Below are 123,611 nucleotides of genomic sequence, written 5' to 3' on the forward strand. Positions count from 1 at the left end.
TGTGTCAAATACTTGAGTTAGTCTATTTTGGTCTATACAATTTTTTATTTTGACTAATTTCTCAAAGAAAGACAAACGTAATTTCAAAAGATTTTAAAACCCACTGCCATTAATTGAAAACTTTATTGTTGAAGTTGATATTAAATATTCGTGTCAGTTAAAATACCAATGTGTCCACTTAAATAAATTGCTAGCTTAGGTTACCCATATCAAAAGCAATCCAAAATGACTTAATAATAAAGTTTATTGTAGATGACGTTCCTATTTAATGTATACAAGCAAATTATAGAAAAAAAATAATATATTATTTCTGCAAAATATTTTTAAACAAATCTAATATTATCATCATACTTCATACATAAATATATTTTGATTAACTTTTTCTTTTTTATATGTGTACATACAATATTATACTTTAATATGAATATATTTATAAACATTTTTTTTAAGCTTGATGTGATCTCATCTCAATAGTTTCGCAACTTTCAGCTAACTGTATATGTTACATGCATTAAGCAAATAAAATACTATTGTTTCTTGTGCTATAAATTTACGACCGTTATTGTTTTAAAATTGTACTAAAAACGATTTGCGTGGGTTTTAAATTAAATAATATAAGCTAGGTAAAATTCTGAAAAAATATCGTATTTTAATAATAATAATAATGAAACTAATTTAATTAAATATTTTTATTTGATTAATTTTATCTTAATTTCTTTAATCGTAAAATGTCTATTTAGAATATTTTTTTACGATCAATAATTCATTATTATGTTAAATCCATCACAACCATAAATCACTTCTTATAATCATAAAGCTTACTAATTTCATTACAGCACACTTAAGAAATTAATTTGTTTAACTTGAAAATTATTATTTTTTTAATTTAGATAAAACTGGTTATTATAACCTTTATTTTATATAAACTGTAATACATAATATTGTATTTATATATATTGCATAAATTTACATATTTATATCATATTTTATCGGATGTTAAAAATATTATAGGTATTTATCAACTGATAAAAATAATTGCAGTAATATTCGTTCAAAATAAACGCTGAAGTATACCAGTGAAATGTAAAATCATCGTTACATTGAGTGGACGCCTTACAAGTTATAGTTATCATTATTTCTAAAGAAAAAAAAATCGATTCTTCGCGAAAGAGCCTAGAAGGAAGGTTGGCATACATACTTAAGACACCACATTTTTACTCGAGATAGACGACGACTTTATCTGTAAAACAGCAGAATACTTATTTTGTAAAAAAAACTTGTATTATTACATCATAATGTATAAAAAGTAAAATTATACCTATTTAAACATTCTAAAAGAAACTGCTCCGATATTGCAAAGATAAAGTCGTGGTCTATCTCGTGTAAAAAATTTGATTTCTTAATTATATCTGCAAAGTGGTTCCCAAACTTTTAGCTAATGGAAACCCACTTTTTATAAACTAAATTCAGCCGTGATGCCCGGCTCTGAATACTACGAGAAACAATACAAATATAAAAATATAAACTAATTATTGTTAACAATCAACACAAATATCGTTCATTTTGGTATGAATATTAACCACGAGTTAAATATAAATTTTATAAAACTGAACAAAACCAATACCATGAAATCATACGTAAAATGTGATCTGTATTTTCATGGCGTATAGAACAGGCCTACTAGAAACAAACGTGTAGAGATGAATTTGTGAAATTAAAAAATAGTACAATACAATTTGATTTTCGATTATCAAATAAATTATCTGTTCTATAAGATTATTGTGAGTATTACTAATACATTAATAATTAATAGATACTAGTTATTTTTATTAAATCTAAAAATTAAATTAAAAATAATTACAATAAATTATAAATTTGTATATTATATTTGTATTGGAGGCACCATGGCCCATTTTTGGAATAAGCTCGTTTTGTACACAGTTTGAGAACTACTGATCACAGTAATATACAATTTCAAAAAAATCTAAAAGTTAATACTTTTTGAATTAATGAGCGTTTGTTATTAAAAAAATTAATTCCAGACACGTTTACCAACTTTTAAACTTGTTTTAATGTAACGTATTAACTGAACAAATTACTATAGAATAAAGCCAAAAGTTCAACTTATGTTGACTAATACTTTAAAAACAAAAAAAAACCTTAAAATTTTATATTTTCTAATACGCGATGATAATTTATAATATTTTTAATAGATAAAGACAATATAAAGATATAATAATCTTATGTTTATTATATTGTGTGTGGTATCTATACAGTATGTTACAGTAATTAACAGTATTATAAAGTAAGTTATTTGCGTTTATAAGAAATAAACTTGAGACACTTATAAATAGAATAAAAAAAGACAATAATCAAATCGACCTCAGTGCTTAACTAGATAGTGCCCAACCCTGATGTACAGTCGGGGTGCAAAGACAATGACTTAAACTACATAAAAAAAACCAATTTCCGAACGGCAATTGAGAATAATCTCACCTAAAAATGACTAGTTTTGGTTACGTGCATCTACCACCGTGTACCAGAAATCAAATTTACGGTTAGGGGATAGACAGTGATTCGTATTCTTATCCGATACGGCGTAGTAATTACTGAAACCGTACTTGGCGTGCTTGTGGCATCTATCTAGCCATAACCACCCACCCCGTCAAGTTTCAGATATCCATCGGTGACCGCTCCTTGCAGGCGAACATCGCCCATGTACCAGTACCACCGTGGTGTTTCCTAGCTGATACCGTCGCCGATATGGCAACGTAGAAAGGAGGAAAGAGACAAATAGTGATCGTATAAAACCTATAGAAATAGTATTGGATCCGACGAAAAAAGAGGGTTGGAAAAATGGACCCTTTGTTGCCACAAAATAACGCGAGGTGAACGTCGGACGTCCGGTTTCTTTTTATTTCCGACGAATCGCACGGACATCGGACGCGTCAGACATATTAATACTATTGTGGACTGCGGTCCGTTGATGAAAAATCATTTGATGCGAGTTGATAGTGTGTGTATGTGTGCGTGTGTATGTATGCGTGTGTATATGTGGGTGTGTGAATGGGTAAATGGGTGGGTAAGATATTCGAAAACGAGTTTTTCACACTAACTTTAGGTATGCTGATAGTTTGGCGTCCAGAATGATCACGATTGACGATGGGTTCATCGGAGATTCGTTTGTATTTATATACACTGAATCGATTATCACAACGTGGCTAGACCGCCCGTAAACTCTCTCACACTGGTTACTTGTGCTGTTGTTTTTTATTTTCTACATCAATACTTTCGATCATAGTACGATTGAATTAAAAACATTGTTTTGTAAATACATCAGTATAACACCAAACATTGCCAATGAAAAAAAAACCGTTTCAGTTTTATTAAACAGAATTATAATATAAGTTAATCAAATTTTTAATTAATAAAGTTTTTGGATAACCCATCGATTATAATCCCACCGAACTGTACGTGCAATAGACAGTAAAAATCATAATTGGTTTGTTTTCATTATAACAAAGTATAAGTACTTACTATTTCATAAAAAAAAACCCTATTATGTATGTGCACAATTTTAAATGAAAATACAAATAAAATATAATATTTAAAATTATTTTAAATAATACAAGTACTTACTATAGCAAAAACAAACATATCAACTTAGCATACAAAAAAATACAAATAATAAATTGAAACATAACACAAAGTAATTTATTTAAATATCAATATTAATACATACATTTATTTAAATAGTTGTGACTTTTAAATATTTATTCATATTATCACAAAATAAAATCTTTGAAATATTATATTATTTTTTATTTCAATAATTTTTTTAAGTAAAAAGATAACTTGAATGAGTAGTAAATTAGTTATAAGTACTTTAGATGAATTGAGTGGAGTAGCACTGAGGTACCCCACAAAATGTTAGTCCACTACTTATTCACTCATCTAATTTTAAGTACTTACAACAGATAAACTAATTGACTAGGTACTTATTTGAAATAAAAATATTATTATTTTCCAAAACAACTAAAAATGTTTTAATTAAATAGTATAAATATTTAAATAAATATTCATGTATAATAATATGTATACAATATATTTATAATTTATATAAATATTATAGGTATAGATTTTTTAACTTAAACAACAAACTATGAAAGTTAGAAATCTTAAACGGACACAGTGAAGAACAAAAATAATGATATAATTAGATTTATTATATACATTATATTTCATAAAACTTACGTCATATTACTGTGCAGTCATATTATTACAATAGTATGCAAAGACACTTTTGTTGCTCGAATAAGTTGTAGACTACTGATCGTCGGTCGATAAGTTACTGATTTTTAACTGTTATGATTTTTAGTGTTGACTCCTGTAATTTCATTGCCATTTCCCACTAAAATAAACTATTGCATATTGTCATATTGATCGTCCATTCGTTCAGTGTAGAAGGTTGGTGGAAATTGGTGAAAGGGGGGCTTATCTCCTCATAATATTTTGTGTTGTGATTTTATTGTCCATGGAAAAGTACTTAAAATATTTCCATGGCAATACTGCAAAAGCGGTACATATTTTCACCGAGAGAAAATTTTCTATTTTCCATTTACGATGAACCGCTGGCGTGAAAGCAACCATCTGCTATTATTTAAAAAAAAATATACTTATAAAGAACCACCATCGATCTCCACAATACTTAAGATTTATTTGTTTTTATTGTTATCATTATTATTATTGTTATTACTGAGAATTAGCGTTGATCGTTAAGTCATAGAGCTAATATTCAAAGTAATTTTGTGATTTCTATATTATTAAATTGTATCAATAAGTTTGAATTTTTTTTTTATTATTATTTAATAGAACCGACCATAAAGGTGGAGCGATGCCTGGAGCGATGCCTGGAGCGATTTGTTCAAGAGAATGCCTCAGAATATATTGTTTTATATCGCAAGGCCTTTTATTAGGCGGTCCCCTGCCTAAGACCGACTCTAGACTATTTAGAAGTTTTAAAGTATTAGTTTCCTCCTTAGTCCCCTCTCTCACTTCACTTTTATCAAATAATTTTACTTAATTACTGCCTATGAGGCTACGATAATACGTAAAATGTCTGAATGTACCTGTAATATGATCACTGGCATCTTATGGTTATCGAATGCTCAATATTTTATATCTTTTGATTTAAGATTTATAACTTCCACATAATAATTATGCTTTCCGCTTTAAATCTGTACAAATATTATAAGCAATACACTAGAAAAAAATTCTTCATGTATTTGCTTTTAAATCTTTACCCTATAGTACTATTATTATTATTTTTTAACATGTTCCCACTGAAAATCATCTCGTGTATGGTAACCTGACGAAAAAACCTCCATGGATAATACCATCGTTATAAATATACTCATTTTGGAAAATGGATATTGATAGTTTTTAAATTAAAATATAAAATATAATCTAATAATTATTTTTCCTCGTGGTCGTTTTGGTTGTTTGAATTTTGTCAATCGTCATATTGAAATATTCAACTAGAAATCAAATATAGTTGGTAAGCTAATAGAAACCAAACGCAGTATACATCGAACGCCTGCTTCTCACTACGTTACTTATACAATAATAATTTTAATAAATTAAACTATTTAACTATGGCGGCAGGAAGACGAACAGACAATAGTGGTGGCATACCACGGTATCATGTATTAGTATTATGTTTTATATATAGGTCTCGCTTGTAATAGCGTCATCGTCAGCATGTTAAAAAAAATTAAGACGTCGGAATCTATAAATCTAGGAATTAATTTAATTTTTTATCTCGCTCGTTTCAGTTGATATTTATGTGTTTTACCAATATAAAAAATAAACAATGGAATAAATACCAATAGATCGTTCTTCTTGCATTTATTTATCTTCTTTAATATATACAATAGATATATAACCTACTCGTATGAATTATGTAACCTGGGTAACGTAAAAAAAACTTATAATCTAATTAAATCTTTGTATACCACGGTCCACGACGTCTATTCAAAATTTCTCTTATTATATCTTATTAAATATTAAGAAACATACGATGTAATAACATTTTTAATACAAATTTAATCGCGTTTAAATATTTTACTATGAGTTGTACAATATTTATAATTGTATCGTGAAAAATATTTGTATCAACCTAATTACTTTCAGTTTACTTAAATTAATGTAATTTTATACGCATCAGATAAGCACAACAATATTACACAATTGATTTCTTTGATTTCTTTGCTTCTTCAATAAATAGAAGAATACGGATTTATAAAAACGTATTAAAAAAAAAGAAAATAATAAACGTACAAGTATTATTTGAACAGATATAAAATTTATAAAATCAATACATTTCTTCTTCACTTAAAGTAAAAAAAAGTTAAAAAGTTATTGGATACAAGAGTTTGAGTGGACGTTGGGAGTTTGAATGATTGTCAATAAGTGTAAAAGCAACTATTAGAACTTAGAAACAATTAATGCGTCGTGATTATAAGAGAGAACTGAGAAGACATGTTTATTTAATAAATAACAGATACAGATTAATGAGTGTGCAAGATTTCAATATTATACATAAAAAGGTTTTCAATAAGTTGCAACTATATTATTACTATTATTATACCACATATTATATACATCAAACGCAAAATAAAAAATAAAACAATAGCTATTACCAACAATGAAATTTTAAATACTAAATTCTCGGCTATCTTAAATGTATTGCATTCGATCATTAATGATAAGAACAACTTAAATTTTATGCTATACACTATGTTTTTACTTACTTTCATAATATTAAATAATAGTGTATACCAAGTACCGATATACTATAATATTGGGAAAATATAGTCGTGTTACTAGATCAACTGATCAACTATTATATTCATAATATTAAAATACATAAATTTTATAATAATTATGTAAATGTCATAACTAGTATTATTTGTAGATGTACAAACTACAAAGTAAATTATGTAACTGATATAAAGAGCTAATAGAAAACGTGTATTATTATTATTTGTTTTATTATTAAAACTACAAAGTATACCAACACACCTATATGAAGTAATCAGACTCGACTGTCAGCCGAAAACTCATGTCATTACTCAGAAGCATCGAAATGGTTAAATTTGAGAGAAACACAAGCAAATAGTTATATAAGTCCTAAAGTCCTTCAATAATATTTTAATCAAATTATTATTACCATAAATAAGTAAAATATAATGTATATATAGCTAATGGCACCTATGGTAAAAGCTAAAGATCAATTAAAAATAAAATTACAGCGGTTGTAAACTATTATCATTGCCTTTAGAGCTAAATTAACCAACTTTAAATAATCCCATCTCCTTGGATATAATATTATCTATTGTTTAACTATCTACTGCGCAAACAATGATTATTGGTTTCATTATGATTATTGACCATTTGCATTGAATTAATTATAATCATATGAGCCACTTACGCTAAAATGTTTAGTTGATACTTGTTTACACCCCACCGCGTGAAATTGGATATCGGTAAATCGTCTCACACTTAGTTCAACCCATTTGTGAAAGGTTAATGGTGTATTCAGTAATATTATTATGAGCTATTTGAATGCATTAGTATTCGAGCAGTGTTCAAAATTAAAAAAAAAAACCTGAGCTATATAAGTACTTGATTTACTTTAACGTTCATACGACTATTTACAAATCATAAGAGTACAACTTATGACACAGTATTAATAATTTATTATCAAAAAATAAATAATACGATTTATTTAAATTATTAAATAATATGGAACATGTAAATGAAAAGGTATAAGACATACAAATATGGATATTATATACTCCAGTTTGAAATGTTTATTATTAAATAAAATAAGAATATTTTCTTTTGTTTTTTCTTTACACCCTATTCATATTATATCCTTATATCTTATTATATCTTGGTTCCTTATGCTATCATTATTAAAATCGTTATAGTTTTTCGTTGCTTGTTGACATTATTATTATCTCAAGTAAAGTTCATAAGAAATATCAAATAATATAAAAGTGTAATACTTTTAGAAGTTTGTAATTTTAAAAATGTATAACATTCAAATAAGACAAACCTTAATTATGATACTAGTACAATTAATCACATAATATTAGATTGAACCACTGCTACAAATTATTTTTTATACAGTTATAAGTTTATAATCACGAGTTTAGAATTATATACAAATCTCGAATTTTATTGTAATTTTTTCTATGACTTTCGACAAAAAGCTATCATATTTCAGTGTTAACGAGTTTATAAAAGTTTATTTTTAAAAAGCTCTAAAGAAAAATTAACCTAAAGTTTAATGTTCTTCGTTAATACTAGTTCAAGAAGCGTCAGTACAAATAATGAACAATAAAGCATCTTCGTGCCAAAGTAAGCCGAATTTCTTTTTATAATTATTTTATAATTTAATGTAACTGCTTTTAATTTAAAAATAAAAAATAAAATTGCATTTTCTAAAATAATTGTATTTTAAATATTCTTGATAGAAATTACTTTACAACAATTACATTTACTTTACATTATTATTATTCACCAAAATTAAAATTAAACTTATATATTATAAATTATAATAAATATATAAATCAATTTATAATTTACTTCATTAAAATCATTTTCTAACTTAAAATAAACTCAAACATTATTTGTACCAACAAAAAAAAAAGTACATAAATATATATTATATTCGGATTTTATAAAAATTAAATTATTAAAAAGACTTTTTTTCTCATTATACACAGTAAATTATCAATTTAATCTGCAGCGTGTAGGTGGTAAATATAAGTGAAAACGCTGAGGATCCTATGAAATAATAAGTTCATTACGGTCGGTACTTCATAAATCTTAAATTTAAATGCTTAAAAATAATTAACTATTTATTCGATATGTATACATTCCCATATTAATATTTTCCAAAAAAAAAAAAATCCGTTTCTGAATAAAAATTAAAGATATTAGTGGCTAGTAAAAATAAAATAGTTAACGTTCTTATTCTTTTATAAAAATGAATTTAAATAAACTATTGAAAATATGTTAAGACATTTTCTACAAAATCACTAAAAAAAAAACAGGGATATTAATGAAAGTTTAATACAAAATTATTGGAGTGGCGTCTGCTTTTCATCAAAATTAATTTTCACTTTTCAACAAATCTAAATTACCCAAGTTATATGAACGAAAATTATAACGAAACATTATTAACATTTATGAAATACTTAATAAATTATACAAACATATGCATCTCAGACATGGCTTGTATAAATCTTTGATTACCAGTATACTGTTTAGTTCTATAATATAATAGAAGAATATTTCTATCTTTGCCAAGGGCAGCAAATATGATGAATTAAAATTATGTAGTTAATCATTTATTTACTATAATATTATGTACTAAACTGGTAAATCATATTATGTTTTATTTAAAACAAACGGCTTGATTAACATATTATTTTAATTAAACGTTATTATACTATGGATGAAATAATATTATCTATTACGAATTGTAATAATATTTATGACACTTGACGATCATACAAAACTATATTATAAATTATAATATTGTACCTTCGATTCGATAATTCTCTAATGAAATCGTCAATATTTTAGTTTTGGTAAAATATCTACATTTTAACACATGTATACCTAATATACGTATTACTATCGTTGTGAATTAAAGAAAAAAGAAACTAACATTATTATTTATGCATCTAGTATTTGTTGTTTTGCTTAAAATAACGCGATCAATTAGTATTTTATAGAATAAAAATAATTTTAATAAAAATAAATAAATAAATTGAAAATATCTCTATATACCTGCAGCAATACGAAACCTGACTGCTGTTATTGCTTTTGCTAACAGGTGCGAGTGTAAAATTGTTTTATTTATTTTCACCGCCGGTGCAACCCACACCGCTGCCGCCGTCAACCGTATGCCCACGAGATTATTATTAAACCAGTGGCGGCGGATGCAGCCTGCAGGACTTGGGGTGGATCAACAGTGCCACAGTTGAACGGTTCGGTGACTTTGGATTTATTAACCGATCGGATTCGAAAAACTTCAAAAAGCTCTGTCTACCCCTCTCTCCATTGCGCTGGCACTCGTCGTTCCTATTCAGTCCATCAATCCCCATCTGAACTGTGTTTCGCACGGCAAACCTCTTTATTACGCAACGTGCTAAAATAGGATTTAATGTACTCAATCAATCGTGTGATTTTCTACGGTTAAATAACATGGCTAGTCCAGGTGCCTTGTCACACACACACACACACACAATATTTATGTATTGTGTTCCATAGTCCAGACAGTCCGGTAGTCCTCCGGCAGGTTCTAGATTCTACATCATAGCAAGTTTAATATAACACATATATACTATTATTACGTCACTAGCTGGTATACAATATTATTTAATGTGGTATAGATAATATGAGTGAAGGCGCATAATTTTTCTTTGAATTTTACTAACGTTTATTTATCATCTATAAATCATGTAGTCCGATACGTAAATACTGCAGTATACTACTATAATAGAATAATAAATTGATAACCGCCATGACCAACATTTTTATGCCGTCTCTGACCCGACATTGTAATATGAGGTATAGACGACCAATGCTAAGGATGTAATAGTAGGAAATAGTCAAAAGGCATTTTCAAAAATAAAATATATAAAAATTTTTAATATATTATCATTTATCGCCTATAACAGTAATATGGTTTACTCGTATTCTATTAGATTATAAATTATTTAATTTTAATTTTAAAATTATGAAATTTGTATTTCAAAGAATTTTCTAAAAGTTTACATTACCGTATTATTATATATATGCGTGTACATGATAAATATTATTATACTTTTATGACAGATTATTGTTTTTTATTTATCATTTTAAAATATAATCTTTATCTATATTGTAATAATTGTACTTAAAATGTATTTTCTTTCGCGATTGTGTTTACGATGGAGCAATTGAGTGGTGGCAGTAGTTTTTGACTGATGCTATTGTTCTCAAATGGGTGACCACTTGAAAATAATTTAGCAATGCACTATAATAATATTATCCAAAACTTCAACTCGATCATGACAGTGATAATAAATTGTCGTGATGAAATATCACAAAGTACAAAAACCCAAACAAATGAAAATCCTGTTTCAAATTTTACCCGACATATATTTTTGTATATAATATTAATCATTATATTGTTGTGAACATTTTAAAGAAACTTTTTTATTCAATATTAATCATTAACTTGGAGATTAAAACAAATTATTATTTTTATTGTTATGTTTTGTTTGTTATCGCGTATATTCTACCGTAATAATATTATTAACACGGTGTTAAAACAAGCGAGTCGAATATAATAATAATAAATTCCTCGGGGAAAACGAGTTGTAAATCATTTCATTATGCGTTAAGCATAATATATTAAAGCTTTTAGACTGCACTACTATACCTACAGACACGCTAGCCGTAGAAAGCTTTAAAAACCGTAATGAATTTATTGGTATGTGTATATATATATACACGCTCGGTGTCAGCTCGTTGTTACGTATATATATTATATTATTATATGTATGTATATACACACTGATCATACAACGCGAAACCTAATTAGAATATGCAACGCGTGTAACCTAAATTACGTATTATTTTTCTCTAAACAAAAATATGAATTACACAGACATATTTTTATAATATTTTATCATTTTGACTACTATAAGCGTCAAATTTAGATCCTTTTATCCTTTTAAAATCATCTATCTATACTAGACTACTAAGTCGTACAATATGACGAGTTAAATATTATATTGTATTATATTAAATAGTTTATGCGATAAACATATGTATTTTTTCACTTAATCACATATTATTATTTTTAGAAATTCAATATTGATATAAGTAATATTATATTTTTATATTGAAAAATGTTTGAATTGTAAAATATACGCAAAAAACTCGCCGGGTCACATATGCACGGAATCTTTAAGAACATCGTATTATACCTACCGAATAGCTTAATCCTTTCATCACAGATTCGTAGCGTATATCCGCAAATAATATATTATTATATTGTACCTATTATAAATTTTCTTCGCGACAATGTCAAGATTTACCATTATAAATTGCTTGCTTCTGTAGAAACTCAATGCGGCACTCTTCTATAATAATATTATAATGATGGTGTCCTATTCAAACGATTTAAATTATGTTATATCACATTTATAATATAAACGGGTGGTTTCTTTTAATGGCTAACACTCATTATTTCGAAAAATATGGTCTATTTTCAAATGCATCCTTTTACAAGATTTTATACTGATACAATTCTATAATATTTTATACTGTACATTATCTTTTCATACTATACATTTATTGGTAAAAACATAAATACTATCAATTTTAAATTAGCTAATAACCAATGGCTATCTATGTGTTTTAGTTTCTAAAAAAAACGATAAATATATTAATTTCACAACAATGTGTCTTTTTGCTATTTAAAAGTAATAAAGATAACTAGGCATACATTTTTCGTAAACATTCCAAGTTTACAAAAAAATTTGTAAATTATTTAGTATTTAATAATTTAAGTTAATACTGACATCAACAAGTTATACTTAATTAAAATATTTTAAATATTTTTATTTTTATAAAAATATAATATAATATTAAAAATGTACTTATCAAAAATCTTGCTATTTGGTTATTTAATAATCCTTTTATTGATTTCTATGTTGGTAATTTTTATAAACGATTCATTATATTAAAATAGTAATACGACTCATATAAAACATACATTTGTGTGCAAACAGTTCATATATATATATAATATATTGGCCGATAGGTAAGTAAAAAATGTATTTTAGAAGACTATCAATGAAAATACTTGTAAGTGAATGTATAAAATATTTTCTGATCTACTATTTTTATTATTATAAATATTGTTATAAATAAAATAATAATATTTTAATGTCTAATAAATATAATAGTAATAAGTAATAACCTAAGACTAGAAACTACGTATATGAACTAAATAGAAAAAAAAATAAAGGAAATAAAAAATACTTTGCATATCTATGTACTATTATGTGTTTTCCTCTTTGTGTACCTGTTAATGTCCTTCATTAAACTTTAATCTTCTTTTGTTTATACTAAAGAAATAAAACCAATGTATACTTAGATAGGTTATTTTATTTTATTACGACATGCAACGAGCAAAATACTGACTATATAGACATATAGTGTATCTAACCAATTTGTGTCACTCACACTCACGATACTCGTAGTTTTACAATGAACCAAATAGAAATGATACCTATCATACAATAAATATATTGTATATAGTGTATAAAACACTGATTGACTAAAATAACGACCATTATGGTTAGAAATTACCTTATGGCTTACATTTATAACATGGTACACTGTACACATATTAATGTTGAGGTAAATTTGGATTAAAACACATAATATAACTACTATTAAGTATTGGCTACTAGTCTACTGTTACTTATCGTAACTTATTTATTTAGAATATAAAATAGTTAATTAGTCTAATGAATAAATTATTATTAATTAATTTATAAAAACTCAAAATATAAACAAAAAGAAAATGCAATATATATTATATACTCAATACTGTTGAATAAGTACCTATATTATAAAACATTATAGTGCGGCAGTCAAATGTTCCTGCAATGACATCAGTATAATGAAGCGCGGACCAAGGAATTATTTTATTTACACGACTGTGAGACATACTGACACACTATATATCCTTGCTTATATTTGAATACCCAACGTCGAAAATAACTACCCATTCCCTCTTACTGTAGACATATCTGACTATTTATATCAACAATTTATATTATGGACAGAGGAAAGGGCCTCAATTAACTTATATTTGATGTGCTATACTGGTACGCGCGGCTCTTCAAAAATATCAATGCAGTTCTATTAAAATCTTGTGTTTGTGTACATATATTGTAATATTGTTATATTATACTGTGACTGTGAAAGTTCTATGAATATAATATGATATCAGTATTAATATTTGCCTAGATATATTTTGTGTATAATATTAGTGAATATAAACTAATAACTAAGAGTCTCACACAGAGGCCTTTATACGGTGTTCATTCGCCCGAGAACTTTGATACCGGTTAAAGCCTTTATAATAGTATTGTGTAGTGCACTAGAGCGAGTATACGACTATCCGGTGGACTCGACCAACCTCCACATCGTCCTCGGTATCTAAGTGATCCGTTTAAGAGTCAACATTTTAGACAATTCTTACATAATATTAATTTTTGAGTTCATTGAAAAACAATATTTTTTATATTGTTTTACTCTTATCGTTTTTTACGTGTTATACTTTTTTGAAGCACAAGATTTTTAATTTCAAATTCCAAAACAGGATATTTTTCTGAGTACTTTATTAGATTGGAAATCAAAATTAAATCAATTTTCAAAAGATTGCCTTACCTACGTGAAATTTTGTAGGTATAATATGTGAGTTCTCACAGGAGCCAAGAAACATATTATGTCAAATTATTGAAAAGTATGCATAGTAGGAGTAATTGCCATAAAAATTAGTTTACCTAGTGTAATTATAAAATTATCACCTTCTCATAATTCAATCCCCCTCTATTATGCCACTGTTATTTGGTAATTTCCCCTCTACGACCAAGACTTCCTGGGCAAGTTTCCGGTTTACTCCACCCCTAGATCCAGCCCTGAATAATGGACAGGGTTAAAATTAATAATAGGTCCTATATTACATACTATACATATGTATATAATCTTGTCATATTGATATAATATTATGTATAATAATTTACAAGTTTACAACCTACCGAAACACCGTACCTATTACCTAAGTAAATATTTAAAGTACGGATCCTGGTCAGAGAATCGTGTCATCCTAATCCCTATATCTAGCGGTTGACTATAAGTACTGTCATAATTAATTATTAGCGTATCTACGCAAGAATAAAGGAGTCGCAGTGTCACGAATGTATAACAGCAATAAATTAACAGGTCTTTTCCAAAACGTATATAGATGTACCTAAGTATTATTTAATATATTATATACAAATAAGTAGTATGTATTATTCACTACAACCTACAATATAATTGTTTGAAAGCTATTATCATAATGTTATGGCTATACGCACACATCATTTTAAATTATATAAGTAACATAAATTAAATATAATATGATTAGTGTTGGAAATTTTCACTCTACGCAGTAATTACTATTGACTATTGACTATTATTAAATTAATTTAACACTGATAACTGTTTAGAATATATTTTATGATCAAGACAAAAAACTAAACAACATTAACTATGGGCAATAATTTTTAATAATTTCACTAAATAATGTTTGTTTATTGAAATTCATCAATTTTAAATTAAAGATTTAATCTAAAAATTGTATAAACATTAAATATCAGATAATCGTGTTTTTTTTTATCAATATTATATTGTTGTATACCGACTAAATGGAGTTTTTAAAAATATGAATTATGAAATGTTATAAAATAAAGACAATACGATAAATTAAGTTTAATTTAATATTTAAATCATTGATATACAAATGAACAATACATACGAATAATATAATACATATAAATTAAATGAAAAAGTCTGTTTCACAATCAATTTTTACTTTGAAGTCTGAATGCTTAAAGCTAAAAGTACTAAAGGGTTTGGTTGAAATATATCTATTTGAAAGTGGAATATACGACATGGATCGTAATTGATTTATACTTTACAGATAGATAGTACATAATATTCAGTAACAGAACAAGTTCGTGCAGTGTAACTAAATCACATCATGAGTTTGCATTCAATACGATTCCTATGTATAATATATATAAACACCTATGATTTGTATATATGTACCACCTCCCTATAATATTATGTGTACTGTACAATTTAATTATCGATGTGAATTAAATAGGTGCTTTCGTTAAATAATACAAGCTGGCAGCTAGTGTGGCAAATGGAAATATTATTATAATATACTATATATTTAGGTTATTAGATTCGTAGATGGTTACTTTATGTATGCATACTAGTTGCATTGCACGAGCACAGTAATGATATGCTCGCATACACTTAAAATTCTATTTTATTATTGCACGATATAAAATAATATTAAATTCAAACAAAAATACCAAATTTTTCCAATGTTATCAAATCTTAACAATCTGAACTGCTGCATTAGCATTATATTATATGCCATCAAACTTTATATGGCAGTTTTAAAATTTTATCGGAAAATATAGACACTATAGTCTGGTAATTTTACTAGGTGACAAAAAACCTTGAGTCTTAATTAGTTCTATACATAAAAATATTTTAAAATTACGTACAATTAATATAGTTTTTGTACATTTATTGTACTTTTTATTTTATGTTTGTAACTTCTTAGGTAAGTTACCAAATGTGGAATGACTGGAATGTGAAACTTGGAAAAGTTAAATATTTGCATAAAATAAAATTTTCTTTTAATAATTGTTATCCCAGGCTAATCACCTAAATTTTCGAAGCCTTAACCCTAATAAAAAAAAATTGTTATCATTGAACACACATTGAAGTATTAAATATATCTATACATAATACACGTGTATATACATATACAGGGTGTCCTGTGAGAATTTACTCATTATAATATCTCCCAAAATAATGGAGATATCATGACTTTGATTTTTTAATAAGTTTCACAGGGACAAGAACTACAAATATTTCACATTTAAATTTATTTTAATGTTTTGATAAAAAAGTTAAAAAATATATTTTTTTATTTAATTATTTTCAAAAAAAATGAAGATAGCCATTTTGTAGAGTTCATTTTTCTGAAAATATTAACTTTTCAACATTTTAATTTCATTACTCTCCTGGTTTTTAATATTTTTTCTAATTTCGAGAAAATTGTGAATTACACTGAAAACGTTCGGCGGCCGTACGAGCACGCGAGCCACGTGTTTGATACATTGATACCATTATATCGTATTAACAATTCGTAGTTTATTTCAAAATTAGAAAAAAATATTAAAAATCAGGAGATTAATGAAATTAAAATGTTGAAAGTCAATATTTTCAGAAAAATAAACTCTACAAATTTATATATATATATACAGAGTGTGTATATATATATGTTACGGGCAAAGTGGGGTAGTCGGGCATTGTGCACAGTGCCCATCAATTTCGGGTAAAGTAATCAGTTAGTAATAATTATTTACTATGACCGGTCATTCTATAACAATGTTTGGATAATTAGAATTATTTTGGTCAATGTAAAAATGTACTGTAAAATGTATGTAGAATTGTCAATACTCAATGACGAGGTACACTCGACGCCTGTTATACAGCTATATGCTGTAGACTCCCTCTATATATTAACATTTATCAAAGGTACAAAGGTTTTTTTTTTGTGCAAAAATAGTGTTATGTTCACATTACCCACTATGAAATTGATATAGAGTAAGTTCTCCTATAGTTATCTCATCTATCAATATTATCTTTATTACTTTGATATGATTTGGAAAGCTTTGGTTGTGATGTGGATATACTTGTTTAAAATTATTATTTGAGTAATAATCCAGTACTGTAGATTTTAATACTGCGTAGTGTATATTCAAACTGTTTATTGATATTTGTAGTATTTTATTAATTTTTTTGAAAAACGAATTTAATAAACTTTAAACCTACTATACAATGAAAAAAAATTCTAATAGTACATTTTTAAATGAAACCAGATATAAGGAACTAATGAAAAAAAATTAAAGAAATAAAAACAAAACCACGGCTAAAACAGGTACAGAATATTAAATTTAAAAAACATGATGTCATGATGGTGGACAAAGTTGAAAAATTGATGATACCAATATCGCCAACTTCTAATTCAATTAAATTCTATGTATATAATGAAGAAATATTTGAAATTTTAAATGAAATTCAATTAAATATTGGACACGGAGGGCGTAATCAAATGGTATACGAAATAAATTTAAAGTGTAAAAACTAAAAATATTACAAGGGAAATTATAATGTTATATCTAAATCTGTGTGTAACATGTCAAAAAAAAAGGAAATACTAAAAAAAAGATTTAGCTGTATGACCAATTCTCTCATCAGAAATTAACTCACGTTATCAGATCGCAGATCGATTTGATCAACATGCAAGCACAGTCCGATAAAAATTTTAAATTTATTCTTGTCTATCAAGATCACTTAACTAAATTTGTTTTATTGCGCCCAATAACCCACAAGCGCGCGGAAAATGTTGCTTGCGTTCTATTGGACATTTTCACTACAGTTGATGCACCTTCGATACTTCATAGCGACAACGGTCGAAAATTTATTAATACGATTATTAGCGACTTATGAAATAGGTATGTGGTCTTAACTTAAAATAGTACACGGAAAACCACGACATTCCCAGACCCAAGGCTCTATCGAAAGAGCAAATCAAGACATTGAAAATATGATAGCTATACTTAGTTTCAGGAGTCAGGACAATAACACAAGAAGATGGAGCGAGGGGCTGAAATTTATTTAATTCATGAAAAATGTTTACTCCATGAGACTAAATGTTCACCATACGAGGCAATGTTTAGTACAAAAGATAAAGTTGGACTAGCCACTTCATCACTTCCAAAAAATATTGTATTTATATTGAAGACAGAAGAAGACTTGGAAGAAGCTTTAAAAAAACTTACGTATTCTAATATTATAATACATTTCACTAGTTCGATAAATAGATGTATTATGGACGTATTAAATTAATAAAACACCTAAATTATTTTGGGTATTATAAATAAAAAATGTTAAAAATTATAATATTATTTAACTTATTCCTTATTCTTTAGGTATTGATTTAATTACGCGAGTTACACAAATTTTCAAAGCGACTAAGGTAAACAGAAATATCCAAAAAATATTAATAACAATTTAAAATCCAGTCCACGAGTGCTTATTTGAAACTTGAAGGTATAAACATTTTGTAAAATTTTAAAATAAATTCATAAAATATTGAAAAGGTCAAGATTGTTTATTTTTGAATTACAGTAAAATAATAAAATCAATTTTGTCGAAAACTGTTTTTGCATAAAAATTCCCATTTTTCCTATTTTTTCCCTAATTACCTATCAATTAAATTACTTGGGAATGTTCGCTTTTGATCACTCCAAAGTACGAATTAGATTTACTTTCCTATTAGAAAATATAATATTTAATTTAAATATCTAAACATTATTATTATTGCTCCAAAAGTCCAAGACGATGACAAGGTGAAAAATTATTTTTTAATTATCATTGTTAAATCAATACAATTTTGTATACTATTCATTAGGTGGTTTTTTAGTGGCGATAAGAAGCATCCACAATATTAGACATAGGTTTTATACGGCTTTTACGAGTATAAGGTATATAATGATATAAATAATAAAGATATTAAGAGGTGTATTTTATCAATATATATATACCTAGGTATCTTAATAAATATACCTTATTAAAAAGATGTCAGCGAAATAACATACACGTATGTATTGAAACTAAATAAAAAAAATGTATAATTACAATTCATTAAGTTTATAGATTTTATTTGAAAATCATACAGTACCTATACTGGCTATACTTGAAATATCGGCTTACAGACCGTCTCCGCTTTGAATCTTTTACAATGACATACAATCGCATGTTCGCAATGTGATTTTTCATAAATTAAAAAATATTTACCTGATTAAGTTTAAGTAGGTATCAACATAAACATATTATTTACAATATTATTATAAGTTTGATACAAATAGATACCTACCATATATTTAGGTACATACTACCTGGGTAGGTACATCACATTGAAACTTGAGTGCAAGTTACTCACTATAATTATTTCACATTATATTTTATAACTTGTACTTATGTAGTTATGTCTAATAGCCTATAATCTCTAAGTATATATAGCCTATAAGTATATAATAAATGCATTACCTACTGGCAGTAATTATTAATGAGCACTTACATTAATTAGTACCTACTTACCCGCCACAACGGTCAACGGCTAATAGTTGAAATATTAAAAAGCCACCGCTACCTATGGTCTTCATAAAAAGAAATGTTTATTGGTATACGATACTGTATTTCTGAATCGACAAAATAATTGAAGACAATAAAATACTTTTGTAGCTGTAAAACTAGCAATGGGTCGTAATAAACAGTATGAACTTATTAATTGTATTATTTGTATTTTCTATACCACAGATCCGCTCTACATTTCTAGTTTGAAGTTTCTACTGGTATTATTCGAACGTCGGGATTTTCCGTCAGATGCCGTTGTCGAATTGGTCTTTAATCCATGACACATATATACGAATTATATTGTCGTGTTTCTTCCATGTTTCACATTTTGATGTGCTCTTGTTTCCATGAACATAGCGCCATAGCGGTCGGTTATCAATGTCGCGCGTGGTTATCACAGATTCTCACGTCGTGGATGGCGGAACCGTGGATCGTGGAATAAGACGTCCTCGTCGCGGTTCTTAATTCCGCTCGACCGCACGTCAACAATTATTATTTATTATAGATTTACTTATTCATTGTTTACTAATGAAGAATTATAATCTAGTAAGTCGATTATAATATTGTCGTTGTATATTAATATTTTTCGTTTCTCGTTTGTCGAGTGGACACCGAGAACGCGGTATCGACGGTACCTCCTTACTCTCAAGCACTACTAGGCAGCATGCTGTCGTTGGAATAACAATCGTTGAACTGAAAACCGAATTTCCAACCATGGAGGAGCTCGCGTGTGTCCGGTGCATGAGCTCCAAGTTCCGGAACCCTAACCTCGTGTTCAGCTTCAACGTGTGCGGGCATACCATGTGCGCAAATTGCATCGAAGTGGCGTTTATGAAAGGTAAAAATTGTGTTTTATATGTGTGTAAATTGTGTCAAGGAAATGACATCAGTCGTTGTCTCTGATGTATTATTATGATAAAAATATTAAGTTACTTTCTCATCTATTTTATGTATTCATGTAGTTACTCCAATGGGAAGTTTCTACAATCCATAAATTCTGTTGCTTTTGTTGTTATTGTCTATTATACTTATGGTTCTACATTTTCGATGTTTAACTGAGGTTTAAGGAGTCTTTAAAAATTATCGCTTTATATTTAAAACTTATTGTTTATATGATTTTTTTAATTAATAACTATTATATTGCCATGTGCCCATGTTGGCATACTGTTAATTGAAATACCTACTTATTCTTAGAAAGTTTTAGACTCCAGTAAATACAGAATGTAAACAATAGTGATTCATCTGATATTTTTGTATTTAGGTTCTTTATATGACAAAAGAAAAAACATTAAGATTTTTATTCATAATACAGTAAAAACTCTTTATAACGAAACTCGTTACAACAAAAAGCTTTATGTAACATAAATATTACATCATAATGCTTGGTTTGATCTATAACTTATTATATAATTCTTATACCCTATCTTTAACATAAGAAATTTCTTGGTCCCTTCAAATTCGTTATAGAGAGTTTTTACTGTATCGTCCAAACTTATTAATTTTTATGATATAAAGATAATAATTTACATTAATTGACATTTTAATGTGTTTGAGCAATATTGTAATAGTCCCTACTCGAGTTCTTATTAGTACATTTATCTACAAACAACAATTTTACCTATTGATTATTATGAAATAAAAGGTTTATTAAATAATTAAAGTATAATTAAGTAACCTTAATAATTGGCTAGTCGAAGACAGAATTATAATTATTAATAATCTCTGTTCAAAATTAAGCCTATACTAAAAATAGTCTTACACGGTCGCAGAAATTTAATTATCATATTTTTCATGCACTACCAATTTGTCTAACAATATGTAATTTATATTTTTAAGAATACAACATTTTTTGATATTAGTTTTACCAGTTAAATATTTTATAATCATCTAAAGGTATCCTAATCTTAAGCATAACTAGTTAACATTAATGTCTTCATAGTGGTTTTGGCAGGTCGAAGACAGAGAATTGATAATTCTTCATTACTCCTGTTCAAAACTATGCCTATATTAACTATGACTTAACGGTCGCTGGAAATTTGTTTCTTATATTTTTCATGCATTACCAATTTGTCTTACAAGAATTCAATTTAAAAAATATAGTGGGTATTGGTGTTGATTTTCTTATTTAGAAGAATATTAGATACTTACATTCCGAGACTATGTCATAACTAGTTTATGTTTATGTCATTGTGCTATATTAATCTTGGCAAGTCGAAGACAGAGAATTGATAATTCTTCATTACTCCTGTTCAAAACTATGCCTATATTAACTATGACTTAACGGTCGCTGGAAATTTGTTTATTATATTTTTCATGCATTACCAATTTGTCTTACAAGAATTCAATTTAAAAAATATAGTGGGTATTGGTGTTGATTTTCTTGTTTAGAAGAATATTAGATACTTACATTCTGAGACTATGTCATAACTAGTTTATGTTTATGTCTTTGTGCTATATTAATCTTGGCAAGTCGAAGACAGAGAATTGACAATTCTTCATTACTCCTGTTCAAAACTATGCCTATATTAACTATGACTTAACGGTCGCTGGAAATTTGTTTTTTATATTTTTCATGCATTACCAATTTGTCTTACACTACTCATCATATCTAATAAATTAAATAATTAACTAATTGATTGTTTTTATTTGTTTTAGGTTTGAACTTTTTATTATAATATTTTGATTTACTGTATGGCTATTCGAAAATCAGACTATTTTATTAACTAGATAGCTTTGATTCAAATCTATGCCTAAATAAATACAACATACACGGTCGCATAAAAGTTTTTATACTATTTATTGCATTACCAATATGTCTTACAATTTTTTCTTCATAGAAACTAAGAATTTTATAAAAGTTGTTTATGCGTACCTAAATTTTAACTATTTGAATTGAATGTGTAAATAAAAATGTTGATAAAATTATAATTAATAATAATATAACTATATTTTTTTACTTGCCCTTATTCTTATTATAGTGAGGAATGTACCTCTACCTCTGACAACAATAGCACTTTATAAGGGCCAAAATTTGAATTAAATGAATTATTTTTTTACAATAATATGCTTTAATTGTTAATATTTTTTAAATTAATGCTATTGCTATTTTCAAACTAATTTTTTGTGTTATTGGCATAGTTCTTTTACGTTGTGTATTTTTATTTATTATAACTTTAAAATTACTTGTAATAATCATTTTTACTGTTTCAGGTTCTGGTCCCTGCCCAAAATGTCTCATTCCTCTACGGCGTAATGGTTTTAAACTTCAGCAGTTTGAAGATGCTTCAGTTGATGTTGAAGTAGAAACGCGAAAAAAAATATTGCAAGATTACAACAAAACTGAAGACGATTTTGAATCTTTAGATGAATATAATGAATATTTAATAGAAATTGAAGATATTATTTATAATTTAGTTAGGAATATTAATGTAAATGAAACAAAAGAACGTATTGATCAATACAAAAGAGAAAATAAAGAAATAATTATGAGGAACAGAATGAAATTAAAACGTGAAGAACAAGCCTTAGACGAATTAATTGAAGAAGAAAAGATGCATTCTCAGTATAAAAGAGACGAAGTTTTAAGAGATGAAGCTGAGCAAAGAAATAAAAAACTTCGAGTAGATTCTGAATTAATTGATAGTTTAGCACGTTCTAATTCTGATGCTAGAGACATTGTTAACACATATACGCATAAAAAGGAAGAGATTCCTGTCCCAAAACCAAAATCTGTTTCTAAACCACCTATAAACTTCACAAAGTTTTCAACCGGTGTCAAATTCAATCAGTCTTCTATGCCAATTTCAATAAAAGAAGGTCCATTATTCAAATATGAGCCAATCTCTCATCAACTTAATGGCCCTACCTGTCCAGAAATTACTCAATTAGATTCATTAGGGTATATGAAATACATTAGGAGAGAAAGTTCTCAAGAACTTGCAGGTGGATTTTTAATAAAAACATCCTGCTTGCATTATGTACAGGAATGTGTTTCAGCATTATATGAAAGAAAGACTGGTAAAGTATAATAAGTAAATTTAAATTCCAATCATGTGTTCATTACCAAAGTTATACTATTGTATTAATTAATTTATATGTTTAGTTACTAAGTATTTTATGACCTTATTTATTTGTATATTTTTTTTTAATATCAATGTATCTATACACAAATATATATTTTTTTAAATGTGTTAAATATATTAATTTGAGAACATTTATACATTTTTTTAGTACTTACCTATTAAATGTTACCTACTAATTGTATATTTTGATTCTTCTTTATTGTACATTATCTATACTAGTTTGAAAAAGATGAGGTGATTTGAATAAAATGTAGTTTATTTTTATTTACTTATTATAGACAAATCAACTTTTAATTATATTTGTTAAAATATAATATTCATATTATATATTATGTATTATATAGTAGTAGTTTATACTTTATCATAGATTAAATATTAATTTATTTATATTTAATCTATGGTATTATACAACTATTAACAATCAAAAATTATAGTAAAATATCTTGGAGCAATTGTTTGATACATCACCCATGTTAAGTACTTAATGTTCTTAAGTTTAGTTAAATTGATTTTTAACTATAAATTAGTAATTGCATTTATTTCATTATACCTATCTTCTGAAATTACTATAAATTTGGTATATTGATGTGATCATATTGGTTATTTGACGATTATTATAAATCTGAATTAATTCATGAATTGTTGACTATCTCTACCAGTCTTGAAGACAGAAATTCAAAAGTATTATATATAAAGAAATTAAAACGTTAAATATGTATAGATTGTCTATCTTGAATAAAACATAACATAACAAATTGTCTGTAAAAAATAATTAGTTTTACTCTTGTTATATTTATGTTGACATAATGTTATCTAAAGCACTTCAAAATATTTATATTTTAATTTAAAAGTATGTGATGACTGATGAGCTTTTTAAAATTTTAAATTGTTTTCTCCTTAAAACATAACTGATTAGAATTCTCTGGACCCACATCATTTATAAATATTACATAACTAACTAGATACAATTTATAACTTTTCTGATGGAATCGAACGATATATGTTTTGAAATTCAGATAATGAAATAGAGGCTTAATTAAATAATATACTATTTAGTTAAAATTTAAGTTAATATGTTAAAGTACTGTAACAACATATTTAAACTAAATCTCTAAATGAAAAAAGGGATTCTCATGTGCAAATTCCTTGGTACAACTTAAAGACACGTTTCTTAAGTAATCAACAAAATAATGAGGTTAAACTGGTTAAAGATTTGGTATGGTATGGTAAATTAAATATTTATTCAGAATTAAAACTGTAATACTTGACAATGAATCGTTAAAAAAAAGTATTTTATTTTACCTAATTCTTAATTTTTAGGGTGATAGTGATACTAGTTACTGTAAGAGTTTGAAATGTCCCAAAAATTAATAAACCTCATGAAAATGAACATCGATCACACAGACATTAAGATAAAAGTATGACACCACGTCAAATGTAGTACAAGTAACAACGGGGTTGAGACAAGGTGATGCCTTGTCTCCTATCTTATTCAATATAGCTCTGGAGAAAGTAGTAAAGGAAATAGGAATGGATCAGAATAGGAGAGGCAAACATTGGACTTTTGGCATACGCAAACGATATAGTCCTGCTGGCGGAAAATAAAGATCAACTCAAAAAAAACTGATAGAAAATGTAAAACGTATAGAAAAAACAGAGTTTATGGTGGTCCAAAGAAAAGTACCTTTAAATAATCAAAATAGTGGGTTGGAATTTGAAGGTCATACGTTTAAAATAATACAATTGTTCAAATACCTAGGTACCATGCTAATACAACAGAACAAAATAAATAGTGAAGTGAAGGCGAGAATTCAAGCCGGTAACAAGTGTTACTTTGGGCTGACAAAGGTGCTGCGATCCAGAACACTTTCAACAAATTTAAAGATTCAGATATATCGGACACTAATAAAACCAGTAGTAACTATAGGTCGGAAACATGGACGTTACGAAAGACAGACGAAAACTCATTAGCTGTTTTTGAAAGGAAAGTACTAGAAAAATATATGGTCCATGTAAAGATGTCAATACTGGGGAATTGAGAATCCGAAAAAATAGGGAACTAAAAGAAGTGTATCAAAACCCGAATATTGTGGGAGACATCACCAAGAGACGACTAATTTGGGCAAGACACGCTTGGCGTAAGGAAGGATCGCTGTTGAGAACAGTGATAGAAAGGGTTCCACAAGGAAAAAGACCACTGGGACGCCCAAGATTAAGATGAGAAGACAGAGTAAAAGAAGACGTGGAAAAAGTAAAGCCAGGAGAGGACTGAAAGGAATTATCGTTAGAAAGAGAAAGTTGGAGGCAAATTTGCTGGACGGTATGGTCTTAAAGGCCGAAAACCACGAAGAAGAAGTCATACTAGTTTTAAATAAAGTTAAAAATAAATTAATTGAAGTTAAATCATCTTAATTTATTTTATAGACAGTGGTGCAATCATTTTTTTTGACGGAGAGAGGAGGCAAACCTAAAAATGTATCAGCCAGCATCCACCCTCTATCATCAACTAAATTTAAAGTTTAAATACAAACTTGGGAACATCAAAATGGTCTAAAACTAAATTATCACAGTTGGTAACTACTTACACATTAGTTAGTCCCCAAATTTTTGTTTTGTTGGTGGGGAGGGAGCGAGGATTTACACCACTGTTTGTACTACAAACTGTGTAGGTACCTATCTGATAAATAGAAAACAATTGGGTTTTGATATAAATAATAGCCGGTAGGTATTACTAAATAATGTACACAGTCACACCCCAGGCATTTTTTTAAAAATTCTATAATATTTCATACAAAAGAAATATAAATGTAAAATAAATGTAATTAAGTTGATAAAAACTATGTATTAAGTTTTTTTAAATTTATTGTCAGCTGTACTCTCACAATCTCAATAGTCTCATTATTTAGCAGTTGACCACCTACGATAGGCAATCGCTCTAAATGATCACTTAATGGTTCTATAAATAGGTGCTACCTATATTTTAATAAATGCTTTTTATAATTTAAAGTCTTAACACAATCGTATAAGTACCTAATGGTATAATATATTTAATATTACATATATTTATGTTTAATAAATATAATTAACTTAAGTTATCAAAAGATAAACTTAACTTTTAACTTTATAACTATAATAATTGGCCAGTCATATAATTTATTAACACTCCCAATGCTAATGCATTTAAGTTAAAATATATTATGAAAACTATAATGCGTACATCTAACACCTATATGCGTATGGAGGGAATGTGTCTATTTAGTATATTTATTATTTATAAATGTATCAATCTATAGGACTATATTGGCTGCAACTTTCAACTTCCCAATTTTTTAAAATACTCAAATGGTACTAAGCATTGATGGGCTTTATCTTAATGTAATAATATTTTCTTAATTTAATTTAATTTTTGTATTCGCGTGAGTAAAAATCGTGAAGAACCATCGTTTCTCTCTTTATTAAGTAATAAGTTGGCTTAAACGACTCGTATGTTATAGGAATTCCGTGTACGGTTGTCTAATATCTATGATTTTATTCGAAAACAATATTATATCAATCAAACTTTATTATTAGGTAGATAGGTATTTACTATTTCTGGACTCCAACCATTCATCCGCCTTGAGTGTTTTATTATTTCATAAATACATGGTGTACGCATGTTAAATTTAATGTTCTACCCATAATGATGGTTATGCGGTTAGGTATTGTGTAAATGAACGATATATTGAATATTATTATAGATCAATACGAAACACAAATGCATAAATAATGTCGATGTACCATTATTATTTACAGCGTGTAGGTGCCCATTTATTGTACATAATATTGTAGGTACCATAAGTTCATATAATATTATCGGTGTATATTCGTGATTATTCTGAATAAATATATATTTTTTTTTATAAACACGTAGATATACCATGTAAAGGTTTATTTGTATGTAAAAGAAAACCATATCGCGTCGTAATCATAATTATTGTAGTTAGTAGTTAGTAGTTACTATACATACAATTACAGCATTTAATGCCCATATATTACTATAGCCTATATAGCTTTATGTATATTTATATATATATCTAAGTGCATAATATATTAATACTATGCTCACTGCTCCGTAATACTAGGACAGAGCCAGAGAACAATAATAGGTCATATTATTACATATTGATTAGGTAGTAGGTATAACCTATAGGTTATAGATACGGTTTTATTCGAACTGAACTAATTACATTTTAGTTTTTAGTTATAGGTATTACTGTGTTGCGAGGTGAATTTTTTTGAAATACGCAACAGAAAATAATAATGATAAAAATAATATAGGTACCTACCTATTATACACGTAATATATGTATACTGTATATTAGGTAGGTACATTATTAATATTATTTCCGTATTTGCTTTCGTTATTTTATATGAATATATAATACGAGTACTTAGTCAATAACGATCTGATGAACAATTAGATACAGTTCAACCATTCATTCATATAAAGAGCAACATAATAACAAATATAATAATAACTATCTATACATTGTTAATAATAGTGTAGGTGTATCGGCCATCGGGTATCTATAATTAATTATCTACCTACGTACAACTTTGTGGTAAACCGTGTAAAATATATATCAAAATACGTTATACCTATACCACATTACATTATTATCGCATACACAGCCACACAGAATAACTCGTTTTAATTGTTTTAAATAGGCAACAATACACTTGCCACTGTAGTTGACAATCCCGGGTTTAAACTCGAAATGACTAAATAACTGAATCTGACTTATACCGGTTATTGGTTAAATCAGTTATACAGTTATACCACATGTATGTTGCCCAGTGGCGTTTTCGGTACCTATTTAGGATTTTACAGTTGGGGGAAATAAAGTAGTTTTTCACCCTCTCCCATTCATCAAATAAAACTAAGGAGGTACCTATAGGTAGCTATATATATATAATATTAAACGAATTTATTATACAGATAAATATTTAATTATATTTAAGATTTAACAAAGTTTAAACATTTTTTTTATAAATAATAAAAGTCTGCCTTTATACTTTATAGTATTCATAATGTATAAAATGTGTTGTTTATTATTATTAGTTGTTATTTACATGCGATAAAAATATGTAATCAAACTAGGTATGTCAAATGTCAATATGTCAATCTTAATAACATAAATTAGAATAAAAAAGAAATGTAATGTCTTATTGGGTTTTGAATATTCGGTCCTTGGAGGTACACGTCATAACAAAATAAAATTAAAAAAACGTATTTTGATTTATGTTATATCATATTTAGTATTTATACCTTAATTATAATACTTATATTTTTTAGGAAGTTGGCAACAGATCCAATTACCACTGGTGATACCTATTTATTAGTATAAGATGTACGATATATTATATAGGTATATATCATTAATATGTTATTTCCTCTTTCTCGCTTTCAGAAACCCAGAGTGAAAATCGCCTTTCGAGCCGCTGCCCAATTGAATAACCCCAGCCCCTCCTGTCCAATTATCCCGTTTCCTGTATTTTGTGCAACGTTGTCGGAAACACGCATTCTCCGTCGCGATATTATATACACACATGATGCTGAATGCCGACACGTCTTGATTGAGTTTAATTGAAATAAATATTATATCGTCGTCTATATTTGATATTTTGTTAAAGCATAATATTAGGTATATATGTATAACATATCACGCGTTCTCGTTTCATTTTTTTTTTTTTTATGTACACACACTTACTCGCAGCACCACAAACAATAGTTATCAATAGCCACACAACTGAGACCGAGTAGAATTGTTGAGAAGGGGAGGTTATTATATTTTAAATTAATCGCTTACATATACAGAAAAAAAATAAACAAAACACATTATCATGGCCACATTCCAATATATTTTATGTTCAATTACAGACGAGTTCAATAATTTACATGATAGGTACGCACACATATATAATATGTGTGTATTATATATCATATAATATATATAAATAAAATTCGAAAAAGTTAATTGTATTACATTAAATATATATATATATATATTCGACATAAACGAAAAGGTACAATTATATTTGTATAAGCTAAATAAACTACCCAAAAAACTAATGGTGAATGAATGATGGACCAATCTAATTGGAAAATTGTGTTTAAAAATCGTTCTATTAATTTTTAATATATTTTTAAAATTATAAATAAATAGTTTAAATGTCGTTTGGTATTATTGTTTTGGTATGACAGATACTGTTCTAATGATCCAGCCGGTATATTATTGAATTTAATTTACGCATGCCTTTTTCCCATGCTGCGCCTTTAAGTTTTACTATATACGTAAATGACATTAATTGACTGTATTTACTATTTTATATCAATTATAAATTTCTGGTGATGATGAGTGGGAAGGGGAGAGTTTAAACCACCCCGCAATAATCTTCCTCCGTGACTCTATATACGCCTCTGGTATAATAGCAACTAAACGATAATTATTAATACTTCATTCGTCAAACGTGGTGTCATGTAGACTTAGTATAATTATTTCAAGGGAACAAACGCTTGCAAGTCTCGCACCCGAACCACATAATATATCGCTTATTATATCGTCGAATTTGGATTTGGCTGAAATACGGTTAATTCGGATTTGTTGTAGTACATTTACTAAAGTATTTTATTGAGTCATTATTATTTATTAGTCATTATATAATATATATTTTATTTTACTTACTTTTATTATACTGTCCATATTTTAATTAACTCTATACCTATATTAGTTTTATTATACTTATATAAACCTATTTATATAACTTTATAAGTACCAGAAACGCGAATAAAATGAGTGTTTTTTCTTTTAATTAGAGATTTCTGCAAATCATATAATCAAAATTAAAATGAGTTTGTAACTAGAAAATCAGACATGCCTTGTATATTTTGGATTTTCATACAATATAAGTATTTACATATTCATAATTCTTTATCATAATATATAGGTCTAAAAACATGTTTTTTTTTTCATGATAGTCCACGGTATTTCTATTAAAATAATTATCATTGTGACTTGTGAAACATCGTTTTTTTGATAATGTCACGAAGTTTGATATTTTTTTCCCGTATACTTACATATTTCTTTTGGCGTTCAATATAATATAATGTATATTATACAAACTCTACTTCGTTATTTAGTTTACATTACCGTGAAACTATCATCATTGTACCACTGTTACGAATTGATTTGATTATTTTACATTTCGATATGTCAAATACACCGATATCCGCGTTGTTTGAACAATAGAGAATATTATCAAGACTCGAGTATATATTATATTATATAAATACACAGAGTATTCCATTTAAACGAATACCCTAATTTTCTCGAACAATTTTAACTGAAAATAAAAAGTATGTCTGAAGTGACGAAAGTCGCTCTTCTGCATATTTTAGGTGTCTAGACGTCTAGGTACCTCGAGTGTACCTGAAAATGTCGCTGTAATGGATATGTTAAATTTAAATTCATATATTGTATAGACTATAGATACGATTGTACGAAAAACAATTTTGAGAGAAGACAGACTGTCAACCCGTATTTCTAAAAATATTTTAATATTTAATATTACATAATATCTATGTATTATAATTAATAGTAAAGTAATATGTATAATTGCTATTAGTAATTTATAGTTTTGTTATAATTACAGCCTAAGGGCAAGTTGAACTAATTTTTTACAAAAAAAAATCGAATATAATATAATATTATTGGTTATAATATATTATTATATTATAAACTAATATATCTATATACCTTAGAACGGTTTTAATATAGAGTAGGTCCGTGATATAATAAGTTAAAATTAATCCAAATGTTTTTAAAAATGTATTATGTATAGATGTATAGTACCTAAATAATAATATTACCATAATATAATGACAAAAAGTTTCAAGTCCATCATAAAAATATTATTTTTCAATTATTCACAACAAAATTACTAAAACCGTTGTCATATTTTATTCATTTAAATATCCAAGTTTGTAAACATTTTAATCTGAAATGTCAATAAAAAATTGTAGATATGACGTCATATTTTCAACATATATGTTATAAGTTGCTGTTAGAAAAATTTATTAAATCTTTGTGTTAGTAGCCAATATTTACATATTAAAATTAAAAATTGTTTAAAATTCAATTTATAACTACAAAATAATTTACTAATATTTTAGTGTTATTAATACATTTGGTCAACATTTGAGTTTCAAAATTATAAAAATGATTGCATGTAGGTATGTACTTTTGATATTTTTAAATTTCTAAAAGTATTAAACTTATGATACATCCTTAATTCAATTTTCAAGTTTTTTACCCAAGCCCAAAATTTTGTATCAACATATAAAAAAAATCAAAGTTTCAAATATTTATTAATAGTAAAAAAAATTAAGATAATATTTATTAATTTAATAAATTAGAAGTTATTTGAACTTAGAAACAAAATCCATTTGGTCAAAAATTAATTTTACGTGTAAATTCCTTTTTCAGTAATTTTATTTTTTATTTTTATTGGTTATTTTAAAAAGTTAGCTTCCAATTTTCTCGAATTTGCAAAAAGTGACAAAAACCACCTTAAACATTGAAAATGTATGTAATGTATAAAAAGGTGAAAACAAAATACAATTTAAAAAAAAAATTATCTTTGCTCTGCTCAGAATTTGATGAATATGTTTTTATATTATTAGTTTGAACATTTTAAAATTGTATTTTTACTAAAAACATCAATTTTTTCAATATTTATCGTTTATTGTTCCTAATTTATTTTTGAGATTTTTTCTGATTGTGTATACTACAGCATATTTTTCTAAAAATGTGTAAGTCTTAATATCAAATATTAAAAGAATAGAATATAATTTATTAGAATTTGTAGTTTAAACAATCTAAGTGAAGTATTCAATTATCTTATAGATTCTTCTTAAATTATTGATAAACTTCTTCACTCAACTAAACATTTCATTTTTAAAAGATATGATATGTTCTTGATTAAAATATTACATTAATTTTAGGTTATAGGTACTACGTCTTAAACTATTGAATACATTAGTGAAGTTATAAATCCAGAGTTCTTTAAAATCACAAAAAAATATTTGGTGCATCTATTAAATAAGTTGGAAATAAGCTCTTTAAATGGGTCATTCTGACTATTATAATTTGTGAGTTTGCACAAAATGTACAACAACAAGCACTCAGAGAATTACCATACAATCAGCATTGTTTTTCTTTTAACTTCACATATGATTACTTTACTCATCAGTTATACAAAATCGCTAATTCGTCCGCAAACTTTTTTGCATTTTGTTTTATCTTTAAAACTTTAAAACTATTGTAGCTAATTACAGATAGGACTAATTATAAATAGGTATACCTATCACCTACGTATAAGTTTGTCACGTGATAGAAGCTTATAACAACGCTATAAACCCGTTAAATTGTAACTCTCCGTATATTGTATGCAAATAAATACTGTAGCAGATAATTAATAGGTAGGTTAACTATAGTTAATAGTTACGTATTATTTCGTAAATACAGAGTTATTATTAGAGACGATTACGCGAGCCGAGCGTGTTTTTGACGTTCAATTTATGTGTGAGCAAACTACCACATCGTTATATTTTATATGCATACACAAGAGCACCCATTAGGCACCCCGTGGAATATGTAAAGTCTAATTTTTTTTATTTAACACATTAAGATGCATAATAACTTGGACTAGAAACACAATATACGAAGATAGGTTGGATGGACTGTTGAGTATGGTCATAGTTCATAGAGTGAAAGTTCAACAAGATTTCAAATATATTGAAAAAAAAATCCACCATCAACAGTCAAAACATTTAGTAGGTATTATAAAATGCAATTTATGGTTCTTATTTTAAATTAATTACCTATATATAAGTATAAAGTTTAATTGTTTTACTTATAATTCAATAACCTAACCTAATCTAACATAACTAGGGTTTATTTAAGATATAGACAGATTCATAACAGTCATAACAAATGTATAGGATTATTGTATTATTTACTTATATAAATTAGATTATTTTAATTTTTTTTAAATTATTTTTTATTTGCCATATTGTTGTAATATTTATTTAGAAATTTTTTACAATACTACATTTTAATATCATATTATATAAACATAAAAAAAAATATGTATTTATTTATATTGATATTTTAATTATGTGAGAAACGTTTATTGTAAATTGTTTTTTATATAATAACTAATCAATGAATTTATATGTAAAATTGTGAACTCGTAGGCCCTCAAACGAACATGTTCAAGATGGTTCATTATCTTCTTGAAGAATAAATAAAAATAAAATAAATTAAACAATTTGGATCACTAAAAATATACGTATTCTACTACTTGGATGGAAAAATATTTTTATTGGTTATCTTAGCTGTTTTTTTTTTTTACTTATTTAGTTATTTATACATTTATTTGTAACCTATCGATTTTGATGGATGGTGGGTGGTTTCATACACACAAAATAATGTAAATCCTATATAGTTCTCCGTTACATTTTAGTATAGATGATTTATAGTTCAATATTTACATAGGTTAAGGTCGAAGCTTCAAAGGGATTAAGCTTTCAAGGCTGCCATTATAATATTATAGTATACTCAGCAGGTAATTACCAAGCAATTTTACTACAGTCTGACACGACTGAAGTATATAACATTAGATTATTATGTAGATTGACGACGTATTCCTTTAGGTAAAAATGCAGTATATTCGCAACAAGTGAGGTTTCCTATATATATTATATGTTTATTGTTTAAATAATGTTAGCGGGATTCTTAAAGAACTTTTATGCGTGCACGAAAAAATGTAAGTACACAAAATTTTATTATATATTATACCTATTATATTATGTATATACTTTTGTTTTATCGTTATTTTAATTATGGTACAACTATGGTAAGTACACAATATAATGATATAACACGATATTTACGTCGATTTTTATTACAATCAAGTCCTCAACCCGTACTATTGGTAGGTAGGTACCTATAAAATGTCGTATACCTACTATATTATATATAAATATAATATATTGTATATACGTGATCTATATAATATCTATATAATACGACAGTAGTACAGTACGATGACACACGCTATATGATAGTGTACGACGTGTACGAAGGTCGAAAGTATGATATAATGTGGTTCACCTACGACATTTATTTTTCTATTTCGTTCAATATAATGTAAATTTGTAGTTTCTTTAATAACAATTAACATAAACTATTTGAATCAAACGAAAAAAGCCAGTTGTGGCTGGTCCGTTCAAAAAAAAAAAAAAAAAACGATGAAGAACAACTGTTGCGCTGCTTTTTTTGTTAAGTTTGATCGTCTCCGACAATTCATAAATTTAATGACTCCCACTCTACGTTTTGTATTATGTAAGGCATTGAATTACATAGTGTCGTCCTCACTGCTATAGGTACATACCACTCTCTGTCACAGGTACGACCGATGGGGATTCTTCCCAAGAGTTTTAATATACTACAGCAGTACTACACTTATGTAATTTCGCACAATAATATAAAATATAATAATACATATTCTGGTATATTATCCCTATAGCTACTATTGTTATATTAAGTAACTGCATATACGTATAAACACATTCTGCTGAAATTAATTATTTGTGCGTTTAATTTGTATATATATACAGTTTGTAAGTATAAATATACTACGCGCAGTTGATTATGTATCTATGTATGTAAATAATAAACGATCGTGTGTGCACTCGGGGGTGTGTAGGTATACAAGGAAACATCTATACCATAAATGTATATATATATATATATGTGTGTGTGTGTGTTTGTAAGTACGTTTATATATAGAACAGAGCGTAGGTGATGTAATTGTGTCAAGTCTCGACGGAAGGTAAATTAACATTGACAATATTCGAGCGTCGAAGCAAGGGCGAAAACGTCGAGTAGTTACATCGCTGTATATAGTATCGGTGTGCGTGGGTTACAGGTTATGTAGGTTTACATACACATAAGCACATTCCATTTATAATATATTTATGTATATTAAAAATTTACTTGGACGATTAATTCTAAAATAAATTTAAGACACACGTCACACGCATAATATTATATAGTTTATCGTTGAATTAAATACAATAAAACACATAAATAGTTTTTAAAAGTATGTTTAAATCAATTGACACAAATTATTGTATAAGTATAATGAATTGAATATGTATAATATACACCTTTAGCCTGATTTTCGATGGGACCATGGCGTCAAACAAAAAGGTCGAAAACCCTCCTATAACGAGTATATTGTAATATGGTAAGGACAGGCTACAGACATGGCAAATCAATCAATTGGTTTTATAATAATTGAATTGATGTGTTATTTTTAGTAAAAGTGCTCCAAGGTTTCGTGTAAGTTCTTCAGTATTGATTGTTAAAATTTGAAAACCCCAAATACAGTGATACATTTTTGGTAATTTCTGAAGTATCGTGTACATATCTATCTTATTGTTTTTAAAGAGTTTGGGTCAAAACCATTTTGTTTGAAAGTAAATAAATAATTGTCGTACAAATCATCACCTCTGTATCCTATATGGAGGTGACTGAAACAAAGTCGTAAGTGATGTTAGATCAAAACAAAATTGTTTACAATTATAAATGGAAATGTATTTCAATGATCAAACACATTTTTATAATATGTGTTCATACAATCAAGAACAGTTTTAGTTTTAAATTCTATTTTAATAAAATATCGTAATAGTATAGAATGTATACCGTGTACACACTATCCACGTATTAATATCTGAAACTCCTTTGTGTATATTTAACAATACACTAACCCATTTGTAACGTTTTGAAGAGAAAACATTTTCAAGGTATTATCACCTTAGTCACTAAGTAATAACTAATAAGTACCCTATAGGTATATATAGGTAATAATATATATATATATAGATAGATAATTTTAGAAGGTATATATTATTATTATTGTAGAAAAAATGTGTAATAAATAGTAACAATAACAATTCACCAGCACTTAAGTTAGTAAAAAATAAAACAATTGAGTCTTGATCTCCCATAAAAAGGCAACTTTGCACAGTCTTTAAATCCTCGTAAGTATTCCCAAGTACTTCTAAACACATTAATATATTATGCATAGTATATCTACGGTTATGTCTATCCAAGCATGTGATTCAATAATAAAAAGTTTACGTGCATTATATAATTGTTATATGCAATACAAAATATAGGTAACTCAGTGGTACTTGGAAAACTTATATGAGCGTGTTGTATAAAGCAAGAAAAAAGTTTTGAAAAAAAATTATGAATATTTTATTTTAACTACTTATTGTACAGTAAACGCCAGTGGCTAGTTTATTGTTATTATAACGTTTTAATATGCCATAATACAATTCAATTTCTAACAATAATAACACATTGAATTTACTAATAACATTTATAATTGTGTTCTAAAGAGATTTTTTTTTTTTTGTTGAAGTGAGACGTTAGGGTTTTTATATTTTATTTTACTAATAATGGGATAAATATATTTTTTTTAAATATAAATTACATGGGGGAAATTTTAATATTCCTACACAGTCAGTAGCGAACTAACAGGAGTGGGATACCTCCTCCCCTGCCCCGAATTTTTCAGGAAGGTTCAGTTTCTTATGAAATGTATATTTTTGGTCATCCAAATTATTAATTTAAAAATTAGAACACCTCCACCAAAAATTCAAGTCAAAGTATTCCACTGTCCACAGTCAATCACCTGTCTTTAGTATCATACTTTTAGTAATGTAGCATTACTGAGACAAAATATTTAAATAAATTATTAAAGTTTAATTTCGAGATAATTACACCTAAAAAATATTTTATTGGAACACCGGGACGCTTAATAAAAATCCGAGACAATCCAGGCCGACAGGAACGTATGACAACCCTCTGTTAGTGAATATTTTTAAAACTTGCACTTGATAAATTAGGATATAAAAAAATTGGGAACCGCTGACCTAACCTATCCTAACCAACTATAATCTATATTCTAAGTTATTATATAAGTCGACTATAGGTTTATATTATATTATTTAATAAAGTCATAGTTTAAGTACTATAAGTGTTTGTATGCATATAGGCAATATGACCTATACGAGCTTCAACAAAGCGTAATGTTTGGACAATGACTCATTGTTGATATAATAGTGTAAACAAAGTTTACAATATCGATTGATAACCTGTTTTGGTTTGAGAACCAGTAACAAACCATACTTATTATGATTATTTATAAACTTCTATAGTAAATAATAATGTCTACGTATCTACTACTTACGTGTATTTATATGGTAAATGCAATAAAAATCCCTAGGAGAAAAAAATTTCCATCGAAGAACCTCGGGAAAAAAATCCCTGAAATAATAGAAATAAAATATTACGTTTCCTAATCTTTTGACGATAATTTAAAAATATTATTGTTGACAAAAAGCTAAAAAAGAGATGTTATTATTTATCAACGTGTACGGTGTAGTGTGTAGTGTATACCTTCGATAATGATATAGTATAAGACTGTAATACATATACACACCCATCTTATCTGTAATAAGCTCACGAACATAATTTGTACATTCTTTAACTATCGCTTAATAATTATTTAATTCATTAACCAATCGATGTATTTTATCTTTATACATAATATATGTATATAGAATAAATATTCTATAAAGTAAAACTTTAAAAATGCTTCCTAATAATTATGTTTATTACAGTTGATAAAAAAATGACACTATACAGTATATAATATGTACGCATATATTATATTATATTGTATATATTAACAATATTGACATATTCTAACTGAAAACGTTCTATGGTTGTGTCTTGTGTGTAAGACGTATAATATTTTATTTTGGGGATTTTATTTCTTAAGGTCGGTGATTTTTTTCGCAGTTTTTCGTTTAGGATTTTTTATTCCACATTTCGTTTATATACTTGTCTTATATATGATTAATTTTTTTTTTTTGTTTTGAAAGTGAAAATCTACAATTTTTACTATATATTTTTGTACAATAAGCAGGTTTGAAAAGCGATGAATATAAATGGTGAATAATATGGATTGGGAATTATCCAATGGTAACACTCAGCATACATGTGTTAATTATTGAGAGATACTAAAGCAAAAAGTCCTTAGTTTCTACACCATTTTCTTTTTAGTCTTTGTCGAGGGTTATCGGTTAATGTGTTCGTTGATATTTTAGTGATTAAAGGATTAGTGTGTCAGTGTTCATTGGAGTTTAATGTTTACTACGAAATCTAAAATAATACATTTTGGAGATTTGATTCAATATTTGAACTTTAAGATCTTTGTGAAAATGGTCGTTTACAGGGCTCGGATTTTATAGCACTAAAAATAAATTTTATATGACCTAAAAAATTTTAAAATAAGCGATATAACATGCTCTAAAACATGATAAAAAACAAAAATTAAAATGTGTTCTGTTCATAATTAAAAAGATAGTTACAAGCCGTACAGCCAACAAGGAGTTAAAATTATTGTTCGATAGACCAATACGATAGGGCGATATGCTGGACTATTTAAAAATAGATTTAAATATGAACGAAAATGTCAGTATTTTTCATATGTATTCAAAAAACAAATAAAATAAAATAAATGACAACATTTTTATAATTTTCATACCACGTAAGATCAACTACATTTATGATCTATTATATTTGTATTAATACAAAATAAAACGTTATAGTATGTAAAAAATAGCACCAAAAACCTAAAATACTTCAAATATGCAAAAAATAGTAGGTATTATAAAATTTCATACTTGGAGTCCCTGGTGCATAAATCAAATTTATAGTTAACTCTGCTATTTTTATCTGTATCCTATAACAATTAGCAAATGCTATAAAAATCCGAGCCCTGGTCGTTTATGTAACTGCATGCTTTACTTATACTGTTATTTTCCAAATGCGAAACGAGTAATTGCGTTTCGTTATTTTTTATATGTTAAACAATATGTACCTACTGGGCACTGGGTATATTGAAATTATTTAAAAATAAAAGTACGTGTTGTATAATTTATGTATCGGATAAATTATGTCCAATACTCTATTATGTCTATTCTTAGTTATACTAATATTTCAGAAACGAAACAAATTATATTTATCTACCTCAATTTTTATTTTTTTTTTTTTTAAAGACCACAGTCAATAATAATGTTTACGCCTATTGTGTATGTAATTATGGTGCGAGGAGGGAAGAAAAACGTAATTCAGAAAGGTCACTAAACTTTTTTTTGTAATGAGTATATAACCTCCTACGAAGTTAATTCATAGTGAGAAATCAATAAATTGATTAACTTGAAAAAATATGCAAAGCCTTATGTAATATTTTATAAATTAATTAAATATTTATATGTATTATTTACATACTGGTAATTAAATTGATATGAGAAAGGAATGCATTATTGCACTATCATATTTTCAAAAAAATTAATTAAAATGGTACAAATGATAGAAATTAAACACAAATTTATAGTTTAAATTGAAAAAAGAAACAGAATAAAAGAAGTCATTTAGTGGTCACTTTTAGATTTTGAGTATAACGATGAATGTATTGATTTTATAAAAATATGTGTTTTATTTTTTTGTTAACCAATTTATCATCATTTTTATATTTTTATTTAATTTTCTATTTTGAGAGTGGTTTCTGATTAAATTAATACTATTAAAATTGTATGATAAATTATTAATGTATATATACACACTATAATTTGTAATTATTACTAATAAAAAACTAAATGGTTATATTTTGTTAACAATATGTGATGTGTATCTAACTAAAACAAATGATAGCAAATTTTACGATCACAAGTTCTATTTTACTCTGCATATTATTTTGAATGTTATAGTAGTTTGATCTGTTATAATATTATTTAAAGAAATGAATATTATTTATTCCCCGTGTACCTAGCCTTTTTTTATATTTTAACTTTTAGACAAGTTTTAAGTATTTTAAAATTACAGTTGTTTTTCAATTTTAAAATATAGATGGATATCTATTACCTAGATAATTGCTATTTTAATACAACCGCGTGGTGCATGGTACATGTATAAAAATAAATACGTATTTTATAGTAAGAAATTTAAAATTATATTTAATATGAAAAGACTAAAAAATATTATTATTAAATATTTTGGACCACTTTTATCGTCGTCTATACTTCAAACATAAATAATTACATATTAAACGACATTTTTATGTAATATATGAAAATTTCATAGAATATACTATTTTGAAATCAGTCAATTATTTCAAATTTTATCGTGTTTTTATCTAGTAAATCTAGATAATTTGATACTTCACTCACTGATCTTTATTTTACATCTCATTTTCAGTATTATATATGAAATTAGTATTTAACAATATTGAAAACATTTTTTTTTCCTATTATATTTTTTTGATTATAATGATTCGAAATGTATTATAAATTAATTAATAATAAACGGGTACGTAAGTTAATATATATTATATAATATGTAATTATCACCTAAAATGACAGGTAACTTATACTTGTAATTTCAAGTAGTGCACTAAATAGTGAACAAATTAATATAAAACCTAATATTTCACACAATAAATATATTAATTTACGTTATATTTAGGCATGTCTATAATTGTCGTGTATTTTTCGATTGATTTATTTTGCGTAGTTATATTTTATTGAAATAGTATAATAATAATAAATAGTGTAGGCACGTCGCATACACGAATAATATAATACAATATTGTAGTTATTATACATTCGAAGGGCAAGTCAGAACACAGCAGAAAAAATAAGATAAAACTATAAGGTGACCTAGGTATAGGTCCTACACGTGTCATATTTTATTTACAATATTTTTCTTCCTATTGTAAAAATCTGATACAATACGTATATGTTTCACTGTAAGTATATTTATAATATCTATTACACAAAAGATATACGTATTCATACCACTACCATTTAGTATGACCGTCATATTATATATTATAACATCTGAATATTTCTCCAAAATTTGTTATTTCAAAACATTTTTTTTTTTTTTTGCTGTTATTAAAAAACAGAACATATCTTTGTATAGGTAAATCATAAGTAACAATAAACAGTCTAAACTGAAAAATCAAATGATCGTATTATTGTTTATTCCTAATATAATTAGATGTTCAACGTTCGTTTTTTGTAGTGATTTATTTTTTGGACGATAAAAAATTGTATTATTTAGTACTTCAACTATTAATATACACCTATTACCATGCTCTAAAATTCGAAACTGTATACATTTACAACCGTATTTCCTTCGAATAACAAATAAAATGATTGTAACACATTTACATATAGGTACCTATAACGGTTTATTTTATTCGCTTTATTATATGTTTCATGATGTCATTGTCTATATAATATGTATACGAATATGATAGATATATTGACATAAATATACAATAGGTACTTTAAATTTATAGGAATTATATACGCAATACATTTAATATTTTAACGGTCACATTTATGACGTTCTTAGTTGAGTCTTAATACTCCTAATATCGTAAAATAAAACAAAAAACGAAATAGTGCGCCAACAACGTTGAATGTTATGATAAAAACCGTTTTTGGAATACATAATAAACCATTCAACTATTCACATAATATATGTAGGCATGTAGTTACAAACATTTAATGTAAGAGTAAAGACGCTAACAAATGTTTAAAGTTCAATAATACGCAGTGAAAAATTTAAGATCACTAAATAATTGTAGTTTACTAATTTAAAATTACCAAGCTTTAGCTATTAATATACTTACCCCTTAATTTTAAAACTCGATTAAAGTCTATAGATACTTGCTTAAATTTAGTTCGTAGCCCGTCGTTAACCGTAGTTATAATATTATAATATGTTTCAGTGTCAATCGTATAGTGTATTAGTATCTAATGAACATTATAAGTTATCACTTACCTATAATACCATTGTTATTGACTATTTTTTAATTGACTATTTAATTGTAGTTGCTCGTTTCAATTTATAGCTTCTCGTAAGTTTATGCTATTTTAACTTATTCATCTACTTATATATATATTATACCACAATATAATTACAATGAAGATTGCTTTGATAGTTCGATATGAAAAAACATTTACAAGATGTTTACCAATAAATACTAATAAGCTAAAACGCAACTATATCACAAGGTCAGTTTAAAGGAACGTTACAATAAAAAACTAACACGTCTGAATCTATGCCTCGGTGAAAAGTATATTGATGTATCGATGTATGTGAAAGCTATCAAAGGAAAATTAGCGCCAAAATGGCTAGGACTCATAGAAACCCAATCGGACACTCCAAACACAATACAATACTTGAAAGAAATAAACCTATTATATTATACATTGTGTAATCTACCAAAACAGTTTCATAAACAAATTGAACTATGTTTCACAACTGTTATTATTTAACTAAAATACTAAATACATAAAAATCATTGAATTAATTTAATATATCAATTATATTTTATAGGTAATAATTTAATATTTATATGTAGTTATTAGTGTTATTACCACGGACTAAGATATCTTAGTCCATATAGTTATTACTCGCAATTTTTTTTTAAATAAATATGTATTAACATTACTTATAAATTATAATAAACATCTGAACATCAAATGTATATAACACAATATACACATTATATTATATAATCTGTCTAACCAGAGAACAAGCCGATTCTGTGCATCCCCACTACGCGACATACAGCCTTTGAGACCGGTTCCAGTGGTTTCTGTATAGCAGTGCCGCATAGGGACGCACAGATCTGATTTTTGTCACAGCGTGTTTTATCGACAAAGTATACGAATTTCAAATATTATATGTGCACACTATATTATACACTCGTGAGCCGATGACGATTCAAACAACTGATACTTTCCAAACATTTAGTTTTAATTTTTAAGTCCCTCTTCGTTATTCTGTATACGAAGACGTACATAAAGCCTTATTATTGTGGAATGTGGGACACGTAATATAGGTAGTCGTTTTATATACACCAAGTAAAGACGAAGGGTTCGGAGCTAACAGGGTGAAAATTGTGTAGCTTATATTATATAATACCTATATGGTATACAATAATATATTATAATGTACAATGCAAGGCATTACTACATTATAAATGCAGAACTTCTCACCCCAATGACGATTTATCCACTCGAAGACGTCAAGCAATATTCACCCTTACATAGTACCTATACAACATACATATATAGTTTAGATTATACTGTTCAATTTTATTAACACAATATAAATTATAAACAGTGGTTAAACTATTGAGGTTCTCAGAACTGCAGGTACGGTGTTAAACCATATACACGTCAAACATACGCGCTGTATAGTTTGCAATAAGCGACTCGACTTCAATATTTCAATACGAGTATACGACGTACCTATATCATGAGTATCAATATAACAGTAAACAGTTATATTCATTGCAAATGGTTTCGAAAGGTAAATTGAAACAGTGTACATCAAAATTTAATATAATATTATGTACAATTGGAAGGTACCTACAGGGCTACGGGCTAACTAACAGGTGACATTATGTCCTACACTCCTACAGAATCGTTGTAAATATAATAATATAATATACATAATATTATTTATCTCCTAATTGTTTCATTATTCAATATTTCAATAATATACATTTATATTTTTATTTGTGACTGCTGAATAGGTAGGTACATATAATACTATTTTTGTCATAAATTATGAATATATAAAATTCTGTATCTAAATATCTAACTATGTTTATGTAAATTATTGTCATATATAGTACAATGCATACCTAATTATATTATTGATCTAGGTATAGGTATATGTATAATATTCGTGTAATTAAATTATTGTTAGATTTAAATAATCCATCCGTGGTCTAATTTTGCATTTTCATTCTTTGTATAATATTGGTATTCGTAACATTGATGATTGGCCCCGCATGTATTTAAAATAATATTAAGGTTCAGTATTAAAACTTAAAAGACTACTCAAGGTAAACGATATAAATAGAAGGAAAAAAAACACTCGTCAATTCTGGCATACTGTAATTATATATAGTTAATTAATTTTAATGATACTTGATAATTTTTTTAATGCTATTATTATATAAAATATAAATAATAAAAAAAAAAAAATTATAAGTATACATTTTCACTGATTTTAGTAACAAAATTGTTGTCATTACTTATAAACCGTTTTACTCATAGTCACTATATAGAATGGCTGTAGAAGTTTTAGCAACCTAATTATTTTTAATTTTTTTCAAAGTCATTGTTATACTTTTTATTAATGGATTCTAACTCCAGGATATACTGCTTCGACATGCATTTCTGAACATGTTCCTAAAAAGTAATAACACTATTAACACTAATTATTTTAAATTTTTGGGGCCTTGAGCCCTAAACGATATAAGCTGTAACCTAAATCTGACATTTATGAAAAATGATTTATTAAAATATTAACAATGTGTAAAATTAAAAAAAAATAATCAATTATTTATTAATAACCATGTATCAGAAATATACGAGGAAGGTACTTTATCACCAGAAATCCACATTGTGTAGGGTATTCATTGACTTAAATTTTTGAATTCTATATAAGCATAGCTAGGCCACTCCAAAAAAGTTACATCAAGGTTTACGATATTTCTATACAATAATGATGAAAACTCATGCGTAGGTATACTCACTATAGATACTTGAATTATAATTAAATCGAATAAGGAACTCAGCAGAATTTTGTACTGTAAAAATAAAACGGGCTCATTAAAAAAATGCTTATCTTTAAATTTCTTTTTCTTTTTCTTTTATTGTTACAGACTTACAGTCTTAGAGTTCAGACTGCAGTTAAAGAAATTTGAAAGTGTCCAAAAACTTATTAGCTACCTAGGTACTTACATAATATATATTATGATCGACGAAGATGCTTATATATTCTTATACTATATACCTACTTTATAGTGTAGCCGTGTAGGTGTATTTAACTTATGTTTATTATTTAATAAAATTGATAAAGCAATTACATTTGATGCCTTCATTTTTTTCTGTTTTTAATAATTTATAATTTTGTCAAATTAGTATAATCAGCCATTAGGTACCAAATTCTTTAATGGGCGACGGCCGAATGCTATACGATTGATAATATCAAATGCAAACTCGAGTATCTACCTACTTTAGTATTTTGTAATAAAAATAAATAGTTAATGCATTCGGGCTTGCAGTAGCCAATAATTGAGTTTCTGTAAGTCTGTAACAATACAACCCACGAGGTCACGATGTACATACAATTTTAAAGCAACTAACTAGATTATACTCAAGTTTGAGTTCAAATATTCAACTACGTTTTTGTAAACAAATTATTGACTTGGAACAATATAAGGTATCATATATTCATATTATGCTGTAATGTGGACGGTTGTATTAAAATTATAAAATTTTCATACAACAAAAACAATTTGATTATTAATTTGGCAGTATTTTTTGTTTTATTTTTGTTATTATGAAAATTATAAATAATATATTAATAACAATTTACATAATAAGTACAGTGCGAGTAATAAATGTTTTAAGAGAGCTATAATTTTATGCATGTAATAGTTTAGTCTCTTTCCCCCTATTTTCCAGGACGTCGATGGACATAAATAAAATTATAAAGTCAGATAAATGTTATTCGAATGCGGCAATGTAAATTAAAAAATAAAAACGTATGTATGTTATTCGATTTAAAAAAAAAGTGGTTTTGCTGTGAATCTTCGCTATTATGAATGCTGTACATTGCAACATCGGTAAAACATTATAATAATATGATGTATGATAATATTATATATTATATTATAAACGACGTAGATATGTATAAGGTATAGCATAATAATAATAATAAAAATAACGAAATGTTATGTTTTGTGGAGCGCGACCTACAGCAGCAGCTGCTGCTGTTTTGCCGGCTTGGCGAATTTTTCTTATTCACCATGTTATTATTATTATACACAACGACGGCTCGACAGCCGGTCGGTCGAGTCGACAGTGTTCCGATTGCGCGGTGGAGGGCGTGTTTTGCGCGTTTTACTGCTCGCACAACGACTAGAAACTGATTACGCATATACGCGACGGACGGCCGAGTGATAACGATCAGACCGATCAGTAGGCGAGCAGCGCGCTAGTGTGTGTCGCCCGTCGTGCGCGCTCGAAACTTATTTATTATTATTATTATTATTATTATCACTGTTGTGTTTATCATATTACCTATTTAATAATAATAATAATAACATTTTTTTAACATTATAATAAATTATAATAATAACGTTTTATCGTACACAACGACGTCGACAACCGTCAGTGACGTACGTTCAGTGCAGCAGTGTCCAGGCCAGTGTAATATCACTGATCCATGGTCCGGTACGCCGCAAAACGACAACATACGTCTACCCCGGACCCGTTGGTCACCACAGGTAGATAGTGCGACCTAGTCCGGACGTCCGGAACCGTTTTGTTTCGTAGTTAACGTACGATTTTTTCCGTCCGACCGGTTTGTGTATGCGTTCTGTCGGCGCCCGTTACGCGGTTTTCGATAGATCTAATTCCGCGACGCCTTGGCACGAGCCCTTAAGTCATTGTTATTGTATTATTTTCCTCAGGATCGATCGCGTCTCGTCGCTTTTCAATTCTCCCCCGCGAGAAAAACGTCCGTCCGACCGGCAGCAGTCGACCATAACGAAGAGATTTAACCGCTTCGACCAATTAAAAACGAGTACCACAGCAGAACACACCTGTCATCTCAGCTTTCCTTTTGTCCACAACACCGTTCACCGCACTTCCCAACGACTATCCTCGATACTACCCCGCTCAGGGATTTCGTTCTTAATCAACCACGTAAGTAATTTATTTTCTTGTTTTATATTACCAGTAGTTGCCAGATTTTTTTATTTATATATTATATATTCGTATGTATTGTGTAGTGTGGATATAAAGTATCCTTCCCATATGCTCGCTATACATTCCATTGTCCATTAACCACATCATAGATTATAACCATCTACTTACCTATTTTTTTTCTGTTTTAAGCCGATGAAAACAGGGAAACTGCTTTTGCAATGCTTCCCCATAATCATCTGTTTTATGCAAAGATTTATGTAAGGTTATGTGAGGACTTGCCTATTATTTACTAACTACCTATCTACCTAATTTGAATATTTTTAATTACTGTGCATTTAATTTTATGGGTTTTACAAATATTGGACTAGATAACAAAACAAAACCGAGTTATAAACAATATAAACTAATCTAACTTATACCATATTAGTGTTATGTTCTGTAACTATTTATTTAGATGCAGTTGTTCATTACCTGCTATCTAGTGTAATATTATTTTAGAATGTAATGTATAATTTGTAGCTTTTGTTAAACTAATACATAGTTAATTTTAATTCATGAGTTGTATTTTATGGTTATACATATACCCATTATAAAGCATACCCAACTACATCATATTAGATATACCCGTGTTTTTATAGAATTTTTGTATTAATAAACCATCTAGGTAAACATTTATTATTTAATTTAAGTTCTTCATTAATTACACTTTATCTTAGAATGGTTGAATATATTTTTTATGTTGTTTTGTCTTTTAATAATTATTTCTGGTACCTAGATATGTCAATTTATTATAGCTATTAAGTACAACCAGAATTACTACCTAATAAAGTTTAGGTATCAATTATTTATATCTCCAAACTTCAATATTATGTTTCATATTAAATGTCTTTTCATATTTTCATATTTTGTCTTAAAATGTATGCACCGAGGTTATATCTATTTCCCACATCTTACATTAATAAATATAATATTGCAATTTTCCAAAATATTATGAGTAAAATTTTTAATGTAAATCATATTTTAGTGTAGTTTGTATATTTTTATGCTCAGCTTAATTAATAATTTATCGTATTGGTTATATTTAATTAATACCTTTTATGTTTAAAAAATTTAAATATAAGACTGGTATATTTTAGAGATAGAATTATTTATAAGTAGGTTTATTTAAACTAACTATAGTTTTAATATACTTATAAACTACTTATTGCCTTTCATAGGTAAGTTATTTATCTTCTTATTTATAATGGAGTATTATCAATTTAACAAATTCAATAATTAGAACTAAAAAAAAATTCTATTCAGTTGGATCAATGCTGGATTGAATGAAAAATTGATTAATAAAATAAAATTGAATGAACCAATCACGGGCCACTAAATCATGTTTCAGGGACCGTTAATTCATTATTGATTCATTAAAATATATTAGTGATTACATGAGACATGATGAGCTTTATGTTTTACTATTGTTCTAGGCATTTATGAACAAAAAGTAAATAAAGTATAAAATAAAAAAATACAATTAATCTTTGAAGCAACAATAAACTATATAACTTGCGCTATAGACATTTGAGGTTTATATAAATTGTAACTAATGTGAATTTTTTTTAAAACATTATTATACATTTATATATAGCCAATATATTACGGGGTTAATACTAAGTATCAATCTAACCTAATTCAAATTATTTAACACAAAGTAATAATCGAGCTAATAATAATAAGTAATAACTATTATAAAATAATATAGGACATTTTTTTCAACATATTTTGTATATTTTTATCATATTGATAATTCAGTTGTCCATTTTCATAACTAAAATAATGTAAACTTATGTTATTTGTAACATATTTGTTATTTTTATGTATCTTGAGCATAAGCCCATTATTTTGTTAATGAATAAATAAATATTCAATCTAAGAATACCTTTATGTTTTATACGTATACCACACATTTTATAAAGTTTAAGTTAATGATCAGTGGAACTGTTTTTACATTACAATTTAAACTCATATCAAATACTCTTGCAACAGAATAAGAAGTAGAAGAAATGTTAGAAATTGATTTATTGACATTTTGTTTTAATATTTTTGGTTGTACTTACTAGTTAATGTAGGTAATCTATATTATAACACATACTATTATTGTCATTTAATATCCACATTGATTTTAAAATACATTTGAAAAATTGGCTAGCCATTTTGTTTTCATTTAATTTAATTTTAATATTAAATAAAATAACCAATAGATTATTATTATTATTAATAAATAATTTATGTATAACATAAATCAAAGGCACAAATGTCTTAAAAAATTCACATTTCACTTGCAACTATTTAGGTTTAACATTTTTCAAAGGCTTAAAAATAAGTTGGTAGTTGGTAGTATTCAATTCTATTATTTTCTGTCAGTATCGTTTTATTTGGTGGCGACGGATGCTGACAGCAGTACCTAAATATAACTGGTATGTATAAAAAATTTTTGTTCCATTTGGTTTTATTTCAAAATAGCCCATATAATTTTTATAATTTTTATAATAGTAATATAATCTAAACATTTTTCTAAAAATTAAATCATGACAAAAAAAAAAAATAAATGTTATTTAAGTGTTTAAAAAATAAAATAGAGTAGTCACGGGTCTACTAGCAGGATATATCACTGTATGTATGTCATATTATAAATTATTTTGTAATATAATATTTAAAATTTCTGATTTAAATGGATTCATTTATTAAAAATGAACACTTAGGTATTTAATGATAAATGTAATACATAATATTATTATCTTCTATTGTTCATAAGGTAAGCTTAAATAAAATAATTTACTCAATATTTTTTTACTATTATATAATTTTCATTTTGTTAAAATTTGATATATATATATAATAATATTTGTAAAACAAAAAAATACTTAACAATAAATATACTATTGTATTACATCATAAAATTAATTAATATAATATTATTTTTAACTTTGTTTTAAACTACATATATTTGTCATGTTATGCTAATATGTTATCTTGTTATTTTAATTTACTTAAAGTTTATTTATGTAAATTAAAATTACAAGGATTTTGTTACAATGAGGATATGAAATAAATTATCATATTATTCTATATTTATTACAATTTAATTTAATCACTCAGATAAGTATACAAACAAATATATTATATTATAATGCAAGTGTTTGCACATTAAGTAAAAACGCAAGTCGCAAAATATATATGTAAAATATTGCTTATAATTTATTAAGCACATAGAAAATTACGATCATTGTTTTAATTTACATTTATCTATTGATTATTAGATAAAAATACAATATCATCATGTTCAATTTTTAAGAACATATATTTATAGTTGTATTATAAGAATCGATTATAAAGTTATATCACATCACATCGTATTTGTTGCAAATCATTTATAGACCAAATAACAGTATAGAACTATAAACCGTAGACACCAGAAAGGAAATGATTGCTATTGTGGGTTATTGACCGTGCGTGAATGAAGAACTATTTATGAATTTACCATTACTGTTTTATCTATAAGTAGAAGATACCCCAAGTATTTTTGTCAATAATATGTACAATTAGTAAACTGCGAAGACGAATTCTAAAAAAGCCTATAGATAGAAATAATTATTAAAATAAAATAAATTAAAAATTTTAATATTAAATCCTAGTACATGTTAGGTGGTTGGTCTTGGGATATAAGATATGTGCTAATATATTTACATTTTATAGCCGTATAAGATATATTTTTGTGAAAAACGAGTACCTATTTATTATAAAGTATTAAATTGTATTTCAAAATGGAATCACGGGGTTAAAAATTCAACTTTTTACTCTATTTTTATAAAATAAACTTAAATAATTCAATTTCAAGTTTACAATATCATATTATTACTTATATTATACTAAATTAAATCTGAGAAAAATTTGAACCATTTTTACATTTAACTGCCTAACAAAAATAATTAACTAATAAATTTGGCGATGAGTTGAATTTTAAAATTTTGTGTTATTTTGGCTTTTTTTCTGTACTTGGAACGCTGGAACATTTTTACTGTACGATGTTTTGACAACAAATTGGGGAAAACTAGAAAAGTCTATTATTACTAGTAGTCGATGTAATACAATTATCGAAAGTTATTTATAACAAATCGATTTAGTTAGACAAAATAATTTAATTGGCTGTATTCCAAATGAGATTAGGTACGTGGAAATTATTATCTATTAGTTTATAGTTATAACTTTGTTAAGAAATTAAAATCTTTTTTTTTAATGGAATCTGAGTTCATTAACTAGAAAAAAAACTATGTTGTTATTTACATATTATAATATTTACTATACAGCAGTTTCATGTGATATTATTTTTGACAACATGGACATAGGCGACGGTTGAATAAATTCAACCAACGCTGGATGACCGGATGCAGTTCGTGCATTATCTAATTTGTTTTGACTTAAATTATACAAATAATAAAAGTTATTATGAAAATAATCCAATATGTAATAAATAAAATATTAAGTATCAAATCATTTTTTTTTTTAGTAAATTCAATTTTTAAGAGTTTTTTGACAATGCATAATACATTAACAAATATATTAAAATACATAGTAAAATACTAAGATATTATTAATTTATCTTATTCGAATGTATTGTATAACATCAAATTGTAAGTGCGAAATAAACCATTTTACTGTTATTTTTATTATTAAAGCGTTACAACTGCTCATAACTAGCGTTTAAATGAAAATGTGAAAATCTTTAAATTTGTATATAAGTTAATTCACTGTAATAATGATGTAGATTAGGAATATACAAAGTAATAATAATTATTATTTTTAATTATATAAATTATTCACTTTTTTCAATATTTAATTATTTTTAGTAGTTAAAATACATTTAATTTTATTATTAATTTTTGCATTTCACTGAAAAAATATTATTTGAATAATATTTTAGTTTAGATGGATAGACGTAAATTACATCGTATATCACATGCCCGTTTGTTCAATTTATTTTAATAGAAACAATAATTGTAATATATATATACTTCCTTTACGTTCACGTGTCAATAAAAAAAAACTGTCCAGCTTCTAGTTAGATAACTGAAGGTTAAAATAACCTACATGAAATTTTCGACTACTTCTTTTTCATGAATAACAATTCATATTATAATTGTAACTTATTTGCAATGTAGTCGTTCAACCTTTGGCACTCCTTATTCATACTTCATTATGATGTATTGATGTGTATTATTAATATACAATATTTGGTATAAAGTATTTTTTTTTTAACATTACATCGGTTCAGTTTCCTGTTACCATTATACGATGTTAACCATGTTTTTGTATATTATCTAAGGTGTTTACACTTTCCTTTATAGTTTATACTATACGCGATTATATTTTGATTGTAACACTTTCCCCCTAAAATATACCTATAAACTAAATAAACTAAATAACTTGTTTGCATTCATGAACCAATTATATAAAAAACTGAAATGTTTAATCGAATATTTTATCTTATAACAAACATAATTTGTTCAAATACAAATATATTCAATCAATCATTCTCTTGGTATTTTTAGAAATTATATTATACAAAATGGTATAATATTGAACAAACCTCTGTGCAAATAATTCCCTTATAATAATTTAATAAATAATATTTGTAAAACATCGTTTCAATTTTCTTTCAGTTAACAAGATTCATAATCTTACTTATTATTTTTATTTGCAAATTTGCAATTTTGAGTATTTTATAGTAATATTTGTAAATGAAAAATAATTGAAGTATATTTTTGCTTTATAGTTATTTTCTATTTAAGTAAATGTATTTATATTTTTAAATTGAAATAATTTGTTTTTGTTTACAGACTGTTTGTATAATGAATATTAGTTATCTATGGCAAAGATGAGGTATGCAGATATGCCCAGAGATGTTTCTATTGACAATTTTCCTTCGCTCAACGTGTCTGAGGTAACGCTTTCACAAATTTAATATAATATATTAACGCACTTAATATTATAAGTTTCGTGGTTTTTAATATTTTTTTAAATTGTATCTATTGTGTTTGTACATTGCATAATTAATGATAGGATGCAAATACACTTAAATATATAAAAATATATATCATAATATTGTAGGTAGTTAAGTATTTAAAAAAATAAAAACAAAAATAAAAAATATGTAAACTGAGAAGAAAAATATAACAATCAAAGCGCATCATTTTTATACTTAGATTAGTTTTTGAAATTGTCTTGTCAATAAATAGAAGTTTATATTCAATTTTTTAATGTAAGCATAAAACATTCAAGGTTATAAACGATTTTACAAAATTAAAAAAATACCAAATATGTATTAAGAATATTTCCATTTGTTAATTATCACTGCTGTATAGCTTTTAAAATAATATATAAATTATAATATAGTTATTTGGTTATTACTTATTACTTTATTAGTTTATTACCCAAATACACTATATTATAAAAAAAAAAAAAAATACGCTTAAAACTTAATGCATATTTGAAAGAAATGAGTAAACCTAAAATCTAGTTAGAAATAACATTTTTTATATGATCTAAAGGTTCTCTTTCCAATTTTTTTTATATATTTTGATATTTATAAACAACTCATATTATTATTTTATTACTATATAATGAGCGACTGCTAATCGCATATAAGCATTTGACGAAGACAAGATTCATTTAGAGGTCTTTAGCAACATTACAGATTTGCAGTCTAATGAAATCTAATATAATATTATTTTTTATTTTTGACCGATACAGCATCTTATTCGATAAAATGTGGAAATTTGCTTGTTGCGATGCGCAATTATGCATATTTATATAATTATGTTATAGCAGTAATTTAATAAATTTTGGTAGAAATAGTAATATACTTAAATAATTTGTTTTAAATATCCTTATTTAAAAGATTCTATACTTATACTTTTTGAATTACAAATTAGAGAAATCCGTTTCAGTATTGTGTTACTACTACTACTAATAATACGATGTTTTAAAGATAATAATTATTGTAGTAAGACTATACAGTCGGTACCTAAATATTGTTTATATCTATTATTTACAATATGTATTTGTAAATATATGAATGACAGATACTGCAAACATGGTTATAATATTGTGCAGCGTACTTACTAGTGTAAGTTCATTGTATCGTGTGCAATTTATTATTATTCAAGAATAACATTGTGAACATCAAATTGTAAATTAACATTAGTTTACACAATTACAAATTATACTAATGTCATTATGATTTTATTGAATTCAATGGTTGGTCATTGCCTTAAATCCATTTTAACGTTTTATAGACTGACAAACGATTAATAATAATAAATTAATAATTTATTATCGGCAAGCGTTACGGAGATTTAGACTTCGGTAATCGGTGTCATATAAAATAATAAAATGTATAGTTTTTATTTTATGTCTGAAAGTATTCAGAATTATTTTCTAAAAAAAGTCAATTGTTTAAATGTTATGATGTTTTTTAAGCGTGAAGTAATGCATATTTTTTGTCGTGTCAGCAGTATTCATAATTTATAGTTTCACTTGGCTTAAAAAAACCAGTTAATAAGAGAAAAATACCCCCGGTCATAATAATATTATATATTTATATTTTTCTTCCGTTGTTTTACGTATATTGTTATTCACTGGCTTGTCCCCCTCCTCCATTTATATGATGCATTGTACAAAAATGATTTTCAATTTAATATAATAATAAATAATACCTATAATAGAGCCCGTATTCATAATTTTGAATTAATATATTATATATAAACGATTACCTAAATATTGGATTGGAAAAAGGTCAAAATTACATTTTTTAATTTTTAACTAAAGTAAGATATCAGATTTTAAAACACTTAATTTTGCTATTCAAAGTTTTTAACTTAGAAAATATGAAAGCTATAATATAATGATTGAAAATATAGTAATTCAAAATTTATTTATTATATTTTTATAATTAATAAAATTTGTCCAAACTTATTCAAACAAACAGTATTAGACTAAAACACCTATGTTACTTTCTAAAATAATCTCTTTCAAATTGTATTGCAATATTTTCAAAAAACTCGCTTGATTAACAGTAAAAGAAATAAATAATTCAAGTAAAAATATATGGTTCTTATTTAAAAAAAATAAAAAAATAAGTTAATTTTGTTTTGCTGCTGTATAAATAAAATATAGTAGGTACTTATTGATTAATATGTTTCCGCCACTCGGTGATTGTTCGTTGTACTATGATCTTTTTTATTTACTGTTACATAGCTTTCAATGTTTCAATTACTTAATGGTAATTACTTATTAGTAATAATAATCAATTGTTAATAATTAATATTTCATAATAACATTTACAAAAATAAGACAGTTTTGTAAAGATACTTAAATGTCACACATTTTACATATTTTATAATAATAGTTTATTTGTTTCAACGATAATTTTTATTATAAAAATGTATAGCTAATATAAAATATTGGTGAATATTATTTTTTTAAATTAATTTTAATAATATTTCAAAATAAGCTAATAATGTTTTTAAGATAAATATATGCACTTTGCTTCTCTAAATAACACATATACATACGACACACCTATTGTAGCTACAATATAACGACAAACCAATAACATGATAAAAATAAATAAAATAAAATTTTAAACATTATAAGTATTTACCCTTATTTCATAAATATATCATATACCGGACTAATCTACGTGTATAATTTATATAATTATATAATATACAGAAAAATGTCAATCATGAATATCGAAATTAACATTAACGTAGTAAGGTTTCCTGATAGTGTCGGTAATTAACACGGATTGACGACTGGGTGATTTATTTATTTTTCGTATGGCGTTTATAAGCAACATCAGACTGGGCGATAATTAACAAATATAGAAATCCAAGTATTTAAAAATATGGTTTTTAAATATACTTAAAAGTTCAAATAAAATATATTCCAAATAATCAGAATTTTAATGAATACATTATATAAAATGTTGTTATTCTTGTATAAGGTGTTATCTTTATAAAATAACGTATATAAATGGTATATAATTTAAATTATAAAGCTTTACTCGAGTCAATACTCAATAATAAAATAACGTAGAACGCGTGTATATAAAACATAAAATCATAGGATTATTATACATTTATACATATTTTATAATCCGACAATAGTAGGTACCTAGTATAGTAATGTACAGTGTTAATAAATGCATTTATAAATGTATGCAACCTTGACATTGGATGGGTGCAGTACTGCAGTGAATGACGTGACAATTGAAATGTTAAGTCATGATTTTCAAATCAAATTTGGTGCTTGGAACGAATATTGAAATTTTTGTAATCAGTAAATATAAAAAGTATAGTCTTTTTTATAAGTCATCAGTTTGGTGATGGGTACTAGAATATTTTAAAGCTATAATCTAGTACCTTTACGTCACTGGCAAGTGCCAAAATAATATTCGTTTGTGTTGAGAAAGTAGTTGAATTAAGTACATTTTTATATTAATAACAGTGACGTAACCAGGATTTTTCTTCGGAGGGAGGGGGAGAGAGAGGCTGATCAATTTTTGTTGCGATTTTCACAGACCTAAAAATTTAAAAAAAAATTAAATTTTCTTGATATTTTGGGGAGGGGGAGGGCTGTAACTCACCTTCTCAGCTTCTCCCCTGGCAACGCCACTGATTTATCATATAACAAAAACTTAATTGACAAAAACCACTATTACTCTATAAAAACATAGTAATCATTTTTCTGTTATTTCGTGGTGGGAGGAGTAAACCTCCGTGTTTGTGCCTGGTCACTGGTTAAGTTATAAAACGTTTAGTGTTTATCTGACTTATAATAATAAGTAGCAAAATACTATTAGTTATAACTTATAACTTAAGACATTAAGACATAACATTCAAAGTTTACGAAAATATCACGTTCGTTTTGGATTCTATATTATTACAAAAATAGTTTTTTTGCATTATTTTCTCGATAATCTATGATTTATAATTGTATTGCTTATTTTTTAAACTAGAGTAGTTGAATACCTTCTACCTACATGCATGGTTTATTGCTGATTTGATTACTACGAACAATTCACGGATAATCTGTATTATCTTTGTTTCCAGAATGTTATAATACATAGGAATGTGGCCATTAAAAAATATCAGTATCGTAAAATAATTATGGATTTATCTTTTGTTAATTATAACTTATTAGTTATTACCATTAAACTTCATAATAATCGGTCTAATTTACTAACATATATTATGTCATCATGTTCTAGGCTTATGGAATTAATGTAAAAAAAATAATTGTAATAATGTAAAAACAATAATTTTTTTTTTCATTTTAAATTATTTTTGTTAAAAGTAGATTAACGTGTTCTTTGTTTGATAATTAACCAAACTGCAGAAGAATCTATCTAATATCATTAACCTTAGACTGAATTTAATTTGTGTTGTTATTATTAGGTACCTAAGCTATAACAGTTTATTATAATAATAAGATAATAAATAGTTTTATTTGTATGGCAAATATGTACCATATTATACATACCCAGTTTTATTATCGTTAATTGATATGAAATATGTTAACTATGCCTAATATAATAATTGTATTGTAAAGATAATGAATTCAATCGGTGTATAATCATTTTATTGTTCAGTATTCTAATTTCTCTCTTATTGAACAGTCTTATCATCAATAATTTAAATATATTTTTGTAACTGTATTAGAAAAAAATTGTGGTTTATTGATTATATTAATTTTACAAACTGCACCAAATATTTTTTATACATTTTTATAAAAATTCAAAAAATGTTGTGTTGTATACAGAAAGTAAAGTCAAAGGCATATGATGATGATGATAAATTAGAACACTTAGTTTCCAACACGGAGTATAGAAAATTAACCACATACAACTCTTTGAAAAAACATCCATCAAATTTCTCAACTCCGTCGTGTGAACAAAGGCATAGAAGACGTCTTTCAGAAACATTAACATGGTGAGTAGACTTAATTGTTTGTAGCTATAAAATGAGTAAAAACTAATACTTTTATATTTTTAACAACTACTGTTTATTATAATTATATAGGATATAAATGATTATGGTTGTTGTTATTATTTATTACTATTACTTATTCTTATAGAACATAGTATATTTATAATATGTTTAACTATTATAATAGATTTATACCTTATTTATTTAAAATATATCATTTTACCTTTATGTTTCAGTAAATTAAATTTATTAGTACATGGACGCTGAACATTTATTTTATTTACAATAAATTACTAACACGTTTTTTATTTATTTTTTATAGTGGTTTAGCAAGACAATGTAAAACTCACAGTCTTCCTTGTAACATGACATTAAAACATCCTTATAGTGTTTCGCCGGTTGATGAAAAAGATGTTGATAAGACTAAAGGTGTTTTGTCTCCTGGTATACTTCCAGAAGATTGGGCTGCCCAACTCACATTATTAGATTTAAGTATATTCAGTCAAATATCTCCAGAAGAGTTGTCTTCGTGTTCTTGGAACAAAAAACAAAAATTAGAAGTTGCACCAAATGTAGTAGCATTTACTAGGCAATTCAACCATGTAAGTAAAAAATTGAATAACTTAACATTTTGGATTGAATTTTAAAATATGATACATTTCAGGTATCATTTTGGGTTGTTCAAGAAATATTGAAAGGTACCACTCCAAAACTGCGTGCTGATCTCATCACTCAGTTTATAAAGATCTCCAAAAAATTATATGACCTTAATAATTTCCATTCATTATTTGCTGTTATTTCCTCCCTTCAAAGTGCTTCAGTTTATAGGTGAGTTTTTAATTCATAAAGTGATTGAATTCCAATTTACAAATCTGTTATATTGTTGATTAGGTTATCCAAATCATGGAACAATGTGTCAAAGAAAGATCGGCAATCATTTGATAAATTAGCCAATGTTTTCTCAGAATGTAATAATTGGAGGAATCTTCGGGATCATCTAGAAACCTTACGTTTACCATGCATACCTTATTTAGGTAAAAAATAAAATAATAATATTATATGTATTTATTTTTCTAAAAATATTTATATATATTCAGGTGTATTTTTGACTGATTTGGTGTATGTTGATATGGCACATCCTCATAAAAGTAGTGGCTTATTAGAATCCGAAGCAAGACGACTGAAAATGAATAACATTCTAAGAGTAATATCACATATGCAGCAGAGCCGATATGATCATTTGATTCGGTTTTCTAGAATAAATGATTATTTAAACTCAATTAGATATATTGAAGAACTGCATAAGTTTGTTCAAGATGATCAATATAAGTATGCATCACAGTGTACTAATTATGTTTTAATTTTTTTTAATTTTTTTACTTCATGTATGTTGTATTTAGGTTATCATTAAAGTTAGAACCTTTATCCTGCCAAACAGAAAACTCTAGAGGTTCCAAGGAATCTGTCAATCAAGTGTTGTTAGATTCATTGAGTTTATCACCAGCAAAATCAACAGACTTAATGCGAATAAGAAAATTTTCTTTATGTAAACAGCAGCAGCAGAAAACAAATTGTTCAAAGTAAGCATACTATAAAGGTTACATATCTATTAAGGTATAATATACTTAAATCTTACTTCTTTATATTTTTGGCCTCTAAATATGGGATTAAATATTATTATCAACACTCAATTATAAGTTAAAAAGAAAAAGTTAAAATTAAGTCCATTATCCATATTATATTGTCAATGACTATTCTAGTCATTTTAAAAATAAATTTATTTTTTAATCAGATATCGCAGTGCAAGTTTACCGCGTAGTTTTCTTAAAAAACCTGTGAATCAATCTGCAGTGTGTAATAATAATAGGTAAGCAGTTAGGTTTCGACGTGTTGATTTTTTGCACATATTTTTTGTTTGACTTATCACAATTTTTAATTCTTGCTTTTATTTATTTTTGCTTTTGGCTGAAAAAGATAATTAATGTGCTTTAAACATATTTAACTTTTGGTGTGGCTGTATACTTTTTTTTATATAACTAAAAATTATCACTTATTTAGTTATTCTTAGTAAAACAATATTTTTAATTGAGTAGATTTTCTTTCTCTCTCTTTATTTTTTTTAACAAATATTACTATTATTGTATGTTTAAATAATATTTTAATTTTGTAGTGGATGTTTATTAGTTTCTGTTTGTGTATAATTAGAAATAGTGTAACAACTTTAATTTAGTCGAGTCTCTCTTAAATAATTTTAGATTATTAAACTATTGAATATTGATTGGTGTAAAGAGTTAAATAGACAAATAGCTATATGTTACTATGTATGTTATTGACACTAATACATTAATTCATAGTATACATGTGTCAATAAACTTAATATATGGTATCAAATATTAAATAATGTATAACTCCTATTGTAATGACTATTCAATTTACACTCCATGAAGTATTTAGTATTTAATTTTTTTGTTTGGAAGAAAATTATAATTATTCTGTTTTTATTGAAGACCATGTTCTGTAAACATTTATATTATGTATTTACATTTTTTTTAAAACTCATTTTATCAATCTTAACACAATATTATTATTTCTAATCGAATAAAAAAATATAATCATTCAATTTGTTTTCAATGTTCATGTTTTGTGTTTAATATAATATTGAATTTAAAATGTTCAATTATGAATTTATTACTCAATATTTAACATTCTATTAGAACATATTATATATACAGTCATATTTTATATTTCATTGATGCAATATTGCCAATTGATAAGAAAAACATTATTTTACTATATTATAAATATATTACTTTTTCATATTTAAAATATTTTATATCATAATAGAATATTGTCATAAGCTATATGCAAATTAATTTCCTACATGACATTAGTAAAATAAATAAATTAATTAAACACCAATTGCCCATTCTGTATATTAACCATTATATTTAAGTATAAGCATAAAATATAATTTTAATATAGATCTTACGTGTAAAGTGTTAATTTATTATCAAATAAATTAAGCATTTTTCAATGTACATTTTTGAGTTAAGTACAAGACTTTTAGAAAATTAATAAGACAAATATTCACTTACTTTAAACTCCTAGGTAATTGTTATTTAGTTTTTATAGTAATATGTACATATTTATGATTATGACATACTAATCATAGTAAAACATCAATAATAGTAATATTACTTAATTATTTTATATGTTTGATGCTATTAGTATTTTTAACTGTTTTAAGTATTTAAAGAATTAATGTATAAACCTTAAATATGTTAATTGTTTAATACTAATATTAAAAAAAAACTATTAATCGTTATGCTAGAAAGTGAGTATAATAAATGCTACTTTATAAATATTTAACTTTTAATTACTAATAATTTATTAGTAATAAGTTATTTTTATAACTATATATTAAGTGACTCTTATTGAAGCTTATGAATTTATTACTTAATAACCACTTTATTAATATATTTTTTTCCTTGTAAACATTCTATAGTATTAGATATTTTTAATTGGATATATTATCTTAAAATCCTAATTAAGTACTGACTCAATGTATTTATTTTTATAATTTCTAAATATAAACTTTTTTTAGCTTGATCCATAAATCTGATGAAGGAATATTGTCAACTGTAAACTCAAGGAATTTACTTGATGACTCGCTCATTGAAGAGAATACATTAGATCTGTCTAACTTAAATTTATCACCCTCTCAGTAAGTACCATACATTTTTGTGATAATGAATAAAATGTATATCTGAAATAAATTTAAATTTATATTTTAATAGAACATTGAAAGGAGCCCATAAAATAAGTTTAGAAAGTTGTTTAAGGCGTAAAGTGGTTTTGAAAAATGGACGAAAACCAGCTGTAACAACTTGGCAGCGTTATTGGATACAACTATGGGCATCGGTATTAATTTATTATTCACCCAAGTCATTTAAAGGGTAAGTGTATGATTACAAAATATCAATAGGTGTATATAATATTTTCTATTGTACAGTTGTAATAGAAATGATTTTAAACGAGAGCCATGCAAACTTTGTCCGTTAAAAGGATGTACTATTAGTCTTGGTGATAATCCAGATACGTTTTTAATCAAGCATCCTGATCAAAGTAAATATTTCAACTTGATTTGTAATTTCAAATAATATATTTGACTGACTAAATGTAATATTGTTATAGGAAATACTTATAAGTTTCGAGCTGAGAGTGACAATACAGCTTTACAGTGGTATAGAAGATTGTACCATGCTGCACAGTCAGTACACCAACCCGACACTAAATTACCCGATAACCTTATAAGTTTCGACTGATTAGTTTTAAATTTCATGTGAGTTTTTTACTTAAAAATAGAAAAAAAAACAACTTAAAAATCAGATTATTTTATGAACATAACCTTTGAGGTTAATATAATACATTATAATATAAATAATATCTATATAAAAGTTAAATTGTACTAAAAGTGATAATCGTTACCAAAGATGATTTTTAAATAGAATAATATACATATAAATATAAAATATTAAGATTAAGTTAGGTTAGTGTAAGTGGTTTAATATAGATTGAAATTGCAATAAATTAAAAAAATGACATAATATTTTAAAACACATATCAGATGTTTTAAAATTAAAGACTTATCTCTTTTGAAAAACATACAATATATTTCTATACAGAGTATGAAGTATATAATATTTTTTACATTTTTTGCCTCTTGCCTAAAAATAAAATTATAAAATTTCTTGCCATATAATTAATTGTGTTGGGGTTTTAATATACTTAATTGAATTAATTTACCCAATTGATTTTAATTTTTTACAACTTCAAATGTATGTTTACCAACATTTTATATTTTAATTGCTTAGTATCTTTATTATCTTATATTATATTTAACTTTAGTATGATGTTTTTTACTTTTTGTTACTCTTCTTAAGTCTGACCTTATTGTTTTTAATTAAATAATTAGCTTGAATAATATTTTATTTCATATTTCAGTTTATTCTATTCAGTTATTTTTGATTGCAATTGCTTCTTGTGAAAAAATAATTATTATCTTTAATCTAATTAAATAATAATAAAATATGACATATATTTCAGTTAACAAAATACATAATTATTCTATCATAATTTATTTAAAATTTGTGTATAAACCCTGCTACTTGTTCTCCTACAAGATTATAAGCAATCTGAGTTTAGCAGACACCTATCAAAAAATTTGAATAACATATCTCTGAATCTTAAAATTATTAAGTTTGCTCTGACTAATGTTATTAATCTATTAATTGTTTAAAATTGTTTTATTTTTTACACTGGCTGTTGTTTATATTATTACATATGTATTTAGTTATGATTAAATATTATCCACAATAGTTTAAATTAAGTTGTGAAATGTACACAAAAATAGTCCTAAAATAAAATAAAAATGGCCAAAGCCTAAGTTCCTTATACTAAAATATTTAGATAGTTATTATGAACTAAAACCATTTATAAATTATTTTTTTAGAGATTTAATTGAAAAAAAGGATGTTTTGTTAATATATTTTCTCAAGCTAACTTTATTTTTGTTTTGCCAGAAAAATAATTAAGTAGAAAATGTGTTTTTTGATATCATAAAACATACCTATATTATTATATTTAAAAACATAATATTTAAATAATTAAATGAAAATAGCAGTTTCGTAAAATATTAATTGATCATTTTTCATTATAAATAATCAATTATAATGGCATTTATGGAGTGGGTTGTGAACAGACCTTAAATATTTAAACAGTTGAGACATTTGGGTATTATATAAAACGTTTCCGAATAACCATGAATTTTTTTTTAAGTATTATATTTTTGTACGCTCTTGCTCTACTCATTTAATTGAATTTTTGAGTATTATTTTTCACAAAATTAATAAATTTATCTATCATCTGGTAATATTTCCCATTATTTATTAATTCATGATTCATATTTTCCTAAGTAAAAAATACCTTTGCCAAAATTGTAAATTATTTTTACTCAAAAATGCTAACATTTTGTGTTTAAAAGTTTCTGTTTTTAAATAAAAATTATTTTTCACTGTCATAGTTCTATAATTAGCCAATATAGTTTAAGATCTCTAATAGCGCGTAAGTTGTGATTAAATTAATAATAATAAAATAAAAATATTAATAATATGAGTGATACTAAATGAGTTTCATAGATTAATAAAATTTATTAATAGGTATCATAATAAATTATACAATGTGCTAATATTTTGGTTTTCTACATAACTCGAGTTAAATTTTATTTGTTGTAACCAATTACATTAGCGATTATGTTTTTTTCTGTTATAAATAGATTCAGATTTTGTTGTGTTCATTTTTAATTTAACTGTTTTATTGTTATCAGTATAATATAGCATATTTTTTAAGAAAAAGGTTAATTTACGATAATATGATTTTATTTCTCAACCAGGATTTTAATTGTAGGTAATAATTATTGTACTATATTAACAAAATCTGATTGTTTTTAAAGTATTAATTTTTTGAAGACAAGACAACATTGTCGTCAAAAGACATATAATGTGTATACTTTTGTTATGGTTAGCGGTTTTATATTGTTGTGCTAAATGCTTAAGTTGTATAGATTTATAAATCTGAGCATGTATTAGACCAAATGTTTAGTCTTTTACATAGTATTGAAATAGTAATTTTCTTGTGGACTTATGATATTATACATTTACCTAAATCGATCTCAATTTGTTTATACAATGATGTCTTTAAACAAAATAATTTTAAAATATTGTAATGTTTTTAAAGTAAATGCAAATAAACAAATCTAATCTCGAAAATCTGTTTACCAAGTAAAATATATATAAATAATATATTCACAATTGGTTTAAAGTAATAAATTGGAGAAAAAAGATTGTTCTCATTACCTAATTTAGTCCATTTTAGAATTATTATCTATCTGTTTACTTATAAAATGGATAACAAGTGTATACTTAAAACATCCTTTTTCTGCTAGCGTTTAATTTAAATTACTATTATTGTAATCAAACATGCCTGATGCTTTGTTCATGCTTTTATTCCAAAACAGTTAGTGATGAATTTTAAATTATAATAGGCATATAATTGGTGCCACTGTGTTTGTTTTATTAAATCGTTGTGTTTCAAATTGGATATAAACTGTTGATTATTATTGTTTAGTAATATGATAATACAATATGATATATGTAGAGATACCTATATATGTTTATTTATTGATGTTCAAAAATGTTAATATTCACCTATTCTGATGGCCTATATGATTACTATTTTATATATTATTTAGTTGTGTACTTGCGTACAAGTGTATAATACATATTTTATTTTATTCTTTTAGATGTATAAAAGCAATAATTAAACGCTTAAGATTATTTATTTGTACAATACTTATGTATATTGTTCACACACATGTCAAAATAATAAAACGTCCTACATAATTGTTTGTCTATGTTTTGTATTATAATTAAATTTATTTCCAGGAAATTTGCTGTAGCACTGGCTAAATTGTTTGTACTGTCATTTTAAAAATGTGAAATTTAGTCTAAATCAAAATAGTTAACATTTCATTGGAATAGTAAATTTTCATCTAGTCATACTTCAGTGAAACGACTAACAATAGAAATTTATGGTTGATACTATTTAAAATGATTTTTTTGTTTCAATGTACAGTGATTAAAATATATGATAATGTATTGATTGGTGACTACTAAGTATAGAATAGAAAGATTTAAAAGACAAGAAAAAACAAAAAAAAATAAATGTTTATCCTTTTGGTGTTTGATCTACTGTCTAAATGTAAGTAGCACAAAGGAGATATTTAAATTTATTTAATAAAACATACTATGTTATAAAGTGTAATAAAAATCTATGTTATAAATCTGATTATCATTTGGCAGAAAATGATTTGAAATAAATTACGTAGGAGCTAGAATAATACATAAGTTGAATTTTAAATGAATAAATTCAAAACTATAAAAGAGTAAGTAGGTATCTATTTTGTATGGTTAAATATTACATTTTAAATCATAAACCGTCACAATTTGAAATTGTGCCTTAAAAAGGTGGTTAGGTCTAAGATCTATACTGTCACTATATATCCTCCACCTCTCCGTGGTGCTCTCTGAGTCATGCTAAGTGGCTTTATTAAGCTAATTTTGAGGCAGTATTCGCTAAAATTTTAACGTACAATCGTAGGTGAAAGAATGCATTTATGTTTAAGCGAAAAAAGGAAACTACTTTATCATCTGTGGTCGAAAAGTGAACGTGGGTGAAAATAGGAAGATCTCAAAGAGTATCGCCCAAAAGTACCGGACTAAGTTTACAATCCGACCTATTTCATTACCCGCTATTTACGGACCGAGTTTACAACAATAAAAGTTATCACGGACTGAGTGTACGTTTGCCCAAGTCGAGTGTACCTCGTCATTGAAAACTAAGTTAGGTACTATACTGATTGTAATGTATGTATTGAATTTGAATTTAATGATAAAGCATTGCATACAAAAACGATTATGATTGAAGAGGATCTGTCAGTCAATATTACTATATAAATATTTTATGATATCTTTATATATAAGTAATTTATTTTAATATTAGTAATGCAGAAGGGTGAATTGATTTTAGTCAAAAATGTTACGTTTTAAAATGCCAATGTGTGTATAAAATATAATATTATATTAGGTGTATAAACATTTTTAGTACCCACGAATAATATATTTTAAATTTCAATAAAATAACTATAAAATCATAAATATTCTACATTTAAATTTATAAATTCGCCCAAAGTCAAACTTAAAATAATAAAATGTCTATAAAAAAAATGTATTATCATATTTTTTAAAATCTTTTTAATCCAATATGAACCACTTATAAAAAATCAAATTTTTAAGTCTTAGCTATACCTAAGAATTGAACGTTTTTTAAATTGTTTAAAATTTGAAATCTAAATGCTTATAACAAAATGTTTATGTATTTTTAATATTTTTATTAATTTATAAGAAATATGTATGTGGGATTTCTTAACATTTTTACTGACATTTATTGAAAAAAAAAATAATATAAATATTTTGAGAAAATTTAAGTACCTATCTACGGTTATTTACTATAATATGTATATTAAACCTGTGAGTGGCTAAATTAATTATTAAAAAGCTTGCAAATATATAATAACAATAGTTTTATTATCTTTCCTGTGCGTGTTGATCGAAACAAAGAGAATTTATAATAGATACCCATCAATTTATTGCTGTATTCTGTCTTGTTTATTTTGTTGTTTTTTTAACAATCAACAATTCTATTCTAGTCAATTACGTAAGTATACAAAAGTGGTTATGAATTATCATCAACAATATAAAAATACCAGTCATTAGAATAGATTTTAAAATGTTCGTAGATACTGTGAAACGTAAACATTGTTATTAAAGTTACTCCCATCTACCTGTGGTAGAAGGATACTAATAATTGGTTTGGTCTATATCTCAATCAGTCATTAAATATCCAAAAAAATTTGAATTTCATGACCTTAAATGTTATGCATCACACTGAAGATTATGGTTATTAATGTTTCAGGTCATGAATTCAGGACAATATATAAGATAATTAAGATAATTTATATATATTGATGATTTGTTGGCTATCGCGTGTCGGCGAATTTTTAATACAAGTGATCATTAATATCCCCTCTATATTTAACTATATTATGTCTACCTACTTATATTTACTACACATATACACTTATAAAAATAATGTTCATAATGATGTTTCAGTCGTAATTTAGTCGCCGATAAGCGCTGGTGTAGTTTTTATAGCTAAAAATATAATTTATCATGAAAATGGAAAAGTGGAATGGAAAAGTTGCTGTAGTAACGGGTGCTTCTTCTGGGATAGGAGAGAAGACTTGTCGACTACTGGTTGAAAAGGGAATGATTGTTGGTTTTGCTAGAAGAGAAGATAAACTTAAGGTGTGTTGTAATTATATAAATTAAAGTATTAGATTTTTAGAGCAAATCTAAATATCTAATACATTTAAATAAATATTTGTACTTTTAAATCACTATGCAGGTTCATATTACTTGATAACATTGATTGATGTGTTTCATTTTACATTTGAGTAGAGAGAAAAGGGAGATATCTTGGGTCTTGAGTCGCTTTTCTAATTTTTACTTTTTTCCCAACCTACAGTTCGCGACCGTAATCTTATCGACAAAATTGTATTCATGGATTAGTAAGATATTCAACAATTAGTATCGCGATACTAAATATTAGATACTTGGCTTTGGTGTGTCGAGAATTCGAGATACAAGATACAAGTTACAATTGTATCGAAAATATATTGGCCTACCCTGATTATATTTAAATCCTGAGTGCGTCATTGGTCCATCGCAATAGGTACTTATATAAGATAAACTAATCGAATAAAAACTTTTAAAGTTTTAAGATACAGGTTTGAAGATCGTATATATTATCGTGGTTCAAATGTACAACTATAATTCGAATACTTATTAAAGGTACTTAATTTTTACAGCTATGACTATAAAACACCGAAAACAGTGGGTAAATTGCATTTTACCTTATTGAATGGTTACAACTTATTTTGATTTACGGCCAATAAGTGCTAGTGAACGATGTAGTGCCGTAATATTTAATAATATTATATCAATCTTATAATATACTTGTGTCACATCAAACACATTTTGCAGTTTATAGATTGAGAAAAATGTTTGTAAAGATTTTATAAATATGTGGTTAAATTGTATAATTGTATATTTTTTTGAAATACTGAAATTAATATTATTCCTAGAGTTTTTTATAGAATAATTATTTTTTGTACAATTGTGTTAAACTGAGTTTACCTGTACCATAAATGCTGATTTTTAGATGTGCAGGTTAGGTTACCTAATAGTTTTTAATTTAAATAATATTCAAAATAAATATTAAATTAATAAGGCTTTTATAAATTTCTTTTATTGATGGATGTTTTGAAAAATGCATCTTTAAGGGCCTTTAATATTTTAGGCCGACACCGACCTTTTTTAGAGTTGGATAGGTAATAAATTGTTTTAGATTCTTAGTTGAGCGATGAATGTATTAGAAAGAAACAGTAAAAAAACGGCAGTAGTCCATTTTTATTGATTTTGATTTTATGGTTTGATACGACAGCAGATTAGGAGTAATATTGACTGTTGAAATTCATTGAGTAAAAAAATCTTTCAATATGCTATTATTAAATGAAAAGATTAGATAAACCCTACGGCTGAAGAAAGATTATATAATCTATGTAGTTTTTGGGAAAACAGTTTGAAGTCCAGCTCCAAAATAATTATTATGGACTACTACCGTTTATTTAATTTTAAAAAACTGATAAGTATTTTTATTTTGTAACTAAAACAATACAATACAATTATATGTGTAATTAATATAAATGAAATTATAGTTAATTGTTAAGTTAATAAAAACTGTTTCCACCATTAAAACTTTCAGCAAATACAAATAATTGGAAGCAAATGTTCGATACTAATGTCATAAGTCTTAACATTTGTAGCAGAGAAGCCATACAAATCACGGAGAAAACAGAAATCAAAGAGGGCCCCATAATAAATATTAACAGGTAACTATATAAATTAAAATTTAATATAATTTTATAGATATTAATATTTTTTATGATTAATTAAAAAAAAAATGTTTTGTATTACTCATATAATTCAGAATTTGGGTGTTACTAGTTATTATAGTTAGATTGAATAGGTTGGATAAATACTTATTAATTTGTTGAATATTAATTGCAATAATTGAATAACAATAATTTCAACTATGAGATTATGATGTAAATTCTAATTTATTTTTAAGCTTCTTTTTAATTATTTTCAATAATTTATATAGTGTTGTAGGTCATTATCTATTTCCATTTATGAAGGATATTTCAATTTATAGCGTTACTACAATTACAGAGTATCTAAAAGAATTGATGGGTATGAACAATTTACCAGTCAGAGTTACGGTAATTTATTAGGTTTTAGGTTTATAATATACGCTGTATAGATCGTTATATTATCTCCAATATTATATTATATAAACTCAACAATTCTGTATAATCAATATACCATATATACCTACTATTTTATTATTATCAATGTTCATTAATTACTTGTAAATTCTTGATTATATACATTCGTTAGTTTGTTAATTTAATATGCAAGTGGTAAAGTTAATTATTATTTTGTAATGGTCGATATTTATTATTATTGTTTTAGATTTTAGCCATTTTAGATTGATGTAAGTATAATATTTTATTTAAAAAGTTTAGAAAAACCCGATTATAATATACATAACTTTATTACTTATAAATCGAATAATTTAAAAATTAAAAAATTAATAATTAAACATATAATAATTTACTCCATCATATTAAATTCTAACAGCCATATTTTATTGTTTTAATTATATGTATGTTTAAAAATTACCTATAATATAAAGTGTTCTATTAAAAAGTAAAATTAAAAATGAATACGTATACATAAATAATGTTATACATTTTTGAATACATTGATTTAGTTGAAAATGCCTTTTTTAATTTTAGAGTATCAGTCCGGGTGCAATAGAAACCGAAATGACTCACGAAATGTCACAATTAAAAAAAATGAATATACTGAAATCTATTGACATCGCTGAAGCTATTATGTATGCTTTAGATGCACCACAGCGTGTTAACGTGAGTAGAAAATAATCGTTATTTGAAATTTTTAAGTATATGCTTATTGCAATAGATACTTTATTTTTTGTCCATTAATAATACTATAAGTGTAGTTAGATTAAATAATTTTTAAGTCCTTTTATAAATTTAATTCTATCAGCCGTCCATTTTATTTACCTGTATAGTGTATATTTATAGCTTTACTTGGCTATATATTTAAGTTTATAGCTTTGAACTTATTATTTATTAATAGGTATATTTAAGCCCCTTAAAAATATATGTGTTTATAGAAATATTTTATCATCTGTACTTATTAAAATGTATTATTTTATGTAATCTCCCTCAATAGTTTCCTTTACATTATTATTCGAATTAAATGAATTACGTATTTATGATATCCCCATCCCGACCCCACACATTATCATTTTTTTTTAGAAAACTTTATTTACAAATATTTGGTTTGTAATTTGTTTGAATTTGTACGATAATCTTCAAAATTAATACGGTATAACTTAGGTTTTTCGTTATCAAGAAAATCAGCAAGTTTGTTCTAAATGATTCGAATTCAGTTCATTCATGGTTTATTATTTTACATTTATATGATAACTGTTTCATCTACAACATAATCAGCATGAATATGTACAACCATTTTTATGACATTATGCATGAATAAGATCTTTAGGCGGAAATAACGTTTTTTAAAAAACGCAGCCATGTTATCCTCACCCCAAATCAAAATTGCAATGTTTTCATTATTTTACATGCCATATTTTAGTGTGCAATTCTTATGAATATTTGTACTTCACCCCTTCGTGTTTCGGTGGTAAATCATTTTTTTAAAAATATGTCGTCTCCACTGTCACGTGTTAATGCGGGTTTTTATATTCTATAGTTTAATACCTACGAAAAGTACTAATAAGTAATTATACCGAAGTACGCCCATTTACAAAACTTGTATGACATCTCCTCTCCGTCCAAATGGCAACTTATACATCCAATAATTTTTTTAGTTCCTATCAAATTGGACTAACCGTGTTAGCTTGTTTTATTCTGTCCCAACATTTAATACGTATTTTCATATTTATAGGTTTTAATTTTTACAGGTCGCTGAGATCATCATCAGACCAACAAACGAGAATTCATTAGGTTTTATCTAGAGCTTCACATAAATATGGATTATGATTGATAAACAACTATACACGTTTCAAGTTTAAGTAATACACGTAGTATGTATTTCATTGTTTAAAAATAAATATATAAAATTATGTATCCATATCCTATATTATAGATATATTTTGATACATCTGGTTGATATCTTCTCTATTAAAAAAAAAAGTTTATCTTTTCCTTTACGTAATTAATAATTGTTATAAATGTTAAAAGCTTTTATACATAGGTACGAGTACTCTTATACCGAATTAGTATCATATTAACTTAATTTACACTCACTATAACTATCAATATATCAATACTTTATTATTTTATTGTGACACTTGTCACTTTGTACAATAAATTGTTGTCTGACAATATAAAATAAATATAATAAAAGTATTTTCAATATATTATTATATTATTTGAGAAATCTATTGAATATATATATTTTTTTATACATACTTATTTTTGGGATCAGTAAAAAAAATACGTTTTTTAATAAAAAAAAAAAACATCAGTAGGTACTAAGTATTAATCATTTGTTTTTATGAATATGATATAATGAAATGGCTGTAATATACATTTTTTCAAGCATTTCTTATATATATATATATATATATATAGAATAAATAAATAACATATAATTCTTAATATTGTTCTTTTGACTTATATTTTTAAAGTGATTATAACTAAGATTTTAAAAAATAACAATTTGAATTGACGTTAGGATATATACCTATTATACCTATATAAGTGGGTTAAACATACATTCATTTACTCATTTTATCAAGATAATGGTAATATACTTATATGTTATCATAATGTAGACGAAAAAAAATGATTTTATTACATACATATAATTAAAACAGTGAAGTAGATGATCTTTGTTTTTATTTTAACTAACTGTGTTTCAACACGTTGTGTTTCCACAATATTTAGGTCGTATGACTATAAAGATATTTGTAAAATCTCAGGCAATATTGAAATGAAATTTTAAAGATTTAAAGTAGTTATAAACATGATTGCGTAATCTCTCATTATTATATTTCACCGTTTTGCTAATTTATGGCTGTATAATTTAAAATTTACGTCTACTAAATCTTATGTAAAAATTATACTCCAATCAACTGTAATTACATTTTGTTATAATCTTTCTCCGTCGTCTGCAACGAGGACGTTTTCATGATGTTTTTAGTTTTTACACGCAATTATAATAAAAAAAAAAAAAAACCAAAAAAAAAATATTTTACTATGTAAAATAACATTTGTATTAAATTTTTATTATTAGAGTACAATATCTTTTACTACTTTTATAATTATTACATTATTTTTATTGGAATTATTATATTAATTATAATTAATATAACATACCTATTTATATTAGTACACTTTAAAGATTATCTTCAATCAATACAAATATTTGTAAGTGATAATTGTTATTTATCGTTTTAAATAATTTAAAACAATGATATTCTAATAACATTTAATGTCAAAAAACTTTATTTTTATCACAAAATAAAAATAATAATAATAAATATACATTCATTTTCTACAACTCATTACTCCGTTTTCAATCCATCAAGTGGAGGACATTACTGTGAACAGAAAATTAAAGTGTATCTATAGAAAAATACAATACACGATTACATGAAATAATTATAGCTAACCCATACGCAATGTTAATATGTTATTATTTACCGTATAAAAGTACACGGAAATTAATAACATTTTTGATAATTATTAGTTTTTGTGTAAATCATTGACGAAAGAAAAATATTATTAAATTTATGTTTAAAATTTCAGTAAATATAGAATTATACTTGACTTACATTAACACGCTTAGGTTCACTTAACGCGTATATAATAGCTTCAGGAATATCAATAAATTTCAACATGTCCACGTCTTTCAATTTGTCTGTATACTCTGAGCTCCAAACTCAAAGATCATTTCAGTTTCTACTTCACGTGGACTGATATTTTGAAATTAAACGGAGACATTATATTATATTTCATAATTTAATAAATTAAAATTATGTATAAAATATAACACAAAAAGAGATTTTCAAAAAAGATTGTATCGAACAATATATGTATGAACCTATATGGTTTCGAAAATACACTTATTAGTTATTTGATAATTATGGTTAATTTGGTTTGGAAACCTAACATTTTATTTTAATTCATAGATATAACGTACTTGAAGTTTATATGATCTTTCAACAAAGAACTTTTTTTAATTTAAAGTTTTCTACAAATTTCCTATCTTCGATCATAGAACAAGCTCTCTGTTACAACTGCAACTTTTTCATTCCACTTTTCGATTTTCGTTTTAAATTTTGTTCTTAATTGTAAACCAAACAACAACAAGAGAACGAATGTCAATCTTAAAATAGATAGTAAATAAATATCTTATTGCTTATGATTGAACTACTTCAATAGCAATAATTCATAGTTATTTATGGTTTGTAATTGAAATATTAAATTATTGAACGGTCCCTTGTCTTCCTGCTATACTTGGTACGCGTGTAAGGTAACTGTCTCGGAGAATCTCTGGTGTGATTACAAGTCACGTCCGTAAAGAAAGGCGCAGGTCAGAGTTATAAAACGTGACAAACGAATCCGTTTAAATTTACCATCGTGATTTATGATTGGCATGCTAGTTAAAATTTTCATACAGTAATAATCAAGTTATATTCAAGTGAGTGAAGCCGGTTTGAAATAATTAATATGTCTTGTTAATTATTAAAGATAACACTGAAGAAAAAAAACCATAAACTATGTACTAATATTGTAATATCCATAAACTTATAATAATATAAGCACATACGTATTATAAATAGCTTAAAATAAATTTTAATAATTTGAGATTACCTAATCTAACCTACCGTCATGACATGATTCAAATTACGTATAAATAACATACAGAGGCGGTCAAATAATTTTGACATAGGGGGAGATGTGGTGTGAAAAATAAAACAAAATTTAATACATTAACATTATAGTACAATATATATAAATGTAATTGTTATATTTATTAAAGAAAAAAAGTCATAGGAGATCTATCCCCTTCATCCCCCTCCCCCGTCTGACCGCCATTGATAACGTGAAACATTTTTTTGATTACAATTCAAAAAAAATATCAGAAATTGTTATATTTTGTTTAATTAGAAATTATCTAATTCTAAAAAATTTAAACATGAAATATCTTTACAGAATTTGTGATTAATTATGCATTTTTCACATAATATTTATGTTTTTGTGAGATGCAATTATTTTGAAAAGGCCGATATTATATTTCCAAACGTTTGCTTTATTAAAATTAAAAAATTTATAAGTTTAATAATTTGCGAATTTTTATGATTTTTAATAATTTTAATCGACATTAAACGATTAAACATTAAATTTTAAATTAAAAAATAAAATTAACAACTGTTTCCTTTTCAACCAATTGTCTATATAGACCTCTTTTATGATTTCAGAAGAAGCTCTTATTGTTACAACTGAAACTTTTCCATTTCCGTTTTAAAATTTGTTTTTAATTGTAAAAGTATAAGAACAGTGCTTATCAACGTCCAAATATAATAACTGAAACGTCATTTTGAACAGCCAAAGTTATATGCTTATTGCGTAAGTAAGTAAGCTAAAAAATATTGAAAAGAATACTAGTAAATTATTATTTTGTATTTGCAATCTTTTCATACGTGAAAGTAAAAAAAATCTAGAATCCGCATGAATTTTATTGTTTTTACTGTTCAGGCCTAAAGGTCACGTGATTTTAATGTATTTATTATTATATTTATTGTTGACATATAATGATTGAAGATTGAACATCTTGACAGTATCAAGGTTTACCTTGATTATATTGTTACAATATAGTTCTATACTTCTGCAGAACTCTTGGTATATCTATTAGAGTTGATGACGAACATTTTAAAACTACTCGTGATCGAAGTCATATTTTTGATAATGATAAAATACCTAATCATATTTCTATAGTATGTCACTTACTAGACTAAAATTGTTTTTTGTTAAGACAAAATTAATGAAACCAGACGCGAGATTTAGAAAAATTAATTGTTGAGCTGTTGAGTATTATAGATCTCTTGCTTCGATCAAAACTCATAGGATAAAAGAACACTGTTATTATTACTAAATTTAAAACTAATGTAATAATGGAGTCTCTAAGTGTATTATTTTTAAATTACAATAAAATAACTGATGTATTTAGTTATTTTACTAATATTCTATAAATTCTATAAATGTTTAACCATAGAATAATTTTTATTTTTTTATTTTTATAGAATCTTGTATTACATTTTCAAACAGAAAGAATATAAGAATGTTTATTAATATTAAAAAAAAAAAAAAAAAAATTGAAAATTGAAAATGCCTATAAACATTAAACAGCTTAGATTTATTTTAAATATATTAATAACTTTTATATATTTTTACATACATCTATTTACACCATATAAATATGTTATATCAACTCAAAATTTAATAAAATATTTCTGTAAATACCGTAAAACAGTAAAAATAAATTCATAGTATAAAAATTATTATTTATTTATTCGACTAGCAAAATTCATCATGATGCCATCTACGCATTCATGTATATTAATCCGATTTGGACATTTACTTTTAGAATCCGCTGTATAGAGGACGGAAAACACGTTTCTCAGAACAAAAGTATATTTTTACTATCTGATGATTGGAAAAGGAGGGTCATCAACTGATCATATTCCAATACGCTTCAACCGGTGTCAAAAATTACAATTTTTATGTAGACATGACAAAAATGTATTTGTACGACTTATTATTACATATCTAATTGTACATTAGTCAAAGTATCCAAGTTCGTATACACATTTATATTGCACTCTATACGTTAAACAAAAATTCCCATTCACTTGCATCCAATCAAAATTCAACTTTAACACCAATTATGTTATGCATTATGTATAACATGTGGTGACGTAGAATCAGGGATAATATACATCCATTATACATTAAATTGTGATCATATAGGTACTTTTTTATAAAACGCCATTATATTCGGTCGTATGCGGTTAAATAACATTTATTTTATTTTTGGAAATGGGACAAAAAAACAAAAAAATACCAAATACCGTCGAGTCAACAGTTATAAATCCATACGATTCGACAAAATCGGGTGACCTGTCATTGGCATATTTGTTTATCCGCCAAAACGTTCAGCATATTTTTACATATTATTGTCGGCGATGAGAGGCCGGACAAAAAAAATTATAATAAAACTAGAATTTTTTGACCATTTGCCGGGTCCGATCACTATATATTATTGTTATGGTATCTAGCATTCAGACTGTGTGGCTGACGTCGAGGACTCGCGGTAAAGGGGGTGTCCGAAAAATGACCCTTTTTGTCACGTTCACAACCCTTTGCGATATTTCTGAACACTATATATATGTATATAAATAATAATAATAAAAATACACACGCGCGCGTCGCGTCAACTATAAATCGGTTGTCATCGACAGTGCGGGGAATTTCAGAAAAAAAAACACTATACAAAATACGCTATATTATATATAAATTATAGTCTATATACGATAAAGTGTATTAGAATGTCAAAATATAAAACACATATCTACATAAAATATTAATCATTAATTTAATATGGCGTGCATTACATATTATGTCTGTAAACCTGAGTTTTTAGCTATGAGCATTTAAATTTTGTTACACCCTCCAAAACGTTGTATAATTAGTATTTTTCAGAACGGTGTAAGTATATGATGTTATTTAATATTTGTTTATAAAGATAAATATTTTCAACATATTAAATTAACTTTATAAATATTTTAATCTAAATTTTAGCTGATTATTAAGAAATAAACTATTGGTTCCCGAGTACTATCAATTAATTAAATTCATAAATATTCCTATTACTTTATTACCTGCAAATTGCTTAGAGTAGACTATAAAATAAAATATTATAATAATAACTAATTTTATGAAAGGAATATAATATATATTAATGTATGATAAATCTAAATTATAACAAATTAACTTGCAGTGTAGGTACATGTTTTAAGTGTTTTAACGTAGTGCTTATTTTATATAAATACTAAATACAAATATTATATTAAATTATTAAAAGCAATAAAATAACTAATTATAATAATATTAGCTTAATACTATAATAAACAACTATGTGATTCAAATTTACTTTTTTAAATTACAATCTAACAAATTGTTGAAATTGATAAATCGGTAAATTGTTTTTGCTTTCTATTAGCAAATTTATCAGTAGTTTTGTTTAGGTATAAATGTATAATCTTATTTTCTTTCACTGTTGGTTTGTATATTAATAGATGTTTATTATACAAAGAGTTTCATACTTGTTTTGACCAAGATATAGTAATATTACTATATTTCTTATAACATTTATAATAAACAATGTGAATCAATATAAAAAAAAAAAAATAGGCGTTATTATATAATAGTTACAGTACTGCAGACTTCAACACTGTAACTACAACGATCGCGGTTACTACATCAAATTTTAACTATACCTATAATAAAGTCACTAACATACAATCTTGATAAAATACATATATGTGATTTATAGAAACAATACTATTATTATTATTATTATTACGCATATTGTAAAGCGTTTCAATTAGCTTCAATTTTCATTCAATGTTATCATTTTTAATCATATAATACTTTGAAATTTGTAAAATATGTTGTCATCAATTATTTTTCACTGCAGTATAAATTATATAGGTACATTATTTCAGAACAACATTATAAGGCGTGCACCGATGAGATATGATATTTGTTTTCCTAGGATTCTGAGTTCAATTTCAAACAATGCAATCCCAACCAAAGTATCGAAAATATGCAAAATAAGGTATAAATATATGTAGACCGGCTTATTGTAAATTATTGATAGGTAACTGATATGGAATAGCGGTATTTGTGGTGTGCTCCAGCAAGCCAATGTGCGTCTCATAGTTACGGTTTACGGGTCGCTGCTATATTGGAAATGATTTTGAATTTTCGCGATTTTTAATGCGCGATGTTCAACGGTGATTTTAATTGGGATTTGCAGTTTAACGTTTAACGTTTGCGAGAAGCATTTAATCATAGAATAATTTAATTGATAAATTTAAGAGATATAGAGCTTATATAGGTATCTACATTGATTAAACACTTATTATTGTTCATATTTTTATACGTTTTATTCAGAATAAGAAGTTAAGTAAGTAAAATTTATTTCTGACCTCGAGAGGTTATATTATTTTAGCTTTTATACTTATATAAATTAAAAACGATGCGTTTAGTACTTAAAGTGAATACAATATAAAATAATTATTAGCTACCAAGTAACTACATTTCCTACCGCACTACCTAATATAAATAAAACAATAATTATATAAGATTAAAATATACTGAAAACCGAATACCCACTAGAAATGTATAACATAATTTTTAAATTTGAAATTCGAAAGTAAGAAGTAAGTTTTGGCAACATTCAATTCAAATACAATTTTAAAATGCTTTATTTATTTCACAGATAAAATTATTTGACTATATGATACATTATCCTCGTTTAAAATTCATAAATAATAATTAAGATCTTAAAATGTAGGGAGTAAGACGGCACGATACGGATAATTCAAAGCGAGTACCGGACTATAATAACTATATTTTATACTCCTATATACCCGTACATCATTCTACACACTGGGGTGTTTGATTCGAATGTATAGAATAGCGCATGAGATCCCCGCACATATATATATATATATTTATGACTAATATGACTAATATGCAGACATAATATACATAATATATTGATAATAATAATAATAATAATAATAGCTGTATATATTATACAGTATACCTATTTAGTTAGCGGCCGGGTGTTATACATGCGGTTTGGTGGTGCAGGGATAGAGCACGCAGTGTGGGGATCGTGGATATATATATATATATGATGCATAGCAGGAGATCTTTTGGTGGGACTATCACAATACATATATATTATTATTATATAGTCGCAATACACGACATATACGTCATATAATAATACAATATACATTATGTATATATACATATAATATATAGGTACCTATATATAGATCGAACAATAACCGACAAAAATGTATATACATATATATATATATATATACACTGCAGATGTACCTATATAATCTATTTAACATTATATTATATTATATATACATTATACACACATATACGCATAATATCGCACGCGTATACATGTCGCCTCGTCGGGGGATATATTATAACTATATAATAATATAATATATGTATACATAACGTATATGTGTGTATAGGCATATATACTATACGCGATACACCTATATTTATATATATAAATACATGTATATATGAGTATAGTATGGGGGGGTGGGGTATAAGGTATATGTATACAATACTTACACCGGTCTGCGGGGGGGAACTGGGTGGAGTTTGGCCGGGTAAACGCGGTCGGTGATTCGACGTGGCCCCCGCCGCCGACTTACCCCGCTAGACATGTACGTGTTACGATTATTATTATTATTATTATTATTATATCATTTCGGTATAATAGTCGCGTATATATATATATACATAGAAAGAGAGAGGTGCGTGCGTGTACGTGCTTTACATTATATACCTATTATACAATTTATTATGTACTGCTCACCTGAAATTATTTTATATACGCCCGCGAGTGTGTGCGTTATTGTTCCGCCAAAATACAAACGAACGCGATATTATATATATATATATATATATATAAAGTAATACAATGATAATAATAATAATAATATATAAAATTATATTTACAGTGTGTGTGTGTGTGTGTGTTTGTAGAGCCGCCGCGGAAGAGGTATACTGTGCAAGAATAAAATATACGCGTGGTACCGGCGCGGGGCGTGACTTTGCGGCGTTGCGGGGGGAGGAGCCAGGCCCGTCGCCGCGCCCGCACGACCGACGACGACCGCGGATCGGGCCCGAGAGACTCGACGTCGCCGTCCGGGCGTTGTTGTACGCGCGAATCCGCCGGCAGTAACGATGAGTTTGCCCAGCGGTGTGGACATGACTGCTGCCCTCATGTCGCAGCATCCCGCCGTACTCGGAGGCCTGTCTCCCGCGTTCTTCTTGCAGCGAGCGTCCGAGCGGTACCAGCGAACGCCCAAGTGTGCCCGGTGCAGGAACCACGGTGTCGTGTCCGCCCTCAAGGTGAGTGATGGTGTTGTTGCTATATTATAATATATTGCGCGTGTTATCTTAACGCGTTATCCGAATACCTACTGCTACCGTAATATGTGCGGGGGCGAACGAAAAGCGATAAAAAAAAAAGCCGAAGCGGGGTAGACCGGTAGAGGGGATTTAAAACCCCCCGCGCGTTTAACGCCGACTATTATACATTATATTATATCGAATAACGTTACGCATACATTTTTGAAATGAGTATGCTCTAAGTTTATATACATAGTATTATATGATATTAAATTAAATTAACTATAATATGTTTTTGAACACGCATTGCTCGCACGTGTTTAAATCTGTACCTATATGTATACCCACTTTTAAATTGCTTTCGACATTTTGATTATTACCTTATAATACGCGTATAAGAAAAATACTATTTAAGGTTTTAAAAACAAAACCATTTCATTTGTATTGAATGTTGAATATGTATAATAAACACTAACTTATAAGTCAGGGTTGATAATGTATCGTACGAGACCACTTTAGTTCATATTGCGTATACTATGTAATACACCCGATTATATACATTTACGTTTAGTACCTGATATTTTGTATAAGTATTATGTGTAGTGATTGTAGTTGCACCTATAATAATCCATATTGTATACTCTTATACGAACATAACTATTGATCAATATGGTGTCTCGCAGATTAGGTTAGGAAATATAAAGTATTTATCCTATTTCGATCATTGCTAATTATGTTTATGGTGTATACACACAAGATAGTTTAACAAGTATTTTTCCCTCGCTTATTTTAAATAATGATACATTTATCTAAATTCTAATTATTGGAATTTTAACTATTCTATAAAGGGCCATAAGCATATATTTTCAAATACTTAGTTTTTTGTAACATTGAATGAGTGTTCAAACAAAAGAGTAAACAGGAAACAATACAGTTATTTTTTTAATGTAAACCACTTAAAAATTGTTAAAGACATTGATTTTATTGAATATTTTGATACGTCTTATAAATTGAAATCAGTAGAAGTATTTTATGAAATATAAAACAGAAAGAACTAAGGGTAATTAGTGATGACATGGTATAGGTTATAGGTATTAGAAATATCTTATAGGTTTAGATATTTAGAATATAAGGGTGTTAATATAAATATTTCATGAATAACCACTACTTATATCTGTGTCTAAAAGCTATTACCTATTACTCTATAATACTGATGCCTATTACTCGTTCAGGTTTGGATCAACATTTTCAAATTAATCACCTACAATTACAGTAATAAAAAAAAAAATAATAAATTGTTTTCGCAGCAGTTTACTCTTTAAATAATATTAAGCCAATACATTTATCTACTTATTCAAAAATACATATTATGGAATTTAAGTGCATGTATCTAAAAATTCTGAAAATCAGGATTTAAATAAATGCATAATTATATAGGATAATATGTGAAGGTTGGTGCAGCATGCTTTGTGAATTACATTTTTGGAAAATATATTTATATACATATTATTATAGTACTCATTCTTATTAATACTGCAGCTAACAAATTAATTATATGTGAGATCAGCTATTCATAAAACATTTTTTTTTATTCCAATTAATCTTTTTTTAAGTCAACTTATTGAAAGTTATTGATATTATTTATCTATGTATAATACATGTATATATGTAATGTATAAGATTCTTTAAGTCCTTTATGTAAATAATTATTATTGTACTATTGTAGTAAATACCATTCATAAGAGTATAAATGTACTTTTTTTAAATAAAAAAGTAGTCTTCTTAGTTCTAGATTTTACTTAATAATAAGTAACAAGATATAGTTAAAAAATCAATTTATTTTTATCTTACGCTGTAACTCGTTCGAATATTTATAGTTAATTTTTTTAGTAAGTATAACTACATAGGTATTTATGATTTACTTTCGACATATGTTAATTACACTATTGTGTATTAACATAAATCAAATCAATTAATTTTTGTAGAGATACCTGAAGTTGACATTGAAGTTGTCAGTTGAGTTGAATTTGTTAAGTTACTAGTACACATGTCGTAAGGTGCGCCACTTCGTATACATTACTTTGTTATCATTCAGTTATCAATCCTTGTAACTAATAAAATAATAAATAATATTATACAATTTAATAATTTAAAAAATATATATACTATTTTAGTAATAATAATAATAATAATTACTAAAAAAAAATGTGATGTAATTCGTATGAATTTTACATATTTTATCACTGCTAATACACATTATAACATAATATGCATATAAATATATAAATCACTTATAGTTATAAAATATACTCTTCATCATATAGGTACTCGCATACTTTTCTACTCTATAAGAGAAAAATGCGAAAACAGCTCTTCAGCGTGAATACAATTCCATGAACATAAACTGGAATTCTATTTCACTTTCATTAATGCATATATAAAGAACTTCAAAACCTACTCTTATTTAAATCCATTGAAACTTTATAATGCATCATTTTCCATGTACTTGTTTAATTATATAATAATTTGTAATTGTAAATCATCTGTTTTTTATACATATACCTATTTAACTAAATTGATAAGACATATTTTGATGACTTAAACATAAACGTGTGACAATTTGACGTAATATAACTTGTGAAATTACAGGTTTCATATATTGTCATCATAATTTATACTCGCACGATTTTATACATTTACGTTTTGAAAAACACTAACTATAGGTTACTCTCATTTATAAAAAGGTCTGTTAATTACAATATTTGTAAGTTTAGTTATTGAATAATGATAAAATAACTTATTTTCTTACGTACAAATCGAATTGTTATTTTAATTTAATAATACGGACTTAACTCAAAGTACAGAAATATTAGAAATAGGTAAGTAAATTATACATGCAAAGCAAGACAGCGGAAGTGAAATGGAACCAAGTATCTAGATTAGTATAAGAACGAAGAGTGGTTATTTTATATGTAAACCGAATCATTAATTTAAATAATGTACACAGATATTGTTTTTATAAAAATCATTTGCTTATATTCTAAAATATGTTAAGTAGTAAGTACTAATATTATATACATTTACACGCAGTACCTAACTATTCATTTTAACGTCAAAATAAGTAAATTTGTCATGATTACATATCTTTCATTTATGAATTATGTAAGCACTTGTACATTAAAGTTAATAATTTATATTTTTTATGCGTACTGTAGAGTAGAATATTGATGAAAATACAATTTTTAATTTATTTGCTTCTATAATTAGTGCGTTGAGAACCGTTAAAAAAAGTAGGTAGATAAATGTGCCAAAATATTCTTTATAAAACGTTAAATCTTTTGATGTACACGTATAATTTCATTGATGATTAAAAGAAGTCTCTTCTTGCAAAGATTTAGATATTAATCTGTCTGCTTCTATCTTTCTTTTTCTGAACACATATAATTTATTTATGGTTAACCAATGCGTATCATACTATGATTCATAATACCACAATATCATAATATTCATCTATATTCATAATTGTATTAATAGGTACGCAAATAAAGTAATATTAAGTTAAAAAATATAAATTATTTTATTTTATTGAACATATAATATTTAATTATTACAATATTATTACTTATATACCTATATAATATATATTATATACAAACTGTATATGATGCACTTATATAACTAATAATAAAATATTCTTTCTTTGTATATATGTATGTATGTATATTTATATATATTGTTACAATACGTATATATTATGCATATAATACTCTCATGAATATGAATGACTGTTGGTTTTCAACCATTATTATGAGGTTACAAAACAATATGGAAATATTACTATTTTCTAAGTTACTTTCATTGGTGTTAATTCTGAATTTTAAACTACTGGTGTTATGTTTAATAAAATATATTTTTCAGTATTACATGCCATTACTTAGTGAACAAATATTTATTTAACTTTCCGTACAACTATTTAAATACTATAAATAATTATATTGCATAACTAATGTTTATTATCGAAAACAAATACTTGCATATTAATGTAATAAAGATAAATTTAAGTATTATAAATTGTATTTAAAATTATATAATTACCAAGTATATAAACACGTTTTGAAAAAGTTCTCGCGTATTACTATATAGATGAATTGTGTTATTACTAGCTGATAGACTATGTACACGTTTGAAACGTGTATATAACGACTAATATTATAATATTAAAAGATGTATAGATGTACAAAATTGTATTTTTTGAAATTCGATCAATCCCATGTCTTATTACTGTTGTAGTATTATTATTAGTTGTATTACACATTCTTGATATAATCTTACTTTAAACTTGTATGCGGTTCAATTTTCAAACATCAATGCATATTATTATGTCTATTTGAATTATAATATTAGTTTATATTATTGTTTATTATTTAGGGACATAAACGCTACTGTCGTTGGAGAGATTGTGCCTGTGCAAAATGTACTTTGATAGCAGAAAGACAGAGAGTTATGGCTGCTCAAGTAGCTCTAAGACGGCAACAGGCTCAAGAGGAAAACGAGGCCAGGGAACTTGGATTGATATACCCACCACCATCGTCGTCATCTTCAGCTGCTGCTAGATCGAGTCCAGGTAAATTCATACAATCTTATCACATACCTAAACGAATTTCATACTTGTTAATCGGTGGAAATTTGTCGAATTACTCGTATATATTATATCCCCAACTTATCCAGTAATATTTTTAAATTCTATACACATGTAGGTGTGTATTTCTAATTACTCATCTATTATATCATATATAGCCGTCATTATCAGTTTATTTTGGTAAACAAAATAAATTATACATCAAGCTATTAATACGGTATAATTGTCACGCATATAGGTTATATATTTTACTTATTCATATATGCTTCACGTCATTTAAAAATATATTATATTTACCTTGAAAAAATACGCCAGTATCGATAGTTTATAACTATATTGGCGCCAGATTGTGTTCAGACCACAATACTACACAATGTATTTTTCAGTTATTCGACATTTCTAGCTACATCACTTATCTATTTACCCATTACGCGCACAACGGTATAGGATAAAGGAATATATCACTATATTTAATTGATGCAAGTGTAAAGGAGCTTTGACGTCTGCGATAATATTTTATGTTGCCAACCGTAGGAAGTATATAATAATAACTGTGGGCTGTCGTCGATAGCGAGGGTGGCAACAGAAGACCCTGTTTATGACTGCGCGTGATGTATACGGACGTACACACGCCGCACACATAATAACCACTACTAGTAACATTATCCGAATTCCTCTTTTATTGCCGCAGAATTCTTCTTGACCTCAATTGCTTGCATTATTATATTAAGTATATTATTATATACGATTTGAACTCACCCCTAATCGTCTTCATTGTTTATGGCATATTATTATATAGGTGTGTGCGTATACGTATATATTATATTTATTTATATATGTATGTGTGTGTATATTATATTATTTATAGGGAAGGGTGTTTCTTATTAAGAGGCACGTCGTGTGTATACGTTCACAATGGTGGCTAAGAGGTTATTATAAAACAACGCACACACAACTTAAACACAACTACCAATTAACCTCTACTCTTTACCCTCCTTAACTCACTTTAAACTTTTTGTTAAACAGATAACATTGTATGGATATTCCAAAGACGTGGTTTTCCACAATGTTATCTTACGAGAGTTTAAACGCTTGAGCAGTTATTTGTGGGGTGGAAAGGATTTGCAAAAAGTGGTAGCTAAGTAATTGCTTTTACAGACTCAAATTTTGGCTTGCCGCAGATATTACACGATAAAACAATAATATCATTTGAAATGCACTTGGTCACAATATTTACCCACTGTATTCTTTACCGAGATAGTGTTTTTATTCTATTAAATTATTAAATTAAAAATTAAACAAACCGTATATTTAAACAAAAGATGGCGAAATTATAAACGTATATATTATATTAATTGAGTAGTTGAATTTGCCAAGGGTGGTGTTACGTTTTTTTACACTAAAAGAGCAGTTATTTAGGGTTCAAAATCTCAGCTTAATAGAAATGCTTACGACTACGCATAACGCTATCTCGATTAATTATTGTTAAAAAATTATTACTTTGAGTGCACTTGAAAACGGTACATATAATAGATTGTAATTAAAATAAAATAATGACTAATAACTAATAATAAGCTAGGCATAGTAGTATGTATAAACCTATAAAGTTGTGAATAAAAAAAAAAAGAAGTTTTATGCAATTACATTTATGATATTTTGTTAAACCGCCGCTATGATATTATAACATATCTAAAGTTTTAATAGAAGAACTACATGTAAAGTTTATTTTTTGTTTTAATTATCAGCATAGGTATCTCTGAAATTAATATATGGGAATATTTAATGAAGAAATAGTTAAAAAATAATAGATGAGTACAAAATCATGATTTTTACATAACTTTTGAAAAAGTAAGTACCTATCAAAATTTATTTTTATTCAAGTAATTTTTTTTTATTTGCAAATTGCTTTTCGCTGATAAATTAAATAAATACGTTTATAACAGGCATATACATTACAATTAAAATAATGTAAGTTTTCAAATAAATTGTGTTTTTTATATTTTAATGCACTTTTTTCGTTTTAATTTCTTTCCGTGAACACTATACATATCAGTAGTAATAATAATAAAAACGGTTTTTAAAAAAAAATAATAACTTTCAAGTGTACGTTAAACTCGTTAAAGTGACGTTAAATGTTAAGTTAGGTAGTATAGGTACCTATATAACATGGAGTATAATAATATAATAATAACAATATCGTAGTCTCGGTGGTACAATATATATATATAATTTATTAAAATACGGTAGGATTGTAGGAAGTCGGGTAATCGGTTATGGCCGTGATATATTATAATTTCTATATTATTATAGTTTTGCGCAAACAATTGTGTACCGTCGAGTGTCCCCGCGAACGCCTGCACCACTGTATATATTTTATATATATGCACATTGTACATAAGCTGTTGTGACTTACTGACTTATGCATATGTTTATAATATAATATATAAATATGTACATAGTGGTAATTCGCCTTCACAATTATTATACTTAACTATGTAATATATAAATATACGTATATATATATATATAATATGGTTGTGCAGAAAACAACTGCAGCGCAGGTACCTATTTAAACGTTTCAATAATAACGAAATCCCGCAGGCGAGTTTGTACAATAGAGATTTTGTATATTATGATGTACTCGGGCGATTCACTCCGCACTTATGCGGTATACTGCACCCACGGTAAAGAGGGTTGTCGGGCTTTTAAGAGCGCGATCGCCATACTAGACATATTATATTATAATCCAGCCGCCCCCGCGTGTTTAAATTGATCTCCCTCTCCCTAACCCTCTCTCTCTCTCTTCCTCTCACTTGCCCCCCGTCCATCCGTTTCGCGCACTCCTCGCCCTCGCCGCCCTTCCGCTATACCTCGTCGATGTGTTATTTTTTCAGCCGTAAAAAAATAATTGCCGCATTTTATACATAGCCTATGTATATTTAATACATCATATATACATGATTATATATACTCGAATATCTTCGACGAACGTTTTATTATTAAACATTTTTTTCCACCATGTACGCACGCATAATATATAAGCCTCGAAACGATACGTATTATTATTATTTTTTTTAAAAATTTTTTTTTTACCATTTTCCAATGATATATTATATAGGTACACGTTATATACAAATACAAATGAAACGAACACGTGATTAATGATTCGTCAATAATAATAATTATGTTTAACCATATAAATATATGTATATATATATATATATTATAATATACGAATATGCATATATATGTTGTACTCGTCCAGTCGTCCATACTGACATAATTGTGTTATGTGTATACACTTTGTTTTTTAAAGTGTACGTGTACGAATCGATTAAGTCGTACGCTATTATATAAGCATTTGTTAACACAGAAAAATTAAATAGAAATCATAATATAATTTTACGTCCGCTGTTTATACAGAACGTCAATACGTCATATATGCTCTTGTCACATAATGATACTGCACTTTCTATACGGATTTTTCCTTAACCTTTTATACACATTTCCGAATTCATACGCCACTGAATTAATTAATCGAACGATTTTAATATTATGTCAATTTTAGACGAGAAAAGAGCACGTCTCAGTTCGGAAGAATCCATTACGGCAAAACACGACCAGACGATCGGAACACAAGACCAAAACACGCGAAGCCGCTCATCCAGCGTGTCTCCAAACGCCCCTACCCAAGTAACGTCCACACAGTTTGCCGCCAAATTCAATAGTCCAACGAGATCAGAGGTAAGTTCGACTTTTGTCTATAGTATAATATATTATATAATATTATAAATTTTTAATAGTAATAAGTTACTGTTAATAACTGTAATCTATATATTAGGTCAGGGATTTTCAAACTTTTATAAACACTGTACCCCTTTTTATCAATAATTTTTTTTGGGTACCTCTTCTTAGTTACTTAACTAAAATATATATAAAAAAATGTAAAGACCCACCTACATGTTGGCCAGACTTGTACCCCTTAAAAAATTTCGAGTACCCCTTGGGGCTATGCGTACCACAGTTTGAGAAACACTGTATTAAGTAGTTGATGAGTTATCACCGCATGTTGTTGTATAAAAATTATTATATATTGTGATTATATACAGCATAATATGTTCCTTTCACTAGGATAAAGTGACAAGACCTATGCTAATATTATATGATTAAGCGAAATCTTTGTTTAAAATAATAGATTGTATATTTCATTGATAATAATATGTACAATTTAGCAAATATTGTCTTTTTACTTTACCTTTAGTTTTTTATCTAAAAATATTTCTTATTTGAGATGAAATTATGTCCTTGCAATTTTATCAGGGTTAGAAACATAATTATAGTAATCTTACAAATAAAAAGTAATAGTGGAGTACTAGAGACTAGAGTACTTCAGTCTCAACTCTCTCAATATAGCACAATGACAACATTATTTAAAATTAAAACTATAAATGTTGCGTGTATTAACGTTTTAAAATGTTATTTTAATATCATGACAACTTGAAAAATGAAATCGCCGGGTTTTATGTGAAAAAAATTGAGACAAAGTCGATCGTGAGGTGGATTTTTTCTCTAATGTTTAGGCGGTTTGGCCTACACATAATGTTATTCGTGATTATTGAAAATAAATAACTCACCGATGAGTCGAATCTCCGTTATTTGATATCTACCTACAAGGCTACAACTCTTTTCGCGTACAAAAATATTATAATATATCTACATTAACTACTCGGATATTTTTACTTGCCGATGTATACTTTGGGTATCGATTTTGTCTTGCTGATCGGATTCGTCCCACAATATCACTCTAGCTATATAGTTATTGCGTCTTACTCGATTATATTATACGCACGTGCATATGAGACGAAAACTATGTACAAAGCTCTACTAAGATTATATCTGCATTTTTTCGTAACTTTAAGTAGCATTCGAGTTTCAGTATTCTCTCGTGTAAAATAATATTACTTGTTGTATATACTTAATTAAATAGTTTATTCATATATATTTAACGCGCCCGATTTAGTTGGACGCGTATACTCACCCTGTCTACGTGACTTATATACTTGAACACGATTTAATAGGTGGAAAGCAACGAGAGCAGCAATGAAGCCGCCCCAGAAAACCTGTCGTTGCCCAAACGGAGAGACTCCAGTTCGCCGACCGAACCTGACCGTTCCCGGTTGCCGTCGAACTATCCAAATTTCTCCAGTTTCCTGGAAACGAGCGCCGCGGCCGCCGCAGCAGCAGCCGCCGGAGTCAACTCCGCCGGACGTTCGGCTGTCGATGTGCTCAGACGCGTTTTTCCGTACAAGAGACGAGTGGACATCGAGAACGTGCTGCAGAGGTGTAACGGCGACGTATTACACGCAATCGAACTCATGGTGAGTACCACACTTACATAATATGGTAGGCGACCGTTTAACCGTTGTAATATTGTCACCGAAATTATACGTTAAATGTTAGGGAAAATTAGTATTGTATTGCATATTAATGAGATTGAAATATCATTTAAAAATCAAAACCCTATAACATCGAAATCGCTGTATAATATTGTGTGCGCGGTAATCCTCGGTTTACCCCGATTGCCGATGCACATCCCGCGAATACTTTCCAATAGTATATACAACATAAGATATGTACACAAATGCACGATTAAACTTTAGTGCATCACAACTTGAGGAGGAAAATATATAAACAGCAGTATTAATAGAGACACGCGTAAAATAGACATTTACCAGTTTTAAAATATTTACTCATTGTATATTAAATTAAACACACAGTGTTATTGATATTATTATTACTCGTTCAACAATAATTTTGCGAATTTTTTAATACGCTTAGAGATAATATAAATCGTTGAAATTCCACACTTTATGTCAAATTACTCGTATTTCTTGTCTTCAAACGCTTTATAAAATGCATTCTCGATCGTTAAACATTTATGTTTCGGCATAATGAAAAAATATATTTATGGAAAACGTTTAGGCGTTGTACAATTTTATCTGAAATTGTGAAGTCGACCATAATGTCGGTGATTGACACCGACACTATTATAATAGTTTAGGAATTGCTGGTTCGTAATAAAATAAATCGTTTTATTGTCATCACTCGGTAGAAAGAATAAATATAAAATATAAATAATGGGGCCATGATCAATTTGTGAGTTTGTGGACAAGGGCAATAATAATAGACATAATAATAATTTTATCAACGTTTATATAATTGTGGAATATCTATTGTACGGTAAAACTATAAGCCTTTTCTATTTTTTAACATTTAATTTATCATCATGTCATCCAATAGAAACTCTACTCGAAACTTTTAAATATTATATAATATTCATATGATAGGTAGGCATAATATTAATTGCAGTGGCATCAGTTGTATATTTTTTCTCTTTGGTGACCGTTAGAAACGACTTATTAATACGTTTAATTGAAATAGACATAATATAATTATGTAGCAAGTGTCTGATTACGCACGGACAATGATGGTAGTGATTATCGTGTTATACCGTTCTAACAGCTCTCGTCCTATATAGCGATGTAACGCACACGAGAATCCGATTTTTGTCGCTTATTCGAGCATTCGAGCATATTATTATCATTATTATTTGTGGTGTTTTCAAGAAGTCCCCGCTCCGTACCCTTTATACACACACATCACATTGTGATATATTATTTACATTGTCAATTTGTATAATACGCGCGTACCTACTACCTATCCCACACGGTTTATTTTTTTTCGTATACGACTCAATAATATTATAATGATGTTAAAAAAGAAAACGCATTTAGGGTCGATCCCTTTTAACTAGCGGCCATATTGTAAAAAATATTGGTTCCTAAATTTAATGTGTACACTGCACAGTGTACCGTAGTATGATAATTTTGTGTTATTATTGTCGTCGTATCCATTCGTCACGTGAGAATATGCAGTCGTTCACATTCATTCGTATCTAATAAGAATAAAATTAATTACATAAATCATTATTGCTTGTAGCTACAATTATTATTTACTATATTTATCTTTAGTATGTGTTATTTGAAAAATTTGTTCCGATACTAAAAGCACTAAAAAGTGTATCAATTATTTTTATTATATTCTTTACCATCCACATTTAAAATTGTAAATAATAATAACAGTATATTAACTAATATTGTAAATAATTTGATCATTTATCAGATTTAAAACTATTTAAATATAGGTACAGTAAAAATATAATCATAATAGTTAACACAGCTGGTAATACAGTTGGTTTTATTACTAAAATCGTATCGCAGATAGCATTCATCCGTGCTAGGGCCATTAATATTAAACATAATATATGGATTCAGCCATTCCTATCTTCACTAAACAAACATAGTCTTTTAGAGCAACATAACGGAGAAAGAAACGATAATAGAAACTGAGCGCGACAGAAAGACGAGAGAGTAGAGAGATGTAACGATCATGTGATTCAGCGAAGTGGCAAAAGGGGTAATCGAGACTCGAGAGGGGGTCGCCTCTGAGTTTTTTAAGATATGGAGGGTAGATGGACAATAATTTAATATTTACCACGACGAACAAATCAAAACTGCGATAGCAATTACCCTTTTCGGGTTTTTGATAAAAGGGGTGGATGGGTAGAACGTTAAATTCGTCTTTTAAAAATTGTTAAGGTCACCGGCGTCCACGTTGCGGTTTACAACGGAAACCACGATTGTGATGGCTTACTGATCAGCCACGTCCACAAGTTTAACATCGATAGGGTTAGGACATTCTCTCGCTCTGTCGGTCTGTCCGTCCGTCCGTCTCACGTCTCCGTCCACATACATTAAATCGATATTAGGCGCTTAACGATATTATGTCCACGTCACGCATGTAACACACAACCGTCGCTCGTCGGCGTGTTTCAGATGTGTTCTTCGGATCAGCTGCCGACCATGGCGCATCCGTCGCTCATGGACTCGCACTCGGCGTTCTCGCCCATGTCCGCAGCCGCGGCAACGGTGTGCACGGCCGCGGCCGCGATGACGTCGTTCCACCATCACCACCACCAGCAACAGCAACAGCAGCAGCAGCAGCAGCAGCAGCAACAACAGCAGCAACAGCAGGCGCCGCGCTTCCTCACCGCGCCGATCCACCACTATCTACAGCCGCAACTACACCACCTCACCGCCGTTCACCCGCACGCCATGACCTACCAGTCGCACCACCTGAACCAGGCGGCGACGTCGCCGCGGTCGCCGTCACCCGGTTCCGACAAGACGTCGTACTCGGACTGATGAAAACGCACCGCAGCGCCGCCGAGTCCGCACAGCCCGTCCGCGCACATCCGTTCGTCCGAAAATCTATCCATCCGACCGTCGGTCGATCGATCCGTCGGCACCAATGCGTAGAGAGCAACGATATCACGACTGCAGGCCTGTATAATATGATTTTTGATGAAAAAGAAAAACTAAAAACATTATTATTTCCGGAGGTGAATGCGCGCTAAGGCGACGGCACAGCTTCCGGAAATCTACTTCCTAACCTACTCCTCCTCTTCCTGCTCTTTCACCCCGTCCTTATCGACATAGGTGCGTACACGACGTAAGTATACGTCGTACGGTAAATACGGATAATTTATCGACGCGCGTATACATATATTACATCACTTATAGAAAACGTGATAGACGTCGAACTGTTGCAGAGATGAACGCGAACGAATACTCTTGAGTTGTCCGAGTACCGCGTAAAACCGATTACTGTTTGTGAATAATTTCAACGCGTGCAGATCTTCCTCGAGTACCTTTTTTTTTATACATATATATAATATATTACAGTACTTATATATGACATAACGCGTTTTGTAAGATACATTTTCAAACAAAAGTTATTACATTTTTATAATAATTACGTGTACCTTGCATACCTACATAGCATTACATATAGGTATGGTTGCTTTGAGAAAATCGTTTTTTATAGTTTTAGTGTAATTACATATAATGTATAAAGAAATAAAAATCAGCTAAACGTTTGTACATGTACATAATATATTAGAAAACCAGTTATAGCGCAAAATTGAAATGTATTTGAATATTATTTAAAATGTTCGCCATCTCATTATATAAGGTAATTCTTTCAAACAATATTATTATTAATAACATATTATAGTCATATAATATAAAATATAATGTGTACATTCATATTACTATATTATGTTATATTATGTTGTTACACACATACACGCTTGCAGTTAATTCTCCAATCCCGCATTGCTGTGCACTGTATTGTGTGTATATACCAACGATGTATTATAATAAACTGTGTACCTATTGCAGTTGTGTATTACGTATTACTTAATATCAATGCGCAAATTATACCAATATTGATATTATGTCAACTGTAAATAATTACAATATAAAACTCAATATAATTAATATTATATAATATATATATATATATATATTATATACATTTATAAATTTAATATTATTTTAAGCGCCTATTATTATTAAAATCGTGTTCGGAATTTAGCCGTAGCACTTAAACATATTATTATTATTATTATTATAGGATTTTACTATTTCTACGTTATTTTTTATTTTATTTAATAAATACAAATGTTTGCTTATACTGTGTTTAAAAACTGTTTTAAAATTTAAATAAAATGTAGTATTGACTATTGGCGTTTTTTTCTTCGTTCCGTCCCATCCCATTTGAAATACGATTCCGCTGGAGTGCAACACTGGTCGAAATCAACGTTGTTCTTTTTATATTGGTTTACTACCCCGCTCATCTACACACATGATATTAACATTTAGTATGTGTCGTATATAAGTAATTGTACACCGACATTTTGAGTGTGTCACAAATCATCAAATATATAAAACACTCAAGTACGAAAGCGACGTTATTAAACAGAATAACTGATACAGAAAACTTTTTTTATTGCAAACATTCAAATATCAGTTTTTTTTTATTTATTTTTTTAAGTCACTGTAACAAAATATCGAAAAGGTTTCATTTAATTTTTAAAAGCGAAAAAACCACTGATCAAACACGGTGAGTTTAAAAGTTTATTTTCAATAGTTTATATTAAATGAGTAGTGTGCGCGTTATTCATTTGAATCCTGGATGTTCTGTTCAGAACAAAAGTCGACTGAAAATAATTCAGTGACGTTGCCAAAGAACGGAGCAGCTGCATTATATTATGCATAATGAGCACACGTGCTCATTCCATTTTTTAGGTTTTCAATCAGTCATCACAATATCATAATATCGTCACACAATGGTTTGTATTAAATACACAAATCCAAACGAGTATATATTATACGCATGTATACTCGTATCAACAAAATATACTCGAATAAAAAATGTTTGATTTATTTACTATAATTTTTGTTATTGCTGCTGTGTATACAAAAAATTATGTTTAATAAAGGGAACAAAAAGAGCACAAGAATCCGACAGTCATGAATCGCGCAGTAAAATGTTAGGTAGGTATATACTATGTTGACGGTATCCTCAGAAAATCACCTGCGATGAATTAGGTTGTGTTTTATCGTGAGATTAAAAATTGTAAAGGGTAATCATCATAAACACGAGCGCACACATCAGTTCGTCAGGGTAGGATGTTGATTACTCTGTAAACTTTTTCCAAGTGTACTCGATTATATTGGTAATCTATATTGTATAAAAAAAATAAAAGCATTGATCATGTGTTACGCTATAATATATTATACTTAATTAACCATTAACGTTTGATCTTAGAACAAATATACGCCAGTTATAAATCATAATATATATATATATAATATCCAGATATCATTGGTGTAGAGTGCGTCTAGCCACTACAATAATAGTTGCTTAAAGTACCATTACATAGTTCATATAATAACTGTAAATTCGTAAATAATATTATTCGTTTTATTTTGCGATATTAATATATTGAAGTGATTATAATATGTGATTTACGTGCGTTTCTAACCGATTTATGCTGTATGCATTTTATGGTAAGAGTAATTGAAGAAATGTTACCATCTCGACTAGCCTCTTGAATCATTTTCAGAACAGAACTTTAAAGGTTAAATGATAAAGTAGTGAAGTTTAAGTGCGAATGTTTGAAATGATTTCTGACCATCCTACCGATAATGTTTGCGCACAATTATGTCTAAGCGTCTCATCCGATTGTTGTAAAACTGAAAACCCAATTAACTGTATAAGTTACTAAGACTAAAATGTTCAATATTTACACTTTGTTAAATTAGCTAGGTATACATAATATATATATGTGAAAATGTGAAAATAGAAATCTCTGCCACACATGTTCTCTAAACCTACTCTCCGATCATGTTAATTTTTTTTTTTAAAAAAACAAAAGAATACACAGTGGAACAAGTTTTAAACTTATTTCTGATTCTATCAACTAATGAAAAATTGAGTCATTATTTTTTTTTAATAATCGGAAAATACCCACATTAAGATAGTTTTCCACCTGTGTTACCTGCAATCGTTAGTTTCAATTATTAGAATAAATTAGTATTTTAGCGAATAATAATTGATGTAGTGTAACAGTACAAAACATTTCCGTTATTCTGGTTCACACAATTGAAACTTTATGAGTTGTTGGTTTTTTTTGTCTAGAATTAAAAGGAAATCAAATTTGGGTGATTCGACAAAAATAAAAAAAAATTAATTTAAAAAAACATCGCTGTTAAATAGTCAAAAAAAGCAACGCTAGGACAGCTATGTAAAGCTTATATTTCGGAAGTATGGTACTTGTCGGTTATCGCGACTATACCTAGCGAGACGTATTGTATGGTGGTTATTATATTGGCATTGGTGTGGGGATTTTTTTTAGATAGGTAATATGACCTTTTACTTGCCATTTTCCACCGCAGTTAGTGTTGGACCATTGTTGTGTGTCGTGACGTGAAAATTGGTAGTCCCGGAAAAAAAGTAGAAATCGACGAAAGTCTTTTTACAAGACGTAAAAATAATGCTGATAGAGTTTTACCTCAACAATGGATTTTTGGAAGCATTTGTCGGGAAACGACGGGATGTTTTTTAGATGGAGTCAAAGATCGGTCTGCGTCTACACTTATACAAGCAATAAAAGATAATATAATCAGAAATCCAAAAGTTATTATTTACTCACACAATAATTACGCTAAATGTTAGGATTAGGCTACCAAATTTAACACAGATGTATTTTGTAGCGGCAACGAAGTTTCCGGCCATAACTAGTACCTACATAAATGTAGAAATTATGATTATTAATATATTGAGTAAATGCATAATATTAGACACAATAATATTATCATAGTAAAAAGTGATTTGAAAGATAATGAAATCGTATATATTTAAAAGCAACAGTTTTTTTCCAAAATAGATATTATAGCTTTAACACGCTTATAACATAACAAAACAATATTGTTTTCACGAAATCCTTGAAAAATAGTTTTTAGTCTTAGATTTCTATTTTAAGATAAATAAATAAACTTAAACTTTCGGTCAAAAAGTTTGGGAATGTATAATACAAGATCTCAAAATAGTTGTTCTTACAACATTTAAAAATATTAAAAAACATGGACACTATTTTATTTTATAAGTATTTAGAGTTCAAATTTTAACAACATTTGTCAAAATCACGAAAATTTGGAAAATATTTTGTAGTCAAAAGTGTTTAAAATATTCAATTATTGTAGCTAAGACTTGAAAATATAATATAATAAGTTCCTGTGATAAATATTTATTACTGAAATCCAAAAATATATAAAAATAAAAAAACACAATTTTTTTTATGAAAATTTGAAGTTTAATTTTATGTAATTGGATATTTAAACGATGAATAACATATTTAATTTATATTGTTGTTATTCAAAAATATTTACGGGGAATTGGAATTCGTAGGTAACTACATATGTATATTATTATTATATTTTACTTTATGTAATGACCTTTTTAAAGTATATGGATTAATGTTAAGGTATTGCTTATTTATAGTATTTCATACCGTATTAATATTCATGAAATTAAAATAAATCACTTTGAAAGCAACGCCAATTTGATTTCATAAAATAAACTTAGTAATACATTGGCTGACAGGCCGTCTCCATTCAAAATCGTTTTTTGAGCGCAATGATTTGTCGTTGAATTTAAATTTATCACATCTTCTATAACGACCTACTCAATTACGACGTACACACTCGGCATAAAATGTACGGCGCTCTGGTTATCTATAATTTCCCACATTTTTTTTTTTTAGTTTAAAAGATGACCGATAAAACAGCCAACTTGATTGATATGTCATATTTGGAATCGTATCATGAATTTGACCAATTAAATATCACCATATTTCAATATATTAAATATTATTTCCGGTTCCGACTTCTCCTATATACTAATGTTGTTTCCTCTATAAATGAACTATGAATAATCATGATTGTAAACTCGCGTTCTACACACCATTGTCTATATAGTTTTTAAAACCGTAATTTGCTTTTTTCCTGCGTATAACGGTCGAGATATTATAAGTTTTATAACGACATATGTATGGTGTTATTTAAGCTTAGTAGGTAGTCTAAAAAAATCGCTTACTTGCGTATGTTTTCTAGTTTTGAATATAAATGTATAAATATATATAAGTATTTCAATTCGGTCGTTCCTCCACCAAAATAATCATGATATGAGTACGTCGTACACGTTATAATATTCGTTATGACATTTTCTTTGTATTATATTATATATATATATACACACATATAACCTAACTATAGTATACATATATTATTCTGTTTAACAGTATTGTTATATTACTGCGTAGGTATATAATAAAGTGACGGTGAAAAAGGGGGCGCGACTTTACACGTTTGCAAAAGCGAAAATTGATAATGACAGGGTGGAAAAACCGGAGGTGTTATCTGCCAAATTAATAAGGTTTCTACCTTGCGGCGCGGTCTATGAACTGGATGTTCCAATTACACCACAGCAGACTTGTCAAAGAGTATCCACAGGCCCTACCCTGCGGGGCAAATAGACGTGTCAACCGCAGTGGAATATCAATTTTCTGGGTACATGCGATTCAATTTAAATCTGATTAACTCGCGCTCCTCTCCTCCCGTTCTCCGTGAAATACATTTTGAAAATACCCAATGTACTATATATATTTATATTATACTATATCGGTGACGAAGCAACTTCTCTTATTTTTTCCCTCGCAATTTCCATTGTTATATCGTGATACCGTTTTTCAATTTCCCTCGACACCTCTTTTGTCAACATTATACAATCTCGCACCAATGATGAAATGTGTAAGTGGTAAACGCGAACTTATCCCGACTTATACATATTGTAAAATAATTTTTAATATATTATTATACTTATATATATAAATATAGGTACATGGGTTTTTTCGAGTTTGTCAAAAAATAAATTAACACAAGACTAACCCATCACCGGGAGCTCAGGGGGAATCGAAAAGACAATTAACCAAATATTTTTTAAGTGTATTCTGTGTTATATATTTTCTAAATACCACTTTAAAATTTTATATATCTAAGGCGTTAGACCTTACAAATATATAGTATTAATCGATTTCATTTTTAAGAATATTATATTAATGTATGCACTATGGTTTTTGATAAATACCAATAAAACGAACACTTTTTTAGAAGGATAAAATAATAAAATGTAATTTATCAACTATCATAATATGTACATTATACGTTATATAATCAAAAGTGACTGTCGACTCATGATTTCAATATTTGTTTAATATTTATTTAAAATTATTTTTCCTAAATAAAAACATAATTTTTTTCCTACAAACAATAAATGCAAAATATATTTTTAATAAACTGAATATATATTATCATCAATTATAAATTTAATTTAAAAACTCGATTTTAAAAGCCTGCGTTACACACCGTTCGTTTGTTCAAAAATAAATATCTATTTTCAGAGTCCATCGGAAAGTATACACATAGTTATAGTAATATCACTTGACTAAAACAATTGACTAATGGATGGTTAACTCCTACATTACCTGTTATACTTGAATAGATGCCTCGTTGTTATTACATAATCCTACCATTGTGTTTTAGTTCCGTTATTACAGAATCTCACTGAAGTGTATATGCAACTAACATTGAACCATTCGATTTATTTATAGAACGCATATAAAGCGACTGTTTAGAGAAACTTATTGTGGCCGATATATGGGTCATAATACACCAAAAGTGTAAGTACCTTCTCTTTACCACTGATTGAGCTAAAAAGTGATACTAAATTCCACAAAAACAATAATTATATGCTTATTGCTACTTATTGAGTATACACAGACACACAGTTAAATGTTTAATTTTTTTATTATGTTTCCATGTGTAATTGTAAAAAATCATTTTCATAAATAATAAAATAGTTTTACAACTTCAACACACAATTAACTCAATGATATTATTTTAAATATGTATTTTATAATTATTGTTTAATGATTAGCTATAATAGTTTTTACTGGAAGCTAGTAAATAAAATAAAATATATATAAATGCATATTGGAGATTCAACAAATATAGGTTATACTTTTAATTAAAATAGTTATTTTTCTATGCAATGTTTTGTTTGTTTGATTTAAATTACAATTTATTACCATTTTCAAGAACTCGCAATTCAATACAATGCTTTACACAAGGTATTTATACATTTTATTTAGCTATTTTAACTATAACTAAAAAAAAAAAAAAAAACACAAATTAAAACAATACTTAATATTACTTTATTTATAAAATACATTTTAACAAAATGTGTGTTGAAAGCCTAGTTTTCATTCTAATATAGTGAATTAATATTTTATTTCTTGGCCACCATTACATGCGATTTATAATGAGTATTTATTTCGTAAAAATCGATATTTTTATAGTCACTTGTTATTGTTTATGTGAATCGACGCGGTCTCATGCAGTCATGCCAATATTAATAATTACGTGTTTAAAATATTTAAATCGTTTTCTAATAATTTATTTTAATTAACTCATCTAATAAGTGATGAGAATAAATAATTCGCTCGATGAAACTGATATTACTTAACTATTTTACTTAAAAAGGGAAAAATACGAGTATATACTTGAAAAAAGTGTATCACCCCATACATATTATATATTATAACGATATAAATACAAATATATTTAATCTTGATTAAAGTAATTATTTTATTTCGACGATTCAATAAGCACATTAATAACTAATAAGTAAAGAGCGGATGTTCATGCATTTGCATATCTTTTTCCTTAAATAATTAAAGCCGCAGAGTAGGATATAAATTTGTTTTGTGACCTAAGAATACGTAATCAAAAATTGTGTACTGCATTTATTTGCATATTTCGATCCATTTTTTTTTCAAAGGATATTTATATTTTATTAGCGCATAATAATGCATATTTTGTATCTAGGTTTTACTTGACGTATTTTAACATTGAATTATTGTCTATTTCAATAACTATTATAGGAATTTTATCTTTATCGATAAATGTTATCGATTGGAATTACCTAATGGCTAATAGGACATACGAGTACTCTGAATTACCGTAACAGTTTATCGTTGTCCATAGACCGATTAACGACCTTCACGAGTGCTTTCGTTTAGCGTTTCTTCGTGTCTGTATAGTGCGAGTAGTTATGTTACGTGTTCGTATTTTATAAATATTTGTCGATTTTTTTTTTTAAATGCCCAAAGAAAAAACTTCAATAGTGGTGCGAACGCGACCACTTGTTTCTGAATTTAGTGAACAAGTTTTTTCAACTGATGGAAAGATTTTGTCTTGTAAACCATGTGGAATAAAAATCAATTGCTCAAAACGATTTTCTGTAGTGCAACACATTAGAACATGTAAACACAACTGTTCTGTAAAACGACATTCAGATAAAAGAGAACTAACCCAAAAGTTAACCACTCGGTCTGCATCAACTACCAAAAAATCGACATTTAATTTTGATTTATGTAAAGCCTTAGTGTCGGCTAATATCCCAATTAAAAAAAATTAATAATGTCGAATTTAAATCATTTTTGGAGAAATATACCGGTGAAGTCATTCCTGACGAATCTACTTTGAAGAAAATATTATTTAAACGATTGTTTTGATGAAACTAATAAAAAGTAATAAGTATTTAAATGTAATAATTAAATTAACATAAAATTATAGAAGGATCTAAAGAAAAAATGAATCAACATTATATCCTATTTTAAATGAACGATGTACCTATGCCGAAAACCGTTTTTATTATTTTAATTAAATATAATAAACAATAATAAAAGAAACATTATAGCCACAATATTCAGTGTTTATTGAAAACAATTATAATTGTGTGTTTTAGTTTATTTTTAGGGTATTTTCGTATAAGCTTGAAAATGATATTTCATTATTCAACACGTTATATTTATCGATGCACGGATGTAGAAATCTAAAATAAGATGAAGGAGGTTACATTTTTTTTTCAAAAAAATAATAGTTATAAATTAATTAGATAATAGGCTAAGGGCAAAGTCCTTTAGCTCTCCTCTGTTGAGTAGTTGAGTCGACAACTGTATTTGTAAAAAATTATCTAATTTTATTAACTATAATTATTTAATATACGTATAAAAAAATATAATATGTTTTGACTGAATATGTAACTAAACAGTCAACGTACATATAATTTATGTATTATATAATTACGGTAATGCATGAACTCCGAATGAGTTCTTTTACTTTTTTAAAGTTAATTTACTAATTTGTTCGCGATTTGGAACTGCATTGCCACGGATTTATAACCGTAGCTTCACAGTACATATATATATATATGTATATGTATAAGCGTTCAATTAAAGCGGTTGTATTTCATAAAGAACACGTATTGCAGAACAAGTTTAAAATTGATAGCGGTCAATTATCTCTCTTAAATAACCTGTAAATAATCTATTTAATAAAACAATACAAAAAAAAATGGGTTGGGATGGAAACGCGATTTATGTGGGATAAACATGGTGTTTCTGAACAAACAATAATATATATACATATATATTATATTTGCGCGTGCATTAATAGTGCTCGTACACCAGAAACTTCAATAGCAGGACAATGGATTTCAAAAAAAAAAGATTGGTCGAGACGATAAATCAGAATTTAATTAATCTTAGATTTGTGTTCACAATAATGTAGTGTTATTGTTTGTTGTGTCGGTCACGTGGCATGGGTATAACAACGTAACTGCGACAGACGTTAAGTCGCATTTAAATCTATCCTCTACTACTTGAAAAATTCCTATTCAAAATCAAATCACTCTGCGTGTGTCCTGTGTCACAGACATTCACCCTTCCCTTATTCCATCGTGGCAACGGTCTCCAATTAAAACTAATTTTAACCCCTTTCGGTCGGTTTCGTTTGTAGTACGGTTGAGGCGTATATGGATACAATGGTGATAGGCGGTGTAAGAGCGATTTTACCACCTCAAAATTCAACATTAAAACTTTGTATGAACTCATCAACACACGAAAAAAATATGACACTAATGTCGAAAATCTTATTAAAAAATTCGATAAATTTCTCTTTTTAAAAAAATGCTATTTTCGGATGAAATACTGCGGTTTTTGTACGAAAATACTACTATATGTATACAGTATAATATATATACTTATTATTATTATAATATAGTGGAGTTACATTCGTATTATGTGTTTCACCATACAGTCTAACCGTTCACTAGAGGAACATGATTGTGCGTTAATAAACAGTTGTAGACTGCGTATGTGCAGCTATAGTGCGCTACTTAATAATACTTAACATAATATATAATATATTAATATAGATATATACATTGTTTGTCTTCTACAGTACGCCGCTCACGGGTAGGTACACGCCTTAATAATGTCTAACTTTCCTTAAAAGACCACCGGAATAAATTAAAAACGATTATGTATACATGTTTTGTTTTTTAATACACTGTTTGCTCGCCACTTGGTTACACTTGGTTACTCTGCAGCGGACGGCGTTAATGGCTGCGCAAACACGCGCGGTCCAGTGCTGTTTACTCAGGTAGGTATACACACGGCGAGGTTTAGAAAATGTGTTCATTTTTTAAACAAACGCGGTACCTATGTAGAAGCATAGAAGCAGCAACGGGTTTTTTTTTTGGTAATTTTTTTTCTCCTCAAACAATAAGCAGCATCCGATCGACCGGGGCTTATTATATACAGCAGTCGAAGACCATCGAAGATTTTCACAGTTGTAAGCGTGCGTTAGAATAACTTTAACTGCACGTTTCCACGACGTTATTTTTATAAAATAATTTACGCGCATCGTTTGAATAAGTGTTCGTACACTATGGATCATAACCTAGTCATTATGAATACGGATGCATTTTCTCGATAGATATACATGTATACTGTGTAATAGTGCTATTTTCTAAGTTCACATATATTATTATAATATTTATTTTATTGTTTTGGACAACGATGAGCAAAACGACCATTCTAGTGTTGTATAATCATAGTATAATAGTAGTTATTTGCTCAGTGTTGTAAGTATTGTACATTATAATATACTACACATATTTTAAACATTTGTAATATGTATTTTTATATTTATTTTAATAATATTAATTAGCGTCAACTTGAAAACAAGAAATAACTATTAACAATATCACTTGTATAAGTTTTGAGTCATAGAACTAATTGTAGGTTTATTTTTATAGAAAAATAAAATAAAATGTACATGTTATGCGCCATATTAAATGAATAATCACAAAACATATATTATACGTATGTTGTATGTATAATAAAACTTCTGACGTTTTTCAACTTTGAAATCGCATTATTCTCAGCGAAGGGAATAGCGACAACCGTAGAATACTCATATATATATATATCGTAAATAAAACATATTTTAAAAGTATCTGTACAGTTGCATACACGAACAATGCGGTAAACTTGTTATTTTTTTTCAGAATGTTTTCTATAGAGGACAAAAGCCTTGTCGTCGTGTATATTTGTGGGTAGGTACACCTCCTTATAGACTATGGTTAAACGTCTCAAACATATATGTACGCGATATAATATTTTATATCATAAAGCATTTTACAGAGAGGGCAAAAAAGAAATCTCCGGCACAATAAAATGAACACACTTGAAATGTTATGGATCGCTTGTATAATATATTATATACGTGTATACTGCTGTGCGTCGTGTATGTGTATATGTGTCATCGCTAACAACCAAGATAGATCTTTTTGAGTTCTGTTTTCCTCCCTCGTCCAAAATGTAATTGGAGAATGTACTACATCGCATACGTCTGCTAAACATGCAATAAACGTCGGCGGTCCTTTTGGTAACTTATACACTGGAAAACACAATATTAAACCATTTGTACTCAAATTTTGGAAAAATATATTATATATTGTACGCATATTGTGACTGAACGTATTTTCCTTCTGCCGTTTCGTTTATTTCCTTCTCGTCATGTGGAATCATTTTTTTCTCGGTTTGAACACATTTACCCTATAAACGAGTATATAATATCATTATATATGTATATAAAAACATCTGATAATTCCATATTATGCACACATTTATTTGTGTACGTCTGTACATTATTTAGTTATGAATAAAAAAAAAAAAAAAAATGAGTGGCAGATGAACTGACGAAGGTCATTGTGAAACAAGCAAAGTTTTAACCCTTTATTTAGAGTGGACAAAAAAAAGTACAACGTAAAAAGGGTGCACCGTGTGTACACATATCAAATTATATCGTGTATATAGTTATGGTTTCTAATGGTCAGATATTCATCTGTTTTGTAGTGAGTAGGCATACTGCCGACGTTCATTTGAATGAGTAGGTATCTGGATAAATATTTAAAAAAAATTACCTTTCTTATTTTCTACTAAACCATTGTGGTTTACCTATAGAAATCGATTTACCCGGTGTCACAATAATTATGATATGCACTAGTTAATCGGGTGAGAACAATTTTTATGATTAAATATTAGGGTTTGTGATTATTTCTAAACAAAAGGATAATATATGTATATATGCTGTATTTATACTATACTCAATTAACTACATTATTCAGTGTAAAAATGTTCTATTCGTTTTCAACCAGTAATGTCGTGCTACATGTCTAATCGCACGCATAATCACTGCGTCGGTAAAACTAAAATCTTCTGTTCGTGTACGGTTAGATGAATTGATTTGAAAACAAAAAATAAAGAAACGAACAAATTATGTTCATATAAAAGTCTGTCAACAGTCTGTATCGAGATGATGTATTTTGTAAAGTAATAACAATTTTTGACTACAAGTTTACGAACATTTAACTACGTAGATTTATTATTTTTGTTTATTCGTACAAGATAGAAAAATCATAATTAACTATATAACTTATTGCTACAACATGAGGAAAAATCACCTCATATTACGTGTCGTTGACCGCAATGCAATGAAAATCGAGCTACCCTGTAGTGTAAACCTCAAACATACATAGTGTTATAACGAAAGGAGAAGAATCACTTATCTGTGTATTCGAAAAACTGAGCTTTTATTAGTTATTAACATAAATCGGGTTGTAGAGCCACACTGTACTTCACGTGTACGCAAAGTTTGTAGAAAATGGCAAAAAAATATAAACATAATATTTTAAGTCATTGGTCGATTGCGATCTAAAAAATCCATAGATTTTACGTAAATGTTACTGAACAATATCATCACGATGATACCTTTATGTTATGACTGTTACGAGTATATTACACGATATGATATCATTGATTGGTATACGCGAAAACGAATAAACATCAATTCAACGATTGCCAACTGTTTGAATTCGTCGATTATAATGAGGATCACGCGTCACAATAATAATTATAATAGGTATGATGCCAATACGCGCTGTATATACACAGCGCACGAGCGTAGCTTGCAAATGCAAAGGGGTAACTTACGGGGATGATAATAATATATAGCTTCACCGCATACGATTATATTATATCGTATTATTATTATCATCGTTACTACTGCTATTGCTATTATTTGCTGTAGTATTTCGACGACGACGACGACGATGATCGTTAATTTATCGTACTTGTATGTATAATGTTATATACGCGCAGAACAGCTGCTCGTTATTATCCCTCCGCGGCGTGCCGTCAGCTCGCCTATATATATATATATATATATATATATATACCCGCCACACGCACAGTGACATCCGCAACTGGAAATGTTTCATTTGGAGATTTTTTTTATTTTTTACACCGTCTTTGCGTGCGATCGCGCGGGGCGAGCAGGAGGACCGGAGACACTCGAAAGAGCAATCACGCGTATGTGGGCACGTTTTTATTTTTATTTATTTTTTTTTTTTTTATATTTGATACTCGGACAGAAACTTTTATAACGAGCGCACTTGAACCCGCGCACACCACATTATACTTGTATCTCGCGTGCACACACAATATATTATTATCGTACACGCACAAACGAACGTATAATAATACAACATGATGTATAATATAATATAATATTATAATGGTCGGGATGCGTGTAGTATTTATTTATATATATGTGTGTGTGTGTGTGTTCGTATAATATCTGACCCTCGGCGTAATCGGTCCTATATATATTATTATAAATATTATACGTCATGTGTACTCGGGCGCGCAACAATATTATAATATTACATTATTATATATTTTATGTATTATTATTGTTGTTGAAATGTTCGTTGCTGGCCCGAGTCGACGGCGGCGATGAAGGGGTCACTATACATAAATATATTATTATACGACTGTCGGCGCGAGGCGGCGGGGGTACGACATAATATCGGAGGGAAACGCGCCGATTTGAAAAACCGCGGTGGCGAATACTCGTGTGTGTGTGTGTGTATTCTCGAGTGTTCCAATAAAACGTGATGATGATGAATTGCGGTCGTCGGTGACAAGCGGATAGGTACTTATATATAGTTTTAAATAGGGTCTCGTTATACGTGTATAAAATACACGTCATATATATATATGTGTGTGTGTGTGTGTGTGTGTGTTTTTTTTCACTTCCAAAAGACATGACCCCACTAATTTCCACGGGACCGAATTACATTTTTTTATTCTGTAGGTACCTGACAATAATTAAAAGCCTTTTGCCAACATTCCTTTTAAAGAATTTTTTGTGCCAGAGAATCGTCTTAACTGTTAACCGCAAGTTGCGACCACCTCTCATATACTGTAAAACTACATGCTCCGTGACGAACGCAACCCCGTGGCTTTCTGTAGGGAAAGAGGAGAGACGTTTTTTTACGATTTGTAGACAAATCGTAGATAGTACACTAATTAGTTTGTCCGACTGTACATACAATTAGCGATTACCATTGGGAGGTACTGAAGCTTAAAATAATATTTCAGATAATCATTATCGACCAGGTAAATATAGTAATAGGCAATAGTACATAAAACTATTTTCTAAAGTTACAAAGTAATATATTTTATTTTTGCATTCTAATGTAATATGTGCAAATACCAAAATGGATATCACAAAATGTTTCGGTTTTGCAGTCGTAAATATTGTTATTAACGATTTTATATGTTTGACATTTAACCTTTTAAACATTTTGTCCTAACTTTTTTTACTTGAAAATGTTATAATGCTTAAGTCAAGAGTGAAAATATCAAAGCTAATTAGGGATAAATTACAATAATATTGCATAATAGACGCTACGAACCTTTAGTTGTTACCACGCGTAAGCCCGATTCAATTTCAATTGATAATAATAATATTTACTCAGAACTGCATATAAGCGTTTTTAAGTAGCCATTAAAGTTTTTATTTATTTTCTTTTGCCAAATCAAAGTAATTTAAAGAAAACCATTTTTTTGTTCAACGCTACACAAACAGGTCTAATTGCACAATACAATGCCACTGTAAAAGTTACACGGAAACGTTTATCGGTGAAAAGCGTCTCAATTGGAAAACGAAAATAATTATTATGTTCGAGTATACTAATGTACCTACTCATATACTGTACATATAATTATTTAAGCGGCGCACAGCAACAAAGTAAAAATGGCGAAAACCCGTTTGATATTTCTTGCGATAAATTAACAGCCTCTCGCCCTGTGAAGGCGGGGACAGGGATTGAATGCATAACTTAAAGCTCCAGTCACTCATGTGGCACGGTATATACATAATATTATATTTCTATAAATAAAATATACACGTAGGGACATTGTGTTTTTCCGTTTTATTTATGTATAGATAGCATAGCTAACTAGAAGGATAAAATTGTAACTTCCAGTCCATATATTATGGAGATTACAAGAAGGTTTGGAAGCATTAAGATGGTTTTAATACCGAAAGAATAAAAGACGACCGTTGAAAAAATCTCGATTGTGCTGGTAGTATGTACTGTGTGAAGAAATATGTCTCAAAAATCCATCCAACGAAAGATTGGCGCGGAGGAACGAGATGAATAGAGAAAAGCATATTTGGCCTAAATAACCGTAAAAGCAAAAAGGGAAAGTAAATAACCGCTCTGATGTACTGTAGGTATCGAGTGAACTTTGTCTCGCTGAAGTATACTCACTGAGTTACATTAATGTATTTGTGTTAAATTGGAATTAAATTCGCCGTGTGAATTAAATAAATCGTTGCAAACGAAATACGATTCTGAGCGAAGTGGGTCTGTCAGCATTTATTACTATAATAAGTACATTTTATGATATACGTTTATATTGTCATTAAAATAATTTATTTCACTAGTACAATACAGTTGATTTATTTTTTCGTAAATATTACATTTTAAAATATATCATCATCGTGTATACAATATTGTACATTACAATTTAAAAATTAAAAGTTTTATCAAATTGACATGGATGTTTTTGAATTACAACAAAATAACTAAAATCGTCATTCTTGGTTTAAAAATGCGATCATGTTAAAATTTGAACTTCAAAAAATGTCTGTATAAATAAACCCATGATTATGTATTTTTAAGGTTTTTATAGTTACATCTTTATAAATAGCTCAAAAAGAGACAAAATATTTAGAAAATTATACCATAATATGTATGAAATGACGATATAAATATTTTGTTAATATTTCAAATATCTACGGTTTTTGTTTTTGAATTACAACAAAATATCGAAAATTCGATTAAGGATAAATAGTTATTTTAGGGTTGTGTATCCAATGTCGTACTATGCTCACAAAAAAATATTGTGACTTGCCGGTAAACTATTTTTTTTTTCTATAGGTGGAAAGGTTACAAGAAATCTTGTATTAAATTTTAAAATCTTTCATAAAAAAAGAAAAATTATTATGAATTTCGATCTACTAATAAATTTGTAACTGTTCGTACTATTTATACATTTATGTTTTCAACGTTCCGACCTGAATAGTAGAATTTTAGAAGCACAAAATAAAGTTGTAAGTGATATTATAATCTATAACAGCTGTTAATCTTAAAGTTTGAAATGTCTTTAAGTTTTTCATCTTTAACGATCGATTTGAAGAAAAAGTCAAAAAATAGTCTTGTGACAAAGTATGTACAAGCAATATTGTATTATTTTAATTTAATGTTGTACAGCAAATATCGACTTTATCTTTATTCTTCCTACTAATCAACAATTAGCAGCAACTGATCGTTGATGTCGTTGATAAAATTTGACTGAACGTTTAAAAATAATAAAGGTATGGTGCAATAAAATAAATAATAGTAGATATATGCAACGATAATTAAAATCATACAAATACAGCACTTAGTTCTTTAAAGAACTTTATTTATGGAATTCGTACTCATAATATGACTTTGTTTTATACGTATAAGAGTTGATTCATCATAGAAGTTGGCGCATTACCTACATAATATACCTAATGTATATATAACAATAATTCCGTCCTACTTTTGAGGGTGACACAAGCAGACCGCATGTAAATGACCCCGGACCGGCACCTCCTCATCTTATATAATATATAATATGTACGTAACGCACCAATAATATAATATAAGCTCAGTCCTCTGTGTCCGCGGTGCAGTGTATATATTTATACACCACACGGCGTTAAGTGGATGCATCCTTTCGGAGCAGAGGACGAGAGAATCGCGGTGTATACGCACACACATATATATATATATATATATTTACATAAACACAATATAATATATTATACATATAATATTATAATACACATATACATATAACATAATAATATATAATATGCATATATATATATATTATTTGTGCACGCGCGCGCGCGCGCGTATGTGTGTGTGCACGCACGGGAACAAAGGCCAATAGGAAACCGTTTAGAGAGAGGAACACAGTTTAATATAATACAAAACACAATGCTGCTGCTGCTGCTGCTGCGGCGGCGCATTCAATAGAGTCGAACACACACTATGCTCCTGGCAGCCACTGTTATGAATCACTCCATATATACAAAATTTATACCCTGGTCCTGGTTCACGGGCGGGTATTATATAGTTTAATTCTAAAACAATCCGAGACAATGGCAGACCTAAAACTGGCTATATGTTCTTGGCACAATAGCCCTCCCTCGCCACACCGCCGCCGCGCTCCCGTTTCTGTGCATATGTATATAATATAATATAATATAATATATATATATATATAATATATTATTATAACCACTAATGCCCAGACCCGCTACATAACACTCCCACGATATACGCACATCGCAACCCCTTCGAGTTTCGTTTCTTCTTTTCATTTTATTATTTTATTTCTGTTATCTGCCAAAAAAAAAAAAAAATTTAAAAAAACTGTATCGTTGTCAATAGCACCGAATATGTCCCGAGGAGACGTGACCGACTCCGTCGAACAGGTGAGTTTACGGTACCCCTATGCGTATACATAACTAAGCAGCCGCGCCGCAGAGGTATTATGTATAACGCAATCAATTCATTTTTGATATATCATGTTATTATATATGTTTGATTAAAATAATAAAGGTTCGTACAAAAGGACCGACAATTGTCGTCGAAATGTTTTTGTCCCGTGTGAATATTGGTCGCTTACAATAATAACTGCTGCTGTTGTACGAACCACATTTCGTTTTGGAGATGATTTTTGATTTCAATATTACATAAACGTATTCTATCCGCATCAAACGATGTATAATAACTTTTTTTGCCTATGATGGACGTATACTTAAGAAAATAGGTGCGTCGGATATGAATGTCTATAAATGTAAATATATTATTCCACAAAACAAAACGACCTATTCATAGGCGCCCGGAAGGGGGCAAGCTGGGACATTTCCCCCCTGGCTTTTTCATAATATTTGTTGTTAAATTTAATGTTTTAAGACAAATTCATATTTAATATTACACAACAAATTGAAAGTATAGTTACGTATGAATAATACGTTACCACTATAAAAACATTAGATTAGATATTGTAGTTGAATCAGTCGATTGATAATTGTATACTTAGTAAAATTATAATATTTTTCCTCAAATCCTAACATTGTCCCCCATAGAAAAATGTCTGCGGGCGCCTATGGACCTATTGAGTAACTTATGCGATATAAATACATTAATTTTTATTCGACATCAGACCTAAGCATTAAATATTTCATTAAATATACGAATAAGTATACATCGCAACATCGCGTCCTTCGCAGAGTCGAAACAAAATTTCGTCGATTGTTAGCGGTAAAAACCATTTGTAGAACAACGGGGAGAGAATCATTATTTTATTTTAGTACCTGTACTATTTTCCATAATATTATATTGTATGTGCTATATTATGATACACAATATTTACCTACACATTTTTATACCGAATAATTGAATTTTTCACATCGCATTTACAGATGATGACTAAACGAAACGTTATAATAATGGATCAGGACTACAGAAGGGCTCAGCGTTATTAATGTTCAATAATCTTTTATGAGATGTGCGATTTTAAATAATTTTAAAAGCACGTAGAGGAGCGTCTTAGATACGACACTGAATTATAATAATTTTAATTAAAACCAGTGACAGGTTTTTGTTCATTAAAAACTGCCCAACATGGTGAAACTCCGGAATGAGACCGATATTAATTGGAAATAGATTGCAATAATCATTCCACTCTAGAACGGTATTATATATCCTCATTTTTGATCGCATTCCCCAGCCGTCATTAGAAAACCCCCATTACGATTCTTGGTGCTTTTAAAACGTGTTTTTAATGATTTCTTTCTCTGACTAAAGTTTAACAATATTTTTTTCTACACCCGAGAGCCAGATCGTGTCAGACACGTGATCCACTTCACCACCCCTTACCACCGCAGAACTTAACCTGTACCTTATTTTAATTGTTTTCATTTAAGGGTCCCTCAAACCCTTGGAAACTGCGCATATAAACAGTCTTACCACAAAAATATCGACAGTATACGATGTACTCATTATAAAGGATTATAAGAGCGCTTTTCACGAAACATCAACTATACAAGTACTTTGAATTTTTTCTATCGTCAATATATTATATGTATATATGGGTGTACATTTTATAATACTATTATATTTTCACTGATTTTGGCCATTACCGTAAACATTTTGATTTTATTTCAATATAATAACACATATAAAAATGTTTAAATAAAAATAAACGGTCGTGTATTTTATAAATGTATACTAGCATTAACACAAATTTATTTCATATTAATTAATGAATTTATGTAGTTTTTTACAGGTACTTATACTTAAAACTACTTGTATATTTTCACCTAAAACGTTTTGTATATTATTTTGTTTCATTTTTTAAACTTTATTTTGTTATAACCTATAAATATGTAAGTGTTAATTTTATTAAATAAATAAATGTATCAACTGTTGTGTTAATAGTTATATATTGTTATAATATTTATAAATGTATAACTATTCTTATTAAATATAATATAAACTAAAAAATACATTTAATATCATGCTAGTTGGCTGGTCCTACTGAGTACCTTCTCAAATCAGTAATTTCCTGTTATTTTACACTATTATACAAGTTACTTAGTGTACAAAAATTTATGTATGGATGGTAATTACGCTTTTTAATAAAAAAATATATACCATATAATATCAATATATTATTAACATTTGTGTTTGAAAAAAAAATTAAAGAAATCTTAAAATAAAACAAATATTTATTTTTATTTTATTTATGCTAATTTGAATACATTTATTCAAAATAAAAAGTACAAAAGATAACTGTAAAAATTTAATTTAATTTGTATTAATAAAATATTAATTGAAAATTGATGAAATCATTTTCTATTTAAATTATTATTTATTACATAGACAATATTATATAGTTTGACGTTTGAATAACCCTCCCTTCCTCCCTTAATATAGGTATAACCTTGCAATTTGTATTAGATATTATCATAAAGGCAAACAAATTAATAAAATCCTAAATAATTTAAATACCTTTAAACACTTTTTCATACAATATTAGGTATTTTCAAACAAACATATTCAAAAAAATATAATTCATTCATTAATGACAATAAACCTATATTTATATTTAGTCTCTGAACTCTAAAACGTAATATCAATAGTCCAATAGTGTCATATAGTGTTCATTTAGTAACTGCAATAATCGTGATAGTCGAGATTCAAAAAATCCCTGCACCAATATTTCCCTTTTGTTATTTCCACAGCTAATTATTAGAATTACGAAATTAATCATAAATTACTAAAATGAATTTAAAAACTTGAACAGTAAATTCAAATAATAACGTATGTGTTTATTGGTATAGATAATTGTTTTTATTGCCTAAATAGTATATATATATATATAACTAATTAGTACTTAATATTAAAACTAGGTATAGCTACTAAGTATACTTAAATATATATTAAGTTAAATAAATAACATTGAAACATTAAATTTCACAAATTTTGCTTAAAGAATAATTATTTAAACAAAACGTATTTAATATCTAAGAGCTTGATACTAAATCTAACAAAATCAAGGTGCGTAATTTCTTACTGAAGATTTTGAATATATCTTGCATCATGAATTGAGAAATACAAATGTATTCTGATATCTTTTATTTAGATAATTTTCAATTTTTTTAAGTATCTACCTATCTGGTTTATTCATATAGATACAAGTACACATTTTGTAAATTTAATTAAATCGTATTTTTATTAAAATTCGATTACTATAAATTAACAATATTATTTATAGAACAAAAGTTCTTTAATCAATTAAAAAACATTATAAATTACATACAAATAATAGTTAATATTATTAAAACGCGTATGGGTACTTACTTCTATGTAACTACCATATAAAATTATAAGAAGTAATTAGAACAATAATATGTGTTTCTTTTATTCAAAACAATCCCAACAGAATTTCCGTTATCGTAACGTTATAATATAATAATATATTATATTATATTGATAAATAAATTAGCTTTTTTGAATTGTTTTATGATAATTCAGCTTGACTATAATTTAATAACTAAACAAACAATAAAGGTTCGATTGTCCGGACAACCCTTCGATAAAAATGTTTATTACAGCAAGAAGATCATAAACAATTAAGTTATTGGACCATCTAATTGTGTATTATATATATATATTACTCACCAGTGACGACAGCGTATGTAGTACCTATGTTAAAGTCATTGAATTCATACCAGCTGTATGGTCGTACAATATTGTGCTTGAGCTAAATGATTACAAACCGTGTTTTGGAGTGGGTAGGTCTAAATTTTTCTCTGCTCTCAATCATTATTGAAAATGTCTGCCACTTAAAACGTCATATATATTTCAAAAAATAATTATATATAATATAATATAGGTATATATTTAATTTTATTAAAAAAAAACATGTCAGTTTGTAAATGCTGACATTCCACAGATTTTATGGACGAATTACAAGTGTGCATATTTTTATTGATTTTTATTATTTGATTTCTTTTGAATTGAAAAATCATAATAGAGCATTTTAGTCCTACTGATTTTTGGTGAATTTAAGGAATGTTAACGGAATCGGCGATGATGCTCTATTACTCTTAACAGCTGATACCCAATACATTTTTTTCTGTTGAGTTTAATTCTAAGGAATTATCAAGATTTAATATATTTGTATGCATATTATTTTTTAAGTAAATACCCAGAACGATTTTTAGTTAGAAAGTTTAGTAGATATTGTATAGATTAAAGGTATAGGTGTTAGATTATTCATTTGTAGAATAAGAAAAACAATTAATCATTCCTAAACAATTTTGAAGAGTAAAAATTGATAAATCATTTATGTGTAATTATTTGTATGTTAAAGGTTATTAATTAGTAAATAGGATAATATCTTCGTTTGACGTTTTTATGGACCAACTAGATGGGCGTTTACGTGCCCGCCCATTACGGAGCATTGAAAAAAAAAAAAAAAAAAAAAACAATTTAAAAAAACGTAGCTCGTTGGCTATTATTAAAACATTATACCGTATTAAATAAAGACGTAGTTAAATATAATTGTGTATGTATAATATGTGAAATCCCGATGGGGTATCTTTGTGTCCGATTCGTGTTCGGATACAATAGGATAATTGATATGTTTGCTGCTAGTGCTGCTGTTTCTGTGGTTTTTCCAGTTGGCAGTTATATTGTTTAAATTGAAGGAAAAAAAACAGAGCTGCCGGAAACGCCTACCGAATAATAATAAAAATTATATTGTACCGTCAGAGCATATTTTTGAATGGAGTTTATGAAATAGAACAAAAAGTACACGTTTTATTGTTTTTTTTTTTTTCTGTAAAATAAAATATCCGATTTACCACCGTGTATCGTCTTACCGCGAATAAAATAGTCCCCGTGAAACAGTTCTGTTTTAATCGATACGTCCGGTATGAATAGAGGATTATTTTTTTTTTTTCCATATATATACCCAGATATTGAATAGCGATTAGAGATTGGCAGTTTTGTTTCCACAGCCCACTCGGCCGCAGATTATAATCGTACAATGACAATATTATTTTATAGTATATAATTCAACGCGGTGACACAATAATATAATATATTTGCACAAAAGTGGAACAACTGTCATCGATGTGGGCGCATCGGTAAAAATCATATCGATTCCATCCGTACTCTGGACCTTTTGACTCTTCAGCCATTCAGTTTCCATTTTTTCCATTCTGTTTATTTTATTTTTCGAGTATATATCGATTGCGATCAAATTACGCGTGCACCCAACGATATATACATACATACAGTACGCTGTTCATTCACAGACAGGAATCATTTAATTGTTAACAAATTTCAAATATACATAGAAACACATATTGTGTATTCTTGCGGCTACATAATAATACAATATGTACCTCAGTATTTTTCTTCGACACCTATATCAATAAATGATCATACAAAGAAAACAAATAATACAATTGAACAGAACTATAAAAATCAGTTGGACTACAAAACAGTATATTTTTAGTTGTAGTGGTTTCTGTGCGTAACCATTGAATTCTTTGTTGTTATAATTAAGCATTGTTTTATTTATAACAAAAATATACGATTCATCTCATTCACGGTACCGAGGAATTTCCTTACGAAAAACAATATTGTACCATCAGGTTTTGTTTTTACCATCGGGTTATAATCTTTAATTCAAATAGTGTACTGAAAATATATATCACATACCTACCTTATGTTCTTAAACAAAGTCTACTTAAAACTTATTAAACTTATTTAAGATAAAGTACAATGCTTATTAAAACTTAAGTGCTTCCGTTACTTCTATTGAATGTGTTAAGATATCAGCTTATTATTATTCGTTTAAAAGTAATTACATACTAGTGGTACGTAAAAGAAAAATACATAATATCACATGTATGCAGTCCTTTCAAGTAATAGAGGAGAGGAGTCTTCTTACATAAAAAACCTACTTTAATCAATTACAGAAATATCAAGTAAATCACATATATAATACGATAAGTAAATCGTATTATATAGACATATAGGTACTATAATATGTATGTAGACATACTCATAAATATAGTAATCAGTAGTTTATCTTTATGATGAGAGAAATTATTCAGGTAATCAAAAATTTTCAAACCCCTTCGAAAGGTACAATTAATGATCTATAAAGGAACTATATATATATAAAAAAATAGCATTCCAAAAATAGCGCATTAACGGGAAAACATAATGTGTATAAAAATAAAAACATCATTGTAATTTGTAAGCATAAAATACATTTCTTATCTTGTTTCATTCAAATAATATATACTTACGAGTAGAGGCAGTAGCGATACATTACATATATTATTAATTATTTTACTTTTATTATAATATTATAATATAATGCCATACCTATATGCTTTAATACAAGTTTTTATAATACCAAAGAAAATATAAAAATTGTATATAGAAATAAAAAGATGGTATAAATTAAATATTATACAATAGATGTGGAAAAATAGAAAAATATCAACTATTAATCGGCCAATAATAATTTTTTTCAATTGCATTGCAATAATTATATAGGTATATTATGCTTTGCATTAAAATTGAAAAATATTTTATATAAAATCCAAAACTAAAATATCAATTTAGAGGTAAAAATACATTTATTTTTGTATCGCTTATAGATATATTACATCTTGTGTTTATATAAATAGAATCCAAAAAACAAATAAACATGGCAAATTGAATTTGATTACCGCACCGGTGAACTCGAAAGAGTAAACAAATGTCACTGGCAGATAGCCGCTCCGAAACGTTTTCAAACACAGTTTATTTAATAATTGAAAACTTACTACAGTAGAAGGAATAAACTAAAGGGAAAAAATGTTGTGTCAAGTATTCACGTTTGCGATTCATTCAATTCAGGTCCAACAAAAGACCCAATTATAGACGGCCGGCCACCTTAAAATGTTTAAGTGTATAAACAACTCCCGTTGTAGACCGTAGTAAATCAAATATTATATTCTATTGCGGGGTGTTTCTTTCAGACGAATCGATGAGGATGATAATTAATCACGATGATGACGAGGAGAGCCACCCTCCGAGAGACGACGCCGACGCCACAGCAAGTGTTATAAGCCAACGACAAAACGTCATAATAGTCGGTAATTTATCAAATAGAGATCGTGACAAGTTATAAAAGTCTAATATTTTAAATCGATGATGACTTTTTTTCCATTCGTATATATTATTATATATATATATATATATATATATATATGTATATGGAACATGCGCGAAAAAACATACCTAAATGTCCTAAATTAAACTTGAATTATAAAATATATACCGTAATCGAACGTATTTTATAACGATTTAATTCAATTTAAATTTAAACTATTTAAAGCCACTATTTTAAACTTGAAACGTTTTAGCTTGTTCGCGGTTATAATAATATGTTTAATACTCTACTTTTTTTTTTTTTTATCTGTATTTATTATTTGTATGAGAATCACGAGGCAAGCGTTTATTCTTCAACCCGTCAATCAAATATTACTTACTATAACGGAACACTAATTTGCTAACCACCTTTTTTTTTTCTATGTATTACTTTAACAGATGATCGGATAACAATAAGAGGTCGATTTAAACGCTCTTATCGTTTTACAAGATCATCCGAAAACTGTTTGTCTAAATAAACGTAATATTTTTGTTATGTATAGCGGTAAAAATGAAATTTAATCTCATTTTAAAAACAACAACAATAACCTATTTCATATATCGATACCGGTGAGAACATATTTCATCAATGAATTGATTTAATAGCTACGCCAGGTTATACGCCAATACGTATAAATAAATAGTGATAAATTCTTATATTCAATAAATAGTGTGAAAAAAAGGTTTCAAATTAAAAAATTGGCTAAGATATTTGCTTTCACAATATTGTTGTGACCCGTTCACTCAATACGAACAATTCGTACGATTTAATAAGATTCCATATAAAATCGGTATGGCAGATAAACCAGTTGAAGATGTCACTATATATTGGTAAATATCAATTGTACAGTTTAAACGGTAGAGTTGTTACATTTATTCGTAAATTATTAAACGACAAAATTTGACTGCCCAAAACCATTATAGGTGACAAATTTATTTTAAAGTCCCAGTCTATAATGCCTGCCATTCACAATTATATTTTATTAATTTGGCTAAAAAAGATTTCGTTAAGTACAACTCACTAAACCGCATGTTAATATTTTGTGATGACGTCTTTAGTTTTGATTTTTTCCACGATGATGCTTTCAAATTAAAAACATATATAAAATACTATGATTTAACGCTGTATATTTATCTACGTATGTTCCAATAATCTATTACTAACTTTTTAATTTTTATCTCAGTCGGTTGATTATTAAACTATAGATATTTGTATGCTATATTATCTGCTATTTATCTGTATTTAAACGAATTATAACTACATATTAATTAAGATCTCACGTTGGATAATATTTATTTGATTATATTCTTAAAATACTGTCGATTTTAATCTGCGTGCAGTCTGATGTACGTATTATTGTACTCTGTTATAACTTTCTGTACGACTGTACTAAATTACCCTTCTGGGATGTTATCTTATAAAATCATTTATTTTTGAGTTATTACCGTTGTAGTTGTTGTTGTAGATAAAATATTAAACACCATTTTGTATCATATATATATAGGTACCTCTCTTAACATATTTAAAAATTCTTTGGTATACTTACTATAAAAACCTAATAAATTATAGTATAATAGATTTTGGTTTTAGTAAATTTCGTTAATATTATACAATAAGTCAATAAATAATACTATAAAAAGCGATTTTAATGTGAACTTTTAATTATATATTAAAAAGTGCTGTAGTATTGTAACTTTTTTTAAATCCATAGTAATGTAGACACTACAAAATTATGTCAATGTTTTCAAATATTAATATTTTATCAGTCATAAATCACAATTCGTTTTGTATACAATGTGGTATAAATATGTTTTTCGTTTACCTCTATAATATAATTTATATATTTGAGTTTTTTCAAACATAATATACTTTTTTTATATGATATATTATAATACTTCCTTTGAACACTTTTGTATAATTTGCTATGAAAAATATCCACTAAAAGAGATTATCTACAATGTATATTATATCAATATGTGTATAAGTGCACATTATTTATATTAATTTCGTAAGATACATTCATTTTATTCATCGAGTCATTGTGCGATCGGCGAATGACTGTAATGTTCCCCTTATTGCAGCAATGTACGTATTAACAAATAATTAAATTTTATATTATAAAACGAATTATAAAGAGTATAACGTCACCGGTACGAGATTACGAGAGCTATACGTCTATTATATAATATGTCGCCGGTCACTGCAGTTACGGTGAATCCGTAAACAATGTATTAGAAGATTCAGCGACAATAAAGTGCATCGAGAAAAATTCCGGACGAATGGCTTAATATAGCTTAAACACTATTATTTGTCTTGGTATCTTCGACCCTCCCCGGGGTATTATAGGTTGACGCGTGCGTGTGTACGTATATAATTATATATATATATATACATACATACATTATACACACGCACATTCACCAGTGACCCTGCAGTAGGTGTTAAATTGAAATTAGTAATAATAGGAGAAGGTGAGTGGCGGGGAGGGTGTCT

The 123,611-nt window shown here is 27.3% G+C and overlaps 5 protein-coding genes and 1 long non-coding RNA gene across 10 annotated transcripts; all 6 read left to right on the plus strand.

Moving 5' to 3' along the window:
* Positions 1 to 20,558: 20,558 nt before the first annotated feature.
* On the plus strand, positions 20,559 to 24,401 carry LOC113560652 (CDK-activating kinase assembly factor MAT1). Its single transcript, XM_026966658.1, has 2 exons — positions 20,559 to 20,977; positions 23,350 to 24,401. Exons 1-2 carry the CDS (start codon positions 20,854 to 20,856, stop codon positions 24,165 to 24,167), a joined length of 942 nt encoding a protein of 313 aa, XP_026822459.1. The 5' UTR covers positions 20,559 to 20,853; the 3' UTR covers positions 24,168 to 24,401.
* A 1,584-nt stretch (positions 24,402 to 25,985) lies between these two features.
* LOC113556230 lies at positions 25,986 to 26,633 on the plus strand. Its single transcript, XM_026961090.1, has 2 exons — positions 25,986 to 26,040; positions 26,365 to 26,633. The coding sequence occupies exons 1-2, from the start codon at positions 25,986 to 25,988 to the stop codon at positions 26,631 to 26,633; spliced, it is 324 nt and encodes a 107-aa protein (XP_026816891.1).
* Positions 26,634 to 47,478: 20,845 nt separating this feature from the next.
* LOC113558529 (ras-specific guanine nucleotide-releasing factor RalGPS1-like) lies at positions 47,479 to 66,680 on the plus strand. 4 transcript variants are annotated; one of them, XM_026964025.1, is made up of 14 exons: positions 47,479 to 48,213; positions 54,099 to 54,202; positions 59,086 to 59,255; positions 59,575 to 59,854; positions 59,917 to 60,080; positions 60,144 to 60,286; positions 60,350 to 60,581; positions 60,653 to 60,832; positions 61,045 to 61,119; positions 62,857 to 62,976; positions 63,050 to 63,208; positions 63,265 to 63,377; positions 63,447 to 63,594; positions 66,613 to 66,680. In XM_026964025.1, the coding sequence occupies exons 2-13, from the start codon at positions 54,128 to 54,130 to the stop codon at positions 63,575 to 63,577; spliced, it is 1,842 nt and encodes a 613-aa protein (XP_026819826.1). In that variant the 5' UTR covers positions 47,479 to 48,213; positions 54,099 to 54,127; the 3' UTR covers positions 63,578 to 63,594; positions 66,613 to 66,680. The 4 variants fall into 4 exon arrangements, with proteins under 4 accessions (XP_026819826.1, XP_026819833.1, XP_026819819.1 ...); XM_026964032.1 differs by lacking the exon at positions 66,613 to 66,680 and having other exon boundaries at positions 47,479 to 47,792; positions 47,979 to 48,213; positions 63,447 to 63,847; XM_026964018.1 differs by lacking the exon at positions 66,613 to 66,680 and having other exon boundaries at positions 63,447 to 63,847.
* Positions 66,681 to 69,050: 2,370 nt separating this feature from the next.
* On the plus strand, positions 69,051 to 73,212 carry LOC113548827. 2 transcript variants are annotated; one of them, XR_003404903.1, is made up of 5 exons: positions 69,051 to 69,235; positions 70,755 to 70,881; positions 71,525 to 71,546; positions 71,851 to 71,982; positions 73,068 to 73,212. It is a non-coding gene; the product is annotated as an uncharacterized LOC113548827 (long non-coding RNA). The 2 variants fall into 2 exon arrangements; XR_003404902.1 differs by lacking the exon at positions 71,525 to 71,546 and having other exon boundaries at positions 73,068 to 73,210.
* An 8,957-nt stretch (positions 73,213 to 82,169) lies between these two features.
* On the plus strand, positions 82,170 to 96,440 carry LOC113560839 (doublesex- and mab-3-related transcription factor A2-like). Its single transcript, XM_026966941.1, has 5 exons — positions 82,170 to 82,359; positions 86,788 to 86,983; positions 90,567 to 90,742; positions 92,077 to 92,376; positions 94,894 to 96,440. Exons 1-5 carry the CDS (start codon positions 82,192 to 82,194, stop codon positions 95,260 to 95,262), a joined length of 1,209 nt encoding a protein of 402 aa, XP_026822742.1. The 5' UTR covers positions 82,170 to 82,191; the 3' UTR covers positions 95,263 to 96,440.
* A 7,211-nt stretch (positions 96,441 to 103,651) lies between these two features.
* Positions 103,652 to 104,071, plus strand: LOC113549928. The gene has a single exon (XM_026951456.1). The coding sequence runs from the start codon at positions 103,685 to 103,687 to the stop codon at positions 104,000 to 104,002; it is 318 nt and encodes a 105-aa protein (XP_026807257.1). The 5' UTR covers positions 103,652 to 103,684; the 3' UTR covers positions 104,003 to 104,071.
* The last annotated feature ends 19,540 nt before the right edge of the window (positions 104,072 to 123,611 follow it).

This window comes from Rhopalosiphum maidis, chromosome 1, assembly GCF_003676215.2.
Source record: "Rhopalosiphum maidis isolate BTI-1 chromosome 1, ASM367621v3, whole genome shotgun sequence".
Taxonomy (NCBI): Eukaryota; Metazoa; Arthropoda; class Insecta; order Hemiptera; family Aphididae; genus Rhopalosiphum; species Rhopalosiphum maidis.

Coding starts and splice junctions, on each gene's coding strand:
- LOC113556230 (XM_026961090.1), top strand. CDS start 25,986: ATGCTAATACAACAGAACAAAATAAATAGTGAAGTGAAGGCGAGAATT. Junction 26,041..26,364: donor GAAGGCGAGAATTCAAGCCG/GTAACAAGTGTT, acceptor GCTTGGCGTAAG/GAAGGATCGCTGTTGAGAAC.
- LOC113558529 (XM_026964025.1), top strand. CDS start 54,128: ATGGCAAAGATGAGGTATGCAGATATGCCCAGAGATGTTTCTATTGAC. Junction 60,081..60,143: donor CAAAGTGCTTCAGTTTATAG/GTGAGTTTTTAA, acceptor ATTGTTGATTAG/GTTATCCAAATCATGGAACA. Junction 60,833..61,044: donor CAGAAAACAAATTGTTCAAA/GTAAGCATACTA, acceptor TTTTTTAATCAG/ATATCGCAGTGCAAGTTTAC.
- LOC113560652 (XM_026966658.1), top strand. CDS start 20,854: ATGGAGGAGCTCGCGTGTGTCCGGTGCATGAGCTCCAAGTTCCGGAAC. Junction 20,978..23,349: donor CGAAGTGGCGTTTATGAAAG/GTAAAAATTGTG, acceptor TTACTGTTTCAG/GTTCTGGTCCCTGCCCAAAA.
- LOC113549928 (XM_026951456.1), top strand. CDS start 103,685: ATGCCCAAAGAAAAAACTTCAATAGTGGTGCGAACGCGACCACTTGTT.
- LOC113560839 (XM_026966941.1), top strand. CDS start 82,192: ATGAGTTTGCCCAGCGGTGTGGACATGACTGCTGCCCTCATGTCGCAG. Junction 82,360..86,787: donor GTGTCGTGTCCGCCCTCAAG/GTGAGTGATGGT, acceptor TTTATTATTTAG/GGACATAAACGCTACTGTCG. Junction 90,743..92,076: donor ATAGTCCAACGAGATCAGAG/GTAAGTTCGACT, acceptor ACGATTTAATAG/GTGGAAAGCAACGAGAGCAG.